General features: G+C 45.0%; 1 protein-coding gene across 1 annotated transcript; it reads left to right on the forward strand.

The window, feature by feature from the left end:
- The first annotated feature begins 25,826 nt into the window (after positions 1-25,826).
- NID1 (nidogen 1) lies at positions 25,827-115,798 on the forward strand. Its single transcript, XM_054501877.2, has 20 exons — positions 25,827-26,342; positions 41,823-42,122; positions 45,562-45,788; positions 49,270-49,652; positions 52,995-53,144; positions 57,967-58,218; positions 60,843-61,043; positions 64,455-64,700; positions 66,417-66,560; positions 73,363-73,488; positions 77,081-77,230; positions 78,617-78,739; positions 97,200-97,427; positions 100,051-100,223; positions 106,092-106,218; positions 109,843-110,014; positions 110,969-111,126; positions 111,679-111,802; positions 112,521-112,633; positions 113,642-115,798. Exons 1-20 carry the CDS (start codon positions 26,118-26,120, stop codon positions 113,761-113,763), a joined length of 3,744 nt encoding a protein of 1,247 aa, XP_054357852.1. The 5' UTR covers positions 25,827-26,117; the 3' UTR covers positions 113,764-115,798.
- The last annotated feature ends 905 nt before the right edge of the window (positions 115,799-116,703 follow it).

The following is a 116,703-nucleotide window of genomic DNA, read 5'->3' on the forward strand; positions in this document are numbered from 1 at the left end:
GCACTTTGGGAGTCCGGGGTGGGCAGATCATGAGGTCAGGAGGTCGAGACCAGCCTGACCAACATGATGAAACCCCATCTGTACTAAAAATACAAAAATTACCTGGGCGTGGTGGCGTGTGCCTGTAGTCCCAGCTACTCTGGAGGCTGAGGCAGGAGAATCGCTTGAACCTGGGAGGCGGAGGTTGCAGTGAGCCGAGATCACGCCACTGCACTCCAACCTGGGTGACAGAGTGAGACTCCGTCTCAAAAACAAAAACAAAAAATGCTTCACAGTTGGGCCACACTAGCCAGTGGATGTCATGTTGCCCAAACAACCAGTTGAACACATGTCTCATTTTTCATCATTTGTTTCATAATAATATATCTTCAGTGTAAACCCAGAAAGAGGGGAAAAAAACCTCAGCCAACCACTCCTCCCTTGAGAGGGTCTCAGGCACACAGCCTCTCTTACATTTGTAAATATTTAGCACTCTAGTTCCTGGAAGAAGGTAAGTACTTGTCTCTCCTAAACCTTTCTGTGGATGACAGCTCCATGGAGTATGTGTTCTGAGCCAAAACATACCATATTTGGTCCGAAATGAGTGGATTGCTGATTGTTTTAGTTTCAGATCTTTTAACTGGAATGAAGGACGTTTGGTCCATACAGTTACCATCCACAAGAATACACGGGCTCAGGGGTTTCTGCCCACTTCTGAACCTGCAAAGGTTCATAGTTGAGAAGGAAGACATGTGCATGATACGGGACTGTATTCGAGCCCTGAGCCAGTGTGTTTTTTTGTTTTTTTTTTGGTTTTGGTGGGTTTTTTTTTGCTTGTTTGTTGTTTGTTTGTTTTCTGTGTTGACCGGGCTGGAGTTCAATGGCGCAATCTCAGTTCCCTGCAACCTCTGCCTCCCAGGTTCAAGCAATTATCCTGCCTCAGCCTCCTGAGTAGCTGGGATTACAGGTGCCTGCTACCACGCCCAGCTAATTGTAAGCTGGCATGTTTTAAGTGTAAAGGGGCAAAGGGTCCTTTGCACTTCAGCTAGACTACTTTAAGAAAATAAGATCTGAGCCAGGTGCGGTGGCTCATGCCTGTAATCCCAGCACTTTGGGAGGCCAAGGCCGGTGGATCACCTGAGGTCAGGAGTTCTAGGCCAGCCTGGCCAACATGGTGAAACCTCGTCTCTACTAAAAATATAAAAATTAGCTGGACGTGGGGGCAGGTGCCTGTAATCCCAGCTACTCAGGAGGCTGAGGCACAAGAATTGCTTGAACCTGGGAGGCAGAGGTTGCAGTGAGCCAAGATTGTGTCACTGCACTCCAGCCTGGGCGATAGAGCAAGACTCTGTCTCAAAAATAATAATAATAATATCTGATCTGAACAAGTTTTAGGTTAAACAAATGAAAAGAAAAGCCCACCCACAATACAATTATTCCCTTTTTAAAAAATGATGTGTTAGTACAGGTGTTATAATCATTGTTTTACTCATTTTTTAAATTTTTTATTTTTTTAAGATATGGTCTCACTGTGTTGCCCAGGCTGGAGTGCAGTGGTGCGACCAAGACTCACTGCAGCCTCGAATTCCCAGGTTTAGGAGGTCCTCCCACTTCAGCTCCTGAAATGATCTTTGTTTTAAACACATCTCTACAGAATTTATCTTTCAGGACCTGTCTGAACACTGAGACGAATGACTTGGTCCCCCACGAAGTACTTGATGTGAGCTGCACAGGGACATTGTTTTGTTATCTGCTTGGCTCATGTATGAGTCATTTTCATGAAGTAAACTTTGCTCTGAACAGGGTGGTTTCTGCTCAACATCAGTTCAGTTTGGTAAGCATTTCTTTTTTCTTTTTTTTTTTTTTGAGATGGAGTTTCGCTCTTGTTGCCCAGGCTGGAGTGCAGTGGCACAATCTCAGCTCACTGCAACCTCCGCCGCCTGGATTCAAGAGATTCTCCTGCCTCAGCTTCCTGAGTAGACAGCCGCCACCACGCCCGGCTAATGTTTTTGTATTTTTAGTAGAGACGGGGTTTCATCATGTTGGCCAGACTGGTATCCAACTCCTTACCTTAGGTGATCCATCCGCCTCGGCCTCACAAAGTGCTGGGGTTGCAGGCATGAGCCATGCACCTGGCCTGCTAAGCACTTAATGAGCATCTACTATGTGCTTACTTTTCCGGGGGGACCTACAGTAAACAAGGAACTCAGAGTCTAGTGGAGAAAGAATCAGATACTTTAAAATCAACACTGTGACAAAGATAGAAAAGTGATACCCCCAGCACTTTGGGAGGCCAAGGTGGGCGGATCACGAGGTCAGGAGATGGACACCATCCTGGCTAACACGGTGAAAGCCTGTCTCTACTAAAAATACAAAAACAAAGTTAGCCGGGCGTGGTGGCTGGTGCCTGTAGTCCCAGCTACTCGGGAGGCTGAGGCAGGAGAATGGCGTGAACCAGGGAGGCGGAGCTTGCAGTGAGTGGAGATCGCGCCACTGCACTCCAGCCTGGGCGATAGAGACTCCGTCTCAAAAAAAAAAAAAAAAAAAAGCCATACCATTTGCATCCCCCGGGTTTTCTGGGGGGCAGTGGCGTGGTGCACAAAGCTCAGGGCAGAAGCAGGGCTTGAGGACTCCATGATGGAAGCCCACTCCCCTCCAGCCACGGCCCGAGCAGCCAGGAGAGATGTTCGTTTGCCTGTTCCCAGCCCACCCTGAGTTCCCACCTGGGCTCTGGGTGCCAGGACTCTAGGCTCACTGCATTCCACGCCCTAGCTTCTGTGGTTACTATTGGCAATGGCGCACCAGGAGCACTGGGATTCTGGGCTGTGCACCAGGGTCTAGGTTGCAAAGATGCCTGAAACCAGAGGGGAAAACAGAGAACAGTTCATCAAAATGATTAAAATTGCAAGGGATGGGGGGAAGGGAAAGTGATACCATTTCTATGGTCTGAATGTGTCCCCCCAAATCCATATGTTGAAAATGTAATCCCCAATGCAATAATGTGGGGAGGTGGTTCCTAACCGAGGTGTTTAAGCCATGAGGTCTCTGCCCTCATGAATGGATTAATGCCACCATAAAAAGGGCTTGTGGTGGCTCACGCCTGTAGTCCTAGTACTCTGGGAGGCTGAGGCAGGTGGATCACTGGAGGCCAGGAGTTTGAGACACGCTTGGCCAACATGGCCAAACCCTGTCTCTACTAAAAGTACAAAAATTAGCCAGGCATGGTGGCGGGCACCTGTAATCCCAGCTAATCTGGAGGCTGAGGCAGGAGAATCACTTGCACCGAGAGGCAGAGATGGCAGTGAGCTGAGATCATGCCACTGGACTCCAGCCTGGGCAATACAGTGAGAGTCTGCTAAAAAAAAAAAAAAAAAAAAAAAGGAGGGGGGTGCTTGTGGGAGTGGGCTTTCTCTCTTCTGCTCTTCCACCATGTGAGGACAAAGTGTTCGTCCTCTCTTACCCTTCCACCTTCTGCCATGTGAGGACACAGCAAGAAGCCCCACACCAGATGCTGATGGCTTCACCTTGGACTTCCCAGCCTCCAGAAAGGTGAAAAATACATTTCTGTTGTTTATGCATTACCCAGTTTTGGGTATTCTGTTATAGCAATACAAAACAGACTAAGACACCATTCTAAGCCATTCTAAGACGAGCAATTCTGTCTTCTTAGGTGCAGAAAAAAACCAAAGGAAACTCGAGAGAGAAGGTAATAACTAGGCAGAGTTTTGAGAGTTGAGTAGGAGATTACATAAAGGCTAAGAGGAGGAGAAGGGCATCCAGGCAGAAGGGACCGACTGGGACAAGGAGGCATGAGACAGCGCAAGGCTCAGGAACCTGTGAGTGGGGCAGGAGTGTGAGGTGGGGAATGAGGGGCTGGCAAGGGTCCCTCTCACCCCATTGGGAGCCTAGGATTGCTCCATGGGCCAGGGGGCCCCCTGTAAGCACAGCCCTGGGGCCAGCTGTTGTCTATGACTTCCCTCTGCCCGGAACAGCTGTTGTCTATGACAAAGTTTTCATCAGTCTGTGGTAAAATTGTTAAAGATTACATATATTATAATTACATATTATTATATAACATAATTACATATACATATAATCATACGTTACATCTATAATTATATAGATGTGTATAATTTATCTAAAGCAAATTTTTCATAGAATGAACCATATTCAATTAAAAGGACTCTCTTTGATTCTGACACTGTGCTATTCCTGTATTTTGATGTTTAAACATCTGGTCATTAATCAAATGATGGTGACAATAAAAAGCTGGGCATTCTGTCAGTGCCTTCAGTTTCCATTTAAACTTTCACAGGCCCAGGGAGTCCAAAATTCTGGGATTCACTGAAATAGGATAATTGATCAGATTTTCATTTCCAAAAACTCCCTCAATGGTGGTATGGAGGTCGGGCAGGGATGGGCAGACTGGAGACAGCTGAGGACCATGACACGAATGAATAGGGGCCTAGCTCCCTACGTCCCTTTCTGTTTGTATTTCAACATAGAAATCATCCTCTTATGCCTGAATTCAGGCAAGCCGAGTCACAGCCAGCCTGGAAATGGCACCTGGGATGCTCTCAAACTGAGAGGAGCCCCCTGTGTCCTCTTCCTGTTAATCGATGTTGATTGGCAGAGGATGATGACGTCTTTCCTTTTTCAAGAAATTGTTAATTTTCCTTCCTCCAGTACTTCCAGTCCTGAAAAACAACCACCTAAAGCACCCAACCATCTCCCACTTGGTTCTTTTAAAGCCAGAACCTTTAATTTTGAATTAGAAATCCTTCATTTCCCCCACTCTTATTTCAAATCAGAGAGGTTGCCTGAATGATCCAATAGAGTTTTAAACTCTTCCTGAAAACTGAGACCCCACTGCTTAGTTTCTATTCCCACCTCTGGCTTTTCTGCATGGGCCAGGAGCACTGACAGGCCTAGGTTAAATCATGGTACAGACCTGAGAGAATCAGATAGAATGATCTTAACTGCAGCTGATATCAGATTCTTTCTTAAGAGGGAGAAGCAAGATGGAATCGCTTGGAAATGGGAGAGTTCAGAGACCAGGTGATGCCAGGAATATGCCCTTCCAATAGCCATTCCCCTCCCCGCACACACACACAAAAACCATGATGCCAGGAATATGCCCTTCCAATAGCCATCCCCTTCCCACTCCCGAAACACCAAGTAAACACACACACACACACAAACCATGCACACCGCAAGCACACACCACACGTGCACACAGGCACAACACACATACATACACCATTCACATGTACATATACATATTTACCTATCTATACCACACACATGCACCTCATTCACATACATATACACATATACATGTACATGCACCACTTACACTCACATACACATTCACATACATACACCATACACACACACATACACCACACACCCAGACACCTCACACATGCACATACACACCACACATACAGACACACCGTATACACATTCATGCAGCACACACATACACCACATACATGCACCCTCCACATGTACATAGAGTGCATATATGCACACACCAGACACGTGTACACATATGCACCACACACACACTTAAGCTCACATGCACACACACATCACATACACGCACCACATACAACACACACACACTGACCTCGCCTGCTACTCCCCTCTGACTCTGGCTGTAGCCTCCCTGCCCCCAACATACCAGCTTTGCTCCTGCCCCAGGGCCTTTGCACTGACTTCCCTCTGCCTGGAACACTCTTCCCCTGCATAGCTTCATGGCTCATTCCTTCACTTCCTTTTAGACTTTGCTTAGTTGCCACCCTCTCAGTGAGGTTTTCTCTGATCCCTTTATTTGAAAGTTCACATTTCCTGCCTCTCCCCACATTCCCAACCCCCTACACCTCTCTATTTTCCCCAGAGCACTCAGCTTTGCTTATAGATCATAAAATTTACTTACTATATTTATTTTCTGTTAACGCTCAAGCACTGGAAAGGTGGAGAATCAGCATGTGCCCTGCAAGGGAGGCTTGTGCCATCACCTATGAGAGGTTGATTGTTTTTGGTTTTGTTTTATTATTATTATTATTGTTGTTGTTGTTGTTGTTGTTAGAGATGGGGTCTTGCTCTGTTGCCCAGGATAGAGTGCAGTGGTGTGATCACAGCTCACTGCAGCCTCAAACTCCTGGGCTTGAGTATCCTCCTGCCTCAGTCACTGGGACTACAGTCACATGCCACTGTCCCTGATAAATACTTGTTTTGTTTTGTTTTTTTGTAGAGCAGGGTCTGACTTGTTGCCCAGGCTGGGGTGCAGTGCATGATCATGGCTCACTGCAGCCTCGGATGCCTGGGCTCGAGCATCCTCCCAACTCAGCCTCCTGGGTCACTGGGGTTACAGGCCCATGCCACCATGCCTGCCTTGCTGATTTTTTAATTTTTATTTTTTTGTAGAGATGGGGTCTGGCTTTGTTGCCCAGGCTGGTCTTGAACTCCTGGCTTCAAGTGATCCTCCCACCTCAGCTTCCTAAAGTGCTGGGATTACAAGCGTGAGCCATGGCACCTGGCCACATTGTTTCCTATACTTGTAGAAGGGACTCCCTTTCTGTGATTTGTCCTGTGAAGGTGTTAAGCTTGGTCCTTTACTATGATCCTTGTCTCAGGGAATAAGAGTCCAGAAGTCAGCAGCTCAGGTGGTGAGGACAGCTCCGTGCTGTCCTTAAGGACCCCTGCAGATCACTACAGCACCCTCCCCAAGTGTGTCTCATGGTTCAAATTGGCTGCTGGAGTTCCAGTTATCACATCTGCATACCAGGCAGCAGATGAAGAAAAGAAGGAGGATTTCCCAGAAGTCCCTCACTAGGTAAATACAGAGGATACTCCAGGTGCATCTTTTAACAAACTGTTCATGTCACAGCATCTGATGGTTTTCAAATTTGTTGGCATGGTTTCTACACCAGATCTTTTCCCACTTGGCCATTCAGCCATTATTAGTAGGACATGCGACAAGGTGCTGTACAAGTTTCTTCCCAGCATTAGAACGAAGAGTGGGTGGAAAGGTCCTTCCTTTATCTGTTTGCATTGTCTGGGTTTACATTTTGTTTGTCCTCATACCTTTGTTCCTGCATAAGGAATGACTAGTTTGTAATCAGAATTAAATGGGCTACATCCAGGAAATCGCATTGTGACGGGAATTGTCCTGCCAGGAACCAGGACAGAAAGCCCGATGCTGACCTCCAGCAGATCTTCAGCTTCGATCAAAGATTCTCTATCTAGGGTGCTTATCAGATTTTCTTTCAAGTTTCAACCTGCCTTCCCCTCCTCACCCCTCCTTAGACCCTGACACATGCCCAGGCTTATCAGAATTTGCAAAAAGTAATTCTTATTCACCATTCTCCCCTCCCTCCTCCTCCCTGTAGCTTCACGGTTCAGTGTACTCTGCTGAGAATGACTGTTCTGGAAGAAAGCACGCCCCTTGCCCTGATAGAGTTTTCTGAAAGCTGAAGAGGCTGCCTGGCCAGGAGGAGATGTCAGTATTATCTCAAATGTAAGTATCTCCAACTCTGGGTGCAGGAACCTCTTCAGACAAAGACAGAAATTTCACTGTGGATTTGAGTCACTGTTTTACAGCTCTGCAATAGAAAGAACTCTGTATTTGAAGAGCTGGCATTGCCTCTTGCTGACTGAGTGTCCTTGAACAAGGCAATTACTCCGATTCTCAGTGTCCTCATTTGTAAAATGAGAGATAAAGATACTCCTGCAGATTACATGAGATTGTAGAGATACATTGTACAATAAAGAGTTTGCAGACCAGATGAGCCATTGTTACAATCATTGATATAATAAGGTGAAGGCAAAGGAGAGATTAATTGTACAGGGGAGGAGCGGTGTAGGTTGGGGAAAGACTTTTGCAGGAGGGGGTTTGGAGCTGGACCCGTAGGAAGGTGGAAAGGCATGCCTATTATATCTCTGGTGTTGGTGGTAATTTGCTCATGTCCTACCTCTCGGGATGCCCCTTGCCCACATTCCCAACAATAGCAATACAATCGAAGGCCATCAAAATGTTCACAGCCTTTCACCCAGCAATCCCACTTTGGGAAAGAGGATTTGAGGAAAGAAGCCCTACAGAGAAAGAACAATACTCACTGCTGATGCTTTTTAAAAATAACCAAAAAATGTTTGGGCGTCGTGGCTCACACCTATAATCCCAGCACTTTGGGAGGCCACGGTGGGTGGATCACCTGAAGTCAGGAGTTTGAGACCAGCCTGGCCAAGATGGTGAAACCTTGTCTCTACTAGAAATACAAAAAAATTAGTCGGGCATGGTGGCGGGTGCCTGTAATCACAGCTACTCGGGAGGCTGAGGCAGGAGAATCGCTTGAACTCGGGAGGTGGAGGTTGCAGTGAGCCAAGATCATGCCCCTGCACATCAGCCTGGGCAACAAGAGTGAAACTCTGTCTCAAAAAATAATAATAATAAAATATAAAATAAATATAATAAATAAATAAAAATAGCCCAAAAAAACTGGAAACAACCTAAATGTTAGCAGTAGAGAAATGGTTAGATTAAGTGTGCTCCAATAAATGGAATGTAAACAAAATATTAAGCATGAACCTATGTTGCAACATAGTTTGGAGGTTATTACAGTACCAGGCTAATGGAAAGAACAAGTGAAGACAAAGTGATGTCTATATATTATAATGGCAACCATGTCTAGAATATTTGCATATTATAATGATTAGAATATTAAAAAGAAAAAAGGCGGTATCGGAGTAATAGTCTTATGTTGGTTTAAAAATTTCCAAACAAGGGGCCAGTGTGGTGGTTCACGCCTGTAATCCCAGCACTTTGGGAGGCCGAGGCAGGCAGATCACCTGAGGTCGGGAGTTCAAGACCAGCCTGACCAACATGGAGAAACCCTGTCTCTACTAAAAATACCAAATTAGACGAGTATGGTGGCACATGCCTGTAATCCTAGCTACTCCGGAGGCTGAGGCAGGAGAATCGCTTAAACCCGGGAGCTGGAGGTTGTGGTGAGCCGAGATTGTGCCATTGTACTCCAGCCTGGGCAACAAGAGCGAAACTCCATCTCAAAAAATAAATAAATAGATAAAATTTCCAAACAAACCCTTGAATATCATTACACTGGTGGAAACAGTGTTGTATTTGGAGTTAGAACACTGCATGCTAGGCCGGGCATGGTGACTCACACCTGTAATCCCAGCACTTTGGGAGGCCGAGGTGGGCAGATCATCTGAGGTCAGAAGTTTGACAGCCTGGCCAACATGGTAAAACCCCATCTCTACTAAAAATACAAAAATTAGCTGGGTGTGGTGGCAGGCACCTGTAATCCCAGCTACTTGGGAGACTGAGGCAGGAGAATCGTTTGAACCTAGGAGGCAGAGATTTCGGTGAGCCAAGATCGTGCCATTGCCCTCAAGCCTCGGTGACAGAGCCAGACTCCGTCTCAGAAAAAAAAAAAAAAGAAGAAGATTGCCTACTAGTCTTAGCTACGCCATATACTAGCTGTGAGACTTAGGAGACTATTTAAATACCCCCAGCTCCAGTTTCCTTACTGATAAAGTGGAGTCTGTGGTAGGTAGCCCACAGGGCCGCTGTAGTGATTAGATGAGATAGTCTATGCATCACACACTGTAAATGGCATAGATGTAACCTCCCCCTCGCCTGCAGGGCAGTGAGTCAGCCAGTCCCAAAACCTCTTCCCTGTTCTCACACCTATGAAGGATAAAGGGGAAGGAGCAGGCCAGGAGGCAGGGAGATCCTTCAGCCTTGGGGAAGGAGAAAAGGGCAGGAAGATTGGTGGGAGGACCCACAGCATGCAATGTGGATCTAGGAAAGATTGGGCTGGGCCATTGAGGCCTGCTTAGCAGATCACCCGAGGGAGGAGCAGGCATCCTACAGGAATGGGCTTGCCCCAGCACCCCCACCGGGCTCAGGGATGTGGGACCTCAGCGTGATGCAGTGATGGCCCCAGAGGCCAGCAGCTGGGGCTGTTTGTCAGGTATGCTTTGTGCCTTAGAGCTGAATGGAATACACTTAGGGCCACCATGTTCTCCTCTTCCTTACCCGTCACCTCCTCAGTTCCCCAACCTTTCTGAGTCTGCCCCTGTCATGTATTGGAGTCTTCAGCTTTCTTCTGCATTTTTCATGTCATTTCTTCTCTAATTCCTCCCAAATCGTGCTGACAGAGTATTCATCGCAGAGTGCAACTCACCTTATGCCACCACTCATTGACTTCTCATTGCCTAAGAACCCAGCCTGTCTCTCCAAGCTAGTGTGACAGGCTGGAGCCAGGCCTGCTCTTCCAGCCTCCTCTACGTCTTAGCCCGATTGTCCCTGTCTGTGGACATACATCATACATTGGGACTGCTCATGTAATTATTTATTTAATCATGAAAAACCCAGGAAGCTGCTTCTGGTTGTGTGGTGAGAAATTACACTCAGGACCTGAATTTTGTGTCCAGGGGATATGGATGGCTTTTGCAACCCATAGGAGTTTCAGAAAATGAGATTAGGGTAGAAGCAGCTTGCTAAGACCCCACTCCAGGTTTTCTGAGACCCACACACTTCCCCGGACAGGCAGAACACCAACTGTCTTCCCACAAGGCACGTGGGAGATTTGGAAAGTCAGGCCCACAGAATATTCCTCAGCCAGCTGCTTCTAGAAAGGTCTCTTTCGTGCTTATTTTGGTCACCTCTAACTTGCATATGATTTCTGTGTCAAAACCCTCACATTGGGTCAGGGCACACTGACTCACATCTGTAATCCCAGCACTTTGGGAGGCTAAGGCAGGGGGATGGCTTGAGGCCAGGAGTTTGAGACCAGCCTGGGCAATGTAGCAAGACTCCATCCCCACCTTAAATTCCTCTGGATGTTCAGTGCTCTGTTGAATCTGCCCCAAATGAACCTGTGCAACCTGACTTCCTCGTTTCCATGTGTGGCCTTCCAGTTACCCTGCTTTCTAGGGCATCCCCTGGCGGCTCAGCATTTGCTGTCAGAAGGTAACTGTTGCCGCCTAAATGGATGACGGTGTGTGGTTTTTAGTGTCAAGAAGCCAAGGGCTCCTGAGAGCAAGTGGCAGTGCAGGAGATGTGCAGCAAGCGATGCTTTGAGAAGGGCCTGGCGGGGGCATCCCTGGCTTTCTGCAGGGAGGCAAAGCTAGTCCCACCATGAAGTGGCCAGCAGCCCTCAGTCCCTGTGGCCTAGATGCCAGTCTTCTCAAGGATGGCACTGGAAGACCTCTTTCTTACTTATTTATTTATTTTTGAGACAGGGTCTCACTCTGTCACCCAGGCTGGAGTGCAGTGGCGTGATCTCGGCTCGCAGCCTCAACTTCCCGGTCACAATTGATCCTCTCACTTCAGCCTCCTGAGTAGCTGGGACCACAGGAGTGCGCCACCATGCCCAGCTAATTTTTTTATTTTTGGTAGAGACGGGGTTTCGCTATATTGCCCAGGCTGGTCTCGAACTCCTGAGCTCAAGTGATCTGCCTGCTTCAGCCTCACCAAAGTGCACCACACCTGGCCAGTACTGGCAGATCACTTTCTTTCTAACTTAAATGATGCCAGAGAGAAACAGGTGGGCCTGATGAAAACTGATGGTTACTGTGGCTGTGCTGATATCTATTACTGAAATGTGATAGGTTCTGGGGATTGCAACAGATGTGTTCCTAAAAATCACTGCAGCAATAAAACCACAGGGCTTACCAGGAAAACCAGGTTAGCAGTACAATACTCGAAAACTTCATTAGTGACGTTAACAACCTTGGAACCTAATAAAAATGGCAGCACAGTTTCACACATGTTGCATGGTTAAGAAATGCATATAAAATACAACATCGACGGCACATCAGCTTGCAAAAGACCTGAAGTTCCCATGCGGGGTGTTCACCTACACTCTTGCCCACTCACCGGCTGGCTCCCAGGCCCACCACCTGTGTAAAAGAGGAAGAGAGCAAAAGAGAGAGAGAAAAAAGGGGTGGAAAAGAAAGAGAACAGAGAGGAAATACGTAAAGTAGACTGAGAAGGAAGAAGGGAAAATTAAAGAGAAGGTGAGTTTAGGACCACACAGCCCAGTGGCCTTTGGAAAGGTGGCTGCTTGTGAGTTACTGTGAAGGGGTGGAAGGAGCAGCATCTGAAATTCAGTGTGGAAAGTTGGGACCCCAGGTGGGGGTGGGGGTGGCTCATTGTCCTGGCCAGGGTGGCCCATGGGTTGCTTTGTGCACTCCAATGCAGCTCAGTTCAATCGGGTGCAGTATTCTGTGTTTGTTCATCTAGCGTTTTTCAAAGACAAAATCTCATGTGAGCAAGTGCGACATTTACATTATGCAATTTATTCCCTGATGAAGGCACACCTTGTTTTATTAAGATTCACTTTATAGCACTGCACAGATATAGTGTATTTTACAAATTGAAGGCTTATGACATCCCTGCATTAAGCAAGTCTATTGGTGCCATTTTTCCAACAGTGTGCACACACTTCATGTTTCTGTGCCAGCATTTTTTGACAATGAAGTATTTTTGGTATGTACATAGTTTTTTCAGACATAATGCTATTGCACTTACTAGACTACAGTATAGTATAAACATGACTCTTTTTTTCTTTTGTAAAGATAGGGTCCTACTTTGTTGCCCAGGCTGGTCTCAAACTCCTGGCCTCAAGCTAGCCTCTCACCTTGATCCCCACAAAGTGCTGGAATTACAGGTGTGACCCACCAGCCTCCTCCTCTCAGGTTCAAGTGATTCTCTTGCCTCAGCTTCCCAAGTAGCTGGGACTACAGGCGTGTGCCACCACACCAGGCTAATTTTTGTGTTTTTAGTAGAGAGCGGGTTTGGCCTGTTGGCCAGGCTGGTTTTGAACTCCTGATCTCAGGACTCCTGACCCACCTTGGCCTCCCAAAGTGTTGGGATTACAAGCTTGAGCCACCACGCCCGGCCTAAACATAACTTTAAAAAAAATTTTTTATTTTAGGTTCAGGAGTACATGTGCAGGTTTGTTATATAGGTAAACTCATGTCATGGGGGGTTGTTGTACAGATTATTTCATCACTTACGTACTTAGCCCAGTATCCAATAGTTATTTTTTCTGCTCCTATCCCTCCTCCCACCCTCCACCCTCAAGTAGGCTCCTGTGTCTGTTGTTCCCCTCTTTGTGTCCATGAGTTCTCATCATTTAGCTCCCACTTAGAAATGAGAACATGCAGTATTTGGTTTTCTGTTCCTGTGTTAGTTTGCTAAGGATAATAGTCTCCAGCTCCAACTATGTTCCTGCAAAAGACATGATCTTGTTCTTTTTTATGGCTGTATAGTATTCCATGGTGTATATGTACCACATTTTCTTTATCCAATCTGTCATTGATGGGCATTTAGGTTGATTCCATGACTTTGCTATTGCGAATCGTGCTGCTATGAACATTCACGTGCGTGTGTCTTTATGGTAGGATGGTTTATATTCCCCTGGGTATATACCCAGTAATGGGATTGCTGGGTTGAACGGTAGTTCTGCTTTTAACTCTTTGAGGAATCGCCATACTGCTTTCCACAATGGTTGAACTAATTTAGATTCCCACCAACAGAGTATAAGTGTTCCCTTTTCTCTTCAACCTTGCCAGCATCTGTTATTTTTTGACTTTTTAATAATGGCCATTCTGACTGGTGTGAGATGGTATCTCATTGTGGCTTTGATTTCCATTTCTGTAATGATCAGTGATATTGAGATTTTTTCCTCATGATCGTTGGCCACATGTATGTCTTTTTTTTTTTTTTTTTTGAGATGGAGTCTCGTTTTGTCACCCAGGCTAGTGCAGTGGCACGATCTCAGCTCACTGCAAGCTCCGCCTCCCGGGTTCACGCTATTTTCCTGCCTCAGCCTCCCAAGTAGCTGGGACTACAGGCGCCCGCCACCATGCCCAGCTAATTTTTTTGTATTTTTAGTAGAGACGGGTTTCACTGTGTTAGCCAGGGTAGTCTCGATCTCCTGACCTCATGATCCACCCACCTCGGCCTCCCGAAGTGCTGGGATTACAGGCATGAGCCACCGTGCTTGGCCTTTTTTTTTTTTTTTTTTTTTTTTGAGACAGAGTTTCACTCTTGTTGCCCAGACTGGAGAGCAATGACAGGATCTCGGTTCACTGCAATCTCCGCCTCCTGGGTTCAGGCAATTCTCCTGCCTCAGCCTCCCAAATAGCTGGGATTACAGGCATGCGCCACCACGCCTGGCTAATTTTTGTATTTTTAGTAGAGATGGGTTTCTCCATGTTGGTCAGGCTGATCTTGAACTCCCGACCTCATGTGATCCACCCACCTTGGCCTCCCAAAGTGCTGGGATTACAGGCATAAGCCACCGCGCCTGGCCCATATGTCTTCTTTTCAAAAGTGTCTTTTCATGTTCTTTGCCCACTTTTTAATGGGGTAGTTTGTTTTTGTCTTATAAATTTGTGTGTGTGTGTGTGTATGTGTGTTTTGAAATGGGGTCTCACTCTGTCCCCCAGAATTGAATGCAGTGGCACAATCACGGCTCACTGCAACCTCTGCCTCCCGGGTTCAAGCGATTCTCCTGCCTCAGCCTCCTGAGTAGCTGGGATTACAGGCGCATGCCATTGCACCTGGCTGATTTTCATATTTTTAGTAGAGACAGGGTTTCTCCATGTTAGCCAGGCTGGTCTTGAACTCCTGACCTCAGGTGATCTGCCCACCTCAGCTTCCCAAAGTGCTGAAATTACAGGCATGAGCCACCATGCCCAGCCTGTCTTGTAAATTTGTTTAAGTTCCTTATAGATGCTGGATATTAGACTTTTGTCAGATGTGTAGTTTGCCAATATTTTCTCCCATTCTGTAGGTTGTCTGGTTAGTCTGTTGATAGTTTCTTTTGCTGTGCAGAAGCTCTTAAGTTTAATTAGATCCCATTTGTCAATTTTTGCTTTTGTTGTGATTGCTTTTGCTATCTTTGTCGTTAAATCTTTGCTTGCTTCCTATGTCCAGGATGGTATTACTTAGGTTTTCTTCCAGGGATTTTACAGCTAAACATAACTTTGATATGCACTGGGAAACCAACACATTTGTGTAATTTCACTTGATTGCTATATTTGCTTTATTGCACTGGTCTGGAACTGAGTCTGCAATATCTCTGAGGTATGCCTGTATGTCATCCAGGTGGAACAAATCTGCATTTTTAGAACAAGCAGTAGATTATAGGTTACTGTACTTAAGTTCAATGAGAAGACAATAGCATTTTGCGATTTTTCTTTCTACCTTTCCAATGATAATATCTCATTTAGTCTTGCATTGGAATTCTTTTTTGGCTGTATTTTGCTAGGTTTGTACTATCTTCAATGTTTTCCATAACCAAAGGCAGCAATTTAACTAACTCATGAAAATACGTATTCTGGAAATTTGGCTGATTCTTTCTGCTTTTGCTATTGCCCATTGAACTACTTTCAGATGCTGTCCAAAGTCCTTACTATGGCCTGTGGGGCCAAGGGGTCTATCCCTCACTTACCCTGCTCCACCCACCTGGCTCTCTTGCCAACCTCTGGCAGCTCACTCATGCTCAAGAACTTTGCACCTGAGGTCCCCAGGACCAAATGCGGCCTGGGCTGTTCCTTTAACCTACCCAGTCGGTTCACTCCCTCACTTCTCAGGACTCTGCCCCAAAGGTATTGAAGAGCTTATAGAGAACTTTCCTGATATACCAAAATAAAATTGCACCTCTCACACCCAACCACATCACTCTATAATATAAGCTCTTTTTTTTTTTGAGACAGAGTCTTACTATGTCACCCAGGCTGGAGTGTGATAGCGCGATCTCGGCTCAATGCAACCTCCACCTCCCGGTTTCAAGCAATTCTCCTGTCTCAGCCTTCAAATAGCTGGGATTACAGGCGCCCACCACCAAGCCTGGCTAATTTTTGCATTTTTAGTAGAGACTGGGTTTCACCATGTCGGCCAGGCTGGTCTCAAACTCCTGACCTCAGGTGATCTGCCCGCCTTGGCCTCCCAAAGTGCTGGGATTACAGGCGCGAGCCACCGTGCCCAGCCTCCACTCTGTAAGTTCTTATGTGAATTCATTTTTATCTATGGCACTTTTCTTTATCTCCATCTGACACATTATATAATTGCTTATTCATTCCTTTATTGTCTGTCTTTCCCCATAAGAATGTAATCTTCAAGAGAACAGTGACCATATTTTGTTCTTAGGTGTGCCTTTAATGTCTAGCACTGTGCCAGGTACATAGTGAGGTCTCAATAAATATTAATTGATGAATAAATGATCAGTATCGGTTATTAAGACTGATCAAATTAACATATGGGAGTCCATTGTTAGAATAAGGCAATTAACAACAGGTACTGAGAAGCCATAAATATATGCTTTTAAGATTAACCTCCTGGCTGGGTGAGGTGGCTCACACCTGTAACCCCAGCACTTTGGGAGGCCGAGGCAGGAGGATCACCCTGAGGTGAGGAGTTCAAGACCAGCCTGACCAATATGGAGAAACCTGTCTCTACTAAAAATACAAAATTAGCTGAGGGTGGTGGCGCATGTCTGTAATCCCAGCTACTCAGGAGGCTGAGGCAGGAGAATCGCTTCAACCTAGGAGTTCAACTGCGGAACTTGAACCGTGGAGGTTGTGGTGAGCTGAGATCGCACCATTGCACTTCAGCCTGGCAACAAGAGCAAAACTCCGCCTCAAAATAAACAAACAAAAAGATTAACCTCCTAATACCTTCTTGTAATATTGTCTTGGGATAAAGCATAGTTATAAAAATGCTGTTTCAAAAATGATTTTGGACAGAAAATATTTAGAAGAAAATGGATATCAACTTAAAATTTGATATCAACAGAATTAAAAATTCCATTATTCCAAAATGGAATTAAATAATATGTAGATGCTTTAAAACTCTAAGAATATGAAAGATAATGTCTTTGTTGGTAATAATAGTAATAATTTTGGAATTTAAGGAAATATTACTAAGTAAATTTACTTTCTAAAAGAGTCACGTAAAGAAACCTGGCAGATACCACTGGACTCAATCAATCAACATTAACTTCAGCAGTAACGGGACACAGTGGCATCATGGATCTCCTGAAGAGATGCTCTGAGAAGGACACCCTGTGAGTTTTGTAGCATTCCTGCCAGATTGCGTAACCCTAATCTAATCATAAGAGAACAATTAGACACACCTGAATTGAGAAACCCACAAAACAACTGGCCTGTTCTTTTAACAAATGTCAATAACATGAACAAGAAAGAAAGGCCAAGAAACTATTCCAATTTAATGAAGACTAAAGAGACAGGACAGGCCAGGTGCAGTGGCTCACACCTATAATCCCAGCACTTTGGGAGGCTGAGGCAGGCAGATCACATGGTCAGGAGTTCGAGACCATCCTGGCCAACATGGCGAAACCCTGTTTCTACTAAAAATACAAAAATTAGCCAGGCATGGTGGTGCACACCTATAATCCCAGCTACTTGGGAGGCTGAGGCAGGAGAATCACTTGAACCTGGGAGGTGGACATGGCAGTGAGCTAAGATTGCACCATTGCACTCCAGCCTGGGAGACAGAGTGAGACCCCGTCTCAAAAAGAAAAAAGGAAGGAAGGAAGGGAGAGAGAGAAAGGAAGAAAGAAAGAAAGAAAGAAACAGAAAGAAAGAAAGAAAATCACAAAGTGCAATGCATGGTCTTGGGTTAGATGATCATTTTTTTAAAATATAACTAAAAAGGTTATTGGGACAATTGGTAAAATTTGAATATGGATTGTATATTTAGACAATAGAATTGTGTTTCCTACGTACGATTAGTACACTGTGGTTATAAAGAGAAAGTCTTTGTTCTTAGGAGGCCTATGTACAAGTATTTAGGCGCGAAGGGTCATGATATAGGCAACTGACTCTCAAATGATTACGCAAATAACAATAAGAACATACAGAGAGGTTCAAAGACGTAAAGCAAATATGGCAAAATGTTAACAATTGGTGCATTTGGTTTTCATTTGATTTTTGAGACAGAGTCTCACTCTCATGCCCAGGCTAAAGTACAGTAGCACAGTCAGAGCTCACTGCAGCCTTAAACTCCTGGGCCCAAGTGATCTCCTGCCTCAGCCTCCCAAGTAGCTGGGACTCAAGGCACATGCCACCACCCGTGGCTAATTAAAACAATTTTTTTTTTGTTTTTTTTTGTAGAGACGGGTCCCACTATGTTATCCAAGCTGGCCTTGAACTCCTGACCTCAAGTGATCCTCCTGCCTCTGCCTCCCAAAATTCTGGGATTATAGGCCTGAACCTCTATGTCCAGTAATTGGTGCATTTGGATGTATTTTTTTTTTTTTACCAAATTTTCTGAGGGTTTGAAATCAATTCTTTCTCTTTTTTTCTTTCTTTCTTTCTTTCTTCCCTTTCCTTTCTTTCTTTCTTTTTCTTTTTTTCTTTCTTTCTTTTTTTTTTTTTGACAGAGTCTTGCTGTATCGCCCAGGCTGGAGTGCAGTGGCGCAATCTTGGCTCACTGCAACCTCCACCTCCCGGGTTCAAGCGATTCTCCTGCCTCAGCCTCCCAAGTAGCTGGGACTACAGGCGCCTGCCAACATGCCTGGCTAATTTTTTTGTATTTTTTGTAGAGGCGGGATTTCACTACATTGGCCAGGCTGGTCTTGAACTCCTGACCTTATGATCCGCCCACCTCGGCCTCCCAAAATGCTGGGATTACAGGTGTGAGCCACTGCGCACCATGCCCGACCTTCTTCTTTTTTTTTTGAAACAGAGTCTTACTCTGTTGCCCAGGCTGTGGTGCAGTGGCACGATCTCAGCTCACTGCAACCTCCACCTCCTGGGTTCAAGTGATCCTCCCGCCTCAGTCTCCCAAGTAGCTGGGATTACAGATGCATGCCACCATGCCTGACTAATGTTTGTATTTAAGTAAAGACGGGGTTTTGCCATGTTGGCCAGCCTGGTCTCGAACTCCTGACCTGAGGTGATCCATCCTCCTCGGCCTTCCAAAGTGCTGGGATTACAGGCGTCAGCCACTGTGCCAGCCTGAAATTTTTCAAATTAAAAACTTTAAAAATGACCACCACTGCCAAAAACACCAAACAACCTGATTCAAAATGAGCAAAGACATGAATAGACATATCTCCAAACAAGATGTATGAATGGCCGATAAGCCCTTGAAAAGATGCTCAATATCCCCAATCATTAGAGAGATGCAAATCAAAACCACAACAAAATATATCACCTCATACCCATTAGATGGCTACTATTAAACACTATAAAATAGGAAGTGTTGTCAAAGTATATAGAGAAACTAGAATGCTTGTACACTGGTGGTGGGAATGTAAAATGGTACAGCTGCCACGGAAAAGAGTATGGCAGTTCCTCAAAAAATTAAAAATAGAATTACCGCGTGATCTAGCAATTTCCTTTCTGGGTATACACCCAAAAGAATTCTGACCAGGGTCTTGAAGAAATATTTGTCCATACATGTTTAAAGCAGCATTATTCACAATAGCCAAACATGAAAGCAACACATATGTCCACACACAGATTAATGGATAAGCAAAATGAGGCACTACATACATACAATGATTTTTTATTTTTTTTGAGACAGGATCTCGCTCTGTTACCCAGGCTGCAGTGCAGTGGCATGATCACAGCTCACTGAAGCCTTGACCTTCCAGGCTCAAGTGATCCTCCCACCTCAACCTCCCCAGTAGCTGAGACTACAGGTGCACACCACCATGCCTGGCTAATTTTTGTATTTCGTAAATTTTGTATTTTTGTATTTTTTGTAGAGATGGGGTTTCACCATGTTGCCCAGGCTGGTCTCAAACTCCTAGGCTCCACCTGCCTTGGCCTGCCAAAATGCTGAGATTACAGATGTGAGCCACAACACCCAGCCTATGCAATGAAATATTATTCAACCTTAAAAAGGGAGGAAATTCTGACACATGCTACGATATGGATGAACCTTGAGGACATTATGCAAAGTGAAATAAGCCAGTCACAAAAAGACAAATAGTGTATTATTCCATTAGTATAACATCTAGAGTAGTCAAATTCTTAGAGATGGAAAGTGGAATGGTAGTTGCCAGAGGCTGAGGGAAGGAGGGAGGGGAAGTACTGTTTAATGTGTACAGAGTTTCAGTTTTGTGAGATGAAAAGAGTTCTAGAGATGGATGATGGTGATGGTTACAAAACAGTATGAATGTACTACCATTTGATACATTGAATGTAATACTATTGAACTCTACACTTAAAAATCGTTAAGATGGGAGATATTATGTATGTGTAGTTTACCAAATAAAATTCTTTTTCAGTAACTGAAGAGAGAAAAATATTTGCAACCATTACAATAACAATTGATTCTAGTAAGAGTCATTAATGGGGTTAAAATTAGAGGGTAAAAGTTTAATGAAAGACAGAATATTTATATACTGTCAAATTATCTGTTTCAAATATATTTATTAATTAGAAAAAAAAAACCTAGTAATTTTACAGTGGAGAAATTAGGAGGTATAAATCAAAGTAAACACTATCAGCATTAGGACAAATGGACATGTTCCTCCTGACATGTTGCACTAGGAAGGACACGATATCACTTCTATGTTACTACTGCCAAAATTTATGCAAAATCTGATCTAATGATGAAGGAAACACCAGACAAACCCAAAATGAGGGACAGCCTACAAAATAACTGGTCTGTCCTCTTAAAAAATGTCAAGGGCCAGACTCAGTGATTTGTCCCTGTAGTTCCAGCTACTAGAGAGGCTATGGTGAGAGGATCACTTGAGGCCAGGAGTTTGAGGCTATAGCATGCTGTGATCACACCTGTGACTAGCCACTGCACTCCAGCCTGGGCATAGCTAGATCTCATCTCTAAAAAAAAAAAGTTAAGGTCATGAAAGATCAAGAATGACTGAGGAACTCTTTCAAGTTAAGAAGACTGAAAGCACGTGACAACTGAATGCAGTTTGTAATCTGGCATTTTCTTTTGCTATTAAAGAACATTATTTTGACATCTGGTGAACTCTGAATAAGAGCTGTCAATTAGATTATAGTATGATATCAATGTTAATTTCCTTATTTTGGCAATTGTGTTATGGCTAGGTGAGAGAATGTTCTAGTTTTAAAGAAGCATATACTTAAACATTCAGAGGTAAAGAGGTATCATGTTTGCAACTTACTCTCAATGGTCCAGATAAAAACATATGTATATATATGTATCGATGTGTCTGTGTGTGTGTGCATGCATGTGTGAGTGTGTGGCGAGAGAGAGAGAGACAGAGAGAAAGCAAACATGGCAAAATGTTAATATTAAGGAAAATCTGAGTATATGGGATATGGGAATATAAGGGTATATGGAACCTTTTTGTATTATTTTTGCAATTTTTATGTAAGGCTGAAAATTACATAAATCAAGATTAAAAATTAAAATAACAACGAAAGGCAAGTGGAACCCCCCCAGCAGTGAATGCTGGAGGTCTGATGATAATGAACCAGGAAACGTTCATGGGAAAACAGGATGTAGAACTATAGGAATTAAACTTTACCCTGAAAAGCTTGGCATCTTCCCAAACATAGGTGGACATAATTGTGTTTTCCCAAAGTACTTTTTATCCTAATCTCCTTTGAAAACAGAATAAAGTGAGCACCAAATCCTGCTTCACTCTCATCCTTTGTCAGGGTGTCTTTTTTTTTTTTTTTTTTGTCATTTTTATCTGAGATCACAATTGAGTGTGGGTTGTTTAAAATATTCATGAATTGGCCGGGCGCGGTGGCTCACGCTTGTAATCGCAGCACTTTGGGAGGCCGAGGTGGGTGGATCACGAGGTCAGGATATCGAGACCATCCTGGCTAACATGGTGAAACCCTGTCTCTACTAAAAATACAAAAAAAAAAATTAGCCGGGTGTGGTGGCGGGCGCCTGTAGTCCCAGCTACTCTGGAGGCTGAGGCAGGAGAAAGGTGTGAACCCAGAAGGCAGAACTTGCAGTGAGCCGAGATCGCGCCAGTGCACTCCACGCAGGGCGACAGAGCAAGACTCCGTCTCAAATAAAATTTAAAAAAAAATTCATGAATTAGGTGAATTCCCTGGAATTGGAACACTAACACATTTACATCTACATGACATCTGGAAAATAAAAGAAAGCTCCATGGCCATACATGGTCAGTTTCCAATCCTCACAGGAGAGTGAGATTAGAACAAATGCCTCCTTCAGTGCAATAGCCAATTGAGCTATTTTCCCACTCAGCTGCCTGGACTTTTGTCTGAATCATCAGAGAGGAGAGTTACCTTGGGGCCGGGTGTGGTGGCTCACAACTGTAATCCCTGCACTTTGGGAGGCTGAGGCAGGAGGATCACCTGAGGTCAGGAGTTCGAGACCAGCCTGGTCAACATGATGAAATCCCATCTTTACTAAAAATACAAAAATTAGTCAGGCGTGGTGGCATGCCTGTAATCCCAGCTACTCAGGAGACTGAGGCAGGAGAATCACTTGAAACTGGGAGGTGGAGGTTGCAGTGCACCGAGATCACACCACCGCACTCCAGGCTGGGTGACAGAGGGAGACTCCATCTCAAAAATCAAACAAACAAAAAAAGAAAAGTTACCGTGGCTTCTTATAGACACACAGCCTGAGACCTGCTTCTTAAATTTTGTTTCTGCCTCATCAGGATGACAGCCATCAAGAAAAGCGCATAAGTCTCAAAACATCGAGGTTTCATTTTTTTTTAAAGCTGGTGTATTACAGAATTATGGGTACCGTTGGTACTGCAGATATCAGATGATTCTTAAACATATCACTGAGTTCTTAAATGGTTAAGAACCGTGCACATTTTATTAATGTGTATGCAGCATTGGGCTAGGCTCTGTGAAGTCAGGAACACAATAAAGCACATGGGCCTTGCCCCCAAAGAACTCTTATCCCCGAAAAACATAAGAAATGACTAGAGAAAAAGACCGAATTATTATATACACTTAGAAAATGTCCAGAGCACAATATAAAAGTAAGTGTACGATGATGAATGTGTTTGGAACTACTAATTCTAAAGGAGTGACAGGGACACACTGTCCTAGTAGGAGACACAGCATCAATATTACGTCCTACAAGGACTAGGCAATGTGAGGCGAGTGAAGGGCTATAAATAGTAAATGACAGAGAATTTACCGTATATACTGGACTTACTCAGGCCAAGAGATACTGATGAAATAAAGGAGCACAAGCATGCACAAATAGATCATGAGCATTATGTATAAACAATGGAGCAAATAGATCTTGTGAGTGGAAATAAAGGGAGAAACCTTTCCTTCCATAGATGGGCAGGATGGTGCGGCAGAAAGAATAATAGCTTTGGTGTCAGACAAACTGGGATTCAAATCCTAGCTCTTTCACTACCTGTGTAAAACTGGGCAAGTTACCTAATCATTGCAAACGTTGTTTTCCCCATATAGGGCTACTAGCTTGTGCAGTTATCAGTATTAAATTGAATGCTACATTAAGCATCTAGCAGAAGCAGCATTCAACAAGCGATATCTCTTGTTGGTTTGTGTATTTCTTAAAGCATCGCACTGTGTTATTGTTGTGTTTGTCTCCCTGATAGATTGTGAGCTTCTCAAAGAAAGGATTGTGCCTTAACGGTCTTGGCATTTTGAATTTCTAGTATAGAATCTGGCTCATGGTAGATTCTCAGTAATTGTTGACAGAATAAGAATCACAAAAACTGTACATTTAGGTAACAATGATGGTTTGATATTAACGGAATACTTACTTTGTGCCCAGCTAGGAGCATTTAATGAATCACCTTATCTAATCCTTATGACAATCCTTTGATTTTAACTATGAACATCCCATACAAGTGACAAGGATATTGAAGCTTAGAAACCTGCCCATGCTTATACAGCTAGTAAATGGAGAGCCTTGACCTCAGCCAGGCTGGATTCAGGCTGTGCTGAACCAGCAAAGTAGAGAACTGCTCTCCTCCTGTATTCGCTGAGGAAAGTCCCATGGATGGACCAATAGGAGTTTCAGAAGCTGCCTGAGTACCAAAAAGGGAGAGAATTTGTGAGAAGGGTAAGAGCATTCCAGGCACAGACTACAGCTTCAGAGACAGCTCTGATGTGTGACAGAGGCTGGGGTGGGGGTTTTTGAAGGAGGAGTGTTGGAGGTACAGGCCAAAAAAGGCCTACTGAGCTTGGGGTTTCCCTCAACCACAGGGCATGGGGAAGTTGTGGGGCCCGTGTCATGTGCGGGTGAACACAGAGAAGAATCTCCATACAGAGATCCCGTAGCAGCTGGAAGAGGCAATGCTGGGGCCCAGAAGCCCAGAAATAGTCAGAACCACAGATGGCATAGAGTCGAGTCAGAAGTGCTTCTGGGGAGGAGGCTGGGGGCTCACAGTGCTGTATTGTTGGGAGGGAACTGAAGGAAAAGCACTGTATTTGACAACAGACTGCAGGCTGCAGTAAAACGTAGTAAACAGAGGGCACTTAATGCAGTGGTTATAAGTGGGGTCCTTGCAGCTGGAACACCTAGGGTCACTTACCGGCTCCCAGCTGTGTGACCTTAGCAACATGACTTAACCTCTCTGGGCCTCTATGCCCCTTCTCTGTAAAACAGGGAAGGTCTGTTTCCTAGGGTTACTGTGAGTGCAAAATGAATGAATACTTGTAGAACACATGTTGTCTCTGATGGGTAATAAATGTTATCTCTGATGGCTAATGAATTCAAAAGAAAAAGACAAGGTCTCATGAGTAGATCAAAAGCGTTTTGCTTAGAAAGCATGTTTCCTTTGCTTTTTCTTCCTATCTTTGCTGGTTCAGAACTCACGCCCCCTAAATTTTATACAGAATTTGCTGTTTTCTGAAAAATTATTATAAACTAGGTTCAAGGTCGTTACTTTTAGCTGCTGACAGGAAGCAGGGACTCCTGTTGACCCCTCCAAGTTAATAGGTTGGACATCAAACATATCCAACTCCAGCTGTCCCAGACCCTCTTCCCTGACGTCAAAAGGCAGTACTGGTTTTCCAGTCCTCCGAGTGCAAACTCTTGAACTCAATTTTAACTTCGTATCTTCTCCTCTTCAATGCCAATCTTATAATCGGGTTTTGCTCCTTCTTTCATTTCTATGTTTTAGACTTGGTCCTCTAATAACTTACCTGTCTCTACTTTCACCCTAGTGCCAAATTAATGATCAACCGATTATTCAGGATACCACTTAAATCGCTTATCTCCCTTTGTCAAGAACTTTCAATAGTTTCTTCTCCGAGTGATAGAGCGAATTCAAATTCCTAAATTTGTGATTCAAGGCTGTGCTTCAACCGGTCCCTCCCCAAATCCTCTGCTGGGGGATGGTGCCCTGAATAAACCCAGCTCGGTCCTCCACCTCCCTTCTCTGCCGCCTGATGACATCCCATTCCTTCCAGAGGACCCGGGTTGATTCCCGCCGTCCCACCTGCAGCTTTCCCCGCCAGTTTTTCCAGCCCTAATGTCCTTGATGACTTGGGGCCCCCATCTGACACTGGCTTGTGTTGTACACTGGTGACTTTGCCTCGGAGGGTGAGACCCCGTTTCCTGGCGAACCTCCACGGTACGGAGCACAGGATCAGGCACTCAAAAACGCGCAGTGAATGGGTGGATGAGCCCATGAACGTGCTGGTGGCTCGGTCCCTTGGCTCATTCCCAGCTCCCACCCGGTCTTCCTACCAGGGTCAAGCGAACTGGACCCCGGACGCGGCCGAGCGGCAATGGGGTGGGCGCCGTTCCTGAATCCGGAGCGTTTCCCCGTCGCCGGCTCTCCACGACCCAACCCTAATCAGAGGACCACGGTGCGGGTCCCGCGCTCTGCTCCCCCTCCCGGAGGCGCCGTTCGCTGGGAGTCGGGCTGGTTTCGAGAATCGCAGGCACCGGGGCCCACGGCGGGAGGTTCGGCTTCGCCCCTCGCCCTCCCCCTCGCGGCCATTGGGCTGCCCCGCGGCGCGCCCGCTGGACGGGGCGGGGCCCTCCCCTCTCCCCTCCGCTCCCCTCCCCTATTTCCCGGGGTGGGAACGCCGGGAGGCGGGAGGCGAGGGGGCTGCCAGGGGCGTCCGGTTACATCCCCGCCTTCCTCTGCCCTGGCCGCGGGACCGGGTTTGCGGGACCGCAGTTCGGGAACATGTTGGCCTCGAGCAGCCGGATCCGGGCTGCGTGGACGCGGGCGCTGCTGCTGCCGCTGCTGCTGGCGGGGCCTGTGGGCTGCCTGAGCCGCCAGGAGCTCTTCCCCTTCGGCCCCGAACAGGGGGACCTGGAGCTGGAGGACGGGGACGACCTAGTCTCCCCTGCCCTGGAGCTGAGTGGGGCGCTCCGCTTCTACGACAGATCCGACATCGACTCAGTCTACGTGAGTGAGCCCCGGGAGGGCGGGCGAGGGGCTGCAGGGCGCGGCGGGCCGGGGGCGCCGGTGGAGCCGGACGGACGTGGGCGTCGCAGGCGGGGACCGGGACCCGCTGGCCGCCGGGGAACCTGGCACGGCGCAGGGTCTCCCGCCTCTGCAGGGTCCGCGAAGGTCTCCCCGACCTGGTCCCTGCTAACCGAAGAGCGGCTCGCGGGATCTGGGTGGCTCCGCGCGCCCCAGGCCGTGACCCCGGCACCCATGGACCCCGCGGAGCTTCCTCCCCGGCGGCTGTGGGCTGCATCGCCGCAGGGAGGTCAGTCCGCGTCCCTCGGCTGTCCAGTCCCTTCGGGGCTAGGACCTGACCGGTCCCGGGTGGAGCCAGGTTCTCGCGCGGAACCTCCGCAGGGCAAGAGCCGGAGCTGGGTCGTAGCCTGCGCGCGGGCCCCGGGACTCTTGTGGCTGCGGGAGAGTTTCGCCGGCAGCCTCCTGTATTTGTGTGTGGACTCCGGATGTGTCTTGGCAGTGATGCTGCTTTCCAGTTGGGCTCGTTTCAGAGTCCAGAGTCCAGAGCGGGAAACACAGGGCTCCCAGTGATCCCATTTCCTGTGGCCAGGCATTGTCACCACGGAGGCCCCAAACGAGGAGCGGGACCAGATGACCTACAGCTCCCTGGAGCCTCCCCGGGACTGGCCGGGCCTGGGGGCGCTGTCAACTTGTTGAAGTCCTTTCGTGCCGCTGCCTTCCTCGGCCCAGGCACCATGTGGATTTCATATAAGGCTTGTGTGCATTCCAGAAGTGTGGGGGGTTGGTGGGGGGAAGGGGGTTGGAACTGCAAATGCAGCGGCTGCAGCCTGTCCTGCCCGTGAAATGGCTGTGCTCCCGGTCTGGCCTGGGCACACTGCGCCTTAGACAACACTCACGTGGAACTTGTAGGCTTTGCCTAAAACGAATGAGCCCTTCAAGTCTGGATCCACAAAGAGCCCTCCCCCTTGTTGGTTGACTGCCCTGGCCCCTTTGGACACTGGTGAAGCCTGTAGATCCCTTTTCAGTATAACGCTTTTATTTTAGTTTTTAAAGAGACGAGGTCTTGCTCTGTTGCCCAAGCTGGGTGCAGTGGCGCGATCTTGGGTCACTGCAGCCTCCAACTCCCTGGCTCAAGCTGTCCTCTGGCCTCAGCCTCCTGAGTAGCTGGGACCACAGGCGAGTGCCACCACGCTGGGCAGTATAAAGTTTTAAATGCATAAAATAAAATCCACAAGATGACCAAGGAAGGCAATTATGTTGAAATACAGATCAAAATATTTAAAAAACACACATCTTATGCTCTTATGTACTATATATGCTTATATGCTTACTTTTTTTTTTTTTTTTTTTTTTTTGAGACAGAGTCTCTCTCTATCCCCCAGGCTGGAGTTTAGTGGCAAAATCTCAGCTCACTGCAACCTCCACCTCCTGGGTTCAAGTGATTCTCCTGCCTCAGCCTCCTGAGTAGCTGGGATTACAGATAACTGCCACCATACTTGGCTAATTTTTGTATTTTAAGTAGAGACATGGTTTCACCATGTTGGCCAGGCTAGTCTTGAACTCCTGACCTCAGATGATCTGCCTGCCTCAGCCTCCCAAAGTGCTGGGATTACAGGCATGAGCCACCATGCCTGGCCCAATATATGCTTACTTTTTTTTTTTTTTTTTTTTTGAGATGAAGTCTCACTCTGTTGCCCAAGCTGGAGTGCAGTGGCAAGATCTTGGCTCACTGTAACCTCCACCTCCCAGGTTCAAGCAATTCTCCTGCCTCAGCCTCCTGAGTAGGTGGGACTATAGGCACGCACCACCATGCCTGGCTAATTTTTGCATTTTTAGTATAAACGGGATTTCACCATGTTGACCAGGCTGGTCTGGAACTCCTGACCTCGTGATCCACCCACCTCCGCCTCCCAAAGTGCTGGGATTACAGGCGTGAGCCACCACGCCTGGCCTATATGCTTACTTTTAACAACATTAAATAATAAGGTGTAGCAGTGGATCCAAGGGCAGGTAATGATTGAACTTTGAAGATCGTGAGCAATATTCTGAGACACATGCAGCAACTATGATATGATATGAAAAGATCTGTGACTTCTATTAGTGACTGCTTTGTTGCCTGCATTCATAATTAAAGGAAATGCTAAATATCAGTTTTTGGTTATTCTTTTCTTTTTTTTTTTTTTTGAGACAGAGTCTTGCTCTGTTGCCCAGGCTGGAGTGCAGTGGCTCAATCTTAGCTCACCACAACCTCCGCCTCCCAGGTTCAAGAGATTCTCCTGCCTCAGCCTCCCAAGTAGCTGGGATTACAGGCGCGCACCACCATGCCTGGCTAATTTTGTATTTTTAGTAGAGGCGGGGTTTCTCCATGTTGGTCAGGCTGGTCTCTAATTCCTGACCTCAGGTGATCCACCCGCCTCAGCCTCCCAAAGTGTTGGGATTACAGGCGTGAGCCACCGTGCCCAGCCATTAGAGATTTCTAAGTAGACGGCTGACACGATTTAACTTTAAAAGATTATCATTTTCTTCAACAAATAAATGGCATGGTGGGGAAAAAGGAGGGAGACCTGATGTGGATCAAAAGAGACTTCAGAGGCTTGCTGACCAAATGCAAGTGAGGACTTTGTTTCAGCCTGATTAAGACAAATCGGCCATAAAAAGGTGTCTTTGAGACAAACTGCATTTCTAGAAGAGGTATACATGCAAATGTGTAGACATAAGTTTCATTTCTTTGGGGTATATACCTAGTACTGGAATTCCTGGGTCATATGGTAACTCTGTGTTTAATATTTTGAGGAATTGTCAAAGTGTTTTCCAAAGTGACAGCACCATCTGACATTCCCACCAACGATATATGAGGGTTCCGATTTCTCGACATCCTCACCAACATTTCTTATTTCTGACTTTTTGATTTATGGCCATCCCAGTGGGTGTGAAGTGCTGTGTTGTGAATCTGATTTGCATCTCTCTGATGGCTAATGACGTTGAGAATCTTCATGTGCTCATTGGCCATTTGTGTTTCTTCTTTGGAGAAATGCCTGTTCAAATCCTTTGGTCATTAAAAAAAAAAATCGTTTTTGTTTTTTTTTTTTTTATTGTTGAGAAGGGCATCATCTCTCAACAAGAATACTTCATAAATGAGACCAGCCTGGCCAACATGGTGGAACCTCATCTCTACTAAAAATACAAAAACCAGCCAGGTGTGGTGGCGTGCACCTGTAATCTCAGCTACTCAGGAGACTGAGGCAGGAGAATCTCTTGAGCCTGGGAGGTGGAGGTTGCAGTAAGCCGAGATCGCGCCATTGCACTCAGCCTGGGAAACAGAGTGAGACTGAGACTTTGTCTCAAAAAAAAAAAGAGAAGAATCCTTCATAAATGAAGCTGTATTTTTCACATTGGATAACATTAGCAGGCAAGTGATGTCTGATTATTGCTTGGCTTGCCACGCTAAGATTAATACCTGGTGTTAAGGAGATTACAGCCAGATCATGCCTGTGAAGTTATATTTTTCCCCAGGTGAGCAGCAACTGAGCTATGGCGTGACACTCACTTTGGCCTTATCATCTATTTCCTTGCCTACCAACCTTTCACCTAACAGTTTTAGCATCTATTAATAATCTTTGCCTGAAACAGTAATTAAATTAAAGATTGCCGGATGCTGTTTTATTTTGTTTTGCTGGTTGCTTATTTCTGTCATTCTTTCTGCATTTATTAGCTGGCATATTCTGTAAAGAGGTTTTCCTCATCAGCCATGACTTTTGGGTAACACTGATATACTGTTCCTTCTGGAAAGGCAGATAAATGCTTAACTCTTTTCCTGTAATTTTTTATGTTTAAGTTAAGGAATTTGTGTAATACAGTACTAGGCTCCAGTTGCCACAGGTAAACTTCTGATATCTATATTCAGGTTGTTAAGGAGAAACATGTGTCTCCCCAGAGATTGGGGGTCTCACACCCCAAGGCCCTTGGTGTTGCATCCTCGAGGGCTACTTCTTTGATAGACACACCCATAGTTAAAATTTAAAGAACCCAACAATTTTTTTTTTTTGCCGGTCAAATTTAGCCTGCGGGGTTGTATATCAACTTTAGTGATACTAATGCTAATAAGTTCAGATAACCCACTACCATTGGAAAAGCCCCAATGATTTTTAAATGTTGGAAAGTAATCTCAGGTAGAAATTTTCTGCAGAAGAGAGGGGTAACTGATCCAAAGTCACTTGAACATTAACTGGATTAAGTTGAAAATGTTGACTCATCTCTATTACCCTTGTGTGAGAGGCATGTGAACTGAGCAACTCCATCTTGAACAGGCGCTGGGTAAAATGAGGCTGAGACCTACTGGACTGCATTCCCTGATGGTTAAGGCATTCTAAATCAAAGGATGAGATAGGAGGTCAGCACAAGATACAGGTCATGAAGACCTTCCTGATAAAACAGGTTGCAGTAAAGAAGCCCGCCAAAACCCATCAAAATCAAGACAGCGATGAGAGTGACCTCTGGTCATCCTCACTACTACATTCCCACCAGCGCCATGACAGTTTGTAAATGCCATGGCAACATCAGAAAGTTACCCTATATGGTCTAAAAAGGGGAGGCATGAATAATCCACCCCTTGTTTAGCATATCATCAAGAAATAGCCATGAAAATGGGCTACTAGCAGCCCTTGGGGCTGCTCTGTCTATGGAGTAACGATTCTTTTTTTTTTTTGAGACTGAGTCTCACTCTGTCACCAGGCTGGAGTGCAGTGGTGCGATGTCGGCTCACTGCAACCTCCGCCTCCCAGGTTCAAGCAATTCTCCCACCTCAGCCTCCCAAGTAGCTGGGACTACAGGCGCACGCCACCAAGTCCAGCTAATTTGTGTATTTTTAGTAGAGACGGGGTTTCACCATGTTGGCCAGGATGGTCTCGATCTCTTGACCTCGTGATCCACCTGTCTCGGCCTTCCAAAGTGCCGGGATTACAGGCGTGAGCCACCGCGCCCGGCCACTGTTCTTCTATTCCTTTACTTTCTTAATAAACTTGCTTTCACTTTAGGGACTTGCCCTGAATTCTTTCTTGTGCAAGATCCAAGAACCCTTTCTGAGGGTCTGGATCGGGACCCCTTTCCAGTAATCCTTAGATTGTTCCTAAGCTTTATTTACTAATCCTTTTGTTTCTATTTCTATTTCATGCCAGAGTCATTTCTTCTGTGGGGTTAATGGGGATCACTTGCAATTTGGACTTGGAGTTTTGTTCTGGCACTTCTAGTGTTTGATCTTAGGCAAGTTATATAAACTGAAACTCATTTTTTCCTCAAACGAAGAATGAAAATGATATTAATCTTTACTAGGTTTAATGAGATAACTAAAGTAAAAACACTTTGTAAACTGTAAAGCGCCTTGCAAACGGATTAGGCTCCAGATCCACCTGTGGGCTCTAGGATGAACTTAATCAGTCTCCACCTTGATTGTGTCCTGGACTTGCCTATTTTCTGGACTTCCTTTTTGTGTTTTACTTTTTTTTGGACTCATTTTGTTTTCCAGCTTTTTGTAGCTGCTCAGTCACTAACTTTGAAGCCATCCCAAAAAACATTGCAACTTGCCTGACTTTTGCCCTCAGTGTCTCTAAGCTAGGCAGCCAGTGTAACAGAAAGAGCACGGGTTATGGACTCCAACAGATGTGGGTTCCGATCTTGGTTCTATCACTTGCTGGTTGTGTGACATTAAAGCTAAATTAAAATCCCTTGTCATTTCCTTGTCTGTTTCAAGTATGCGAAAAGAGGGATGGTTGTACTAAATGCCTGTCATATGAAATTTTAAAAGATAAAAAGAGCCTTAGTAAAGGACCTCAACATTAGGTGACAGCCCATGTTTGCTGCGTTTCCACTCTTTATGTTAAATTATTTTAAGTTCCTGCTGCCTCTCACCCATGGAGTTTGCTTTTGCAAGTTTCACTGTCTTCTCAGTACAGCGATTTGTATTTGTAAAAGGACCCTGTTTGTTTCTTGTTTCTACCTCAAGTATTCTCTAAACACACGTTTTGGAGAAGGCTCCCCCAAGACTATTGCAGGCCGCTTTCTGTCCTGGGGACTGTTACTAGGCTCATCTAAGCCCCTCCACCAATGGCTGTTGTTTCACTTTTTCAGGGTGTATTTGGACATAAGAAATCTAACAGAAATTTTAAATTTATTGAGCATCTGCATATAGACTTTCTCCAGTGATTCGTGCTGTCTGAAAGTTCACGTTAAAGATGAAATGAGACAGGAAGTGCTTTCTAAGATGGGAAACACCCTCCCATTATAAGTTAGGTGCTCTGTCCATCCCCTTCTTGTCAGTTGGTTGAAACAATTGTACATAAGTGGTTCCAGCTGTTACCCATGTGGTACTTGGCATTTTCACCCTGGGTTTTTTTGTGATCTAATTGACATGCTCTGCCCTAGGGCAGCTGGATGAAAAGCCGTATTGTTTGTTGTGTTTCTTGGGGTGAGTGGGAAGACATGGTTCTGTAAAGGGGCATTTAGTTTTACTAGCCACATAGTGAGCTGAAGTTTAACTTTGCTAAAGGAACTTTTTCTCAGTGTGAACTGATGTTGTAAGCAGTATTTCAGGGAAATATTTACATTGCTCAACATGCTGGAAATAGCTGTTTTTCAGTAAAGAAGTTTTTACTCCTTAATGCAAATTCACAAAGAACCTCACCTAGGCAATATTTGGTTACCTTAAGTTACCCTAAGATGATAATATTACAGTATTATCATCAGCAGCACTCTCAGTGATTCAGATGGGCTTTCTCAGAAATGCATTCACCCCATGAGGGTTTTGCGATATGATTAATGCAGCAAGGAACGTGCTGCTGCCATTGGGAGTCAGGATCCCTAAGTGAGGGATCTAAGATGCCAATTGCAAACTTAAAGAGAGGGGCAGACAGAAAGAAACATGTGATAAACCCTGGTTGGGAGGTCAGAAAGCCTTCACAAGGGAAAATGAGACTTTGCCAAGCACATGAGCTGAGGATTATCAAGAAGGTTTTTCGAGGTTTTCCTTTTCTTTTTCTTTTTTCTTTTCCTCTCTCGCTTTCTTTCCTTCTTTCTTTCTTTCCTTCTTTCCTTCAGTCTTACTCTGTTGCCTAGACTGGAGTGCAGTGGCGAGATTTTGGCTCACTGCACCCTCAGCCTCCTGAGTAGCTGGGATTACAGGTGTGCATGACCACCCCCGGCTAATTTTTGTAATTTTAGTAGAGACAGAGTTTCACCATGTTGGCCAGGCTGGGCTCAAACTCCCGACCTCAGGTGATCCGCCCACCTCAGCTTCCCAAAGTGCTGGGATTACATGCGTGAGCCACCACGCCCAGCTGAGGAAGTTTCAAGAAGGAGGGAATCATATAGATCCAAAAGCATGTAGTGTTAACTAGGAGAGACACCATGGAGAGTTTGGAGAATTAAAAGCAAATCTAAAATTTTTTTCTGGCACATTTCTCCTCTAGCCTTTTACTCACCAACATTCATAAAAACTAAAGTGTGGTCCCATCATCCATGTACTTTTTTGAGATGGAATCTCTCTCTGTCGCCCAGGCTGGAGTGCAGTGGTGCAATCTCGGCTCGCTGCAACCTCTGCCTCCCGGGTTTAAACGATTCTCCTGCCTCAGCCTCCTGAGTAGCTGGGATTACAGGCACCCACCACCATGCCTGGCTAATTTTTGTATTTTTAGTAGAGATGGGATTTCACCATGTTGGTCAGGCTGGTCTCAAACTCCTGACCTCAGGTGATCCACCTGCCTTGGCCTCCCAAAGTGCTGGTATTATAGGCATAAGCCACCGTGCCTGGCCCCGTGTACTTTTTAAACTAGTACAAATGTAGTGAACAGAAAGTGATACTGGTAACTACTGTGCAATACTTACGCTTCATGCTTTTTTTTTTTTCTGGACTCAGGGCACTGTATGGGGTGCCTCAGGCTCTGTAACTTTTGATTAGTTTTAATTACAAAATCTTTTTTTACCAGCACCACCTTCTACTCATTAATGTGGTCTAACGTGCCCAGTGCAACGAACACTCCTGTGTCCCTAGGAGGGCAGTGGCAGTGGTAGGAAAGTCTGGAGAAGGAAGAAATTCAAAGACCATGAGGGATGGACATAGAGAGTGGAATGATGGTTACCAGAGGCTGGGAAGGGTAGGGTATGGGATGAAAAGAGGTTGGTTAATGGGTACAAACATACAGTTCGATAGAAGGAATAAGTTCTAGTGTTTGACAGCAGAGTAGAGTGACTATAGTTAACCAATATTGTATATTTCAAAATAGTTAGAAAGGAAGATTTGAAATGTTCCCAATGCAAAGAAATGATAAATGTTTGAGATGGTGGATTTCCTAATTATCCTGATTTAATCATTACACATTGTATGCAGGTATCAAAATATATACTCCACATGTACCCCATAAATATGTACAAATATGATGCATCAATACAAATAAAATAATAAAGTGGATCTTCGCCAACACAAAAAGGACAGTGAAGGAGTCCCGCTTCTTCATTTTTGCTTTTGTTGCTTGTGCTTTTGTTGTCATGTCCAAAATATTATTGTCAAGATCAATATCAAGGAGCTTTATCCTTAATGTTTTCTTCTAGGAGTTTTATAGTTTCAGGTCTTACGTTTAATTCTTCAATCCATTGTGAGTTAATTTCTGTGAGTGCTATAAAATGGGCGTCCATTTTCATTCTTTTGCAGGAGGATATCCAATTTTCCCAGCACTGTTTATTGGAGAGACTACCTTGTCTCACTGTGTGTTCTTGGTGGCCTTGTCAAACGCTAGTTGACCGTAAATGTGTGGGTTCACCTCTGGGCTCTTAGTTCTGTCCCATTGATCTATCACGGCTATCTGTGATAGCTTTGTTAACCAACTTGATTGTGGTATTCATTTCACAACATATACCTGTATCAAATCACGTTGTACACCCTAAACTTATACACTTCTGTTTGTCAGTTATACCTCAATAAACCTGGAAAAACAAAACCAGACAAAAACAAGGACAATGAGCTGTAGGCCCTACTGACAGAGAACGTTAGTCTTGGCTTATCTATTAGAGCCATTTGCCTTTCTTTGCTGAACTTCAGATCAATCAAGTTTGTTATATGTTTTTTATTTTTTATTCTTTTTATTTTTTGAGATGGAGTCTCACTCTGTTACCCAGGCTGGAGTGCAGTGGCATGATCTTGACTCACTGCAACCTCCACCCCCCGGATTCAGGTGATTCTCATGCCTCAGCCTCCCCAGTAGCTAGAATTACAGGTGTGGTTAGCCACCGCACCAGACCCGTTATATGTTTTTACAAAATAAAACTTTTATTATGAAAAATTTCAAATATACTCAAAAATATAATGAACTCCCATGTATCCATTACCAGCTCCAACAAGTACCAATTTGAGACTAATCTTCTTTCATTGATGTCCTCACTTATTCCTAATGTTCCCTCCCCATCCCCAAACTGAATTATTTTTAAGCAAATCACAAATATTTCATCTTTTTGTAAATGTTTCAGAGTGTACCTCAAAAGAAAAGACTCTTTAGGCTGAGCACGGTGGCTCATACCTATAATCCTAGCACTTTGGGAGGCCGAGGCAGGCGGATCGCTTGAACTCAGGAGTTCCAGACCAGCCCGGCCAACATGGTGAAACCCTGTCTCCACTAAAAATACACAAATTAGCCAGGTGTGGTGGCACACACCTGTAGTCCCAGCTACTCGGGAGGCTGAGGCAGGAGAATCGCTTGAACCAAGGAGGTAGAGGTTGCAGTGAGCTGAGACTGCACCACCGCACTCCAGCCTGGGTGAGACTCTGTCTCAAAAAAAAAAAAAAAAGATTCTTTAAAAAAACAAAATAGTAAAATCATGATCATACTTTTAAGAAATGATAATTCCTTAATACTGTCCAATATGCAAATGGTTTCATGAAATGTTTTATTTTGCTTTTCAGTTGTTTGGTTTAAATCAGGGCCCAGACAAAGCCCACACATTGCATTTGGTAGACGTGTCTCTTAGGACTTTTGTTTTGAGATGGAGTTTTGCTCTTGTAGCCCAGGCTGGAGTGCAATGACGTGGTCTCGGCTCACTGCAACCTCCACCTCCCGGGTTCAAGCAATTCTCCTGCCTCAGCCTCCCAAGTAGCTGGGATTACAAGCACCTGCTAACACACCAAGCTAATTTTTGTATTTTTAGTAGAGACAGGGTTTCACCATGTTGGCCAGGCTGCTCTTGAGCTCCTGACCACAGTGATCTGCCCGCCTTCGCCTCCCAAAGTACTGGGATTATAGGAGCAAGGCACCTTGTCTAACTGCCTCTTAGAACTTTTAAAATCTACAGATCTTCCCCCAACCCCCAGCTCTTTTTTTTTCTTTAAAATTTATTTGTTCAAGAAACTAGGTATTTCTCCATTTTAGTGTTTTATATTCTGGATTTTGCTGATTGCATCCCATTGTGTCCATTAGCATGTTCTTCTGTCCCTGTATTTCCTATAAACTGGCAGTTAGATCTGGAGACATGACTGAATTCAAGTTATGCACTTTTTATTTTAGTAATTGGCATTTTACTCCAGTGGCAAGAATGGCAGTAATGCACAGTTCTCTGACCCTTCGTATCACTTACAACTGAGCTCGCCCTCAGGCCTTATTTCTAAAATAACCTGGGCGCACAGGTCTTATCCTGCTTTGAACCTGCCTGTCCCGTATATTGGAGGAAGTCAAGAAGTGGGGAGACTTGTATGTATCAGACCATGTGTAAGCTCTGGAACTACCGTGGTGACCAAGACAAATGGAGTCCCTGACCCTGAAGAAATGACCACATAGTGGGGAGAGAAGCCAGAACCTACAAATAGGCAGGAAGAAGACATATCAGGGGCTGGGGGTGTGAGGGAAGGGAGAAAGGAGTGAGTGGAGGGAGCTTCCACTGGAGGGGATGCCAGGAAGCTCTCTGAGAAGGCACTGTTTCAGCTGAGGAATAAGGGTAAGAAGGGCCAGTCATGTGACTAAGGGTGTGGTCGGGTTGGACGGGGGCGTGCTGGTGGTAGCTGAGATGGAGAAAGTGCCATATACAGTAACTTCTCACTTAACATTGTGGATAGGTTCTTGGATACTGTGGCTTTAAGCTAAAAATGCATAACTAAACCGATTTGACTGTCGGGTAATTGACAGAAACATTTAAGTTCCTATGGCTTATTTCTGGTCAGAAACACATCACCAAACTTCCCATGAAGCCCAAAACACTTCTAGTATTAAACATTGAAATAAATAAATGTGAGCTATACATACATTTAAGATGAATAAAAACAACCAAGATATTATTTACCCAATTTTTGATGAATCAGTGAATAATGGAGGTCATGACGGTGGTGGGTTCAATCAAGGAAGAAATGTTTGCAAAGCAACATTGTCAACACTTCTGACCCACAAAGCTCAAAAACAAACAATCACAAATCCGACAGCTTGCTGAGTGCTTTTGTACAGCATAATTTATTGGTGTGCATTTGGGTGATTACTCGTACTTAATGCATTTTCATTCTGTGATAATTTGTATTCATTCATTCATTCATTCATTTTCCAGCTGCTTATTCTAGTTCAGAGTGGAGGGTGGCCGGAGCCCATCCCGGCAGCTCAGTGTGCCAGGCAGGAGCCACCCTGGACAGGATGCTGTCCTATCGCAAGGGGGTTCCCATACACCCACACTCACTCACAGTCGGACAGTTTAGACGTGCCAGTTCACCCGACTTTGGCATAGCTTTGGGATGTGGAAGGAAACCAGAGTACGCAGAGAAAAGCCATGCAGACATGGGGAGAACACGGACACTCCACACAGACAGCGGCTCCAGCCGGGAATAGATTTTTTTTCTCATCAACGTTGTAACAAAACAACATTGAATGCAATGAAGTTATTTGAGGACCTGCTGTAGTTGGAGACAGGACATGCAGCATGGGTGGTAAGAAAGACGAAGGAACCAGGACCCACTTCCAGGTTTCCTGGCTTCACCAACTGAGCAAATATTGGTGATGGCCTGGGCATCAGTGGTCTCATGGGCCCGAGGACTCCCCAGCCCAGTGCCCTTGGGGATTGTGCCTGAGTCTGTGCCTCCTCCTGCCTGAGTGCCTGTGTCCTTTCCCTTTTTGCTCCCTGCCCTTCTGCTGTTGAATTGCCCAATGGTACTTTCAAAAGGTGGAGAAAAGGAACAAGGCTGATAGGAGTATCGTGCATTTGACAGACTTTGCAAAATGAGACTTGCACCCAAGTGGACGGGAATATTGTTCATCAACTTTGCTATTAACTGTTACTTCCAGGAAAATGAAGTTTACAAGGGAGAAGTTTAAAGCTAAGAATCCAGTGAAACTTCTGGCTGTTCTTCACATTACATTTATCTTTGAAGTCATCTTTCTTCATTATCACAGACGATCGAGTAGAATGTTCAGTAAAATTAGCTGAAAAATAATTTTCCAATGCAAATACTAATGAGGGTTATATGACCGTTGTCCAAAGCATTTGCAGTGCTGCATGACATTTGTCCTAAAACCTGACTCTTAAAACATTCCTTGTGAAAATAGAAATATTCCCATGCCTAGATTCCAAATAATAAAAGACACTGAGAGGGTTTTCAAAATTAATGGACTGATTTAAATTTCACTGGAAAACAGCTTTTTAAAACTAAATTGTCTGGATGTGGCCTCCCTGTGAACACTTCCAACCGCTCACTGCCAACTTCTGGCGGCTTGAGAGAGTGAGCCGTTTCCCACGCTCCCACACGGCAGCTCCCTGGGATGCTTGTGCTGGGAGATGTTTGGGTCCCTGGAAGGGAGACAGAGGGACCGGCTGGAAGAAGCCCCTTGCCTGACTGCCTTCTCTGCAGCCTGCCAGTATCTTCTAGAAAAGCCTCGCTGGTGCCAGGTGAAGATGTAAAATATGTCACCCAAAGAGTTAATAGCCCATAACATGTGGTTAAAAGAGAAGGTTTTGTTAAGTCTGTGTTTCACTCCCAGAGCTCTGGTTCCAATCCTTACCTGGGCGCCAATCAGTTCTGTACATTGAGCCTTTTTATTAATAGCAAGTTTTTGGCATGTTTAGAGTTTGGTCTTTAGTTCCTCTCTGTTTTTCTGTCCCTGCCCTCTCCTCTAGTAATGAGGTGTGAAGTGACTGAGGGATAAGACTCTGGGAGGAGGAGGAGGGGGGGATGGGGAGGGAAATAAGTGGCCTGGAAAATCCACTGGCCTTCTAACAACTGAGGGTTGCTATTCTGGATTCGTGTTTTTCCAATCTGCAGCCCTTAAAGAGCAAAATAAAGTGCCATTTTCAAAATCTCTCCCCTTTGATTAGGGAATCTTTTTCTTTTTCTTTTCTTTTTGTTTTTTTTTTGAGACAATCTTGCTCCGTTGCCCAGGCTGGAATGCATCAGTGCAATCTCGGCTCATTGCAGCCTCCGCCTCTTGGGCTCAAGCGATTCTCCTGCCTCAGTCTCCCAAGTAGCTGGGACTGCAGGCGCTTGCCACCACGCCCAGCTAATTATTTTTTTGTATTTTTAGTAGAGACGGGGTTTTGCCATATGGGCCAGGCTGGTCTCGAACTCCTGGCCTCAAGTGATCCACCCACCTCCGCTTCCCAAAGTGTTGGGATTACAGGTGTGAGCCACCGCACCCAGCTAGGGGATTTTTTCTTTCAATTCACAGATTATCTAAGGAAAACTATCACTGGCTTGGTCTTCCATGTCATCAGTGGATTGTGCACTAACAAGAAAGTGAGGGGGTGTTAGACCTCATTGGTGAGCCTGAGTGCCCCCACACCAAGGGGCTGTTTGCCACAGTATCTCAGGGGCCATCTTCCCATTTTCCCAAGGAGCATGGGTTTTAGCTGAGTAAGAACAGTGATATCTTTTTTTTTTTTTTTTGAAATGGAATTTGTCTCTTATTGCCCAGGCTGGAGTGCAATGCACAATCTTGGCTCACTGCAATCCCTGCCTCCCAGGCTCAAGCGATTCTCCTGCCTCAGCCTCACGAGTAGCTGGGATTACAGGTGTGCGCCACAAAGCCTGGCTAATTCTGTATTTTTATTAGAGACAGGGTTTTGCCATGTTGGTCAGGCTGGTCTTGAACTCCTGACCTCAGGTGATCCACCCGCCTCAGCCTCCCAAAGTGCTGGGATTACAGGCGTGAGCCACCACACCTAGCCAGTGATATCTTTTAATAGGCAGTTATAACTGATTTCAAGAAGGCAATTCATGAAGTAATTAAAAGGACTGATTTTGGAAAAGGACCAATTTTGGAGTCGGACTCCATGGGTTCAAATCCCAGTGTTGCCACTTATTACTTGGTAACTTTGGACACATTGATGAATTTGCCTAATTTTCCCCATCAGAAAAATATGGATATCAGTAGTACTTAGTCTTTTTTTTTTTTTTTTTTTTTTTACCTGAGACGGAGTCTTGCTCTATTGCCCAGGCTGGAGTGCAATGGCGCAAACTCGGCTCACTGCAACGTCCACTTCCTGGGTTCAAGTGATTCCCCTGCCTCAGCCTCCCGAGCAGCTGGGATTACAGGTACCCGCCACCACGCCCAGCTAATTTTTGAATTTTTAGTAGAGACGGTGTTTCACCATGTTGGCCAGGCTGGTCTTAAACTCCTGACCTTGTGATCTGCCCACCTCAGCCTCCCAAAGTGCTGGGATTACAGGCGTGAGCCACCACGCCCGGTCAGTAGTACTTAGTCTTAAGAGGTTCTTCTGAGCATTAGATGTTAGTAAAATGCCTGGAATATGGTAAGTATTCAGTAAATATTAGCTATTATCCTGACACATTAAACTATTCAAAATAATTAGTGATGCCATAATGCCCCATACAGATTTGCTTCTTGACACTATATTGTGTCATCATCTCTTTGTGTCAGTCCTTTCCCTTATCCTTCTGGATTGTGGGTTTCTTAAAAGGAGGGGGCTGGACCTTAACCATTTTTCTTTTCTTTTTTTTTTTTTTTTTGAGACAAGGGTTCACTCTGTCACCCAGGCTGGAGTGCAGTGGCATGATCATGGCTCACTGCAGCTTTGACCTCCCAGGGCTTAAGCCATCCTCCCAGCTCAGCCTCCCAAGTAGCTGGGACTACAGGTCTGAGCTACCAAGCCTGGCTAATTTTTGGTATTTTTGTGTAGAGATGGGATCTCACTTTGATGCCCAGGCTCCTAGCCATTTTTGTACGCACACCAATTAGCAGTCCTGGTAGGGAGGGATTACTCCCTTTTTCATGTAAATTCATAGAATTTGAATAATGACTCCTGTTCGCTTTCCACACAGCCCATTTTGCCTAGAAAAGAATGCTGGGGTCTGCAGTTCAGGCTCGTATCTTTCTCAGATTCTGTTGTATTTTACATAGCATGGGTACTGGTGACAGTATTCTGGGAGTGGGTGGTCAGTTTTACTGAGAAAGGACCCGTTTCTGCATATTCCTTTTAACCACACTTGGTTTTGTACAGGTCACCACAAATGGCATCATTGCTACGAGTGAACCCCCGGCCAAAGAATCCCATCCCGGGCTCTTCCCACCAACATTTGGTGCAGTCGCCCCTTTCCTGGCGGACTTGGACACGACCGATGGCCTGGGGAAGGTTTATTATCGAGAAGACTTATCCCCCTCCATCACTCAGCGAGCAGCAGAGTGTGTCCACAGAGGGTTCCCGGAGATCTCTTTCCAACCTAGTAGCGCAGTGGTTGTCACTTGGGAATCCATGGCCCCCTACCAAGGGCCCAGCAGGGACCCGGACCAGGAAGGCAAGGTAAGCACTCCTCCAGGTCTAAGTGGAGGTAATCAGACACATTGGCTTCATACGCTTTGGTCTCACACTTTGTGCTGCTTTGACATAGGTTTTACACCATTGATAAAGACAGGAAATCCAAAGCGAAATCTAGTAGGCTGGTTATTGCAGGTCCCAAACCTCCAAAAGCTTATCTGCAAGGTTGTATAACTCTATGTTTCAATGATAAGTAGACATAAAGTAAACCAATTCCTGGTAAGACTGCTACGAGGCAAAAATAGGGTTGATAAATGGCATCTCCTGGCTGCTCTTACCTCAGGTGGCAGATAGTGGAAGGATTATTTATTTATTTATTTATTTATTTTTTCTTTTTTTTTGAGATGGAATCTCGCTCTGTCGCCCAGGCTGGAGTTTAGTGGCGCGATCTCGGCTCACTGCAAGCTTCGCCTCCCGGGTTCACACCATTCTCCTGTCTCAGCCTCCCGAGTAGGTGGGACTACAGGCGCCCATCACCACGCCCAGCCAGTTTTTTTTGTATTTTTAGTAGAGACAGGGTTTCACCATGTTAGCCAGGATGGTCTCGATCTCCTGACCTCGTGATCCACCCTTCTCAGCCTCCCAAAGTGCTGGGATTACAGGCGTGAGCCACCATGCCTGGCCTTTTTTTTTTTTTGAGCTGGAGTCTTGCTCTGTTGCCCAGGCTGGAGTGCAGTGGCACAATCTCAGCTCTCTGCAGCCTCCACCTCCCAGGTTCAAGCAATTATTGTGCCTCAGCCTCCCAAGTAGCTGGGATTATAGGCATGGGCCACCACACTGGTTAATTTTTGTATTTTTAGTAGAGACGGGGTTTCACCACATTGGCCAGGCTGGTCTCCAATTGCTGACCTCAAATGATCCACCCACCTCAGCCTCCCGAAGTGCTGGGATTACAGGTGTGCGCCACCGAGCCCAGCTGGAAGGATAGTTTCTGATTAGAGAAATTATTAATATGAAACGATAGGTTAAAATAACAAAGTACTCCTGAGGGATGCAAAGATAGAAAGGTAAAGCCCAGACTCTAGTTGGGGAGACAAGAATCATTTGGACCATGCGAGTGGTTCAAAACCCAAGTATTGTCATAACCCAGGGTTGGCCTCTCCGTGGGCGCAGTCATCAGGGAGGGCTGGAAGGACCAGGCTGTAGAGCACGGACTTGCCCTTGAAGGAAGCAGCGTCTTTGAGTAGGTCAGGAACTCGTTGCTAGACCTGAAGTGACTTTTTAGGACAGGCCTCGATTTTCCCTTGGAAAAATAATCTCTCTCTACCATAACTTCACCTTTACAGGAAAATGAGGAAGAGAGAAACTTGAAGGGTCCCAAAGCACTTCATATAAATGGGAGGTATTTCGGGCTGGTGGTTCCTAAAGTGTGTACCGCAAAACACCAGTCCTACAAGATAGTCCTTGAGGAAAAGGCCTTCTAGTTTGGTAAATGCTAAAACTATATCTCCCTCTCGGTGATTCACCCTGTTCACCCTGAAAAGTCCTGCAGTCAGGAAACTTGTAACTTGCCTAATACTGTTTTTTTTGTTTTTGTTTTTGTTTTTTTTGAGACAGAGTCTTGCTCTGTTGCCCAGGCTGGAGTGCAGTGGTGCCATTTTGGCTCACTGCAATCTCCACCTCCTGGGTTCAAGCAGTTCTCCTGCCTCAGCCTCCCAGGTAGCTGGGACTAAGGCCGTGAGCCACCATTCCAGCCTTGCTGAATATTGTCTAACTGAGCGGTCTCCAAACCTGTGACCATACCTCTTCCCTTCCCCAGCTCCAAAAAGGATGCATTACATCCCACAGAGCACACTTTGGGAAAGTCTGTTAGGGGCCTGCATGACACATTTTGCTTGCCAACTGTTATCTGTCTGAGTGCCAAACTTGAAAACAGCTTAAATGTTAAATGTCTCAGCTGCCTCCCTTTCACTTGGGTGATAAATGCCTAACCCATTGGTATGCAGCCCTTGCTTGCCTCTTGGGCCTAATCTGTTCCACCTCTGCATACCCTTTGCAGCCGCTGTACCAAATTACATGTAATTCCCTGACCTTGCCCTTGCTCTTTTTTTTATCTGCAGTATCTTGCACAGGCTGTCCTCTCTGCTTGGGGCGTCCTCTCCCTGACCCCCCTACAGGTGGCAGCTTCCTCCTGCTTGTTCATTCAGACTGGGCCCTCCCGTGAGGCCTTGACCAACCACAGTCTCCTGGCATGGGATGCACTCCCACCCCTCCTGGCATGGGATGCTTCCTCTTACGGCTCCTGCAGCGCTTTGCAAATGTTTCAATTACAGAATCCAACCTCAGGTTTTGCAATGTTTTGTTCACATGTCAGCCTTCCCAAAGTGCTGGGATTACAGGCATGAGCCACTGCGCCCCGCATGTGCCTGCTCTTTCATACGTGACCTCATGTAGTCTTCCTCATTTCTGGGAGGGTGGTGGTTTTATCTCCATTTTACAGATGCAAACTTCGAGGCTTAGGGAACTCAAATACTTTCTCTGTGTCTGCTCTTTCTTTCTTTTCTTTTTCTTTCTTTTTTTTTTTTTTTGAGATGAAGTTTCACTCTTGTTGCCCAGGCTGGAGAGCAATGGCACAATCTCAGCTCACCGCAACCTCCACCTCCCGGGTTCAAGCGATTCTCCTGCCTCAGCCTCCCGAGTAGCTGGGATTACAGGCACGCGCCACCATGCCCGTTTAATTTTTTGTATCTTTAGTAGAGATAGGGTTTCACCATGTTACCCAGGCTGGTCTTGAACTCCTGACCTCATGATCTGCCTGCCTCGGCCTCCCAAAGTGCTGGGATTACAGGCATGAGCCACCGTGCCCGGCATGTGCCTGCTCTTTCATACGTGACCTTGTGTAGTCTTCCTCATTTCTGTGAAGGAGGTGGTTTTATCTCCATTTTACAGATGCAAACATCGAGGCTTAGGGAACTCAAGTATCAAGCCCAAGGTCACATCATAATGAGTAGAGCAAAGATTTGGATCCAGGTCTGTTTTCTCCCAAATCTCATGTTTTGTTTTGTTTTTCTACTGTATGGTGCTTGGGTTCAATAAATGTTTGTTAAATGATGAATGTGGTTGAATATGTTAACAGCCATGGAAACAAATTCTGTGAGTAAGAATTTCCTAAATTGCGTGAGATTTTAGGCCACCATCTGGAGGTACCATCTGTATAATTTTTGGTTAACCTTAGGGCCACAGTTATGCAGAAGATATTTACGAATTAATCAGAAAATGTCATGTTGACGTAGCCTTAGGGATATTTCAGTGGAACTATCCCGGAATCCTTGGTTCTTGCTACAAAAGTCCTTCTTTTAGAATAAGGTGAGAATATTGCCATTGCTTTACAGCACTGTACGCTTTATGGATAGTCTGGCGAATAACACATTTTAAGATCTATAGATATTTTTCCGAGTAACTGAATTTTAACTCATCTTCACAGAGAAACACGTTCCAGGCTGTTCTAGCCTCCTCTGATTCCAGCTCCTATGCCATTTTCCTTTATCCTGAAGATGGTCTGCAGTTCCATACGACATTCTCAAAGAAGGAAAACAACCAAGTTCCTGCCGTGGTTGCGTTCAGTCAAGGTTCAGTGGGATTCTTATGGAAGAGCAACGGAGCTTATAATGTATTTGCTAATGACAGAGAATCAATTGAAAATTTGGCCAAGTATGCTTTCTTTGTTCTTCAGTAGATTCTCCTCTTAATATTTTTTAATGTGGATAATGTAATGTGTATTATAGATCATTACCTAAAAATGTTCCTATGGATTTAAGTTTTGCATATAGTTTTTATATTATGAAATACTCTTTTTCTGATGAACTTAAGGAAATGTATTTTTAGAATGAACAGATATCCTATTTTTTAGATATCATCCTCATTTAAAATAGTTTTTTTTTGTTTATTTGTTTGTTTGTTTGTTTGTTTTTGAGACAGAGCCTTACTCTGTTGCCCAGGCTGGAAGGCTGGAGTGCAATGGCACAATCTCGACTCACTGCAACCTCTGCTTCCCAGGTTCAAGTGATTCTCTTGCCTCAGCTTCCCAAGTAGCTGGGATTACAGGTGTGTGCCACCATGCCCAGCTAATTTTTGTATTTTTAGTAGAGACGGGGTTTCACCATGTTGGCCAGGATGGTCTCGAACTCCCGCCCTCAGGCGATCTGCCCACCTCAGCCTCCCAAAGTGCTGGGATTTACAGGCATGAAGTGCCGCGCCCAGCCTTAAAACAGTTTTTACCATTTTGTCTATAAACACAGTTAGAAATAAGGGTTATTCAAACCTATCTCCTTCTTTGATCTCAAGGCTGAGAAAACCTTTTCCTTCACATTGACTAGGGGGAAAATTCTTTTTTTTTTTTTTTTTTTGAGATGGAGTCTGGCTCTGTCTCCCAGGCTGGAGTGCAGTGGCACGATCTCAGCTCACTGCAAGCTCCGCCTCCCGGGTTCACGCCATTCTCCTGCCTCAGCCTCCTGAGTAGCTGGGAATACAGGTGCCTGCCAATGCGCCCGGCTAATTTTTTTTGTATTTTTAGTAGAGACGGGGTTTCACCGTGGTCTCGATCTCCTGACCTCGTGATCCACCCGCCTCGGCCTCCCAAAGTGCTGGGATTACAGGCGTGAGCCACCGCGCCCGGCCGGAAAATTCTTACAACAGAAGTAGTGCTCTCAGGTTATGTTGTAGAATTTGACAAAAGAGGGAAAAGCCCAAATTGGTTTTTGAAAATTAAAACCTTTCCTCTCCCATTATTCTTTAAAAACCAAGAGTGAATCCCCTAAACCACCTTTTAATTTTATATCATCAAATCTAGCTTGAATTCCTCTGCCCTTCACTTAGTGGTGTGCTGGTAAATGCTTAACAACAACTGGTTTTATGAGGGCGGAGGAGCCCTGATTTATAGCATTTGCCTATTTCTGTGATGTAAACACTCCTACGATGGCCAATTTCAAGTTATTAACGTCACGTCACTCAATGAAGAGTTCAGAAAACATGCACCATTATATATATTCTCACCATAAAGATACAATAGGTTTAATATATATAATTTCAAGAGCATGGATAGCAGTAAAAGAATTAGAATATGATGAGTTTTGAATATTTTTTCCTTTTAAAAAATATAACTTGTTTAATTGGAAGTTCGTGTAATTTAATTGTTTAGAATGGCTGTGTTTAATAACTGGCTTGAAAAATTCCTAAAATTTTAACAGCCAGCTCTCACAAGCTAGTACATATAAGCTCCACACACCACTGTCTTTACTTGAATCCCAGGCAGACAAATTGATTAGATGTCCTATTTATGCAGGACTTTTGTGATTTATCATCCCCACCCCACCCCATTGTTTTGCTCAGTATTTTCCACTGAGTAATGTATGTCCCCTCTGTCCATCGTATAATATAATCATTTCATGTAATTTCTGATAGGAGCACTTCCAATCACAGACACAGAAGAATGGTAAAAATGGTGGAGGAAGAAGTAGAGATTAGGGATATGCTACTATATTTTATAATTATAAAATGCTTTTGGATTTTGTATCTCATTTGCTTTTCACCATATCCTTTAAGCACCAAAGGTAAACTGAGACTAGTCCAAGATCCCACAGCCAATGGAGTTGGGATTTCTTTTTTTGTTGTTTTTGTTGTTGTTTTGAGATGGAGTCTTGCTGTGTCGCCCAGGCTGGAGTGCAGTGGCACGATCTTGTCTCACTGCAAGCTCTGCCTCCTGGGTTCATGCCATTCTCCTGCTGCAGCGTCCTGAGCAGCTGGGACTACAGGTGCCCACCACCACGCCCAGCTAATTTTTTGTATTTTTAGTAGAGACGGGGTTTCACCATGTTAGCCAGGATGGTCTCGATCTCCTGACCTCATGATCTGCCCGCCTCGGCCCCCCAAAGTGCTGGGATTACAGGGGTGAGCCACTGCACCCGGCCCTGGAGTTGGGATTTCTAAAAAACCATGTCTGCAATGGTTTCACTCACACTTCTGAAACCAAATGGGTGGGGTTTTTTCCCCCCACACCAACCAATTCTCTGCACACCAGCCGGGTGTCCTACACTTCAGTTCAATTCTAGCACTGGCGTTAAGTGCAGACCCCACAGATTAAGGGCTCAGTCCCATAGGACTGCCCCCACTTCAGATCCCAGTGCCAAGTCCTGTGTTTCCACCTGTACTTCTGACCAACCAGCTATAAATGGAGGGTTTCCATGACATGCTCCTCAGATTTGATAATTTGCTAGAATGGCTCACATAACACAGAAAAATGCTTTACTATTACCAGTTCATTCTAAAGGATACAACTCAGGATGGACCAAATGGAAGAGAGACATAGGACAAGGTATGGGGAAGGGGGCAGGGTTTCCATGCCGTCTCTGAGTACACCAGCCTTCCAGCACCTTGATGTGTTCAACCCAGAAGCTCTCTGAACCCCATCATTTTAGGGTTTTTATGGTGGTGTTATTTCATAGGCTTGGTTGATTAAATCACTGATCATTGATGATTGACTCACTCACCAGCCCATCTCCCCTCCCTGGAGGCAGTGGGGAAAGCTGGACATTCCAACCCTCTAATCATGCCTTGGTCTTTCTGGCCACCAGCCCCCATCCTGAAACTGTCTAGGAGCTCCCAGCCATCAGTCGACTCATTAGCCTACAAAAGACACTCTTATCACTACAGAAATTCCAAAGGTTGTAGGAGCTCTTGTTTCAGAATGTGAGGACAGAGACCAAACATGTATTTTCAATTGTATCATACCATGCCATGGAAAGAGATAGTGGAGAGTGTGAATGACTTCAGTCCTAAAGCCACTGTCAGTCCTATGAGCCACCTTAGCTCATAAGGTAGAGCATGTAACCAGCAATTAGGATGAGTAAGCTGAATTTTAAGTCCTGATAGTGTCCCTGGAGCACACCTCTGGAATGGCTGGAACTGAGCTTGTGCTAGTATTGTGCCCATTTGGACACAGTCTCACCAGACAGCCCTAGACTGTCTCAGCCACATGATGCTCAGACGTGACGGCCAGTGCCCTTCCACTCTCCAGTCCTAGCTGCAGGTGATGGCTTGCAGACCAACACAGATCCCCAGGGCTCCCTCTGCTTGGGTAGTGGTGGCTGTTGGTGGGTTGCTGGCCTGTTTCTAAGAAGCCTGTCCTTCCTCCTAGGAGTAGTAACTCTGGGCAGCAGGGTGTCTGGGTGTTTGAGATTGGGAGTCCAGCCACCACCAATGGCGTGGTGCCTGCGGACGTGATCCTCGGAACTGAAGATGGGGCAGAGTATGATGATGAGGATGAAGATTATGACCTGGCGACGACTCGTCTGGGCCTGGAGGATGTGGGCACCACGCCCTTCTCCTACAAGGCTCTGAGAAGGGGAGGTGCTGACACATACAGCGTGCCCAGCGTCCTCTCCCCGCGCCGGGCAGCTACTGAAAGGCCCCTTGGACCTCCCACAGAGAGAACCAGGTCTTTCCAGTTGGCAGTGGAGACTTTTCACCAGCAGCACCCTCAGGTCATAGATGTGGATGAAGTTGAGGAAACAGGAGTTGGTAAGACCATTTAAATTGCAGTTGGTAATGGTCTTGTGTGGGCTTCCAGACAGGCGTACTGCTGGGGAGATGTCAGTTGTGAGCATTACGTGGTGGTTTGTAAGGATAAGAGCTTGGGAAAGTAGAGGCTGAACTCTCACCGCCGTGGAGCCTTGGTGTTATATGCCCAGTGGCTTCAGAGATGCTCAGTGATCTTTTGGGATTAGGATCGTAGTTTTGGAGACTGCTGAGTGTGTCTTCTTTCAAGTTTCCTAGTATTCCATTCTGTCTGTTCTAAAGAGAAAACGTCTGTTAGAATTATTTTGAAAGTCAGATTTTCTTGTGATTTCTTAGATCAGAAATGTATTCATCCACCTGAAAAAACATTTTAGAAGTTCTTTTGGCTGTCTATGAAGCTTATCTTTGACATTTATTTCCTCTTGGTTTTGGAATTAGAATTGTTGATTATTTTTCTTCCCAGGTCGCGTCAGTTTCAGAGTTGGTTTGTGAAGATAAAAAAATATATATATAAGTAGATACTCTTTAAAAAAAAATAGGGCCGGGGGTGGTGGCTCACATCTGTAATCCCAGCACTATGGGAGGCTGAGGCAGGCGGATCACAAGCTCAAGATATTGAGACCATCCTGGCCAACATGGTGAAACCCCATCTCTACTAAAAATACAAAAATTAGCTGGGCTTGGTGACACACGCCTGTAGTCCTAGCTACTTGGGAGGCTGAGGCAGGAGAATTGCTTGAACCTGGGAGGCAGAGGTTGCAGTGAGCCGAGATCATGCCACTGCACTCCAGCCTGGCAACAGAGTGAGTCTCTGTCTCGAAAAAAAAAAAAAAGTTTTACAGTACATTTTCTGGTCAGCTATGTTATAGCAGATTTTTGCTACGTTTTGAGGGAAAATAGAACTCCTGGATGCTTTCATTTGTCTTATAAAAGATGTTCTGGCCGAGCACAGTGGCTCATGCCTGTAATCCCAGCACTTTGGGAGGCCAAGGTGGGTGCATCACCTGAGGTCAGGAGTTGGAGACCAGCCTGGACAACATGGTGAAATACTGCCTCTACTAAAAATGCAAAACATTAGCTGGGCGAGGTGGTGGGTGTCTGTAATCCCAGCCAATCTGGAGGCTGAGGCCAGAGAATCGCTCGAACCTGGGAGGTGGAGGTTGCAGTGAGCCGAGATCGCACCATTGCACTCCAGCCTGGTTGACAAGAGCAAGACTCTGTCTCAGGAAAAAAAAAAAAAAAAAAAAAAGATGTTCCAACTAAACTGTCCTTCATTATTTTTTTTTCACATTAGTTTGATATGGAATCCACTAAGACTCATATAAATGGGATAGTCCAAGCCTTTAGATAAGCTTATTGCGGCTGTCTGCTGCTTTTCTACTAAGGAATGATCATAAAACCCTTAGAAAAGTCTGGCCCATTCCACACTGTTCACACATTTTTATTTGCCCTTACTTGTTCTGATTTATCTCACAGCAGTAGCCATACACGCTTGTTCTCACGAGTATCCCAAACCATGGACGAGATGGGGTGCTTACTGGCTGGCGTGCTCGCTTACTTCTGAGGCACGGAAATGGAGAAGCTGCCATTTGGTGGCAGGACAAGGACAGGGACCCATGTCTTAGGGTTCTTCTACTGCACCCTGGGTTCCTGGGGTGATGCTCACATTGCTCAGCACATGCCACTCTGCCGTGGATTTTGGAGTCATCTCCCCCAGATGTGTTGGGTGTGTTTCCTTGCAGATGTTGGGTTTTGAGTCCCATCCTGTCTCCACCCTTTCTAGGTATCTCTGAAATTCTCATTTGTGGAGCCATCACATTTGAATGAGACCATATCCAGCCCAACAACTTGGGGCCGTGTATTACTTAAGACTGAAAAAAGCCTAGATTTGAACGCAGATTGTGTCTAAAACAGATGTTTTCCTGTCCCTCTACCCCAGTTATTTCCCTATGTTTATGAGAAAGGTCAGTCTTCTGTGGCCAGTAGTGCATTCCTGGTGTTATTTGAATAGTTCACATATACACAGGCCATAATGACCCCTGAGAGCTCTGCCCACAGCTGGAGTTTAAGTAATCAGTAGCATCACGTGTTCAGTTCGGGGCTCAAGTGTGCTCAGCTCCAAACGCTGTCTTTATAAAGCCAGAAATTTCCTTCCGAGTATGTAGGACTCAATAGAGTCTACCTGGGTTTAAACTTTGCTTTTCTCTTCACTCGTAACAGTCAATTATGAATGGGATCATTATCCTCTCTGAAAGTTTACCCCTCTTGTGCTTTTGAATTTCATTCCAAATTAATTTGCTCTGGATTATTAAATATAATGAGCTAGTGCATGATTCTAATAAAATGAACTTGGAATGTGGAAATTTAAAATAGGGAGACATGCTTTTTCTTTCTTGGGTCAAAGGCTTTTTAGCCCAGGTGTGACTAGGGCATTATTTTTGTTCAGCTTTTGAGTATAAGTGCTTCCAAATTATTCCTCAGGGAAAAGTGTATGTTGGGGGGTGGTGGGGGGTGATTTAAAATTAAAAAGAATATAAGCCAGGCACAATGGCACCCGCCTGCAGTCCCAGCTACTTGGGAGGCAGAGGAAGGAGGATAAAATATATGTACATATTTTAAGGTTGTTAAAATGGCAAATTTTATGTTATATATATTTTACCACAATAAAAAAGTAAAAAAATTATATCATAATTATATGTAGCATATATTGTATTATATAACATATAAATATATTTTATCTGTTATAATGTAATATAATGTAATATATTGTATTTTATATAATGTAATATAATGTAAATATATATTATATATTTACATATATGTATATGTACATATTTACATATATGATATATATTTACATTTTATATATTTACATATATGTAATATATTTATGTTATATATGACCTATATAACCTAGGTAATATATATTATATATGTTTCAATACGTATATTTTTTAAGAGTCCCCCGAAACATGCAGCTCGTTCTTCTCACTAGTTTAGATGGACATCATCCTAAGATTGCTATTGGATAGCACTAATCTAATATTGATGCCAAGTACACTAGATTCTAGCAGTTTTCAATAATTAATAATCACCTCGTGATTTCTCAACTCCTTTTAGACCTATTTGCCTCAGTGATGTGAGTTTCACCATGTTGCCCAGGCTCACGTAACTATTTAAGTGGCTACCTGTACGGGATTGTAATCTTCTGTAGTGAGCCTGGTCCCTTGAATTGCCCATGAAGGTGTGAGTCCCTGCAGTGCTTGAGGGTGCCTAGATGAGAGAGCCCACCGGGCTAGAGCTGCGTGAAATGCTTACAGGTGTGCAATTGTTTTCTTGGACCAGTTTTCAGCTATAACACGGATTCCCGCCAGACGTGTGCCAACAACAGACACCAGTGCTCGGTGCACGCAGAGTGCAGGGACTACGCCACGGGCTTCTGCTGCAGCTGTGTCGCTGGCTATACGGGCAATGGCAGGCAATGTGTTGCAGAAGGTAATTTGCTTTTCTATGTTCATTTCATGTGGGAGAAGGAGGAACGGAGTTTTTGTTTTGGTGCTCGTTTTCCATGTTGCTTTACCCACATCTCCGGAGGTGTGTAGAGTTTTTCTTATGGCAGCCATACGTGGTCTCTCTTTCCTCATTTTTTCTCATATTCTCTACAGGCATCCCCCAGGAAGGCCCGTTTTTCAAATATGGCAAAGTCTTTCTTTCCTGTGCTATTTCTCCATCTCAGGGGACAGTCACTGGGAGCCCATCTTCACAACTGCATGGTGTGTGGCCACAAAGGCCGTGGTGTTAAAATTATGCAGCCTGGACAAAGAATTGTTTATGCCCCTCACTTTCCTCCACTTCTTTGAAATCTCTTTCATGTATTTTTTTCTTAGAGTCTCTCTAATTTTATGTGGTGTTGCTCACAGACCTATCTTTTTTTTTTTCTTGAGACAGAGTCTTACTCTGTCACCCAGGCTAGAGTGCAGTGGCGTGACCTTGGCTCACTGCAGCCTTCATCTCCCAGGTTCAAGTGATTCTCCTGCCTCAGCCTCCTGAGTAGCTGGAATTACAGGTGTGGGCCACCACACCCAGCTAATTTTTGTATTTTTCATAGAGATGAGGTTTCTCCATGTTGGCCAGACTGGTCTCGAACTCCTGACCTCAAATAATCTGCCTGCCTCGACCTCCCAAAATGTTGGGATTACAGGCGTGAGCCAGCGCGCCCGGCCAGACCTATCTTAATGGTTGTTAAGCCCCAGCAGGGCCACAGAAGGCTGGCTTAGACCAAAGTCTGTGGCAGGTAAAGTTTATCCCATCATCCTCTCCCTCCTGTCTCTCTTTCCTGGTGCTCCTGAAGTCATAGCATGCTTACAATTGAGCATCAGAGATGCACCATGGTTAATGCTGGGGTGCCAATCCCATTGTGTGGCCAAATGGATTCGGCTGTGGGCCAATGTCCATTCTAAACTCTGCCCTCAAAAGGATCAACTGGTTTGGAGGCTTGCAGATGGTCAGGAGAATCCTTTCTGTGCAAATCTGGGGGTCCTGGTAACGTTCACTCAGTGCACCGTCTGGGAGGCTGGAATTTGTCTTAATTCCAGAATTAACACAAAAATGGCAAAACCCCACCATGTTAAATGTTCCTCCCTTCAGATGCGGTCTTAGTCACTTTTCTGATGCCTCTAACAGAACACCTGAAGCTAAGTAATTTATAAAGAAAAAAAATTTATTTCTTACAGTGATGGAGGCTGAGAAGTCCAAGATCAGGGAGCCATATTTGGTGTTGGCCTTGTTTCTTGTGGGGGCTCTCTGCAGAGATGGTACAGGAGGCTGAGCATCCTAGCTCGGGTCTCTCTTCCTCTTCCTGTAAAGCCGTCAGTCCCATTCCCGTGATAACGCATTCATCCATTAATCCATGACTGCATTAATTCATTCTTCAGGGCAGAGCCCTCATGACCCAATCAGCTCTGAAAGGCCCCATTTCTAAATGCTATCACATTGGGGATTAAGTTTCAATATGAGTTTTGGAGGGGATATTCAAGCCATAGCAGAAGCCAACAAATTATCTCACTTGTCATGGGTCATTTTCCTTGTGTGTTTAATGTGGAACTTCAATTGCTTTGCAAAATTTGACTAAATAAAAGTCAACTGGAAGAATGGTTTCTGCTTTTCAGACCCCCTACCTGCCATAGTTACAGTTAAATTCATTATCATTTTAAGTTGCTAAAAACAAAAAATCATTTCCTTCTGTGTCCCCATTAGATAAAGTGAGGTTTTAAAAAAATACTACCTTCAGCAATGGAAGAAAATTGAGTATGCTTTACTTATTAATTTTAGGGGATGTTTTTAACTTCTAAACTGTTTTTGAATTTCTTTTAAATCCCATCACCCCAGGGGTGGTGTGCCTTTGCTTCTTTGTTTCAGGCTTGGCTTTTGTATCTTCTCCACCCCAGGAGAAGCTTCCAAAATCCACAATAAAAACTTATTCTTAAAGAGCAACCTCTTAGCCTTTTCTACCCCAAATATCAGAGCTTGAAATGCTGAACAGTTTGTGTTTGGCAGCCAGCTCAGATATGACAAACTGTTCAGTCACATATTTTGACATTATATACACACCCTGGAATAGATTTGTGGTTTAAATATTTGTTGGATTCTTGCTACTTAAAAAAAAAAATGTTTCTAGCTCAAAGTTTGGTGGAAAAATTTTTGTTTGGTTTCTTAACTTGGCTTTCTTGCTTGTTTTCCTGATTGTTCTTGGGATACCTTTTTGCGCTGTTGGCCAGCTAACTTCACAGCGTTCCCCAGAGTAATGACACAACATGCGTGCAGAATGACTCTGTTGGATATGCCCTGATCAGAGAATGTGTTGAGCCATTTGGGCATATGGAACCCAACGAAAGGTCATCAGAATGCAGCTGATCCCCAGGTGCCAGCCCCTGCCTAGGGCTATTCAACAGCATTCACTGAGAACTTACTACATAAAGAAAACCCTGCCGAGAACCTGTGAGGGGCCATGTGTAAAAGTCCTGACTCTATGATGATCATAATCTAGGAACAGAAATAAGATATGTACAATCAATAACTGAAAGTAATACCACATCAAACCTAAACAAGGCAATGTAACCTTTGTTTTCCCTCTTCCTTCAGTTTTTGTTTTCCTGAGATATAATTCACATACCTTTTTAAAGTACACAATTTGGTGGGTTTTAATAGTTGTCCAATAGTTGGACAAAGTTGTCCAACTATTACCTCTATCTAATTCTAGAACATTTTCATCACCCCCAAAAGAAACACCATATCCATTAGTAGTCACTCTTGATTTCTCAAAATGCTCCCAGCCCCTGTCAAGCCCTCGCCTACCTTCTGTCTTTATAGGTGTTCCTATTCCGGACGTTTCATACACATAGAATCGTACAATACATGACCTTTTATGTCTGACTTCTTTCCCTTAGCATGATGATTTCAAGGTTCATGCCTGTTTTAGCCCATATCAGTATTTCATGCCTTTTTCTTTTTCTTTTCTTTCTTTCTTTCTTTTTTTTTTTTTTTGAGATGGAGTTTCACTCTTATTGCCCAGGCTGGAGTGCAATGGTGCAATCTCAGCTCACTGCAACCTCTGCCTCCTGTGTTCAAGCGATTCTCCTGTTTCAGCCTCCTGAGTAGCTAGGATTATAGGTGCCCGCCACCATGCCTAGCTAATTTTTTGTATTTTTAGTAGAGACGGAGTTTCACCATATTGGCCAGGCTGGTCTCGAACTCCTGACCTCAGATGATCCACCTGCCTTGGCCTCCCAAAGTGCTGGGATTACAGGCATGAGCCACCGGGCCCAGCCTCATGCCTTTTTCTAGCCAAATAATACCTTAATGAATGGAGGTACCGTATTTTGTTTATCCATTCATCAGTTAATGGACATTTGGGTTGTTTCCCTTTTGGCTCTGGTGAGTAATGCTGCTAAGAACTTTTGTGTTCACATTTTTGTGTGGACATACGTGCTCCTTTCTCTTGGCTGTATACCTAGGAATTAGAATTGCTGGGCCATACGGTAACCTTCAATGTTCTTATTTGAATACAACAAAGAGCAATTTAATTTCTTTAGTTCTTTTTTTTCCCTGTTTAAACAATAATAAATATATGCAAGTTATAAATACTCAAAAATTATAAAAATTTATATATAGGAAATGAACGTTCACCACGTTTTCCCTGAGTTAACCACTGTTACCAATTTCCCCCCAGGTATATGCCAACATTTATTATGAATGTAATTTTTTAAGCAAAAATGGTATCCCAGATCAGTTTATTGTCAAGGTATTAAGGAGGCTTTTAAATTTGTCATAGTAGGTCTCAATTCCATTGTTCCCAATTGTCTAAATGGAACAATCAGCACCAGACATGCCAAGCTGGTTCTGGTTCAGAGGGCATGCCTGTGTAGCCTGGGCGGTGACTCTGTACTTGTCTGTGTGGCTTGTGCTGGCTGAGGCTCCAAGACTCAGACTGGCAGTGCTAACGCTGGGTGGTGGGACTGTATATGAGCCCATGGTGTTTACTAAAGTGTGTTATAGATCAGGCAGGCAAATGTCTATACTCCCAGGGCCATTCAGGTTAGCCTTGCTGTCCCAATGAAATGAGCAATTCCACACTCCTTTTACTCTCTCTCTCTTTTTTTTTTTGAGACAGAGTCTTGCTCTGTTGCCCAGGCTGGAGTGCGGTGGCACGATCTCGACTCACTGCAACCTTAGCCTCCTGGGTTCAAGCGATTCTCCCACCTCAGCCTCCTGAGTAGCTGGGACTACAGGCACCTGCCATCATGCCCAGCTAATTTTTTTATTTTTAGTAGAGACAGAGTTTCACCATATTGGCCAGGCTGGTCTTGAACTCCTGACCTCAGGTGATCTGCCTGCCTCGGCCTCCCAAAGTGCTGGGATTACAGGCATGAGCCACCGGGCCCATCCTCCTTTTACTCTCAAATGTGACAAATTCTATGATTCCCTTAGTTCTAGATCACCCCTGATATTGTTCTTCTTCTGAAATTCTATTTTTTACTCCTGTAGTTCCTCAATGGCTGTCCGTGGAGCCACCTTTTGTGCTATCCATTTTCAGTCACAGGAAGAGAGGCAGGGGCGGTGGAATTTTGAAGGCTTGCAGCATACAGTTGTGGGTAGTCTCAGGAAGAACAACTACTTTTGCTTACCCAAAGCCATTGACCCCAGTGCTGTTTTGTTTCTTTGCTTTCTTCACCAATAGGTACAGGTCCTACATATTACTCATGTTTGAAAGGCTGGCTTGGAAGTGATCTCTATATTCTTTCTTTGTCTTCTTGCTTAGGTTCCCCCCAGCGAGTCAATGGCAAGGTGAAAGGAAGGATCTTTGTGGGGAGCAGCCAGATCCCCATTGTCTTCGAGAACACTGATCTCCACTCTTACGTAGTAATGAACCACGGGCGCTCCTACACAGCCATCAGCACCATTCCTGAGACCGTTGGATATTCTCTGCTTCCGCTGGCCCCAGTTGGAGGCATCATTGGATGGATGTTTGCAGTGGAGCAGGACGGATTCAAGAATGGGTTCAGCATCACCGGTAATTTATATCCGACATTAAAATTAATGGGTCACACAGTAGTGCCTAGGGGGAGGCCTGGGGATGGATGGAAGGAGAACTCTGAGTCTGCAGACAACTTAGAAGCATGTTGTTGCTCCTTTTTGTCTGTAGACCGGGCATCCTGCAGTTCTGTCTTGGAAATAAGATGATGAGGTAAAATGAACATGTAATATTATCATTAATATATAGCAACTGAGACTGCCTAGAATTGGGTTTTGATTGAGAAGCAATTTCGTGGTGGAGATTTAGGCGTTTCTGGCAGAACGAGTGATATCGGCTCGTAGAACCTCACAACTTCACAGTTTGCTTCATTCTGTCAAGCCTGCCTCTGAATTCCAAAGCAACCTGAAACTGATCTCAAGCCTGCCTCTGAATTCCAAACCAACCTGAAACTGATCTTTGATATTTCCTCAGGATCTGCTCAGACAGAAGGAACCTGCCGTTTCTAGCTAGTTAATTAAGCCGTATAAACATAATCCTCAGAAGTCTTAGGAAGCCCAAATATCCTTGGAGTTTTTTAGAGACTGTGCCCTATTGAGGAAGATTCAGTCTTTACTGGACGCGTGGGCAGATGGCTTGAGGGATGTTTCCTTGGTGTTGTGTGGTGGCCTTCCCCTTGCTCTGCCAGGTCCAGCCCCACCTTTGCGTGCTGGAGGCCCATTCCCGGGAACAGCTGGGTTGGAGGAGTCTGTGTCCTTCATCGCTGGTCACTTCCAGGACCTGGAGCTTGTTGTGCTGGGGCACAGGTACCTAGCTAGCCACTGCCTCCAACAACCTAGACCTGCCTTCTCCCCCACTGCCCGAGCCAACCTGGAGCCTTAGCCAAGGCTTTATTAGAGGAAACACTGCTGGAAGCAGGGTCTCCATCCAGGCTGCACGCTGGTAACCCCTCCAAAAGTTATGGCATATAAATACATAAAGTGTGGCCATCTTAAGAAAGGAGAGGCTATGTATTAGAAAAGGAGCGAGGCCGGGCGCAGTGGCTCACGCCTGTAATCCCAGCACTTTGGGAGGCCGAGGTGCGCGGATCACAAGGTCAGGAGATTGAGATCATCCTGGCTAACACAGTGAAACCCCGTCTCTATGAAAAATACAAAAAATTAGGCAGGTGTGGTGGCAGGCACCTGTAGTCCCAGCTACTCAGGAGGCTGAGGCAGGAGAATAGCATGAACCCAGGAGGCGGAAGTTGCAGTGAGCCGAGATCGCACCACTGCACTCCAGCCTGGGCGATAGAGTGAGACTCCGTCTCAAAAAAAAAAAAGATTGAACTGCTCAAAAGATTTGCTACTTTTTGGCTTAATGTTTTTTCTCCCTAGTCCACAGGCATATATATTCTGAGTGTTATAACCATATTGATGCTCTCATGTAAACCAGATGCCCTTTTCTTTGCAAATATCATTGAGCTGCAGTCAAACTCACAGACCCCACTCCTTCCCTGCACAGCTTTTCACAGTTTGCTTTTTTAAATATGAGTTAATTTATATTGGTGCTATTTTGTAATATACATGGACTTCAGCTGGGCTGAGGGAGAAGAAGTCTTTGCAAATTCCCGACAGCAGCAAATCTGTTTACTACAATGATCCTTCTGAATTTCTCCTGGTCCTGTGTTATCAGTGAGATACTTGCCTGGGACTTGTTTAACTATAAAGCTGAGGTTGTCAAACTTTTTCGGCAAAGGGCCGGATAGTAAATATTTAAAGCTATGCCTAATTATTTTAGGCCATATGGTCTCTGTTGCGACGGCTCAGCTCTGTCATTGTAGAGTGAAAAGCAACCACAGACAATATATAAATGAATGAGCGTGGCTGTGTTCCAATACAACTTTTTGACTAGGCACTGAAATTTAAATTGTATGTAATTTTCACATACCATGAAATACTGTTCTTTTGATTTCTTTTTAACCATTAAAAAATGTAAAGACCTTTCTGAGCTCAAGGGTTGTAGAAAAATAGGCAGCTGGCAAGATTCAGCCCTGAGGCCATAGTTTGTCAACCCCTGCTGTCATGGGGCAGGTCATTGTGGAAAAAGGAGAAGTACTTTTCCTGCCTGTCTGGGGCTGCCGCCTTGCACAGACCAAGAGGAGTTCCTAAGCCATCATGGTAGCAGGTGATCCTAGGATGGTTTCTGGTACTGGGAATGGTTTGCCATGAGCAACTCACCCATCCAACCGGGACGTAGCTATTTCAATATTCATCACTGTAACTGGCATTATGGAGCACTTGACAATTTGCAGAACATAGATTGTATCCTTTTTTTTAATCATCAGGAAATGGAGGCTCACAGGAGTAAAGTTCACCCAGACAGAGCCTAGCACAGCTGGGAGTCCAACCCCTGTCCTCCGCTATTTCCAGCACAACCCTTGAGCCAACCCAACAGATGCTGGGCTGTGGCTAGGAAGCCTCTTCTCTCCTCTGTGTGTGGCTCAGTTGGGCCACAGGAATGTCTGAGCTCTGTCTTCAGTGTCACCAGCTCTATGTTCTACTAGCCAAACCAAACCACCTGCAGAAGGGTTCACACCAACCCCGCTCCACACTGTGAGCCTGCGGCAGGCAGAAGGGCGCGCTCCCCAGTCAGCAAAGTGACAGTCTCATCTTGTTTTTCAGGGGGTGAGTTCACTCGCCAGGCTGAGGTGACCTTCGTGGGGCACCCGGGCAATCTGGTCATTAAGCAGCGGTTCAGCGGCATCGATGAGCATGGGCACTTGACCATTGACACGGAGCTGGAGGGCCGCGTGCCGCAGATTCCGTTCGGCTCCTCCGTGCACATTGAGCCCTACACGGAGCTGTACCACTACTCCACCTCAGGTGAGCCCCAGTCATGTCCCAGGGCCAGCCCCGGACTGGCCACTAGCCTCGTGCTCTTGACCCACCACGGCAGCCTTGAACTGGGGCTGTCTCTGGGATCTGGAGAGGGAAATACACTGGGCCTTACAGTCACCTTCCTCTCAATTATAGACATAGGACGCACTACTCCTTGTAGAGAATTTTGTGCAAAAAAGACAATACGCATGAGTTAGAGTTGTAAAACCTGGACATAATTATTATGACATTTAAGTGTATTTCCTTTCAGCTCTTTCTCCAGTATCTATCTATTTACATGTATATGAAATATCCCAACATATAATTTCATGATAAACTAATATAATTTTATTATACATCTATTTGTACTTTTTTTTTTTTTTGAGACAGGGTTTCACTCCTGTTGCCCAGGCTGGAGTGCAGTGGTGCGATCTCAACTCACTATAACCTCTGCCTCCTGGGCTCGAGCAATCCTCCTGCCTCAGCTTCCCAAGTAGCTGGGCCTACAGGCACATGCCACCACACCTGGCTAATTTTTGTATTTTTAGTAGAGACGGGCTTTCACTATGTTGGCCAGGCTGATCTGGAACTCCTGACCTCAAGTGATCTGCCTGGCTCAGCCTCCCTAAGTGTTGGGATTACAGGTGTGAGCAACTGCGCACGGCCACATCTATATGTACTATTAAAAACTACATTTATTCTCCATTTGGTGCCTGGTTTTAAATAATTTCAAACTTACATGAAAACTGAAAATAGCCCAAAAAATGTTCACATACTATTTATGTAGCTTTACCAATTGCTAACATTTTGCCACATTTACTTTACCATTCTCTCTCTGTCTCTGTCTTTCCATATATAGAGAGATAATACAAATATATGTATACATATATATGTGTATGTATACTGACCATTTGAGAATAAGTTGTATATATCATGATAGATCATTCTTTAAACACTTCATTTGCTTTTCTTGAGAACAAGGACATTATTTTATAAGGCCACAGTACAGTTATCAAAACTGAGAAATTTAACATAGATACACAGTGATATGTATAGTTTTTTTTGTTGTTGTTTGTTTTGAGACAAGCTTTCACTCTGTCACCCAAGCTGGAGTGCAGCGGCGCAGTCTCGGCTCACCGCAACCTCAACCTCCTGGGCTCAAGTGAGCCTCCCACCTCAGCCTCCTGAGTAGCTGGGACTATAGTCACACTACCATGCCTGGCTAATTTTTAAATTTTTGTACAGATGGGGGTTTCGCCATGTTACCCAGGCTTATAGTTTTTATTTATATAAAATTGCAATCATACCACATTGTTATATCTTCACCTTTACAGTTAATGTCAAATCATGAATGTTTACTAGTCTCATTAAGCAGTCTTTGAAAACACTTTTTAAGGAATCTGTATGATTCTACTGGATGGCTATTAATTCAGACCATTCTTCTACTTTCTAAAGCTTGGGTTGCTTCCATTTTCTCCTCTTATTGTGAGTTGAAATGATTGTCTTAATCATAAATCTTGGCCAAATTTCTGATTCTTTTCTAAGACTCAATTCCTAGAAATAGAAGTTCTGAGTCAAACAGTAGGAATTTTTGATTTTTTAATTTAATTTAATTTAATTTTTGAGACGGTGTCTTGCTCATGTAGAGACCCACTGAATAATATTCATGAACGTGAACTCATATGTGGGTCATTAAACCCCAGGTTAAGACCCCCTTTGGGTTTTTTTTTTTTTTTTTTTTTGGTTGTTGTTGTTTTGAGACAGGGTCTTGCTCTGTCACCGAGGCTGTGGTGCAGTGGTATGATCTCAGCTCACTGCAACCTCTGCTTCCCAGGTTCAAGTGATTCTCCTGCCTCCACCTCCGAAATAGCTGGGATTATAGGCGCCCACCACCAGGCATGGCTAACTTTTGTATTTTTAGTAGAGACAGGGTTTCTCCATGTTGCCCAGGCTGGTCTCAAACTCCTGACCTCCAGTGATCCTCCCAAAGTGCTGTGATTACAGGGATAAGCCATTGTGCCTGGCCACCTTTTTAAAGGCTCTCATTAAATTGCTGTTAAGAAAGGTTGAAGCAATTACTGGAGTTTTGTGGCTTGGTTGAGTTCTCCTGGGGAGCTGGGAGACAGTGAAGAAGAGGAGGAACGAGCAACAGGACCACAGTCGCAGCTGGCTTGCAGCTGAATGGCCTTTCTGGCGTGTGGGAGCTGGACAGGAGGCAGCTTACACTGATCTTTTATTTATCCTCTGGCTTTTATGCTTCTATTATGGAGCAAATGCAGCAGAGCACAAAGACATAAAGAGTCTTTTATGCTTTTTTTTAAAAAAACAGAAAGTTGAGGGTTTTGTCGTATGGGCCATAGCAGGCCCTCTTCTGAGTGGGGAGGACTGTCTCTCCTCTCCTCTGTTCAGGCTTGCTCATGGTGCTTTAGTAATTTTTCCAAACCTGGCTACTGAAACTCATTTAATATCTCATTTTTTTGGTATTGCAGAATGGCTTGGTCTAGACCGGTATGTAGAAATCACCATTTATTGGCCAGACGTAGTGCCTCACACCTGTAATCCCAGCACTTTGGGAGGCCAAGGCAGGCAGATCACTTGAGGTCAGGAGTTCAAGACCAGCCTGGCCAACATGGTGAAACCCCATCTCTACTAAAAATACAAAAAAATGAGCTGAGCATGATAGCACATGCCTGTAGTCCCAGCTACTCGGGAGGCTGAGGTGGGAGAATCGCTTGAACCCAGGGGGCAGAGGTTGCAGTGAGCCATGATCGTGCCATTGCACTCCAGCCTGGGTGACAAGGCAAGACTCTGTGTCAAGAAAAAAAGAAAAAGAAATCACCATTTATTGAATCGTAATTGAGATAATCTATATAAAGCAGTTAGCACGTTGTGACAGAGTAAATGCTCAGTAAATGGTAGTTTATCTTACTATTAGTCTGCTTGATTCCAGAAATTGTACATACATTACCTGGTCTGATTCTCACCTTGACCTATTTTGTATGAGAAACTGAGACCAAAGATGTTGAGTCATCAGCCAGTGGCCACACAGCTTGTGAGTGGTACTAAGTGTAAATTCAGGGGCGTCTCTTGCCAAGTGTGTATCCTCTCTACCTGACTTTCATCTCTAGTTCTGGGAGTCTTCAAAACTTACAGAGAACCACTTGATGAGAAAAACAACAAATATACATAATACGAATAATACCAATGATCATATGGCAAATCCAGGTATTTCACAGAATGAGTCTCAATACAAACAAATGGTCTTATTCAAGCTGTTCTGTCTGATCTGTCATCTGGTAGCCTTATGGGCAGGGAATGCCACTGGTGCCTTTAAAGCCCTTGATTCAGCTTCTTGCATCCTTAACCATCTCCCCTTTGTCTCCCTGCCTTGTCCCCTCCATCCTTGCCACTCTGCAGTGATCACTTCCTCCTCCACCCGGGAGTACACGGTGACTGAGCCCGAGCGAGATGGGGCATCTCCTTCACACATCTACACTTACCAGTGGCGCCAGACCATCACCTTCCAGGAATGCGTCCACGATGACTCCCGGCCAGCCCTGCCCAGCACCCAGCAGCTCTCGGTGGACAGCGTGTTCGTCCTGTACAACCAGGAGGAGAGGATCTTGCGCTATGCTCTCAGCAACTCCATCGGGCCTGTGAGGGGTAAGGGGACACAGTTCATGCTGGGCACAGGTGCTCATGCATTTTTAAAACCCCACTCTTTGACATTGTTTTTGGTCTCTTACTCTCAGTCTATAGAAGAAAATTATGCTAAAGTATCTTCTGGCAGGAAAAAAAGAATGTCTTATTGTTTTTGATTCTTGGAAAAACTGCCTGTCTGTTCTTCTAACCAAAGGCCTATTCATGATTCTATTTAGAGTAAAGTGCAGAATGCTAACCTGTTGAGGTGCCTTACAGAGTGGACCCTCTTAAGGCTACTGCTGGCATTGGCAGGGCTTTAAAAACCCTTTAATATTCAACCTTGAAAGAAATTGTAGGCCAGGTCCAGTGGCTCACGCCTGTAATCCCAGCACTTTGGGAGGCTGAGGTGGGTGGATCACTTGAGGTCAGGAGTTTGAGACCAGCCTGGCCAACATGGTGAAACCCTGTATCTACTAAAAATACAAAAATTGGCCAGGCATGATGGCACATGCCTGCAATCCCAGCTACTTGGGAGGCTGAGGCAGGAGAATCGCTTGAACGCAGGAGGCAGAGGTTGCAGTCAGCTGAGATTGCACCACTGCACTCCAGCCTGGGTGACATAGTGAGACTCTGTCCCAAAAAAAAAAAAAAAAAAAGAAAAGAAATTGTAGGGCCAGGCGCAGTGGCAAAAATAAATTGTAGGGCCGAGCATGGTGGCTCATGCCTGTAATCCCAGCACTTTGGGAGGCCAAGGCGGGCGGATCACCTGAGGCCAGGACTTTGAGACCAGCCTGGCCAACATGGAGAAACCCTGTCTCTACTAAAAACACAAAACTTAGCCGGGCGTGGTGGGGTGTGGCTGTAATCCTAACTACTCGGGGTGGCTGAGGCAGGAAAATCGCTTGAACCTGGGAGGCGGAGGTTCCAGTGAACCAAGATCACAACACTGCACTCCAGCCTGGGCAACAGAGCGGGGCTGTCTCAAAAAAAAAAGAAAAAGAAATTGTGTGGTTAGTGCCTGAGGAAATTAAATAAAATTAGGGAGGGAGCCTAAAAGAAACGCTTGCCCTGTGACTGCACATCACTGGCGCTGTGGTCTGGTCTGTGGGCGTTCCCGGCTGTCGGGAAGGAGCTGAGGTTTAGGGAGCTTTTGTGACATACCGGTGTCAGACTTCACATTTGTCCATATCTTTAAGCCTCAGGGGCCCTGTGTAATTGGGGTCTGGTCTGGGCCTTAAAATCTTTCCCTTTTTTCAGTTGTCTTTGATTCTTCCTCCATATCCAAATCATTTCTCCAGCTAATTAATTTGTCCTCACTTTAACTTTATGAAGCAGAAAGAAGGTAGGCGTTCTCCCTCCTATAGCAACTGCGGCTCCAGGCATCAGGAGTCAGTGCATTTTTGGTGAAGGACCAGATAGTAGGTGTTTTAGGTTTTGCCGGCTATGCAGTCTCTATCACGACGTGTCAGCTCTGCCGTGGTAGCACAAATGCAGCCATAGACCATACATAAACAAATGGACGTTGCTGGTTGCTAATAAAACTTTATTCACAAAAACAGGGAGGGGGCCATGCTGGTCCTGCCCCAGGGCAACACAGGAATTGGCTGGTGTCCCATTCCACTCTGCTCTTCTGTGATCACCTTCTTGCTCACCAGTTGTGGTTGACTTTCTGTGGAAGGAGGAAACCTGAAAGAGCTCCTGAAGATTCACTTGGTTCCAATGTCTCTGTCCTCACAGAAGGCTCCCCTGATGCTCTTCAGAATCCCTGCTACATCGGCACTCATGGGTGTGACACCAACGCAGCCTGTCGCCCTGGTCCCAGGACACAGTTCACCTGCGAGTGCTCCATCGGCTTCCGAGGAGACGGGCGGACCTGCTATGGTACAGCCTTTGATTCTGACTTGTTGGGGCTGGGAAATCAGGCGAGGAGGAGGCATCCAGATTCTGTAAACCAGAGAACTGGGTGCAGCAAGGAAGCACGGATGAGATAAATTCTAGTGGACATGCCAGGCCTGAATTATTTGTGCTTCACATTCACTGTTCCCGTGGGTAAACTCGGGAGTACTGGCCCATTCTTTTGTCTGATTAAGCAGCAGAGTAGAATTCCTAAGGCCACAGTCCACTCCATCTTAAGAATGCACAGGTTTAAAGGGAGTTGTAAGTCAGAGCTGTTAATGATAACACCAGTAATATAACGAATAACTATACTTTACCCAGGCGCCGATTGAACTAAGTGCTTCCCAAACATCATCTCATTTAATTCTCCAACAACTCTAATGAGATGGATTTTTTGTTCCTTTAAAAACAAAATTGTTTGATTGAGGTAAAATATACATAACATAAAATATACCATTTTAACACTTTTTAAGTGTACAGTTAAGTGACATTGAATGCATTCATTTTATTGTGTAACCATCACCACTGTTCATCTCCAGAACTCTCCATCTTGCAAAACGAACGCTGTACCCATTAAACAACAACTCACATTTCCCCCTTCCTTCAGTCCTTGGCAATCACCATTCCACTTCCTGTCTCTACGCATTTGATTATTCTAAGGATTGCATATGTGGAATCATATTGTATTTGTTCTTCTGTGATTGGCTTATTTGACATGGCACAGTGTCCTCAAGCCTCACCTATATTGTCACATGTGTCAGAATTTTTTTTCCTTTTTAAGGTTAGATAATATTCCATCGCAAGTACATATCACATTTTGTTTATCCATCCGTCAGTGGACGCATGGGTTGCTTCCACCTTCTGGCTATTGCAAATAATGCTGTTATGAACGTGGGTATGCAAATATCTATTGAAGTTCCTGCTTTCTGTTCTTTTGGGTATATATTCAAAAGTGGGATTGCTGAATCATATGGTAATTCTATCTTTAATTTTTTTTTTTTTTTTTTTTTGAGATGGCGTCTTGCTCTGTCGCTTAGGCTGGAGTGCAGTGGCGTGATCTTGGCTCACTGCAGCCTCTGCTTCCTGGGCTCAAGTGATTCACCTACTTGTCTCCTGAGTAGCTGGAACTACAGGTGCTTGCCACCATGCCAGGCTAATTTTTGTATTTTTAGTAAAGAGGGCTTTCACCATGTTGGCCAGGCTGGTCTGGAACTCCTGACCTCAAGTGATCCGCCTGCCTCGGCCTCCCAAAGTGCTGGGATTACAAGTGTGAGCTGTCACGCCTAGCCTTTCCATCTTTAATTTTTTGAGGAACCACTACAATGTTTTCCATAGTGGCTGCAACATTTTCTGTTCCCACCTACAGTGCACAAGCATTTCAATTTCTCCATCTCCTTGAAAACACTTGTTTACTGTGTTTTTTAAAATAGGAGGCCAGGTGTGGTGGCTTACACCTGTAATCCCAGCACTTTGGGAGGCCGAGGTGGATGGATCATGAGGTCACGAGTTTGAGACCAGCCTGGCCAACATGGTGAAACCCTGTCTCTACTAAAATGCAAAAACTAGCCGAGGGTGGAGGCGGGTGTCTGTAGTCCCAGCTACTGGGGAGTAGGAGAGGCAGGAGAATTGCTTGAGCCTGGGAGGCAGAGATTTCAGTGAGCCGAGATCACACCACTGCACTCCAGCCTGAGTGACAGAGTGAGACTCCATCTCCAAAAAAAAAAAAAAAAAAAAAAAATACGGGCCATCCTAATGGATGTGAGTTTCATTCTTCTATTTATTTATATATTTTATTTTATTTTTATTGTTTTTGAGACAGGGTCTCACTCTGTTGCCCAGGCTGAAGTGCAGTGGCACGATCTTGGCTCACTCCAACCTCAACCTCCTGGGCTCAGGTGATCCTCCCACCTCAGCCTCCCGAATAGCTGGGACTGCAGGTGTGCCACCATGCCTGGCTAATTTTGTATGTTTTGTAGAGATGGGGTTTTTCCATGTTGCCCAGGCTGGTCTCAAACTCCTGGGCTCAAGCAATCCGCTTGCCTTGGCCTCACAACGCTCTTTTCTTGTAGACGAGAAAACTGAGGCTCATTAAAGTGAGCCGTGACAAATGGTATTTGAACACAAGTCTCTGACTCAAGCATCGTATTACTCCATCTTCTAGTTGCAGTTATTTTATTATTTATAACTTAAGTTCAAATACTTTCATGTAGGCAGCTTGATATTTGTTTGTTACTTAATTGTAATCTACTGCCAAGGGGAAGTCAGTCCACTACTAAGGGCAAGGATGCCAAGTGCTTCAAGCAGTGCTATTTAAGTCTGCAATTAGTGAGAGGGCTCACTAATGAGCATAAGGAATGCTAGAAGTAAGCTTCCCTGGGGATGAATAGTGTGTTCACATATGGTTGGCCAGAAAAATGAACGGCTCCCTCTACCCCTGCTTGACCGAGGTATAAGAATCTGGCAAGCCCAGCAGTCTCAGAATTTGGGAATCATGCCTGAGGTCTGGAATCCAGCAGCCACAGCTAGTGGCAGATTTGGTGTGCTGATGTAACATGAAGGTTAGAAGATCCTGCTGTCAGGGCCTTGCGGTGTTGGCTTCACAGTGAACCTTTCATGCAAGGTGCCTGTCAGGGTGTCTGAAATACTGGAGAGCAGGAACTTCTGCGCATAGTGCAGGCTGTATGTTTGGCCAGCTTGCTGATAGCTTTGTATATGTGGTAGAATTCAGTCTGAGACTCACCTTCCTGGTAATGCATCGCTAGGGAGGGGACATAGTGCCTACTCACCTACAATCGTCAGCTTCCCAGTATTTCCTGCAAAGAGCCTGAGAGGCTTGAATGGCTGAATTGGCTCTGGCCAGTTCAAAGCAGCATGATGCTGTGTGCGTGTGAATGGGAGCCCTCCCAGTCTGTGAGACGGCTGGCGTGCGGCGATGGGGCTCCTTCACCGATCCACGCCTCCTCATTACGCAGCCGTGCTTCAACTTCATAAGCCTCCTGGATAGTAATAAAGTGTGGAAGTAACCCAGTCTGCTGCTGTTGAACTGTGACCTCGTGGCTGATTCTGCCCTTGGTGCCTGAGCTTGCCATGGTGGGAGTGCTTCACTTCAGAAGGCACAACCAGCCATCCTTTATGTAATCTGCACCATCTTAGAAAATCCTCCGATATCCTTGTCCAGGAACACAGGTGGTCGCATGTAGACTTGCTTTTGTCCTGTGGTGAGTGGTTCTTCTGACTTATTACCTCCGTGGAATGCGAGTGTATTCCCAGTCAGGACACCTATTGTTCTGGGTCACTAGAACATGCCTTGAAGTGTTAATGCATCGAGTCATGAGGCTTAAAATAGGAAATTGCATTAAGCAGATCACTTCATGTGTTATTTCGACTTGGGAAGTGTGTTAGAAGAGAATGAGGATGAGCCTTTGTGATTCAGTGTGTGCAGCGCTGATATAATGGTATATGACACCCCAAACAAGGGTGGTTTTGGTAAGATGTCGCACAGTGAATCTCCACAGTAATTTGGAAAGGATTTCACAGAGCTCTGTGATTCACTCTGGTCCGTGGCAGGATGGCTCCCACTGTTTCTCAGTTTAGAGCCTGTAGAGATAGTTTCGGCTCATCTCTCATTGAGTAATCGTTGAGTATGTAGAAGGCATTTAGCAAATTGGTAATGAGACTCTTCTCTAAGAGCCTGGCCTTTATAAAAGGGAAAAATTGGAGAAACTTAGAGTTGTTGAAAATATGTGAAAAGTAGCCACTCTGAAAAAAGTCATAAAGGAGGCAGCAATGACAAGAATGATCCAGGATTTTCCTATTGAGTTAGAAAGTGAATCTGTGAAAGGAAATCTCTTTCCAGAGAAGAGGTTGACCAGATGTTAAATAATAAGAATCATCATTTTCCAGCAGATACTGTGGTATGTTATGAGAGACAGTTATTGCCAGTTTACAATTTCCACTGAAGAAAGGGTTAAGTACCTGGCTTCAATTTATAGAAAAGAAGTTTTTTTTTTTTTTTTTTTTTTTTTTTTAAGACAGAGTCTTGCTCTGTCACCCAGGCAGGAGTGCAATGGCGCAATTTCGACTCACTGCAACCTCCACCCCCTGGGTTCAAGCAGTTCTCCTGCCTCAGCCTTCCAGGTGACTGGGCATTACAGGCACATGCCTCCCGGCTAATTTTTGTATTTTTAGTAGAGATGGGGTTTCACCATGTTGGTCAGGCTGGTCTCGAACTCCTGACCTCAGGTGATCTGCCAGCCTTGGCCTCCCAGAGTGCTGGGGTTACAGACCTGAGGCACCGTGCCTGGTCCTAGAAGAGAAGATTTAAATTATACATTAGGAAGGATTTCCAAACTGCAAAGACCGTGGACTATTAGCTCGGAAATTGCTAGGGTCTTGTCCCTTAAGAAAGGGTGTTGTCTAGTCTGGCGTGTATGTGTAAGCTGGCATGGAGGTGGAGGTTGTGCTAGGGAACCATTCCCTCCATCATCCCAGCAGCCCTGAGGTCCTATTTGTCAATAGCTTTTCAGGTAGGGCAAGAGAGAAGGGCCTGGTCACATAGAAGCTTTTTTCAAAACACAGCTTCCCCTTGCGTAAATGTTCCCAGGGAGGAACAGAGCTTGAAGAAGATCCCCTGTGATTTTGCTCTGTCTTCTTGATTGAAAACTGCTGCTCTGTGCTCTCGTGCTTTGGCAATGCAGTCTAAGTCACTGAGCCCTGCAATGTGTACAATGTTTCCAGACATCTGTGCTGGGAGTGTCCTCTGAGAGCTGCAGCACAGAGGCAGTGGACACAGGAAGCCCCTTTTTTCTCCCATGTTGCAGCGGCAGCTGATGGATGGAGCTGTGAAGTCCAAACGTGCTGGGTGCACTCCTCCCCCACAGCCTTCGCAGCTCCAGCTTGCATAACAGCCTGCTTTGGGAGGGGCTTTGTTCCAGAACCTTCTGGCTGTGCCTGGTTCAGTCCTGAGAACTTGTGTCTTAAACACGTCACAGAACACACACATATCAGTATAATCTCTAAAAGTTGAATAGCATTTGGTTTGGGTATTTGCCTGGGTACAGGATAAACTATGGGGCTGATGTGGCAAGAATGCTTGTCTTGTGCAATGTTGACCAATAGGCCACTAGGACATTTGTCTCACCAACGAAGGCCTGGCTAGACTGGACATTGAAGGTGGACATAGGAGTCTTTGACTCCCACGTGTCAAAGATTCATATGAAAGCATTGGGGAAGAGATTTATGAGGGGGAGAAGAGTTGTGTGGTCTCGGCCATTATGAGAAACATGTCTTATTTGTTTTAGGTCTAAAACATGTCTAAATTTGTTTTAGGCTAGGGGCTGTGGCTCATGCCTGTAATCCCAGCACTTTGGGAGGCCCTCCTCATGCACATCTCAGGGTTTTAGAAATGCCAGAAGTAGCTGTCTACACTCTGAGTATGAGGTTGACGTGGGAAGGACCTTGTGTAACTGTTCATTTCAATCCATCAGTGGCCACATAACCAGGGGGAATGACAGGTTAGCTCAGTTTCTTGCCTGGGCCCACCAGCCTTACACAAGTGGTAGCCACAGCCTGGCCCCCAAAGCCTGGCAGCCATCTGAGGGGCGTGTTCCCAGAGTTAGCCGAATTCATCACCATGACTGGGGTGTTGGATGAATTTCTAGTTAGTATAATCATAGCTGGGTGTTTGGAACATTGCTGGGTGCTTCTCTGGCCTCCATCCATTTTCCGTAATCTGCAGAAGAACCCTCAAGATGAGCAGTAGTATACTTATTTACCAAAGGGGGAACTGAGGCTGAGTAGTTGGATAACTTGCCCAAGACCACACAAGTTAGTAGCTAAAGGAAGCAGGATTTGAACCTAGCTATGTCCAACTCCAAAGCCTATGTTTGTTTGCTCCACGTTACCCTATGATGGTGGCTGTAGTATTGTCATATAAAACGACATCACTCTTTTTGTTCATTTACAATCTCATGAGTGAATGACTTCCCTTTTAGTCCATTAAGCCCTAGATAATATTCAAAAATTCACAATTAAGCTGTAAATTGTCCAACTTTCCTTTGTAACAGTAATGGAGAAAGTAATATTTTTGAATAATAGCATATTTAAATATACTCTCAAGTTTAGGATTTGAAAGTATATTTAATATTCAGAGACTCAGTATTCAGAGTCCAGAGATGTGTCTCTGTGTCCTTGTAACATGTATTTGGCAATCTAATAGCAGAGACTCATGTTCAGGGGCCCCAGGCTTGGCAATTAACTCCAGGAGAGGTGGGGGAAGCACACGTTTCCTTAGGAGAAGGGTGTGGGGATCACTCTCTCCAGTTATGCACAGACAAAAATTGTATTTAACACTACTTTTGATACATAGAAGATTTATTTTAGGCTAGGGGCGGTGGCTCACACCTGTAATCCCAGCACTTTGGGAGGCCAAGGCGGGTGGATCACGAGGTCAGGAGTTTGAGACCAGCCTGGCCAACATGTTGAAACCTCGTCTCTACTGAAAATACAAAAATTGGCCAGGCATGGTGGCACACACCTGTAATCCCAGCTACTGGGGAGGATGAGGCAGGAGAATCACTTGAACCCTGGAGGCAGAGGTTGCAGTGAACCGAGATCGCGCCATTGCACTCCAGCTCTGGGCAACAGAGCAAGACTCCATCTTGGAAAAAAAAAAGAAAATTTTGTTTTAAAATTGATCTATTCTTAGGTGAAAATGCTATTTTATTATACTCAGTAATGTTTGAAGAGATTTAAAAAAATCCTGCATTAAAAAAAAATTTTGCTGCAGATATTGATGAATGTTCAGAACAACCCTCAGTGTGTGGGAGCCACGCAATCTGCAATAATCACCCAGGAACCTTCCGCTGCGAGTGTGTGGAGGGCTACCAGTTTTCAGATGAGGGAACGTGTGTGGGTAAGTTCTCCAGGTAACTTTTCGAAACAGTATTCACATGGTGTGCATTAGCTCTTGTGCAGAAGGTCTGGTCCCAGGTAAAATGAGTCTGGTCAAGTTGGAAGGTGCTGGGAAGGGCAATTTATAAAGATGAATCAGACTTAGCCTCTGCCCTCCAACTATCTGGAGAGTTACAAGTATAATGAGTAAGCAACATTATTGCCTACACTAGTAATACCATCGCCTCACCTGTTGCGAGCTTTTGCATTACATTTGCCTCTTATAAACTTATTTTAATCATTTTCATTATGCTTTTAACAACTATAAAGCTATTAGACACGTTTCTTCCAGTAATTAGTAGCCTTGGGATTCATATTGAGGGACCACCTTATAGGTACTTTTGTATCATTACCTATCTTAGATTGAATTCTACCTGAGTTACACCTAAAATTCCAACTGGGGTCATTCTATTTATGGATTTTAATTTTACTAACCATGAGCAGCAGCATAATTTCTTAGCCTTATTGAAGTAATTTGTGGCTATTAATTAGGCTAATTATGCTCTTGCTGAATGATGATTTTGGTGATGATGAGGATGGGCCAGCCACAAACAGCCAGATTATTTAAATTCTTCCTCTTTTTCCTCCTGCTGCACTTTGACCTGGTCATTCAAGAATCTTGAACGACCAGAGCCAGCATGTTCCCAGGTCTGGAGGGTGCCATGTCAAACGGGCATCTGAACTCAACATGTCTTCCCAATTTAAAACAGATTCCTCTTGTACCATGTCAGCAAACCATCTTCTTGCCTCTTCCTCACTGTTCACTAAACCCTAGAATGTTTTCTTTTTGCTCTGTCTCAAAGCTTGGGTAAGGCTGCCAAGGTCCTGGGGTGAGGTGGTGTCTTGGGGGTGGGAGGGAACAGGCAGTTCTCGTATTTTGAGTGTGACCCAAACATCTGTGAGCTCAGGGAGGCCGGTCCCCTCTGCACAGTTGAGATTTTCACTCTGCTAAAGTTACTTCTTTTTTTTTTTTTCCTCAGTAGAGAACATCAGTTTCTGTGTATTTGACCTGATTTCTTTCTCTGCTTTTTGAGGCTAAGGAGATTCAAAAGTTTAATTTTAACAGCCATACCATTTACATTACACTTCAGCTCAAGCTTGGGCAGTGGATACTTTATCCCTTGGGTGATGATGTGCACAGTAACTGGAACACCTGTGTGAAGCATGGTGACCTGGGTTTCTGGATCCAGTCATACCTGATGTCCACATTCACTGAAGGGGCAGGGTGGGGTGCAAGACAGGTGCTGGGCAAATGTCTGCTTCAGACATTTACTTTTGAGGAAGGCAGTCTCTCTGGGGCTCAGTTCCTTGTCTGTAAAATGAGGTGATTAGACCGGATCATTGGTTTCCTGTGACCCATGGAGCTCTTGGAGGTGCCTCAGGAGCTGTCAAGGAGGACACAGGCCAGCTGTGGGCAGGTTCTTGTCCTCTCCCCTGACCTCTAGCCTCCCTTTTTTTTTTTTTTTTGAGATGGAGTTTTGCTCTTGTCACCCAGGCTGGAGTGCAATGGCGCGATCTTGGCTCACTGCAACCTCTGCCTCCTGGGTTCAAGTGATTCTCCTGCCTCAGCCTCCCGAGTAGCTGGAATTACAGGCATGCGCCACCACTCCCAGCTAATTTTTGTATTTTTAGTAGAGACGGGGTTCACCATGTTTGCCAGGCTGGTCTCGAACTCCTGGCCTCAGGTGATCTGCCTGCCTTGGCTTCCCAAAGCGCTGGGATTACAGGTGTAAGCCACCACGCCCGGCATACATATTTGAGGGAGAACATCTTCGCCCCTTTTAATTGGCTCCTTTGAGACTCACTGTGTAGAGAGAAGGCTCACTGTAGAACCAAGTCTGCCTACACGCGTTCAAAGAAATAACTCTGGCTTGTCACTGAGTAATTGAGTGGTCATTCCATCTCTCTTGGAATTCCTTGTTGAAACAGTGTTCTAGGTCAGAAGCCTGCACTGGGAAGGTTACCCTGCAGGTCAGAACGGGGCAAGGTGAAGAAATAAACGGGGCAAGGTGTGCTCTGCCAACTGTGAGGGGCTGGGGGCTCAGGCAGGGCATGTGGGCTGGCCAGGGTGAATTCTCTTTTCATGAGGATTGGTATCCATTATCGGGGAAGGGATGTTTGTGGACTTCCATCTTTGGCATTTTCTATAAACTCATGACTCTCTTTTCCACTGGGAACCAACTTTTGCAGTTAATTGAAATGTGCAAAACATGTTTTTGTGAAGGAAAGGTGGGCCTCAGCTTGCCCGTAAGTCACCTTGATGTGAAGACACAGACACCCCTCTGAATGGACATAGCCCTGTGACACTGGGCTGGCATATGGAGTGTGGTGAACTTGAGGTCCTACTTCACCCCCCTAGTCATCGTGGTGCAGGGCATGATAGCATACATCAGCTCTTCTCTCGAGGCAAGAACAGGGCCCAGGCTTAGGCAAAAAGCTGTAGCAGTTAACTTCCAATATGCCAAGCACAGAGAGGCCAGTAGATGGGACAGTGATTCTCTTAAGGGTCTTGATGATAGAACTCATGGAAGGAGGGCTGAGGAGTAGGTGAGTGTCACAGAGGCTAGCTGATAATGCTCCATCTTGTGCTGTTGCCTCAAGATGGAAGGCAAAGGTTGAGGTCTACAGGGTGATTTTCAGCTGGTTCAGTTACTCTGGGGTTCCTAAGGCACCATTGCATTTTGCTTCTGATTTTCTAAAAGAACTCAGATCCAGGACAGAGTCCCATCCTCACAATGTCAGAACACAAATCATTCCCTCCCAGCAGGCTTTGGGTAGTTGGATTATCCCAGATGAAGGAGGACTCATGTTTCTCCTCCATGAGTCTTCCTAAGATTGATTTCAGTGTGTCCTACCTTAAGTGCAGACAGACAGAGAGAGAGAGAGAGAGAGAGAGTTGGGGGGCGGGGGAAGAACATAAGGCAATTTATCTAAGGCCGTGTGGTTGACCCACAGTACCTGGTATATACCAAGGCTGCCTGCTCCAAAGGCTCACAGTCTTCCAACCATACCTATCTCCCTGCCTTAGAAACATTTATTTGTCCTTCCTTGGTGGCAAGTGGGTGACTGACTTGGGCATTTGTAGTGAATGTTCCACCTGTACAGGGTGGGCCAAGGCTGAAGACACCACGTGGAAGTCTCAGGTCCTTCCCTCCAAGCGGTCTCGACAGAGTTGCCATCAGAAGTGTGGCATCTGCGGATGTCCCACCCCCATATCCAGATGAAGGGAAAGTTGGGTCCTGGGGACCCGTGATGGGGATCTAGTTTGGAAAGTGGCCTGAGACAGACCCCTAGAGTGAAACTGAGGTCAAGCCAGGCAGAATGACAAACCACAGTGTCAGTCAGCCAAGACCCATCAGAGGCAGAACCCAGATGGGAGGAAACAGTGAAGGCAGTGGTACCAGCCCAGTGAGGAGTGGGGTGCGGGTGAAGCTGTGGACATGCCTAGAGGTCTAGGGTCCAGGCATGGTCCCTCTTTGTAGAGCTGGGAGGGGCACGTGGCCTGCTCAGGGGACTTTCTTCCTAAGACTGTGCATCAACCTTTTGTTCTAAAGCTGTCGTGGACCAGCGCCCCATCAACTACTGTGAAACCGGCCTTCATAACTGCGACATACCCCAGCGGGCCCGATGTATCTACACAGGAGGCTCCTCCTACACCTGTTCCTGTTTGCCAGGCTTTTCTGGGGATGGCCAAGCCTGCCAAGGTGTGTGGTTGCTCTGATCTTCCCCTGTGTGTAACCTGAGAAAGTTTCCTAGGTGGTACCTGTCATGTGCCAATCACCAACTCACTCCCAAATAGAAGAAAGAATTCTTCTGTCATCTCCACTGAGTAAACACGTTGCTTTTTATATCTCTCTAGTAGTTTGAACTATGCATTTTCTTTTGGGGGCTGTTCTCATTGGTGACTGTTTTGTTCTAGGTGACTAGTTCATTCAGGTGACAATTAGACACCTGCTCTCTGCTAGGAACCGGGGATATTTTCTGTCTTTCATGAAGAGACAAACTGTCCTTTTACATGGAGGATGTCCTTTTACATGCATGGATCTTAAAGTCTATCTTTTTATTTAATAAGATGTATTAATATATAGTCATTCAACTGGCTTGTTCTAACCTTCTCCTTCAAAAAAGCAAAGTTCTCTGATTGAATAAATGACTGTGGAGTCAAAGAATAAATGACTCAATAGAATCCTTCAGACTTGAGCTTCTTGGCTGCCAGGGTGTTCTTATAGGTAATTTTAGGTAAGATAGCCCATCAATAGAGTACCCTGAGTGTCTTGGTTTGCACAATTACTTGATATTATACCATAGAGTATTTCTAAAAAGTCCCAACTGAGATAGAATTTCTGAGATACTTTCTCTTTATTACTGAACATGTGAATGTTTTCTTTTCACTTGGCAGAGGGTTTTCTGCCAAGCAGTTAATAATCTGTTTGTAAACACTCACACAGTTTTGAAGCTCTCATTTATGACAGGAGGGAGAATTTTATAATACAAATAGATCCTATCTTTTCCCCTGTTGTAAGGTTGATGAAAACGTTCTTTTCTTTCTTTCTTTTTTTTTTTTTTTTTTTTTTTGAGACGGCATTTCGCTCTTGTTGCCCAAGCTGGAGTGCAGTGGTGCGATCTCAGCTCACTGCAATCTCTGCCTCCCAGGTTCAAGCAATTCTCCCGCCTCAGCCTCCAGAGTAGCTGGGATTACAGGCGCACATCACCATGCCCAGCTAATTTTTTGTATTTTTGGTAGAAACAGGGTTTCACTGTGTTGGCCAGGTTGGTCTCGAACTTCTGACCTCAGGTGATCTGCCCGCCTCGGCCTCCCAAAGTGCTGGGATTACAGGCGTGAGCCACGGTGCCTGGCCAAAAACATTTTTCATGAAAACATTGTTGCCAAAGTGAAACACATTTGTAAGTGCAACAGATAGAAACTGGGGAGTTAGTGACTTGATAGTTAATGTTTAGTGAGTTTTGAATTACTGTTCCCAGATCAGAAGCAGGTTCCCATAGATTTGAGTAAGTGGCTTAAATTACTGGGTAAACGACGAATTCTAGAAGAAATCTCATTGTCCCTGGGCCTGGTGGCTGTTTTACAGATGTGGATGAATGCCAGCCAAGCCGATGTCATCCTGACGCCTTCTGCTACAACACTCCAGGCTCTTTCACGTGCCAGTGCAAACCTGGTTATCAGGGAGACGGCTTCCGTTGTGTGCCCGGAGGTAAGGTGGGACATCTGGAGTCAGTAGCCCATTGCCCTATCCATGAATCCAGAGCACATGGCCCATTGCCCTATCCATGAATCCAGAGCACATGGCCCATTGCCCTATCCATGAATCCAGAGCACATGGCCCATTGCCTTATCCATGAATCCAGAGCACATGACCCAGTGCCCTATCCATGAATCCAGAGCACATGACCCATTGCCCTATCCATGAATCCAGAGCACATGACCCATTGCCCTATCCGTGAATCCAGAGCACATGGTCCATTGCCCTATCCATGAATCCAGAGCACATGGCCCTGGGAGAGAAGGTGAGGTGGGAAAGTAGGAGGCTCCATGGAGAGTTCTATGGGTTGTTGAGGTGGGAGATCAGAGCATGGACTGCAACGTACAGCATTCTTTGAAATGGTAGAACATCAGGTGGGAACATTGCCTGTAATCCCAATATTTTAGGAGGCCGAGGTAGGCGGATCACTTGAGGTCAGGAGTTCGAGATCAGCCTGGCCAATATGGCAAAACCCCCTCTCTACTAAAAATACAAAAATTAGTCAGGCGTAGTGGCATGTGCCTGTAATCCCAGCTACTACGGAGGCTGAGGCATGAGAATCGCTTGAACCTGGGAGGTAGAGGTTGCAGTGAGCTGCAATTGAGCCACTGTAGTCCATCCTGGGTGACAGAGTGGGACTGCCTCAAAAAAAGAAAGAAAAAAAAAGAATATATTTGACACCTTAGACTGGAGTTAACCAGTTGTGTTATTTATTTTTAATTACTGCTGCTGTTGTTAGTCAGATATCTTCATGCCACTATAAATGTTTTCAATTAGAGATAAGTAAACATTTTCATCTCATCACTTTTTAAGCAGTTAAAAGCTTTAAATGACCATCCCCTTCACTAGCCTGTAAGCGCATGGAGGACCTGTGAGCTCATTGAGGACCTGTGAGCTCATTGAGGACCTGTGAAGCTCATTGAGGGTGGTGCAGGTACACTTTATTTTTTTGTATGTTTCCAGCACCCAGTGGAGTGTTTGGTATATGGTGGGGCTCACAGCTATTTATAGCTGTTGAAGAAATAAATGAATGCACCAGCTCCATTCCTACAACAGCATTTGAAAATATTTGTTTATCTTCACTCTCACTAAGACTAGTTTTTAGAGTAGTTGTCTATCAAAAAAGAGAAAATATCAGATTAAGATTTAAATTTTGATGTATAGTAGCACATATCATTAAATTATTTTCTTCTGCTTAAAATGGGGCTTAGCAAACTACAGCCCATGGGCCAAATCTGGCTGTCTGTTTTTGTAAATAAAGTTTTATTGGAACACAGCCATGCTTATGTATAGTCTATGGCTGCTTTCATGTTACAAAGGCCGAGCTCAGTAGTTGTGACGGAGACTGTAAGCTCTCCAAAGCCTAAAAAGCATAAATAGGCTGGGTGCCATGGCTCTCGCCTGTAATCCTAGCATTTTGGGAGGTCAAGGTGGACAGATAACTTGAGTCCAGGAGTTTGAGAGCCAGCCTGGGCAACATAGCGAGACCCTGTTTCTACAAAAAATAGAAAAATTAGCTGGGTGTGGTGTGGCACACCTGTAGTCCTAGCTCCTCGGGGGGCTGAGGTGGGAAGATTGAGCCAGGGAGATCAAGGCTGCAGTGAGCCAAGATCACACTACACCCCAGCCTGGGTGACAGAGTGAGATTCTGTCTCAAAAAAAAAAAAAAAAGGATAAATAGCCTACTACGTGGGCTCTTAACAGAAAAAGTTGCTGACTCCTGGCTTCGATAAACCCAGGCAAAGCAACCTTTTGTTCCTGAAATTATGGGAACAAATACCACTACTCATAGATTTTAATGGGCAGGTTAAATAGAGAAGAGTTTATGATCATTTGAGTCAACACATTCCAGCTACTATTAAAAATGATTAATATTCATTATTTCCTCAGGCTTGCTTCACATCTCCAGCTTAAAGAGAAGCAGATGTTTCCAGTTTTGTTTTTTTGTTTTTTTAACCTGACTTTTTGTCCCCTCTTGAAAACTCTGTTGACTAAACAGAAACAGATCCAGGCGTGTAGGCTGGAATCTAAAGATGGGACAAAGTTAAAACCAATAAGGGCTGTTTTCCAGGATTGTTTCGATATTGGATCTTGTTCCCTTAAGAAGTTTAACATTTGGTTATTTACTGGAGAGATTGTGCACTAAAAACGTGTAAGAATGTTCATTGAGTTTTGTTTGTAATAGAAAAAAATATAAATGACTGCAAACAAGAGAACAAACAGATGACTGTTGGTATAATCCTTACAATGAAATGACACAAAGCAGTTAAAATGAATGAACTAGAGTTCAGGGGTAAGTCTCAAAAGCGTAATGTTGAGCAAAAGAAATTATAAAAGGATATGTATAGCATGGCCCCATGTGTATAAAACATAAGCCTATGTGAAAATATACCTACATGTGTTATGTTATGTACATACATAAGAAAGCTACAACATGCATAGTGAATGAGAAACGAAAAGTTCAGGGCAGAGGTTACCTCTGTAATGGGAGAGAGAGAATTGGGACTGGGGAGGGATACATGGTGTGTCTTAGTCTGTTTGGGGCTGCTCTGGCAAAATACCATACACGGGGAGTTTATAAACAACAGAAACTTGTTTCTCACAGTTCCAAAGGCTGGAAAGTCTGAGATCGACGTGCTGACAAGTTGAGTGTCTGGCGAAGGCTCACTTCCTAGTTCACAGGCGGCCAGACATCTTTCTGCAATGTCCTTATATGGTAGAAAGAGCAAGAGGTCTCTTTGGGGACACTATTATAAGGGCACCACAAAGGCCATTCATTAGGGCCCCCCTTTCATGACCTAGTCACCTCCTGGTGGCCTCACCCCCAACGCCATCACCTTGGAAGTTAGGATTTCAGTATATGAATTTGGAAGGGGACATAAACATTCAGACTGCAGCACAAGAGCTGCATCTGTGTTTCTAATGTTTTATTTTTCAGTCGGAATATGAATACAGATATTTTCATCATATTATTCTAAATTGTGTATGACTAAAATACTTTATGAAGACTGGACGCAGTGGCTCATGCCTATAATCCCAGCATTTTGGGAGGCCAAGGCGGGTGGATCACCTGAGGTCGGGAGTTCAAGACCAGCCTGACCAACATGGAGAAACCCCGTCTCTATTAAAAATACAAAATTAGCCGGGTGTGGAGGTGCATGCCTGTAATCCCAGCTACTTGGGAGCCTGAGGCAGGAGAATCACTTGAACCTGGGGGGCAGAGGTTGAGGTGATCCAAGATCACACCATTGCATTCCAGCCTGGGCAACAAGAGCAAAACTCCATCTCAAAAAAAAAAAAAAAAAAAAAAATTAGCTGGGCGTGGTGGCGCATGCCTGTAATCCCAGTTACTCAGGAGGTTAAGGCAAGAGAATAGCTTGAGCCCAGGAGGCAGAGGTTTCAGTAAGCCAAGATTGCACCACTGCACTCCAGCCTGGGTGACAGAGAAATACTCCATCTCTAAATAATAAATAAATAAATAAATACTTTATGAAACGTTACACGGAGAAAAATAATACACAGTGTCATCTGGTCTCCTGGTGCCTATCATAGTGAAGGACAGGGATCATACAACACTTATTTGTTACTTACTGTATACAGAAGGGGCTAGTTTCCAAAAGAAAGCTAAACTGGCTTTGAAGGTGAGCCAGTTAAGATCATGGCTACAGCAATGTCAATTGATGACAGACAAACTATAAGAAATTGCGATTTGTTCCTCTCTGTCTTCTGCACGCTGCTCCACACCCTGTGTATGGATTGTAAAGTTAGTTTAGTGGCTTGCTGTTCTCACTTTCTTTTAAATGGCATGTTGAAATAGCAAACAATAATCTAGAAAATATCAGAGTGAGGAGAATGTATGTAGTAGGAGTAAGTATTGTTTCATGAAGCAATACTTGTATGTATATTTGTGTATGTGCATGGGTGAGTGCATGCCAGCATGTGTGCGTGTGTGTGTGCACATGTGTATGTGTGTCTAAGTGTGCATGGGCTGGTGTACTGGGATGCTGAATAAAATGTATTTCTTTCTGTGGGTCATGGTTAGAAAGTTAGAAAGCCACCATATTAGTTTTCTATTGTTGCATAACAAATCATCCCCAAAGTTAGCCACTTAAAACAATAAACATTTATTTTCTCACAGTTTCTGTGGGTCGGGAGTTCAGGAGCAGCTTTCCTGGGTGGTCCCTGGACCCAGGGACTCTCATGAGGTTGTTGCTGAGACATTAGTCGGGGCTGTGGTCTTCTGTGATGGCAAAGAAGGATCCCTGCTGAAGGACCCGCGTGGTTCTCGGCAGGCCTCAGTTCCTCGCAACATGGGTCTCTCTACAGGGATGGCTAAGTGTCTTCAAGACCTAGCAGCTGGCTGCCTCCACAGCAAGTCAAATGAGAGAGAGAGAGAGAGAGAGACTGACCAAGATGGAAGCCCCAGTCTTTTATAAACGAATCTTGGAAGTGACAAGTATCGCTTCTGTTGATACCATCAGTCTCGGGCCATCCCTCTTGCAGTGTGACAGGGGTCTGCCCAAGTATGGAAGACCAGGCGGTGGGGAGAATGAGGGCCATCTTGGAGGTCGGCCACCATAGCCACTGACCCTGACCTTGCCTGGACAACATCTGAGGGAATGTAACTGGCTAGGTTTTTGTAACATAGGGGAGTTTATTAGAGGATCAAAGAGAGGCATAAAATGTCTTGGGTTAGAAATGTAAAACCTGGTCCAGGAGTTTAAGAACACCCTGGACAACATAGCAAGATCCCATTTCTATCAAAAAATTTAAAACTTCTAGGCATGGCATTTAAAAATTAGCACACACCTGTAGTTCCAGCTATTCACAAGGCCGAGGCAAGAGCATCACTTGAGCCCGGGAGTTCAAGGCTGCAGTGAGCTATGATCGTGCCCCTGCACTCCAGCCTGGGGTGACAGAGCTGGACCCTTTCCCCAAAAAAATTTAAAAATAATCAACAAAATGAAGCTTTCCCTCAACCCTGCATCCCTCTTTCACTGCCATCCCCTCTCCCTCCTCCCCTTTATAGTTTAACTCTTCATCGAGATTGTCTGGAATTGCTGCCTCCACTTCCTACTCTCTCATCTTCCATTTTTTTCCTATCTTTATATTGTAAAAATAAAACATAGATGCAAGCAATATGTAGTTCAAGGAGTTACTCTAAGGTGAGCCTGGTTGTTACTACCACTCAGATCTTGAAGTAGAGCTTTACCAGCAGCCCCAGGAGCCCCACCTGCCCCAATCATAGCCTCTTCTCTCTCCTCAAAAGCAACCACTAACCTGACATTTGTAGTTATCTCTTCCTTGCATTTCTAATAGCTTTATCACACTTAAGTGCATTCCTAGTCATTGTAGGTTTGGTGCTGCTCATTTTTCTATCTATAGTTTTCTTCTCCATCCCTTTCTTTTCCTTGCATTTGGTCTGTTGAAGAACCCATGCCTTTAGATATGTAGTTTCCCACAGTCTGGGTCTTGCTGATTGCACACTCATTGTACAGCACTACATGCTCCTTTGTCCTCTAAATTGCCTGCAGATTGTCAGAGGCTTGATCAGACTTAGATTCAATCCTTTTGGCAAGACAATAGGTCGTGGTGTGATCTTTCATCGGGAGTGCATGTCTGCTTGTCTCACTTTTTGTGATGTTAGGAGCTATTGATGATTACTGCCTAGATCCATTAATTTCTAGGGGGTGACAAATGGTGATATTCTAATTTCATCATTACTTTCTCATTTATTAGTTGGAACTCATGCTCATTATCTGGGTCCACTCATTTCTAATGGGGGGAGCAAAATGGTGATAGTCTAATTCTATTCATTGCAACGAAATAACAGCTAAAACTGTATTTGTAATTTGGAAGTGGAGAGGTAGCTTTATTCGGTATATGGGTGGAGAAGCAGAGGACAGTCAGTTTCCCAAGAGAAAAATAAAGCAAGTGAGTGACAAGGAGACAGGAGCTCTTAGTTCCTGACAGTTGTCTATTTCTGGTTCCAGTCCCTTTTTTGATTCACATGACATAACTATATTTTCATAATAAATTCTTCCTTTGGGTTTAGGTTAAGTCAGAGTGGTTCCTGTTACTTTAGTTAAAGAACTTTGACCAGTGAGGGCACTGTGCACATTTATGATGATATTATTACTATTAGAAAGTGCGGGCTGGATAATTAGCTACTATGCTCTGTACAGAAGTTAGTTGATGTTTATAGATTTTTGTTCATTTTAAAATTCAGGTAAGCTGTTTTTGACCACTTTTCCTTTCTGACGTGTCTTCACTAAAGAATGCCTCCCTAAAATAATATGAATAGATATCTACTACATCAAACAATAGTTTAAAAAAGTGAAATTTTTATCTAGTGGAAGAGATAATACTAAAGTAATAATAGCTAACACTTATATAGCACATAATTTTTGCCCAGTATTGTTTTAAAAATAGCAAAATGTAAGGTAAATTAGAAGAAATCTTTTTAGTAAATGAAATTTTCTGTCAAAGTTTATGGCATATGAATCATTTTGCAATCAGAAAAAAACAGACAATTGGTTCAAATATTTTGAGAGTTGTATCTTACAAAATTATGATCGTGTGTTATTTATGGTTTCCAAAAGCAGTTGTTTAGGTTCTTGTGTTTAGACTGCCAGTAAATATGCTTTCAGCAGAACAGAACACTCTTGCGTCTTCAAAAAAAAAAAAAAAGCATTACAATTTGCTTTTGAGATTTCCTGGCTCTCTCCCCATCCCCCGCCTATATCTGGACCTTCTCTTCCCTGGTCTTTGCTTACATTTTTTTGTTTGTCTGTTTTTTGTTTTCTTGAGACGATGTTACCCAGGCTGGAGTGCAGTGGTGTGATCTCGGCTCACTGCAACCTCCGCCTCCCAGGTTCAAATGACTCTCCTGCCTCAGCCTCCCGAGTAGCTGTGACTACAGTCGCACACCACCATGCCAAGCTAATTTTGTATTTTTAGTAGAGATGGGGTTTCACCGTGTTGGCCAGGCTGGTCTCGAACTCCCAACCTCACTGATTTGCCCACCTCAGCCTCCCAAAGTGCTGGGATTACAGGCATGTGCCACTGTGCCGGGCTCCATCCTGCTTAAGTTTGATCCCACTCTCAGCACTGTCTTCCCAGCGTGATGCCCTGACAGCCCAGTCAATTTCGTAGGGTCTAGCTCTTCCAGCCCCTTTAGTCTTTAACTTTTTTTTTTTGAGACAGAGTCTCGCTCTGTCACCCAGGCTGGAGTGCAGTGGCATGATCTCGGCTCACTGCAAGCTCTGCCTCCCGGGTTCACGCCATTCTCCTGCCTCAGCCTCCTGAATAGCTGAGACTGCAGGTGCCCGCCACCGTGCCCGGCTAATTTTTTGTATTTTTAGTAGAGACAGCGTTTCACCGTGTTAGCCAGGATGGTCTCTATCTCCTGACCTCGTGATCCACTCGCCTTGGCCTCCCAAAGTGCTGGGATTATAAGCGTGAGCCACTGCTCCCAGCTTAGTCTTCAACTTAAAGTAAGAAAAACCCTCCCAGTTTTGCTGCTGTTTTTACATTGGCCTGCAGTACCTTCTAGAGTGCCTGTTAGCGCTGGGGCTTGCCTGTTCCCACACTGTGAGATGCTCTGCCCCTTTCCTCTGCTGTCTTCCACACAAAGATGACAAGTTGGTGGTGTGTCCCTTCACCCTTCCTTATCACCGTGTTGCTTTGTAAATGTCACCCGTGGGCTATGGATTTTGTTATCTAGTTAATCCATCTGGAACTGGGCTCTAAAAAGTAAGTGCCTGCATTCTTCCAGAGTCTCTCATTCTCTCTCTAACCACTGCAGTCAGCTTCTTTCCCCACCACAACACCCAAATTGCTCTCATAAAAGTCAGCAACAACCCTCCCTTTGTTAGATCTGAGGCCTCGTTTCTTTTTCTTTTTTTCTTTTTTCTTTTTTTTGAGACAGAGTCTCACTCTGTCATTCAGGCTGGAGTGCAGTGACACGATCTCTGCTCACTGCAACATCTGCCTCCCGGGTTCAAGCGATTCTTGTGCCTCAGTCTCCTGAGTAGCTGGGATTACAGGTGTGTACCACCACGCTTGGCTGCTGTTGTTGTTGTTGTTTGGGACAGGATCTCACTCTGTTGCCCAGGCTGGAGTGCAGTGGCTCCATCTCAGCTCACTGCAGACTCCAACTCCCGGGTTCAAGCAATCCTCCTGCCTCAGCCTCCTGAGTAGCTGGGATTACAGGTGCTTGCCACCACACCAGGCTAATTTTTGTATTTTTAGTAGAGACGGGATTTCACCATGTTGGCCAGGCTTATCCTGAAATCCTGGCCTCAAGTGATCTGCCCACCTCTGCCTCCCAAAGTTCTGGGATTACAGGCGTGAGCCATCGTGCCTGGCCTGAGGCCTCATTTCTTGATAGCACTTGGCACAGTTGGTCTCACCCTCCTTCCTGAAACACTTTCTTCATTTGGTATCCAGGACAGCACACCTCAGGGTTTTCTGCATTTCTGGCTGGTGCATGTCACTGCTGGTACGATTAGCCCCGCTGAGTGCATGAAGATATGGGGGTTAGAGAGACTAGATAATTTGTCCGAGGCATCCAACTAACTAGTAGCATAGCCAGGACCAATAGTTAAATATTTCTTAAGCATCTCTTGTGTGCCTGTCACTGTGCTTGACACATGAACAGTAAAACGACTCCACCCTGGAGGAGTCTGCACTGTAACTGGGCAGGAAAAGGGAATACTTGAAATTAGCAGTGAATAACTACTAGTTATTCACTAGGAGGGACAACTACTAGTTATTCACTAGGAGGGACAACTACTAGTTATTCACTAGGAGGGACAACTACTAGTTATTCACTAGGAGGGACAACTACTACTTATTCACTAGGAGGGACAACTACTACTTATTCACTAGGAGGGACAACTACTACTTATTCACTAGGAGGGACAACTACTACTTATTCACTAGGAGGGACAACTACTACTTATTCACTAGGAGTGACAACTACTACTTATTCACTAGGAGTGACAACTACTACTTATTCACTAGGAGTGATAACTAGCAGCAGGAAGCAGAGATGCAAGTGGGCTAAAAAAGCTGGGGAAAGTGAGAGAGGGAGGATTTGCACTCAGCCTTGAAGGACAGGTGAGATTTGAATAGGAGGCACGGAGGAATAATGAGGAGGAGGGGCAGTCAGGCAAATGGGGGAGTTGAGGTTGAGGAGGGTCCAAACCAGGCCACCCAAAGGCTTGAAAAGCTCCCGGTCTTGATGCCTGTGGCCGCGTCTGACCGCCACCTCCTTCCCTTGTGACTCTCACACGGCCTCATTTCCAAATCCGCGGAGTCATCGCTGAGCCTGTGGTTCCTCCATCTCTTCTTTTTCTTGAAGTCCTCTGTAACCTAACCCCAGGAAGCACAAAGTCAACCGTCCTCACCAATACCTGGAATTTCTTGACTTCCTATCCGTCTGCACTCTCAGCCTGCAAAGCTCTTGTCTTAAGTCAGTTCAGCCACTGCGCCTAGGCTGCTGCGGCTGGGTGTATTGGAGACACCGCAGATTTATCGTCATTTTTTTTTTTTTTTTTTTTGACAGAGTCTCGCTCTGTTGCTCAGACTGGAGTGCAGTGGTGCCATCTCGGCTCACTGCAACCTCCGCCTCCCGGGTTCAAGCGATTCTCCTGCCTCAACCTCCCGAGTAGCTGGGATTATACGCATGTGCCACTGCGACTGGCTAATTTTTGTGTTTTTAGTAGATACGGGGTTTCACCATGTTAGCCAGGCTGGTCTCGAACTCCTTGCCTCAGGTGATCTGCCTGCGTCAGCTTCCCAGAGTGCTGGGATTACAGGTGTGAGCCACCGCGCCCAGCCTGATTTATTGTCTTTAATGTCAGCCAAGCCCCTGACCAAGGCAGGTGTGGTGCTTTTCCTCTCTGTCCTATAGCAGCCTGTCCAGACCACGGCCAGCCGCTTCTCCCACTGTGCCACTGACCAGGGCCCTCATCTTTTGCACTAGCCTGTACAATCAAGGACTCTCCTATTTAGCCCTTGCAGGGCGGCTGGCTGATGGCAGCTTTCACTAAATGCTTATAACACTAGTGAGTAAGTGCTTCACGTGTCCATGGGGCTCTTGACCTGAAAAGTATGATGACTACAGTGATTTTAAAAGCCTGCAGTGGTAGAATTTCGGGAGAGGAAGGCAGCCAGGAGCCAAGAGCTGCTCCAGGAAACAGGTGTGATGAAACTCAACAATGCAGTTTCACACCGCGACAGAAGAGACTGCACACAGAGGAGGAGTGCGAGCTCTCTTCCATGCTGGTTTACAACCTTTCTGTTTTCCCTTCTTTGTTTGCCTTTTCCTAACTGTGAGTTCAGTGCCCCTCCCTGGCCATTCGTCTTCCTCTCTAGCCCTGTGAGAATGGGGGTAAATGTTGGGAAGGGACGTGAAGAGAGTTCATAAGTAAAGAAAGCTGTCATCACCATTATTGTTATTGCTATCACTATTATTAGTAGTGTTGTTCTTAGTGGCCCCTAGGAACATGAGGATGAAGACCATGTCAGACGGACATTGCCCCGTTGACTTGTAAATTCCCCTTCTTGGAAATTTGGCAGTCTTGCTTGGACTAACAAGTGTCTATTTGGCAGTGAATGAGATGGGGCTATAAGCCAGCAAAATCTCAAAGCCAGGCTGGGCGTGGTGGCTCAAGCCTGTAATCCCAGCACTTTGGGAGGCCGAGGCGGGTGAATCACGAGGTCAGGAGTTCGAGACCAGCCTGGCCAACATGGTGAAACCCCGTCTCTACTAAAAATACAGAAAATTAACTGGGCGCAGTGGCAGGCGCCTGTAATCCCAGCTACTTGGGAGGCTGAGGCAGGAGAATCGCTTGAACCCTGGAGGCAGAGGTTGCAGTGAGCTGAGATTGCACCACTTCACTCCAGGCCAGGCGACAGTGATATTCTGTCTCCAAAAAAAAAAAAAAAAAAAAAAAAAAAAAAAAATTCTCAAAGCCAGCAGAGACCAGGGACTGTTCACTGCACCCGAGTGACCTTGTCCAGAGATGTGTGTCCCAGAGGTGCATGCTCAGAACCTGTGTAGGCCCTGGGAGTAGCTGCCCCTGTAGTGGGGCGTGGACTCTGTGCAGGAAGATGCTGAATAAACAGCACCTTCCCAAACAAGTTCCATTCTGAGTAGCCCATGGGTTCTCCCGCGGTTGCATGTCATCTCTTCCCACAGAGTCTTGACATCTGTGAGCACCTCCCCTCTCTCCACTCTGCTGAGTATATGAGAGGCTACAATGGTCATTTATTTGAATGAACACAGAGAAACCAATTTAATCAAGCAAGGGATGGAATGCAAATCCAAGGTCAAGAATGTACTTTCTTCTTAGTTCTCCTTCTTGTAAACCAAAAAGTATCTGAGACAAGTCTCAATCAATTTAACAATTTATTTTGCCCAAGTTAAGGACATGCCTGTGACACAGCCTCAGGAGGTTCTGATGTCATGTGCCCAAGGTGGTCAGGCTACAGCTTGGTTTTATAGATCTTAGGGAGACATAAGACATCAATCAATACAGGTAAGATGTATGTTGGTTTCGTCCAGAAAGGTGGGACAACTGGGAGCCGAGTGTAGGAGGGAGAGCTTCCAGGTCATAGGCAGATTCAAAGATTTTCTGATTGTCAATTGGTTATTATCTAAAAACCTGGAACCAATAGAAAGGAATTTCTGGGTTATGATAAGGGCTTGTGGAGACCAAAGTTTAATCATGCAGATGAAGCCTCCAGGTAGCCGGCTTCAGAAAGAACAGATTGTAGATGTTTCTTATCAGACTTAAAGAGTCTGTTCTGCCAGGTTTTGTTGTTGTTGTTGTTGTTGTTGTTTTAATTGAGATAGAGTCTCACTTTGTCACCCAGGCTGGAGTGCAGTGGCGCAATCTCAGCTCACTGAAACCTCCACCCCCTGGGTTCAAGCGATTCTCGTGCCTCAGCCTCCCAAGTAGCTAGGATTACAGGCGCCTGTCACCACGCCCAGCTAATTTTTGTATTTTTAGTAGAGATGGGGTCTCACCACGTGGCCAGGCTGGTCTCAAACTCCTGACCTCAAGTGATCCACCCGCCTCGGCCTCCCAAAGTGCTGGGATTACAGGTGAGAGCCACAGCGCCCGGCCTATTCTTTCAGTCTTAAGGTCCGTGTTGATGTTAATGGTAATGAGACATGGCCAACCCTCCCCTTCCTCTCACAGCCTGAAGCAGTTTCATAGGTTGATTTTGGAATGCCCTTGGCTGAGAGGAGGGGTCCATTCTGATGGTTGGGGGACTTGGAATTTTATTTTTGGTTTACACTCTGTTTCATTTTCCTCTCATTCTCTTTGTCCCCCCACCTTGAGAAAAGTCACCCCAGACTTTCTGCCATTCCTCAGATAAGTATCAGGTCTTGAATGCTTTCTTCCCTAGCAGCTCCAGCTAGATGAGTAAGAAGACGCTTGTCTGAGTCATCAATGTATCAACCAGAAACAAGCTCAGGAAATGCGTCTTTAGCATCCCCACTACCCCCACCCCATCCACCAGGCCTTTAATGGAAAGTTTCCCATGGGGGCCTGGGAGACTCAGCACGGAGCTCTCCCTAGAGCCCCTGGGCTGCTCCCACTGTCTGCTGGCCCAGGAAGTCCACCGAGATCACAGCTTTTTATAAACACACTTGAGATTCTATTTCCTGAGTACAGTTGAGGTTCCCCCTCCTTTTTACAAGTTCAAGATACAGTACTTCAAAGTTCCACTGTAAATGCTAGATCCCTTGAGATTTTGTGTGCTGACCAAATACTTTGTTAACACAACTCTGTTGGCCACATAAAGTGGAACAACACTTACTGCCTGAAAAGTTTTGTTTGGTTGACAGCACACAGGATAGCAGTTTTGTTTTCTAACTGGAAAAGCACCACTGTATGCAGATGTGATTGGTAGGAAAATGGGTCTGTGGATGCACAGGTAATTTCGGTGAATGTGCTAAGGTAATGTGTGTACATCATTGTTGTCATAACAGGTTCAATGTGAGGGAGCCAACTGAGCACTGGCAATGTGGACGCCAGATGCCAGACCGGAAGGGCGGGGCTAGACCGGAAGCCCAGAGACCTAGGTTCTCGTTAGAACTGAGCCACCAACCAGTGCTGTGGCCTGAAGGAGTCTCAACTTCTCTGAGTTCCAGTTTCCTCATTTGGTGTAAAAACTGCAGTTGCTTATCACGTAGGATTGCAATGAGAATCAAATGAAATATATCTGTGAATGGAAACAGCTTATATGAAAACTCTAAAACCCTATGCCAATGTAAAATTTTGTGGAAGTAAACACGTTTTACATTCAAGAGTGAACAAAACCAGATGGTTTTTTTTTTTTGAGACGGAGTTTTGCTCTTGTCGCCCAGGCTGGAGTGCAATGGCACAATCTCGGTTCACTGCAACCTCTGCCTCCTGGGTTCAAACGATTCTCCAGCCTCAGCCTCCCGAGTAGCTGGGATTACAGGCGCCTGCCACCACACCCAACTAATTTTTGTATTTTTAGTACAGACGGGGTTTCTCCATGTTGGCCAGGCTGGTCTCAAACTCCTATCCTCAGGTGATCCACCCACCTCAGCCTCTCAAAGTGTTGGGATTACAGGTGTGAGCCACCAAGCCCAGCTAGACATTTTTTATTCTAACCAGATGGCTTGCTTGTATCTTTGTTTGGTGCTTCCTACATCAAATGTTTTGTTTTGTTTTTTATATTAATTAGCCTCTGGGACAAAAGAAAAGCATGCATAGTTTTCTCTTGCCGGGTTCAACAAATACTTTTCTGGCATGCTAACTGCTTCTCACCAAGGGAGCAACCACGTTAAGCAAGCCAACATGAGAAATGGCAACACAGACAAAGGTACTTCAAATATTCACTGGCAACACACTTGTGGAATATCATTGTGTCTACCTTGCGGGGATCCGGTTGCAAATGAACATCTGGGTGCAGAGCTTGAAATGTCTCTGCGTGCCTTGTCTCGTCACCGCCCACTGACTCCTCAAACAATCCTATGAGATCTGTTATTACTGCCATCCCTGTTCCACTGCTGCAGGAGGCACAGCTTAATCTGTATCATTGACACGTGCAAGGTGACACCAGAAGTAATGGAACTGAGGCCAGGCGTGGTGGCTCATACCTGTAATCCCAGCACTTTGGGAGGTCGAGGCGGGTGGATCACCTGAGGTCAGGAGTTCGAGACCAACCTTGCCAACATAGTGAAACCCCATCTCTACCAAAAAAATTCAAAATTAGCCAGACATGGTGGTGGGCACCTGTAGTCTCAGCTACTTGGGAGGCTGAGACAGGAGAATTGCTTGAACCCAGGAGGCAGAGGTTGCAGTGAGCTGAGATCAGGCCACTTCACTCCAGCCTGTGGAAGACAGAGTGAGACTCTAACTTAAAAAAAAAAAAAAAAAGTAATGGAACTGAGAATCAAAAACATTCCCAGGTGCAAAATGCTGAGAAATATATAATAGTCTATGTGATTATAGTATATTTTTTATTATTAACATTTTAGTATATATTAATTAATGTACACATATGTAAACATATATACAAATAAGTACATATTTCCCCTTGACATAACTAGTAATGCCCTAGAGCAGGGGTTGGCAACTATAGTCCCCATAGGCCAAATCTGGCCCACTGTTTGTTTTTGTAAATAAAGTTTTATTGGGAAAGCCACACTCATTCATTGACGTATGAAACATGATTGCTTTCATGCTACAACCACAGAGTTGCATAGTTGTGACAGAGACCTCATGGCCCACAAAGCCGAAAATATTTATTCTTCCTCTTAACAGGAAAAGTCAGTTGAGCCCTACCATAGACCTATTCAACCACTATCTTCTACTCATTCAAAAAAGCACAGAGGAGGCCAGGCGCGGTGGCTAATGCCTGTAGTCCCAGCACTTTGGGAGGCTGAGTCGGGCAGATCACCTGAGGTCAGGAGTTCAAGACCAGCCTGACCAACACGGTGAAACCTCGTCTCTACTTAAAATACAAAATTAGCCAGGCATGGTGGCAAGCATCTGTAATCCCAGCTACTCGGGAGGCTGAGGTAGGAGAATTACTCGAACCCAGGAAGCAGAGGTTGCAGTGAGCCGAGATCACGCCACTGCACTCCAGCCTGGGCAACAAGAGCAAAACTCCATCTCAAAAAAAAAAAAAAAAAAGCACAGAAGACTGAGACAGGAAGATGACTTGAGTCCAGGAGTTGGAGGCCAGCCTGGGCAACATAGCAAGACCCTGCCACTTAAAAAAAATACATAAAGTGGCCAGGCGTGGTGGCTCACACCTGTAATCCTAGTACTTTGGGAGGTCAAGATGGGTGGATCACTTAAGCTCAGTAGTTCGAGACCAGTCTGGGCAACCTAGTGAGACCCCATCTCTACTAAAAATACAAAAAATTAGCCAAGTGTGGTGATGCATGCCTGTAATTCCACCTACTCAGGAGGCTGAGGTGGGAGGATTGCTTGAGCCTGGGAGGTGAAGGTTGCAATGAGCTGAGATTGCACCACTGCATTCCAGCCTGGGTGACAGAGTGAAATCCTGTCTCAAAAAAAAAAAAAAAATGCAGTGAAAATGGACAGAATTAAAAATAGAAATACAAATTATATGTTTTAAAAAAAAGCACCTAGGCATTCCTTGGCTCTCCAGGCCTTGTGGACGATCTCTTCTTTGTAGCTGCTGTCTCCTGGGCTCCTCTGTCAAGGCAGCCACTCACCGAATTGTAAATATGTGTTCAGTTGTTGGCTTCCCTCCAGACTGTAAGCTCCCTGAGGGCAGGTGCTATGGGTTATTCCTGTGTGCATCCCCCAGCACAGTCAAGTAGGTTCTTCTTGGATTTTGGGTATTCGTTTTGTTTTTTGGGGGACAGGGTCTTGCTCTGTCACCCAGGCTGGAGTGTAGTGGCGTGAACATGGCTCACTGCAGCCTCAAACTCCTGGGCTCTAGAGATCCTCCTGCCCCACCCTCCCAGGTAGCTGGGACCACAGGTGCATGCCACCACAGCCAGCTAAGTTTTTTATTTTTGGTAGAGATGGGTCTTGCTGTGTTGACCAGGCTGGTCTTGAACTCCTGGGCTCAAGTTATCCTCCCTCCTTGGCCTCCCAAAGTACTGGAATTACAGGTGTGAGCCACTGTGCCTGATGGAGTAAATGCTTCTTGACTAAATGTTAAAGTGATTTTTTTCATGGAGATAGACAAGGAACAGCTCCTTAGAGTCAGTGTGATACAAGTATGGGTGGGCAAGCCCAGATCACCCTGGGAGCTCACAGAGGGGATTGGACTCAGCCTTGGGGAGCTGAACAGGCTTCCTGAAGGGAGTTAGGTGCCTAAGCTGATTTCTGAAGGCTTAACCAGACAGGGAGAAGGAGAGTCACAAAAAGAATAGCACATGGAAAGACCTGGGAGGGAGAGGCAACAAGACGTGGATGAAGTATAGCTCTTAGCAGTCAGTGACATGGACAATGGGTACCTCCTGCCAGTGTCTGGACATTGCTTTGTGTGGTCGATACTGCAGAGGCTACAACTCTGGACTGGTGACTGAACTCTAACCAGTGTGGAACCCAGTACAGCTTGGAAGTTGTTTATTCCAGGCCATAGCTGCTTATTAGCAATTCCTCAGCTTTAGAAGTACAGCTGTCCCTCAGTATCCATGGGGCATTGGTTCCTGAAGATACAAATCCACAGATACTCAAGTCCCTGATATAAAATGGTGTAGTATTTGCATATAACCCATGTACACCCTCCCATATACTTTAAATCATCTCTAGATCACTTACAATACCTAATACAATGTGAACGCCATGTAAGAAGTTGTTATATTGTATTGTTTAGGAAATGATGACAAAAAAGAAATCTGTTCATGTTCAGTACAAATGCAACCATCCTTTTTATTTTTCCAAATATTTTCAATCTGTGGTTGGTTGAATCCACAAATGTTGAACCCATGGATATGGAGTATTCACTGTATTTCCCTGTCTTAAGATCTGAGTTGTACAGTTTACAGGTCAATTTCCATGCCAAAAAGCAGGACGTAAATAAAGGAAAACATACAAATGCTGGTAAATGCACTTGGTGGTATCTGTTCCCTGAAATCTTTGGCCTTGACTTGTCGGTTATCAAGAAGCTTGAGATGCTAGCATGGCCAATATGGTGAAACCCCGTCTCTACTAAAAATATAAAAATCAGCCAGATGTGGTGGTGCTTGCCTGTAATCCCAGCTATGTGGGATCGTAGGGCAGGAGAGTCACTTGAACCCGGGAGGCATAGGTTGCAGTGAGTTGAGATCATGCCACTGCACTCCAGCCTGGGCAACAGAGTGAGACTCCGTCTCAAAAAAAAAAAAAAAAAAAAAGAAGCTTGAGATGATAAAAATGACACTTTTAGAAAAAACAAACACAAAAATTTCTTAAAATAAAACTCAGTGATGTTCAAAATGGATAAGCAAAATATGATCTGTCCCTACAATGCAATGTTATTCAGTCATGAATATGAAGCGGGTTCTAACACATGCTACCACTTGGATAAAGCTTGAGAACATTCTGCTAAGTGAAAGATGCCAGACACAAATGTCACATGTTGTATGATTCTGTGTATACGAAATATCCAGGATAGGTAAGTCTGCAGAGACAGACTGCAGATTGATGGTTGCCAGGGGCTGGGAAGAAGGGGGAAACGGGGATCTACTGTTTAATGCATATGGGCTTTCTTTTGGGGTGATGAAAATGTTTCAGAACTAGGTAGAGGTTGGTGGTTACTTAGCATAGTGAATGCACTAAATACCATTGAATTGTTTACTTAAAAATGGTTCACTTGGCAGGGCGCAGTGGCTCATGCCTGTAATCCCAGCACTTTGGGAGGCCGAGGCAGGCGGATCACCTAAGGCCAGGAATTCGAGACCAGCCTGGCCAACATGGTGAAACCCTGTCTCTACTAAAAATACAAAATTAGCCAGGCGTGGTGGTGGGCGTCTGTAATCCCAGCTACTCGGGAGGCTGAGGCAGGAGAATCACTTGAACGCGGGAGGCAGAGGTTGCAGTGAGCCGAGATGGTGCCACTGCACTCCAGCCTGGGTAACAGGAGAGAAACTCCATCTCAAAAAAACAAAAAAAAGTTCACTTTATGTTCTATCAATTTGCTTCAATTCTTTTTGCCTCAATTTTTAAAAAATGTTTTAAAAGGAACTACCTAGGAGTAAAAAGGAGATGTAAATATCATTTTGTTGACAGTTAAACCTATTCAATAATAATGATGTTTCTGCATTTTGAATAACTGATGAAACAAAACCCCTCGTGGTTCTGAGCGAGCTGCGAGGACTCCTGCAGCCCCTCCAGGGAGCACTGACGGATAATGCACCTGACAGCTTTCTTGTTGCCTGTTTCTCTGATAGAGGTGGAGAAAACCCGGTGCCAGCACGAGCGAGAACACATTCTCGGGGCAGCGGGGGCGGCAGACCCGCAGCGACCCATTCCTCCGGGGCTGTTCGTTCCTGAGTGCGATGCGCACGGGCACTACGCGCCCACCCAGTGCCACGGCAGCACCGGCTACTGCTGGTGCGTGGATCGCGACGGCCGCGAGGTGGAGGGCACCAGGACCAGGCCCGGGATGACACCCCCATGTAAGTGGGTGCAGGCCGTGCTTGGGCGTGTGTCTGAGAAGGACCTCGGGGGACCGGAATTGCTGAACACGCACTTTGCTCTTCTGCTGGCCCTAAAGCTTGAACTGTTTCACTGGCTCCAGCCCCACCCCCTCCTGCTGCACCCCTCTTCCCTCTCACTTACCCCGCTCCTCCCCATGCTTCCTCTCCTCCTCACCCTCTCTGTTCTCTTGCCCTCTTCTTTCTCTTTCCCCACCCAACACACACACGTTTAGGGTGTAAATACCCAGTGGGACCTGCCACAGCAGTACCCTTAATGGTAGCAGAGCAGCTGTGTGTGCTCCAGGCCTCCCAGAAGAGCTCTCTGCCGAGGGAGGGGTGGAGGTGGAATGTTCCTGCACTGGGACATGGCAGGGATGGTGGGGACCAACCTGAACCCTTCCCCAGGGCTCTGTGTCCTAGGCAGTAGGACCTGTTCAGACCCTTGCAACCCTTGCCTCCTTCAATCGTGCCCTAGGGCCTTTAGTTACTTGGGTTGATTTTCCAATCCAAGGAGCAAACAGCCACAAAGCTTTCTGCATGAGCTGGTTCTAAGACCATCACCGGAGGCAGTGGGAAGCTGCTGTCCTGGGGGACAGGGGCCCTGTGTGAGGCCCAGCCTGGTGGCTGTGTGACTCTGGACAGACACCTTCCCCAGCCTCAGCGTCCTCAGTCTCAACCTAAACATGAGGCAAAATAACCCCGAGAGTGATTCCCAGCTCTAAAATTCTGCTTCTGTTGCAAATGTAGAAATTGGTTATTGTCACAAATTACCAAAAGCGAATATAATGAATCTTTGAATCTCTACTCACAATTTAGCTAATAATCATAGATTGATCTCCTATCAAATATTTCCCCAAAGCTGCTAAGAAACAGTAAAACAATTACTCAGAAACTTCACTCATTCACCCAGCCAACATTCACTGAGGGGCCAATGCTGTGGTGGGTGCTAGGATATCCAGAGGAAAGTCACGGTGCTGAGCCCCCAAGAAGCGGAAAGGACGGTGAATAAACAGGAACAGCGTAGGGAGATGACCTTTTGGAGAAGCAGACAGCGACCAGGGAGCCGAGGAGGAATCCTGGCTTGTGTGGGGCGGTGGGCTCATGGGTGAGGCTTTCCAGAAGCAACACCATGTGAGCCACGTTTCTAAGCCTGCGTATTGGTCATGAGGGCAATGAGGAGCCTGGGATGGGTTTGGAGCAGGCGCCCATGTGAAGCAGGGTTTAGTTTTAGAATATCACTGGCTGGGGGCGTAGAAGCTGAGAGACAGGCTTGACAGTCCCTGGTGGGAGGAGGTGAAGGCTGTTGCACTACTTACGATGAATCCAGGTAAGAAACGGATGGATTTCAGAGATATGAAAGAGGTCGACCTGATTGGTTTATGTCACCGATTGGGTGTAATAGGCAAGACAGACAAGAGAAAGTGACCTTGGGGACAACCTTGTCCAGCTCTCACTGTAGACAGCGGGAGACCAGGCCCTGGAAGATGCATGCCCTGTGCACACAGCAAGTGAGCGGGCGGGGCCAGGACAGGGCTCAGGTCTCCAGACACTCGATCAGCCCTCTTAGCCCTCCTTACTCTGCAGCACAGCTGTGTGTCCCTCCTGGGACATTGTCTTATCAAGTGAATCAAGGAGCCGGGCCAAGGGTTGAGGTCAGCAGATAGGAAGGCAAGCCTGATTCTGAGGGAAAAGGAGCCCCTGGCCATGATTTTGTTCTTGGAAGCCCATAAACGTCATGTTCTTGCTTGTCAGGCCCCAGGCTCTCCCATCCCTGTGGCACTGGGACAGAGTGCACTGTATGGGGCAACTCACTGTGATAGGCTCCTCCAGCATGAAAAAGCTCAATAGCTTGCACTAGAACCTGGCTCCCTGTGGGCAGGGAGTTCAGGGATGCTGTTTTCACTGTTGTGCTACCACTGGTGCTGCTGGTGCTGCTGCTGGTGCTGCTCTTATTTGGTTCACTCCTCTAGCGCCAGTACCTAAAGCAGAGCATGGGTAGCCAAAGCTTTTCTATTAAGAGGGAGGCCGGCCGGGCACAGTGGCTCACACCTGTAATCTGAGCACTTTGGAAGACCTAGGTGGGCAGATCACTTGAGGTCAGGAGTTCGAGACCAGCCTGGCCAACATGGTGAAACCCCGTCTCTACTAAAAATACAAAAATTAACTGGGTATGGTGGTGCATGCCTGTAATCCCAGCTACTCAGGAGGCTGAGGCACAAGAATCACTTGAACCAGGCAGGCAGAGGTTGCAGTGAGCCAAGATCGCACCATTGCACTCCGGCCTGGGTGACAGAGCAAGACTCCATTGCAAAAAAAAACAGGAAGGCCAAGCCATTTTTTTTCACATGACCTTTAATGCTGTGTATTACCTTCTTCATCAGTGCCCTTTGATTGACTAAGGGCTTTCTAATTCTGGTGCTTTCAGCTCTAAAATGGGCATTGTGTGGCTGTGGCAGTTTGTGGTGCCATGAAGGTGACGTGACCTGATGTGTGGGTGTGTGTATGTGTGTGCATGCGTGCATGTGTGTGGGGGTGTGGGGGTGTGCATCTGTGTGTTCCTGGTACACACGGGCCTCACTCACTGACCCCTTCTGCCATGCAGGTCTGAGTACAGTGGCTCCCCCGATTCACCAAGGACCCGCGGTGCCTACCGCCGTGATCCCCTTGCCTCCCGGGACCCATTTACTCTTTGCCCAGACTGGGAAGATTGAGCGCCTGCCCCTGGAGGGAAATACCATGAGGAAGACAGAAGCGAAGGCGTTCCTTCATGTCCCGGTGAGTGCTGGCTGATTACACCTGGTGACAGCTCCTGCTTCAGTGACCTGGAGAAACAAGCAGGACGAGGTCAGACCAGAACCCCAGGCTCAACCCCTGGAACCATGGGTGCTCATTCCATGTGGCCCTGAGTGACCATCTCTAGATGGGGCCACTGTATTGCTGAGCTGCTCGTGATCTTTCCGTTCCCCTGCCAAATTCATAGTGATTCATCTTTCAGCAGCTGCTCAATTTAAGAGCCTCATATCTGCTCTGATGTAGCAACAAGCATTGGAGTTTTTAGAGGCTTTCAAAGCTTCAGAGATGCATTTTGTGATTTAGGGACTTTTTTTCCCATTAGATAGAGGTTGGGCAATTCAGAAAAGCCGTTTGGTTTTATCTGATCCTGACCCCTGCCAAGAAACCAAACCTGAGACCTGCAGGCTTCTACTACAAGGCTGAGTCAGAATTGCTGGAGCAGTGGGAGGGGCTGTGAGGGTCCCATGAGGAGTGAAGGAGAGGGAGGGTCTGAGATCACTGACTCTTGTAAAAGAAAGCCCAGCAGAAAGCCCTATCATTCCTCACTGGAGGCACAAAGTCTACCTGAAGATTCTTGGTAAAGATGCTACTTGGGCCATCTTGTCTGCCACAGGCCCAGCTTTCAGTTTTTCTTATCTTCCTCCTTTCTCTACCCATTGTGTTTTCTTCTTTTTCTATTTACTCTTCCTGAATTGATCTCCATTTCATAGATGCCACACACAGCCACATCCCTTCTTTGGGACCAGGGAGGAAACATGAGCAAAAAAGTATCCAAAATCAAAATACTTTTCAAAAGCCTCTTGCAAAGAAGTCTTTATGAGATTCATGTCCTTTTCCTACACAAAGCCCTCAAATGGGTTCCCTCTTCACTCAGAATAAAATCCAGTCCTTTGCATGGCCCTCAAAGCCCTATAGGATCTGGCCTCTGGCTCCCTCTCCCACCCTGTTCCCTACCACTCTCACCTCACTTACCGGCTTCAACCCTCTGGCCCTCTGGCTGGTCCTTGAACACACCAGGCACATTTCTGTCTCAGGGCCTTTGCACTTGCAGTTCCCCCTGCCTAACAATTGCACAGTTCACTGCCTCACTTCATGCAAATTTCTGCCAAAATATCGTCTCTCAGAGAGGCCTGTCCTGATCCTCCTGTCCAGACAGCAGCCACCACTGCTCTCTAGCTCTTTATGCTGCTTTGTATTTCATCAGAGCTCTTGGCACTATGTGATGCATTAAACACCCATATTTGTGTTGTGTATCTGACACGTATCTTCCTATTAAAATATCAGCACCACAAGACAGGAACTGTTCATTTCTTTCATGGAGGTATTGGTTTCATGTGGTATTTCTAGACCCAAAACTGCTTGGCATATAGGAAGCACTCGAAAAAATATTTGCCGAACAAATGCATGCATGATCATTGTATTCATCTATCGCCTTGCTGAAAATGTAAACCTTGAAGATCATCTGTGTCATTTCCATCTCCAGCACTTGCTCTCAGGTAATAGGAATGTGTTACATTCGCTGTGAAAGACATTCTTTCCCAAGACCAAGGGGAGAGGCTAAATGTCATGTGAGGCAATAAAAAGCAGATAATTTACAGCCTGGGCAACATGGAGAAACCCCATCGCTACTAAAAATACAAAAATTATCTGGGCATGGTGGTGCATGCCTGTAATCCCAGCTACTTGGGAGGCTGAGGCACAAGAATTGCTTGAACCTGGGAGGCAGAGGTTGCAGCGAGCTGAGATCCTGGGCGACAGAACGAGACTCTTGTCTCAAAAAAAAAAAAAAAAAAAAAAAGCAGATAATTTAAGTGGGCTAGGTGGTAGGTGGTGGAACGGGGAATGCTGAAACAACAGGATAAACATTCACCATCTTTTAAAAACCTGTTGAAAGTGGTATTAAGTATATAAACAATGTTATGCAACTATCACCTCCATTCATCTCCAGAACTTTTTCATCATCCCAGACTGAAGCTATTAAACAATACCTCCCCATTCTCCCTCCACCCATGTCCTAGCCCCTGGCAGCCACCATTCTACTTACTGCCCTTATACTTTTGACTTTTCTAGGTACCTCCTAGAAGCAGAATCATACAGTATTTGTCATTTGTGTCTGGCATATTTCACTTAGCATAATGTCCTCAGGTTCATCCATATTGTAGCATGTGTCATAATTTCCTTCTTTCTTAAGGCTGAAATCCCATTGTACGGATCTGCCATATTTTGTTTATTTATTCATCTATCAGCAGTTGCTTCCACCTTCTGGCTTTTGCAAATAATGCTGCTATGAACACAGGTATACAAATATCTGTTTGAGTCCCTGCTTTAACTTCTTTTCGATACATATACCAAAGTGGAATTGCTGGATCATACAGTAATTCTATATTTAATTTTTTGAGAAACAACCATACTGTTTTCCACAGTGGTTGTACCATTTTACCTACTCACCAGCAGAGCACAGGGGTTTAAATTCCTCCGTATCCTTACCAAAACTTGTTGGCTGTTTTTGTTTTTAAATGATAGCCATTGTAATGGGTGTGAAGTGGTTTTGATTTGCATTTTCCTAATAATTTATAACATTGAACATCTTTTCACGTACTTACTGGCCACTTGTATATCTTCTTTGGAGAAATGTCTACTTAAATCCTTTTGCCTATTTTTTGATCAGTTCTTTCGTTGTTGTTGAGTTGTGGAAATTCTTTATATATTCTGGATATTAACTCTTTAAAAGATACATGATTTGCAATGTTTTCTCCCATTCCATGGGTTGTCTTTTCACTCTCTTGATTGTGTCCTATAATGCACAGAAATTTTTAATTTTGATGTAGTCCAATTTACCTTTTTTTTCTTTTGTTGCATGTGCTTTTGGTATCATGTTGAAGAAATTGTTGCCAAATCCAATGTCATGAGGCTTTCTTCCTGGTTTTCTTCTCAGAATTTTATAAGTTTGCTCTTACATTTAGGTCTTGATTCATTTGAGTTAATTTTTGTATGTGGTGTGAGGTAAGGGTCACTGTCCTTTTTGACTTGACCCCTTGAGGAGGAAGTATGTGCTCATCCTCCTGATTTTCCCAATAAAAGATCATCCTGGTCTACCACTTCCTTGGTCCTGAGACCTTCCCTCCTGAGTCCTTCCCTGGCTTCGTAATGCCTATTACTGTGTCCACGACCAAGCACCTACTCCCAGGGTTTCTTGTAACTGAACAATTCAGTGTTTCAATAGTTTCCAGGCTATTGACAGAATCTAACCTCACCACATGCTGAGATCATACAGCCCGGCAGCTTCTCCCTGAGCCTCTCATGGGCAGCATCTAAAGAAAGGAACTCCTCACTGTCTGATCAAGGGAAAAGTCTGTGCTTCTGTTTTGTATTTAAGTTTTTATTTTGAAGTAATCAGAGCCACAGGAAGTTGGAAAGGTATACAGAGAGGTCCTGTGTACCTTTCACCTGGTTTCTCCCAATGGCTAAATTTTATGTAAGTATGAATGCCTATAGTTTTAAAATATTTTAATTTGCAAAAGATCTTGACAAAGCTTTGCCAAATCAACCTATGGGCAGATGGCTTGTTTTGAGGTGGTTGCTTTAGGTAAGTTAAGTAACTCAGTGTTCTTTCTAGGCTGGAGTTTTGTCTAAATATCACCACAGTTCGTCATACGTAATGAGCACCTAATAAATACTCGTTAATGAGTTACTGGCGGGTAATTGATTTGCCTTTTCTGAGGAGAGGCTGGCTTACTCAGAGCTAACTCTCAGTGGCTTTTCAAACCGAACTATAGCCCAGTAGATTTTCATGAAACTCAAATCACATGTAAAACATTACTCAACTTTGCTTCCTCCGGTCCTTTTCTGTCTCACTTTTGTAAGAACCAATGTGTGGAAAAGGACTCTGGGCGTGTTTGCTGAAGGAAATGTTTTCTTTCCTTAATGCCATGGAGGGCCAGAGAAGTTGATGAGCATGTTTGCTGAAGGAAATGTTCTCTTTCCTTAGTACCACGGAAGGCCAGAGAAGTTGATAAGCATGGGATGCTGTGAAGGAGGTACCCACAGTTGGGGCCTGAGCATTTGGTTGTGATGGTTTATAAAGACACATGCACACGTATGTTTATTGCCGCATTATTCACAATAGCAAAGACTTGGAACCAACCCAAATGTCCAACAATCATAGACTGGATTAAGAAAATGTGGCACATATACACCATGGAATACTATGCAGCCATAAAAAATGATGAGTTCATGTCCTTTGTAGGGACATGGATGAAATTGGAAATCATCATTCTCAGTAAACTATCGCAAGAACAAAAAACCAAACATCGCATATTCTCACTCATAGGTGGGAATGGAACAATGAGAACACATGGACACAGGAAGGGGAACATCACACTTCGGGGACTGTTGTGGGGTGGGGGGAGGGGGGAGGGATAGCATTGGGAGATATACCTAATGCTAGATGACGAGTTGGTGGGTGCAGCGCACCAGCATGGCACATGTATACATATGTAACTTACCTGCACATTGCGCACATGTACCATAAAACCTAAAGTATAATAATAATAATAATAAAAGAAAAAAAAAAAAAGAAAGTGAATATCTTAAAAGTGCACAGCGTTGTCTGGGTGCACTGGCTTACATCTGTAATCTCAGGACTTTGGGAGGCCCGGGCGGCTGGATCAGTTGAGCTCGGGAGTTCGAGACCAACCTGGGCAACATAGTGAGACCCTGTCTCTACAAAAAATAGAAAAATTAACTAGGTGTGCTGGCACATGTCTGTAGTCCCAGCTACAATTTAAATGTAAATTGTTTACATTTAACCTTATTTATCCCTCCATTTATTTGGGTCTTTTATAGTTTCATGCTGCAATGTTTTATAGTATTCCGTGTGGAATCTGGCATATTTAAAAATGTTTATCCTTATATATTTTCTGTTTTTTTTGATGCTGTCACAATTATTAAGCTTTATTTTCTATATTTTGCTAGTATATAGAAAAATAATTTTATATTGACTTTGTATCTTGCACCCTTGCTAGATTCACTTTTGGTTATAGTAGTTTTATAGATTCCCCATGACTTTCTACATAAATAACCATATTATCTTAGAATAGAGTAATTTTACTTCTTCAATATGTATGCCTCTTATTTCTTTTTCTTTATCACCTTCAAGTAGGCAAAGATTTCTTAGTATTCAAAAAGCATTAGCCATAAAAGGAAAAAATAATAAATTAGACTTACTAAACATTAAAAACTTTTGCTCTTCCAAACACTATTAAGAAAATGAAAGAGCAAACTACATACTGAGAAGAAATAATAAGTGGGTGCAGTGGCTGCTGCCAGTAATCCCAGCACTTTGGGAGGCTGTGTCAGATGGCTTGCTTAAGCCAGGAGTTGGAGACCAGAGTGGGCAAGACAGTGAGACCCTGTTGCTACAAAAAAATTTAAGAAATGAGCTAGGCATGGTGGCACATGCCTGTAGTCCCAGCTACTTGAGAGTCTGAGGGCGAGGATCACTTGAGTTCAGGATGTTGAGGCTGCAGTGAGCAGTAATCACACCACTACACTCCAGCCTGGGCAACAGAGACCCTGTCTCAAAAAATACATATTTATGCATATATCTATATATACACACACACACACACAAATTCCTACACATATAGATGTGCATATATATGTATATGACAAGAGTTTTTTCTGAAATATACGAGCAACTCCTACAACTCAATAATAAAAATTTTTAAATGAACAAAACACTTGACACTTCATTACAAAAGATATCCAAATGCCTGTAGGCATGCAAAAAGATTCTCACTATCAGATGCTTGTAGATGGACCATTCTAACCACTGGTCTTCACTTCCAGGCTAAAGTCGTCATTGGACTGGCCTTTGACTGCGTGGACAAGATGGTTTACTGGACGGACATCACTGAGCCTTCCATTGGGAGAGCTAGTCTACATGGTGGAGAGCCAACCACCATCATTAGACAAGGTAAGCAAGCAAATATCATTTTTCCTTTTTGGTTTTGCTTCTAGCAGCCAAAGTGGCCATGTATGCCAGAGAAGAACAGCAAATGAAGCCAAACTTTCACAAACATTTCTCAGTCTTTTGTTGCATTACTACGATAAAGTGCGTGAAGTTTAGGCACCTTCCACTTTTTTTTTTTTTTGAGACAGAGTCTCACTCTGTCACCCAGGCTGGAGTGCAATGGCACGATCTTGGCTCACTGCAAGCTCCGCCTCCTGGGTTCACGCCATTCTCCTGCCTCAGCCTCCTGAGTAGCTGGGACTAAAGGCGCCCACCACCATGCCTGGCTAATTTTTTGTATTTTTTTTTTAGTAGAGACTGGGTTTCACCATGTTAGCCAGGATGGTCTCTATCTCCTGACCTCGTGATCCACCCGCCTCGGCCTCCCAAAGTGCTGGGATTACAGGCGTTAGCCACGGCGCCCGGCAGGCACAATCTACTTTTCAGTGTTCAACCTCAGTTCCTCAATTGAGGAAATTCCTCATTAAGGATGCCAATTTCAACCAACCACTCTGTGCATTGTTTTTCATGCCTATGTTCATCAAATCAAGATTATTTTATACGGGTATGATTTATCTAGTTCAAAGACCATTACAACAAAAATCCAAGGGCCTCTAAAAATTCCACTGTGCTGAAATGGTCAAGTATTACATGTTGCTTAATTCAGTGACTCATCAACTGACTTGGGAATATTTTTGCTCATATGGCATTGTCATGCTGATGATATTTGTTCTGTGGAGTCATCTTGTGTTCTCTGCAAAATATTCACATCAAAGATACATCTTTAAAATAGAGCAGCTTCATTTTGTATTTCTTTTTACTTGGCACTGAATGTAGTTTTTTCTATTTTCAATGGAATGTTTCCCTCACAACTGATATTCTAGAAGATTTCCTGTGCCTGTGGAACAACTCCCGAAGCATTTTTTCCCTTCTTTGTTGCCTTCAGTAAAGATGATGCAGCAGGAATGAAGCTGAGGTTGAATTAACTATGTCTGGCTTTGGACATAGACCCTGAATCCTTTTCTGGAAGCCAACAGGCTGTTTAAATCACGTCTTCCAGTTTTCATGCTTTGGTTTAGTGAAAAACAGTTTGAAAATGCGTATCTCTGTGTGTTAAAAATGTTATTGTTATTATCTACGATTTCATTTTAAAACCCAGTGGAAGAGGGGAATAGGTCATTGTTTGCTATTTCCTGTTGCTTTTGGAGCTCATAACCATCCAAGAACGCTGTAAACACAGTAAGAAGCATTCCAAGCAAAAGCCTAGTTACTGTGAAAACACAGAATTAAACCAAAATGTGATCTTTGTAGAAGAAAGATCACTGGGAATAATTTTCTTTCTTTTTTTTTAAGAGAGAAAGAAGCTTCCAGTTATCTCCTTAGCATGGTACAGGTTGGTGCTTCCCTAGTGAGTGAGAGTGACAGTTAGGTATCATTTTCTTTTCTTGCTTATTTCATAACAGCCTGGATCCCAGGCTTTTCTTTCTTTCCTTGAGTTACAGTCCCAACAAGTATCTCTAAAAAGTACCACATCTTTGAGGTAAGCAGTAAGGAATACTTCTTCCTCGGACTGCACATTGAAGGATAAGATTTTCCAGACCTTTCCCTTGGAAGAGTAGCTCATAAAGAAGTATTTTGAGTTGAGGGAGAGGGGGGATGGTTGCTCTTGGGTTTGAGATCGGGACCAAGGCTGGTTCTAAGGAGACGATATGCATGGAGCTCATGGAGCTTCCTCCAGGTGCCTCGCAAAGATACTCTCGCAGAGCAGCCTGTATCCTCTGTTTTCTTTGCGTATATCTGAGTAGCTCTTGTCTCTCACAAAGGATGTGCTCATTCCAAATATACTCCAGAATGACTTATTCTGGTTCTATCTGAAAGCCAGAAGGGACCTTTGGAGGTCAGTCTCACTGTCCCTGTTCATCTAGGGACATGGGAAATATTTTAATATTTTATAAATCTCTACTTTGGGTTTAGATAATAAAGACCTTGTTCAAGTGGGGTTTCTCATTCTCAATAAACTTCCTCTGGTGGGCTTTCTTTCTAGGGGCTCTGATGTGTCCAGCATCCAAGGTCACCATCATATTAGGGCTCTGGCGAAGGCTAATGCAAAGGGGGCTGAGGGTCTGCATTGCTTGTATATTGACAAAAGAACACAGTATTGGAGCCAGGTGTGGTGGCTCATGCCTGTAATCCCAACACTTTGGGAGGCCAAGGTGGGGGATCACTTGAGCTCAGGAGTTTGAGACCAGCTTGGCCAACATGGTGAAACCCTGTCTCTACTAAAATATGAAAATTAGCCGGGCATGGTGGTGCACACCTGTAATCCCAGCTACTCGGGAGGCTGAGGCAGAAGAATCCTTTGAACTCAGGAGGTGGAGGTTTGCAGTGAGCCGAGATGGCACCACTGCACTCCAGCCTGAGCAACAGAATGAGACCCTGTCAAAAAAAACAAAAAAAAAACCAGAATGAGACCCTGTCAAAAAAAACAAAAAAAGAAACCCACAGTATTGGAATGGTTTCCTCACACCCCAGATCCCTCAGGTAGGGTAGCTCCTTCTCCTTCCTGCTTATACTCCAGTCATACTAAATGACCTTCATTCCTTTAATCAGTAGAAGGGAAAGAGTCCTAAGTGATATCAGTAAAACACAAATTGTTATTATTAATTTTAAAAAACTATATAATAAAACACCAATGCAATCTTCAGCTTCCAGTAAAGTTAGATGGGTTCTGAGGGTTTGCAGTGGAGGTTCATGTTACCTAGCGGCAACTCCTGGCTTGAAAATCAGTTGCTATAACCCAGTAAAGACTGGGGTGTTATTTGTAATCACTGACACCCCTTCTTTGTACCCCTTATACTTGTATGAAAGTAATAACAGCTATGGTTTCTTGAAAGTATTATTTCAATGACCTTTATCCCCGATAACTAATGAACAAGATAGAACTATTTTTCCATTCCCCATCTTAAGATCGTCCACTGCCTCCCCTCTGCCTAAGTTCTAAGTTCATTAACACGGCTTCCTACCTTCATCTCTGACCACTCCCCCATCCTCATAGTCTCCAGTGACATACAATGACATCCTGTTCACTTTAAGCCACCGTCCAGCCTTCCTTTATACCTATGTGCCAGTCCCGCTACCTAAAAAGCCCTCATCCAGGATCCTTGTCTGACAAACTGCTATTAGTCCTTCAGGTGCCAGCTTCAAGCAATGTCACCTCCCCCAGGAACCCCTCCCTGTTCTCCCCAGGCTGGGGTTCCTCCTCCAGGCTCCCATAGGACCTGGAACTCAGTCTCAACTGTGGTTGGCTGTGGGCTCATGGAAAACTGGGCCTCGGCTTAGTCATTGTTACTGTCCTGGTTCCCAACGTGCAGCATGATGGATACCCACAGAGTGAGTAAATGGCATTTTTGAATTTGTCACTTTGAGTGTTGTTTATCTTATAAACAACAAGCATTTCACATTCCCATGTGGTTTCTTAAAGTGCAGGGATTGGACACCATGTGAAATAACATTGAGTGTTCAGAAAAACCTCATCTCACCTGCTTAGAAAACAAAAAAAAATTAGAGGAGCTCTGTGTTTACTTCTAGATCTTGGAAGTCCAGAAGGTATTGCTGTTGATCACCTTGGCCGCAACATCTTCTGGACAGACTCTAACCTGGATCGAATAGAAGTGGCGAAGCTGGACGGCACGCAGCGCCGGGTGCTCTTTGAGACCGACCTGGTGAATCCCAGAGGCATTGTAACGGATTCCGTGAGAGGGTATCTTTGTGTAAATATGTGTGTGCATCTCTTTGATTTGCATCTGCCCTTTTAGAGATTCTCAGATGTGAGGCTTTAACTCCAGCATTGCTCTCCTGAAATTAATGAGTACGGGACGAAAGAGTCTACGGTTGGTGACTTGTAGATATCCACGGTACAACGCCAGAACACGTATTACAGTGTGGACTTGATACCATGTCCCACTTTCAGATCTTTTGCCAGGAGACTTTACAAGTTGTCATGCTCAGAAATTGGATATTTTCCACATGGCTTCAATGTGGATCAACACTCAGGTTATATCAACTCCAGAAGAGTAGCAGGGCGGCATAAATGGACTGCTGAGGCTGCTTTCTGGGGCAGACCCAGCCTGAACACCCTGGAGATCCCTTCCTGTGTGTTTCTTCGGCACATCCATGCTTTCTCTTCCTTCTTACTGCAAGCTCTACCTCTTACACAACAGGCTGTTAGCTCCTCGACACTGATTCCTTCCCTTTGAGACCACATCTCTGATTCTGTGGCCACTCAGCCACCTCCTTGAAGGCAGGTGCTTTGACCACAGCCCCTGCCAACATCTGCTTCTTGTCCTAGTCTGGTCCCCTGGGTCTGCTATGCTCTCCTCCATGTGGGCCTCATGCAGGGAATTCCATGTATTTATGCCAGTTATAGCATTTTACTTTGTTTTCTTTTGCTAACAGCTTCATTGAGATATTATAGGTCAGTTATGTTAAAGGGAACCAAATTTGTTAGTAACAGGATCATCAAACTCAAACGAGGAACCAAATCCAAGTGTCTTTACAAAAGAAAATGTGTTTATCACCTCTCGATCCTTTCAGGCGTTCTGTTTTCATGTCTGCCAATCACTTCATTGTAATTCTTTTCAAGTGTTTTTCATAAACTTTTTCTCATGCATCCTTATTATTTCTTTTCCTCTTTCCCCCCTTTTTCCTCCTCCAGGAACCTTTACTGGACAGACTGGAACAGAGATAACCCCAAGATTGAAACTTCCTACATGGACGGCACGAACCGGAGGATCCTTGTGCAGGATGACCTGGGCTTGCCCAATGGACTGACCTTCGATGTGTTCTCATCTCAGCTCTGCTGGGTGGATGCAGGTGATGGAAAGCTGGACACTGTCCAGGGCGGGTCTCAATCTCCTAAGTCAGGGGTGGGCAAACTAGGGCCCTGGGGTCAAATCTAACCAGCCATCTGTTTTTATGTAACCCAGAAGCTATGAATGGTTTTTACATTTTTAACTGATACATTAAATATATACTGGTACAAAATTGTATAGATACCTGCATACTGTCCTTGGTTTTGCCTCTTGGCCTGCAAAACCTGAAATAATTTACTATCTGGTGCTTTAAGAAAAAGTTGGCCACCCTCGTGTTGTAAGTGGCACTGCACAGAGCCTGGAGTCACCCTGATACCGATAAGCAATTCGCAACTTACATTACCCTGCCCTGGCTCGTGCCTCCCCAGCAGAAGCAACACAGGAGAAAGAGACAACTTCCCAGTTTTTAAGAGCAAGCCCCATGTGTTCTCTGGGATTTGTCATTGTAATGCTTAATTTCTCCCACTCTTGCCCTCATTACTCTTGTTTTTTTTTTGCACAAAGGGGCCATTTCTTGTGTGAACAATGAATGACTTGTTTCCACTCCACACAGGCACCAATCGGGCGGAATGCCTGAACCCCAGTCAGCCCAGCAGACGCAAGGTTCTCGAAGGGCTCCAGTATCCTTTTGCTGTGACAAGCTACGGGAAGAATCTGTATTTCACAGACTGGAAGATGTACGTCAGCTGTAGCCATGGGGGCTGCGTGGGCCTGCCCCTCCACCCACTGTCTCTGGGAGGCCAGGCCCTTCCCATCTGGCCTCTTGGCTTGACTTTTGAGCCTCCAGAAATGTCCCCTCTAGAGATGTCCCCTCTCCCTCATCCTTCTGGTTGTCAGGAGCCAAGAGAGGAGCATGAAGAAGGAGGGAGGACAAGGCCCTAGGGGACAGGAGGTGCCATTTATCATCCAGATGCTCCTGACTGTGTGGTTTCAAGTCTTTAAACCTGGACTTCCTCAGCACATCTGTTCTTTCTCCAGGAGCTGGCCCAGGGTCACGTGGCCAGTGGGCTCCATGTCCACTTCATGTCGCTGCTTCATTATAGTTGTTAAACTGCAATATTCCCACGGCCTCTTCCTGACTATCCCTTCCTGCAAAAGGAGGGATTAAACTAAGAAGACAACTGGCCAGGGGCATCTGTCTAGAAAGCTCATTTCCCACCTGGGATTTAGAGTGGGAGGGGAGAGCTAGCTGGTCTTTACCCTTTTGTAAAAAGCCAGAGAAATGCAGGCTTGGCCCACCCCAGCGGAAGGAAGAGATGTCTAGGAAGAAGGCCATCATGTCTGTTTATGGCCTCCAGTTTATCCTCAAAATGACAAAGAGGCTGCCTTGTTTAGATAGATACAAGTTCAAGCCATCAGATGTGTTTTCATCTTCTGCCCTTTGGTGCTTTGTAGGAATTCTGTGGTTGCTCTAGATCTTGCAGTTTCCAGGGAGACGGACGCTTTCCAACCCCACAAGCAGACCCGGCTGTATGGCATCACCACGGCCCTGTCTCAGTGTCCCCAAGGTAACTCTCCTGTGCTGTTACTGTTGGGGTACCGGGGGCACCTGGAGGCTCAGAGCCCACACTCTGGCTGCTACCCATATGGCCACTAGTAGACTTGTTTATGCCATAAGAGAGATCCAGTCCTTTGCATCCAGGGTCTTCATTAGCAGGTGGACCAGTTAAACAAACAGAAAATATTAGGTCATGAAGTTGTCAGGATGAGGAAAAGCATTGAGTTTTGGGCTGGATATAAAAGTATAGGGTCTTCAGGTTCCAAATAGTCAGGTTAGGATATTACAATGTTAGGATCTCTGCTCCTTTAAAAGTCCATCCATTTGGCCTAACAGCAATAACAATAATTAACAATAAGAATTGAAAACATATGTGTGGCACTTACTGTGAGCTACAAACTTTACATATATCGACTCACTTAGAGTTCTAAATACTTTGTATTTGTTAGTTCATGTAATCCTCATAGCAACCCTATGAGGTAGGTACTATTATTATGTTCATTTCATAAATAAGCAAACTGAAGCAACTTGCTCCAAGTCACACAGCTCATAGGGGCAAGTCCAGGCAGCCTGGCCCTGGAGTCTGTGCTATGCTGCCTCTTGAAGGCCTCTCCCCTCACCCACTTTCCTTCTCAGCTTCCCTCATCTTCTCCTGTCAGTGTGAAGCTAGGAGTGCAAGCTACATAAAAAGAACTTTGCACTTTAAAATTCCAATTCCATGTTATAATCAGAGCTGGAGAACTTCCCCTGAGATCTGTTTAATAGCCTTTGTAGAAAATCTGCATAACCCCCAAGTTGGGAATCAGTGTTTGTGTCTGTCTGGTTTAATGCTGATAAAACAAACAATGGATCAGCTCAGCTGACTGCCTAGCACAGTGTCCCCATTCTCCTGAAGCCTTCCTAGCATGGCTTCAAGGAAACTAAAAGGGGATCACACACAAGAAGGAGCCCACTATCTTAAATGGCTATGGAGTCAGGGCAGAGAGAGGGCTATTGAACTGATTTCTGCCTTTTCCAGGCCATAACTACTGCTCAGTGAACAATGGCGGCTGCACCCACCTCTGCTTGGCCACCCCAGGGAGCAGGACCTGCCGTTGCCCTGACAACACCTTGGGAGTTGACTGTATCGAACGGAAATGAAGACAAGAGTGCCTTATTTCCTTTCCAAGTATTTCACAGCAACACTCTACTTGAAGCAACTTGGTCCAGATTGAAAAGTGTCCTCTGGCTGAGTGGCCACTAGGCCCAGACCCAGCCTAGCCTGAGCCCCAACAACTTTTCCCTCACTGTTCCCCAAAACATGCACCCTAGACTTCTCTAATAGAAAAGTCTCCACCCCTACACAAGGACAGAACCCTCCACCCCTACCCCAACCCTCAGACAGACTTATACACCCCTGAGTGAGGATTACAGGCCCATTCCAGTGTCCTAGGACCTTTTCCCAATACTAGCCCCCCAGTGGTGAACAGAACCTCCCAAATTTGAGTTGCACCCTTCCCTGTGGCCTTATGAGCTCAGCCTCGCTTTGAGGTACCCACCATCCTGTCAGCTCCTTGACCTATGAGCCGGGGCCTGACTAGGAAAAGTTGGGAGTTAAGGAGGGAATTAGCATTCCTTAATGTTTTGTTTTGGTGCTCTGAATTTCTTCTTTATTATAGTCCTATAGTTTTACTCCTCAGTTCCTCACCATCATCACCTTGTCTAAGACCCCATTATAATGTTCATGCTCTGCTTTTTCATCAAAACCTACCCTGTCCTAGAGATCTATGGGCATTTGGTGGATGATAATGAGCAGCCCCTCCCAGATAGAATGTCAATATTTGAGCAATAGGATATTGGCATTTGTTAGTTAAAGGCTTAAATCAAAAGACTGTCCAATGGTAGGAATTTCAAGGTGTAGGTCAGATATTTGAGAATAGGGGATTGCTTTGATGTGCCTTAAATTATACCAAAGATTACTAATTATTCCTCTTTGCCCAAAATACTTGCATCCAAGGTTCTAGTCTCTGTTGCTGTGCTGGTCTTTAGCCCCACTGCTGGCACCGATGTCCCTCCTTTTCATGGAGACCTATCTGAGGTACAGGATGGGGCTGGCACCAGATGATGTCCCACCACAGTCCCTCACCTCTGGCCCCCACATGACAGAACCAATTTACACTCAACCATGACCTCACCCCTCCTTGGTTTCTCCCTCGATCTGTGGCCCTTTTTGGATGTATTCTCATCTAACAACACAATCCGGAAAGACTTAATTGAATATTTATACTAATGGTTCATATCCTTTATTGCTCAATGATCTAATTAAAGGGATCATTGCCACATTTCATGTTTATATTTCTACAATTTGTTTAGAAAACATCTCCTGACCATATCAGTAGCTTGTGTTATCTTTTTATCAACTGCTTCCCAGAGTCCTAAAACAATAGAAATTTTGGATTGAAAAGTTCAGCATAAGGAGTTTGAGTCAGTAAAGGATGGGATAAAGGAGTCGAGAAGATTCAATGAAAAATATCACAAAAAAGAGATTGATCAACAAGAGAAATAAAAAAGCCCAAGAGGAAGTGGTAGGGGAAGGAATTTAAGAACAGCAATAAGTAAAACTCTTAAGTAACTCCAAAAAGAAAATGGTACATTTTGCCAAAGACCACTTATACTTGAGAACATGGAAGAATTTGCCTGATACTCTCTTTGGGGAAAAGAGTCTCTCCTCTTTTCCTCAAACCCCAGTACACTCAGCCTCTCCGCCCGCCTTCTCCTGACTTTGTCCTCACTTGCTTCTGCAGTACATTGGAACCTGAATTGAAAGAAAGCCTTCCTTGAATAATTGGAGTTTGTCTTGAGAGGCAAATATAGCCCCAAGAATCACAAGATTCGAGGACCATGTAGGTCTTTTACATAGCCCAAATCCATAAATTAGTCTCACTTTTTGTATTTATCGTTTCATATTAAACCCTCTATATCAAACGTTCATCATGATTTTGTATGATTTTTATAACTATTTTATTCATTTTATTAGATTTATTCTAAAATTTTTTAATGGTAAATTCTTAAACTGTGGAAACCACTGAAGGTGCTTATTAACTGTTCTCCCAGATTTGTACAAGTATTGGATGATTCCTTGAGTTTACAGCTGTACAAATAGTGTGGAAAATAAACTTTTTTGTTAAAAAGAAAATCTTCCTCTATCTTTTCTGAATGAAGAGATTGAATGTTGGGAGGCTGATTCACGACAGACAGACAGACAGCCACTTAATAATCTGCAAAACCTGTGGAACCCAGAAACTCTTATCCCAGTATTATGAGAGCTAGTATGTTTCTCAACCACAGAAAAAACTTAGGGGTTGTAATTTACCTAAAAATGAGTGCAGTGTCTCACACCTGTAATCCCAACACTTTAGGAGGCCAAGGTGGGTGGATCACTTGAGGCCAGGAGTTTGAGACCAGTTTGGGCAATACAGGGAGACTCCATCTCTGCAAAACATCCAAAAAAAAAAAAAAAAAGCTGGGCATGGTGGCACACACCTGTAGTCCCAACTACTCAGGAGGCTGATGTGGGAGGATTGTTTGAATCTGGGAGGCCAAGGCTGCAGTGAGCTATGATCATGCCACTGCACTCCAACCTGGGCAACAGAGTGAGACCCTATCTCAAAAACTTAAAAAAAAAAAATAAAATAAATTATATTATAGATTTCAAGCCACCCTTTTGGATATTGTTTTCGTTGAGAAAATATATTCTACAAGCAGGCAATAGAAAAAGTTTTCTGATTCAGCTCTGGAGATAAGCTATGTTTTAATTCTCTTTTTACCTCCAGAAGGAAGAAAGATGCTTTCCTGGCACTGGCTATGGAGTGAGACCCCTGGTCTGTTCTAAGCTGCCACCAACAGGCAATGCCACTCATGCTGGCCCCTCGGTGGGATGAGAATGGCCTCTGACTTGGACAGAGTGAAGGGGGCTCAGAAGTTGCAGGAATGAGGTGTCCAGAGCTCAGTTGTTGCAGAGAAGGGAATTGGCACCATCAGTGGAGCCAGTATACAGCCTGCCAGTGTGAATTTCTTGAAAGAGACAACTTACATATGTTA

Source organism: Pongo pygmaeus, chromosome 1 (assembly GCF_028885625.2).
Source record: "Pongo pygmaeus isolate AG05252 chromosome 1, NHGRI_mPonPyg2-v2.0_pri, whole genome shotgun sequence".
In the NCBI taxonomy this organism is placed as follows: domain Eukaryota; kingdom Metazoa; phylum Chordata; class Mammalia; order Primates; family Hominidae; genus Pongo; species Pongo pygmaeus.

Excerpts from the sequence above, each read along its gene's own strand:
- NID1 (XM_054501877.2), top strand. The coding sequence starts at position 26,118 with ATGTTGGCCTCGAGCAGCCGGATCCGGGCTGCGTGGACGCGGGCGCTG. Across the intron at positions 42,123-45,561 it reads ACCCGGACCAGGAAGGCAAG|AGAAACACGTTCCAGGCTGT; the intron begins GTAAGCACTCCT and ends TCATCTTCACAG. Across the intron at positions 78,740-97,199 it reads CTTCCGTTGTGTGCCCGGAG|AGGTGGAGAAAACCCGGTGC; the intron begins GTAAGGTGGGAC and ends TTTCTCTGATAG.